Here is a 140570-nt window from a genome sequence, read left to right on the forward strand (position 1 = left end):
CGACCAGGACAGTAAGAATCTAATAAAACTCTTGCACAACAAAGATTGATGTCCTTTAGTTACCCAGACCTTTGTTTTCATGGTATAAAACCAACTGCTGTCAACTTTAGTAATCTGGAAAATTATATAACCATTCTGAAATTTCCTATGACACAGGCCAAGACAAGCATTGTAAGGATCCCAGTTAGAATGATGATTGATCTCCTGTTAGAGCATCTTGGGCTTCACAAGGCCATCTGAGACTCGGGCTCAATGAGAACACAATGAGTGTCATCGTTCTCTCTGACACTGCTGTTCAAGACGAACGGACCTGTCCACCGTGCATGCCCATTACCGGTGTTCAGTCCTCCAACGACCAATATCTACCGTGTATGAACATTGCATCCTTTAATTTACCCTGTATATGAACATTCCATTCTTCAAATGTGTTGTACTATCGTTCTGGTGGCTATGGAGATGTGTTGTACTGTAGTTTTGGTATCCATTGATGTTGTCTTGCTCCGATTACACTTGAATATTTCTTTTTTATTATTTTTTTATCCTGATTGAATACATATGATAAGCCTGGCTTTCTACTAACTTCACCATTACATCGTTGAAACCGGCACCTTGCGCCAAGGCGCGCTGCCGATCTAGTTGTTATACGCCAGGCAAGAACTGCACCGCACCACACACCGCCGACCACAATATGACATCCATGATCAAAATTAAGAAGTGTTATTGGCTTCCAGCCTTGGCCAAAAATTGCGCCAGAAACCCATGTGGTCTCTCAAGAGGCGGGAAGAGCCAGGGAGCACCACGACACGCCATCTACAACTCGGTGGTGGTGGTGGGTGGCGTTGATCTCGTAACCTTGACAATGGCTCCATGGAGGGTTAGGGATTTTTCGGAGCGTGCTTTTCCACTGGATGAGATGTGTGTCTCCCTCCCGTGAGCTGGCGATAATGGGATCGTGGCCATCGTTGTCCATGCCTAATTGGCACATGAAACTAAATGAAGAAACACTCAGCATATTCTTCATGCATTATCAAAATACTATTGCAATTAAAAAATATAATGCAGTAACGAGTGTTTCAATGTTCTTCTGTTTATAGTCAGCGGGCAACAAGGTACAAGTATGTTCTTCTTTCATCAGTTGTTATGTTTGTCTACCTCAGGTTTGTAGAAAATACGGTTTTGTTAGCCTGCACTACTACACTGATCTTTTGAAATGATAAATTTTAGCAACGATGTCAAGAGTACTAAATTGTAGAGAAAAAAAAAAGATGAACACCACCAACTTTAGCTTCACCGGAATTTCCTCACTAAGTAGGAAAAAAACAACGGATCTCAGCTACTTTTCATAAACCATGAAAATATGTAGTAACTTTAATTTTTCAACCAAAATAACACAACGGTGCATTGAAATGGAAAAGGAAGCACATAAAAGACAATTACCTCCCTCGTGTAGTAGTGAAACACCATAAATGAATAGTCTCAATAAGCTTTCTGGATGTTTCAGTCTTCGGACGTAATATTCAGTTCTAACGTAATATTTACTTCAGAGATGAAATCCCCATGCAATAAGGTATGTTGTGTACACTGGCAATGTCACCGGAGAGGCATGCCCCAGGAGTGGCACTGCAGATGCCACGCCTTGCGCCCCCGCAGCTCGCCCGCCACTGGCAGGGAACAACAAGGTGCGGCACCGCAGGCCAATCCTTGTACCCCCATCCCTTGCCGTGCAAGGCAGCCCGTCGTCAGTATCGACACCATCTTTAATGCAATCTTTTCCAATACAAACCGCGTCTTTAAAATACAGCAGCGCAACACATTTATAGACCAAGGTACTCTAAAGTGAATAAGTGATATTTCCAGATTAAAAGTTTGGCGTTGCTAATTTCAGTATCTACATAAAACAAACTTTAATAGAAAAACATCAAGTCTGTTTAGATATCTCTACCTAATATTAAAAGGATGATTGTTTCTAAAAGACATGCATGGCCATTGCTAAATATGGGTTTACTGGGTATTACTACCATTCTAGCATCTATCTAGGATAATTATTACAAAGTCCAAACTACCAAGGACAAGGAGTTATAGCATTGTCTCAAGATTCTAACTTCTGCCCCTGTCGCAAGATTCCACCATAATGTTTTACCTATGTTTATTCAGATTGCATATTCAAAAAATAACTATACCAGTGAGCCTCATAGGTTAAACCGAGCTTGCACACGCACGCAGAAAATCAATCTAACTTCTCCCTTCTAACCCCGAACTGTCAACAAGAAGCACAGCAACAATGGTTAGTTGAATGTTTGTGTGTTGCCAATGGACTAACGGAAAATAGTGATTAAACAATCGTTTAAATTCAGAAATGTATGTCGATCATGTTGACATATGGTTTGCATTCATATAGAGACAAACTAATATTCTCTCCTCTCCTCCTTGACAGCTGTCATGTCGCCTTAACCACCATCTCAAGCAACAAGGCCTAATTGGGGCTTTATATACGGATGAAATAACCACTTTGGGTGCTCCAGTAATGAAATAACCAGCAATTAAAATATAAACCTAACATCCCTAGGACAGTCTTCTGAAATATAAAAATAGAAGACCAAGTAAACTTTGCAGCAGTCACTACTTATTACACGTTTATATAAAAATCGATTGACTATCAATATTCATCAAACAAATAAATCTGATATATCATACGACAAATGACCTACTAAGTACAAGTTTCTAAAAGGGAGATGTATGAAGTGGTTAAACTCTCCAGGAACCTTAGAAACTTGAAGGCACATATTACCATATCCAAATTTCGAGCTAGTTGTCTAAGAAATTAAGTAGACAATGTAAGAAGATAGAGAAAATGTTATATCGCACCAAAAGCTACATGCAGCATAGTGCAACAATGTTTGGAATAATTTGTATTGATGCATACTTGAGAACCATATCTAGCCGGTGTACTCTAATTAGAACAAGCAGAAAAAAGGGATCAGCACAAGGTTTCAGCCATTAACAGAAAACAGTTAGCAGAGAAACAACTCGGCGAATCATTAACTTACAATCTTGCTTTTTGAATGTGCAACCCATAACCAGAGAAGCCTCTCGGCATTTGAGGGCTTGGGTATTCTCACAACATAGAGCAACTATAGCTGCGCCTCACTCCAAAAGGGGCCATCTTCACTACAAATAGAGCAATAAGTATCTCACTCCAGTTGATGAGTTAGTCTCTTTAATTACACCCTTGTATGTGGTAGTGTTGTTACTCTGCAACTAATAAAGTCTCTCTATGTGAACTATTTTTTTGCCTGGTATCCAAACAAAGCATTTTTATTTCGCCACTGTATTGGGCTACTATTCACTCATAGGATTCTGGGATAGGATGCCTTATTCTTCATTTTATTATTGCTCGCTAGATTATTTTTAGTTCAATAGTTTTCATATGACAAACCATTAAATTTGAAGAAACATGGTTAAGTCTAATCGACATCAACTCTATCTTGCTTCTACTAATAAAAAGCACTCTATCTCTATGTACTCCCGAATAGTTGTTTTCTTGTAAACAATTCAACAACACACAAGGATCTTTTCCTAAAACATCACCTAATGACAAAAGGATGCATTCAGAGAACTATAATTTATTCGATCATCATCATGCTTGTGCAAAGAACACTATGCTTGCACATAATAAGCATAAAGAAAATCATAGTCATCCACACTCCCAAGAGTAAGCAGGTAGTACATTAGTGCAAACAATTTACTAATCATAAAATAGCTAGATTGGCCATGAATACCAACATAGGAGCCATGCTTTAGGTAGAGCAAATAATTTCTCCAGAGAGTAGCAAGAGTGCAAAAATGAAGCACATGAACAATTTCAAAATGCATTAGAATCTGCAAAGGGAGAAGGATGCGAACTAAATAGTCCAATCATATTGTAGAAGCAAAAACTTTGGACGAAGAGTGGACATGTAGTTACTCATGATTCAAATATATCTATATTTATGTGAAACATAATGCCTACAATAACTAAGTAGATGGACAACCGCTACACACAATTCAGATTTATTCTAGTGCCTGATAAATGTCAGGGCCACGCCATGTAGAAACCCAAAGGATATTAATCCACACCAGCTCTTTCATGGAATCCCCTACCCATCAAAGCATCCTCAATCAACAGGACCCATGCACTAATCAGTGTATACGATCAGACAAAGCTCCAACACACACGTGAAAATGCCTATATATAAGTAGGGGTTCATGCACCTGTACCCTTGAGCCTGTGTGTTGCAACAAGAGAAAAAATAGTTCCTTCCATGACCTTGGCTCAAGAAATTGATATAAAATAATGCCTTGATATCCAATCTTGAGTATCAAAATATTTTATTTGTGAAAGAGGAAAAAGGTATTGTCTACCTCCCAGCTGACTGCCCAATTGGATGAGCATGTGTGTTGCAAAAAGTGAGTTCGTATTGGCATTCCTTGGAGAACCCAATCTGCTTGATACTCATCAGGCCTGAAACTATTATGCCAAAAAAAAGCAAGTATGAGATCTAGGATTCAGAGTACAGATCTTTAGAAACATAACTTTCTTTCACAAAAAAAGCTACCTGAACCAAGTTTGATGCCTACTAAAAAAAGTAGTATGTTAAATACATGCATCCAGTGAAATCGGAGATGGCACCAATTGATCTGCTGGTTGTCATATGTAGAGTTCGTACGTAAAGAAGCACGAACCATGTGAACTTGAGGTCCTCGGCGGTTTGTACAAATACTCATATCGCCAATCCATGCAGCTGTACCACTCATATAACAACATGTGGAATTTAGATCCCGTCAAAAAAAACATGTGGAATTTAGATGGGCGGAAGAACATCAGTAGATACAAGGTGCTTGCAATAGAGATCCACGGACGGTTGCAGTCGAGGTAGAGGCCTCCTGGTCGATGACGAGCTGCTGGATGAGCTCGAGCACCCACCTTCTGTCGGGCTGCTGCTGCGCCGCCGAGGTGTCGGCTCTATGGCGGCTCCCCCGGCCGGATCTGGCCACAGCGACGATCTGAGTGGCAAGGCTTGTGATGTGCAACAAAATGGAACTGATGGCAACCATCTCCATTACAATTTCCGTTTATATCCTACTGTAAACACAAGAGCTAGGATGAAAATAATAATTTAAACCAATCATGCATAAAGATCACTAATCTGATGGTAAATTTGAGATAGCCTAGATGTTGTCATCAATGTTATAAACCACATATCATTAGGAATCAACACTAACCATGGAAAAATTGGTAGTCGCTGCTTGCTGTAAACCTAAACTCTCTGCTATGGAGCATTAACATCTGCTTCCAGGCTCCAGCTGCTGGCCCATGGGATCTTCCATATGAACCGCCAGCTCAGGCTTGGCAATATTAATCTGATGCTACGCCGTAGAAACCTAAAACACCAACACCATAATGCAATTTTAAGAAGGCTGTCATTTGCCTGAACAAAAAATCCACAGGAACTCTGAATATATAGTAGTACCTGCGGATCCCGACATTGATCTCAACATTACACTCCTCCTGCCAGCCAATAAACTAAGTTAACTGTAAATAAGGAAGTTTTAAAATAATATTGTTTGAATAGTGGATATAAGCACACAACCAATTGCTGTAGGTCAAATATATATGATGTGAAGACTGACTTAAATCAACGTACACATGAGACTTGACTGGAGCGCAGAGGCGCCCATAGGCCAGGTCATAACCAAAAACTCATCTCGAGTTTGAGCTCTTTATTGAGAATCAGACAAAGAAACATAGAAAATTTAAGAGAAGAGCAAAAATTTACTGGGTGGATAGACTGCCGATCCAGCCGGAGAGGAAGCTATCAGGCACCATGGTCCCAGTTGCGGAAGGCCTCGATGGCAAATAAGAACCCCAGCCGGCAGGGCGGTGCTGAGCAATGGCAAGACGGAGACGTCGACGTGCTCCACGCGCAGCCCCGGGACAGACTACTCGAACACCTCCGCCGCTGGTCAACGACAGGTCAGCTGCGTTGGTGCGTGCATGAGCGAAGAGAAGAAGGTTCGGATCAGAGAACGTACTGGCGTAGAGGATGCCATGCAGAGAGAGCCCCTCCTCGAGATGCTCAAGCCATACCATACTGCATCCCGCGCAGCCGTCGTTGACCACCGAACCAAATCGTCCCACTTCGACCCGCTTCAGTAATTATACTCCAGTTCAAAGCAATAGTTGGTTGATTTCCAGTTAAATTATACTCCCTGCTTGGCAAACTGAAACTATGATTATCCTAAATCCTACTTCTAGAGTTGCTGCAGATCAACAGCTACTCTGAGTACAAGAACTCTCCCCCTATCTGCAAGATCAGCAGTACAAACAGTACATTTTTTGAGTATATTTTCAAAGTACTTCAAGCAGGATAATTCAAGTTACTGAAATTTTACTAAAACTGTGCCTACGACTACATCTCCTACTCATAATCTGTACCCATACACATACAAATAAACTGAACCCTACTCCTAATCTGTACCCAAGCAGTACTCCAAATTTAAAGGGAGGAGACAGGGGAAGCTCACCATGCAATGGAGATGCTAGCGGAGACGAGCATCGTCGAGCAAGGTGTCCTCAAGCAGATGTTCGTCGTCGAGCATCACCTGTTCGCCTCCCGGTCCTGGGTGTAGTAGGTTTAGGCGGGGACGCCGGCGTGGGCGTGCGCGAAGGGCTTGGCGCTGGCTGGGTCGCGCACGGCCTTGTGGAGCCGCGGCCACGACAGCACAAGCGTGTACAGCCTCCGGCCACCGTCGGTTGTGTGCTCGGAGAAGACGCTGCGGGAGGCGAGCAGGCGATGGACGGGCCCGGGTGGCCGAGCAGGAGCAGCGCGTTGGCGTCGCCCGCCCACACCGCGGTTGTCGCTCGATCTGCGACGAGGGGAGGGGAAGAGAGGGGGCCACGGCGGGAGGCGAAGTCGCCGGTTCTGGGAGGAGGTGGGGAGGGCTCTGGGGATGCGTCGGTGCGTGGGGAGGAGCCGCCGCCGACGAGATCCAGATCGAGCGGGGTGATCCAGATCGAGCGGGGTGACGAGATTCGTTACTGTTTTTTTAACCGGTTAATTTTCGTAGGTTAACCGTCGTAAATTTTTTTAGGTCGATTTTCTATCGCTGAACCGTAGCGTTTCACAACGGGCCTAGTTGTAGCATGCCTTTTTTTTGTCGGTCTGGAGGGAGGAAGTGGGGGATCCTTGGGTAGCGGAAGGTGGGAGGAGGTACCAAAAAAAACCAAGGGAGGTGGGACGAAAATTGACCGGCGGAGACTACCAACTGCTCCATCAGAAGTAGAGATTGGACGTTTTCTCAAATTCACAATCGTTTAAGAGTAATTTTGAATATGGCAAGATGGATCATGCTGTTTTCCCGTCTGAAAAATAGAGTACTCATACTGATATATGTGTGTGTTTGTACTGAGCTATTTTTTTAGAGTAATTTTGAATTATTCTGGAAAAAAAAAGTACTTGTACTGATGTTTGCATGGGTCTGTACTAAGTATGTTTACACTAACTAGACTTTGCTCTGTTTTTGGGTAATTTTTTTGCTCGTAAATTTTCAACAGTTTACTCTATCGTCGCCCCTGTACTTGCATGGTTTGTATCATCGAACTGAATGGTATTTTATTCAAAAAGAAAATGTTTTGTTTTATTTCTTTTTTTAACTCAACATTTTTTTGATAACGATGTTCTGAACTTCTCTCATTTTACGACTTGTACTAAGGTACTTACTAAGCAGGATTTTCATGGGGTTTCTTTTTTTGCTTGAACTTTTACAATTTGAATTTCTGTCATTTCTTTTATTTCGAACGGACCACCGTTTTTAACTCGTGCTGAGGTACTTACTACGACCGAACTGGGGTGGCTGTCGTGTGTCTCGGCGAGGAAGAAGACGAAGCTCAGGTGTGAGGCTGGATTCGGCCGGCGGCTGGTCCGGTCGGTAGGATGCTGCGCAAGGCGAGGGGTGACAGGCGCAGGGCGGCGGGGCTCGGAGTGGCGGCGCACGGCGGAGGAGCTTGGGGTGGCGGCACAGGGCGGGGATGGCGGTGCGCGGCGGCGGAGGGAGGCTGGGACGGCGCGCGGCAGAAAACAAGTAAAGGATGTTCTAGTAATAGATCATAATGGATAAATAAATTCAGAGAATTATAAACCAACATTAGATATCAAAATGTAAGGTAAAGTCTCTACTTTGAGGCATAACAACAGCTAGTCAACATGATTTTTTCCTTCAAATCAAGACTTCCCAAGAATAAGCTAGCATCTGGAATGAATCCAGTGGATAGATCGATCAACTAGCTTGTACTCATACAAGAACATTTTTGCAACCTGAATACGAATGGAAAAAGCATGGTGATAATGCAAATTCAGAAGCCCTGTTTAGCAACGCATTCATCTGTCCATGTTCACTCCATGTTCGCATGATGTTTTTCTTTGAACTGTTTTCAAATTTCTCTACACATATTGAACCTTTTCCGCGTTTCATTATGCATTGAGAATATAATACATGTTGAACTGCTACACCAGAGCGGAAAAAGTATATCCATGTGCACTACTATTTTACATTGAACTTTCATCAATCAACACGCATGATTTTCCTTTCTGTAGACATTACATACTCATGCACAGCTTCACTATCATACACAATTTTTACAAAAACATAGTTCACTTCTAGAACAAAAAATCTTCTCTCATAGCTTTTCCTTGCTACCTTTAACACAATCAATTGGACAGAAAAGCACACATGATTTTAGATACAAAAATCACCTCCACGTCCACCAGCCGGACTGATGTTTTGCTTTTTTAGATACAAAAATCACCTCCACGTCCACCAGTTGGACTGATGTTATGCTTTCTTCTACTTCATGGTCATGCGCAAGTTCATAAAACTGTTCAGCGAAAGCTCTTGCCAAGAACTTGCTAGTTCTATTTTTTGAACTATCCCAACCAGTGATGCTTCCCTCTGGGACAAAGAAGAGATAAAAAATGAAAACCAAAAAGCAAAAACCAAAAAGAATGTAAAAACCTCTATAAATTTAGGACTCTCTAGAAGCAGCAACATGAACACTTGCATAGTGGGCAAACATAACATGCAAAGTCGCAAAAATAGAACTGAACTAATATACATATTTGTCAACAAACTTATGCTTTCTCGAGATCTGAACTGATTGTGTTACAAGCACATGCACAAATTCAAACGAGCTGATGTAAGTGATGTTAAAAAGATAATCAAGTTCATGTATTTTATTGGGAGAAGTTCAAAAAATAAACTTTTAAAAAGTTTGTACTGCTTTTGCTATAACAACTATAGTCATCTTTTTGCCAACCATGTATATTACAAGGTTAAAATAAGATTTTTTTGAACTAAACTAAAATAATAAATTGTACTGAACACCTAAAGAGCGTGTTCTTTTTCACATCTCCCCAACTACTCAATTAGCAGACGGCATGTACGCATTTTAATAGCAGAACAAAAGTGGGAGAGAGAGAGAGAGATTGTCGTGAGTGTGTCGTTGACACATGCAGAGGACTACCATCAGCTCTCAACTTGGACAGCTGTCAGCAACCATTGTGGACCGGCCGGTGGTGGTGTGGCCCAAGCAGAGGAGGTCGGTGGCTGCCTGATGCGTTGTCGGGACGATGCATACGAATTAAACTGAACAGATTTTAGATATTGAACTGAACCAAAAGAAGAAACTGGACATCACACATACATTAGCTTTTGGTTTGAGCTTTGTTGTTTAGATTTCTGAAATCCTGCAGCAGTTATACCTGAACTTGTGTGGCGCATTTTTTTATTTAGTTGAAAGCACCTAATTTTTTTAGAATATGCTACATGAAGAGGAAGGGTGGAAGCATTGAGATGCATACCTAAAGCACACACGCATCAATCGCACGCATGCGCACATGTGGTCGACGGCGGCGCTGCGACCTGTGGCGTGCTTGCTGCCTTGAATGTGCACCATAGCAGCTGGAGGAGAACGCGACCTGCAGCTGAGGAGGACACTACTTGAAGCTGGAGAGATGCGAGAGCGCGGTCGTGGGTGACGACGGCCAGACCTCATCATTGCGTCGGTGAACGGCCTTGGGTGTCGGCGGTGAACGGACTATGGTGCCGACGGTGAACGGCCTGGGAGCTGTTGTGGCTCGAGTGTTCTGCATAAGTATCCGTTAGGAAAAATATGAGCCGTGTATTATCAGCACAAACAACTTCTATAGCTATTCATCTCATTAGCATTTATATAAACTACTAAGTAGCACACAAAAAAGGCTTGCATTAGTGAGCAGAAAAAATCACCTCTGCTGGACGCACATAGACTGCTGATGTATTCTAAACTTCCATGGATGTTCAGCAAAATAAAAAATCCTCTGTCATACTAATAATTTGTTTAGATAAGAATTTGAAGCACACAAAACTAGCCAACAGTGGCCACCTAGGTATTTATACGAACACCCACCAGGCACAAATGCTACACACAACTCATGAGATAATTTCCTGCACAGAGTGCTTCATAGATAACTTATAGTTTAGTATGAACTATGTGTAAAAGTATCTAGCACCAATACTATGATGAAATGGATCTTATGCTGTTGCAGGGCATTTTTCATCACAAGAACTATGTTTAGGTTGGTACTCACCAGTAAGCCAACAATTGGGTTGCAGATCTACATGAATGAAGGCAGAGCATGTGAAAGTCTAAGAGTCTGCACAAATATGGCAAAGGTGAGATAGTCAGTGTGCAGTAATCTGTAGTAGCATTCTAGTATAAATTCCATGAGTTTCTTGGTAGAAACAACTCCACCAGTAAGTTGTTACTAAATTTAACAACTCTTTTTTGTTATCTAGCAACAACAAATGTTTGATTTGAAGAGTGATGCATGGCACAACCAAAACTTTGATATAGACTAGATGTAAGCACAAGAATATAGACTAAAATAAGAATTTAACTGAACTAAAATTAGAATATTGAACTGAACTAAAATTAGAAATTGAACTAAACTATAATTATAAATTGAAGGAAACTAAAGTTTTTGCCTTGGAAAACCCACAGTATCAGTATCACAAACCAATTTCTTGGACATGGCATTCGCCGGTTGTAACAATGAGCTTGTTTCTCTTTTGAACTCACAGATTCCATGTGGTGAACTCAACCTGTTTGTGGCTATTTTTTCTTAGAGGAAATTTCATGATCTGAGGCCACTTCCTGTCAGCCTTATACCCTTTTGAACTGATGCCTTCAATTTTTTGACACAATCTTTTTTCTACACAAACAAAATTAACTGAAGGGGAGCTCCTTCACCTGGAAGATGTACTAAAAGTGTTGGGGAACGTAGCAGAATTTAAAATTTTCTACGCATCACCAAGATCAATCAATGGAGTTATCTAGCAACGAGGGAAAGGGGAGTGCATCTACATACCCTTGTAGATCGTGAGCGGAAGCATTCAAGAGAACGGGGTTGATGGAGTCGTACTCGTCGTGATCCAAATCACCGATGACCGAGCGCCGAACGGACGGCACATCCGTGTTCAACACACGTACGGTTGGGGAAGACGTCTCCTCCTTCTTGATCCAGCAAGGGGGAAGGAGAGGTTGATGGAGATCCAGCAGCACGACGACGTGGTGGTGGAAGCAGCGGTGATCTCGGCAGGGCTTCGCCAAGCTCAGCGAGAGGGAAAGGTGTTACGGGAGGGAGAGAGAGGTGCCAGGGGCTAGGGTGCGCAGCCCTCCCTCCCCCTCTTTATATAGGGGTTCAGGGGGGCGCCGGTCCCTCTAGATCCCATCTAGATGGGGGGCGGGGGCCAAGGGGGGTGGCTTGCCCCCCAAGCCAAGTGGGGCGCCCCCACCCCTAGGGTTTCCAACCCTAGGCGCAGGGGAAGGCCCAAGGGGGGCGCACCAGCCCATCAGGGGCTGGTTCCCCTCCCACTTCAGCCCATGGGGCCCTCCGGGATAGGTGGCCCCACCCGGTGGACCCCCGGGACCCTTCCGGTGGTCCCGGTACAATACAGGTGACCCCCGAAACTTTCCCGGTGGCCGAAACTGGACTTCCTATATACAATTCTTCACCTCCGGACCATTCCGGAACTCCTCATGACGTCCGGGATCTCATCTGGGACTCCGAACAACTTTCGGGTTACCGCATACTAATATCTCAACAACCCTAGCGTCACCGAACCTTAAGTGTGTAGACCCTATGGGTTCGGGAGACACACAGACATGACCGAGGCGACTCTCCGGTCAATAACCAACAGCGGGATCTGGATACCCATGTTGGATCCCACATGCTCCTCGATGATCTCATCGGATGAACCATGATGTCGAGGATTCAATCAATCCCGTATACAATTCCCTTTGTCAATCGGTACGTTACTCGCCCGAGACTCGATCGTCGGTATCCCAATACCTCGTTCAATCCCGTTACCGGCAAGTCACTTTACTCGCACCGTAATGCATGATCCCGTGATCAACCACTTGGTCACACTGAGCTCATTATGATGATGCATTACCGAGTGGGCCCAGAGATACCTCTCCGTCATACGGAGTGACAAATCCCAGTCTCGATTCGTGCCAACCCAACAGACACTTTCGGAGATACCCGTAGTGCACCTTCATAGTCACCCAGTTACATTGTGACGTTTGGCACACCCAAAGCACTCCTACGGTATCCGGGAGTTGCACAATCTCATGGTCTAAGGAAATGATACTTGACATTCGGAAAAGCTCTAGCAAACGAACTACACGATCTTTGAGCTATGCTTAGGATTGGGTCTTGTCCATCACATCATTCTCCTAATGATGTGGTCCCGTTATCAATGACATCTAATGTCCATAGTCAGGAAACCATGACTATCTTTTGATCAACGAGCTAGTCAACTAGAGGCTCACTAGGGACGTGTTGTGGTCTATGTATTCACACATGTATCACGATTTCTGGATAACACAATTATAGCATGAACAATAGACAATTATCATGAACAAGGAAATATAATAATAACCATTTTATTATTGCCTCTAGGGCATATTTCCAACAGTCTCCCACTTGCACTAGAGTCAATAATCTAGTTACATTGTGATGAATCGAACACCCATAGAGTTCTGGTGTTTATCATGTTTTGCTCTAGGGAGAGGTTTAGTCAACGGATCTGCTACATTCAGGTCCGTATGTACTTTACAAATATCTGTGTCTCCATTTTGAACACTTTCACGAATGGAGTTGAAGCGACGCTTGATATGCCTGGTCTTCCTGTGAAACCTGGGCTCCTTGGCAAGGGCAATAGCTCCAGTGTTGTCACAAAAGAGAGTCATCGGGCCCGACGCATTGGGAATGACTCCTAGGTCGGTAATGAACTCCTTCACCCAGATTGCTTCTTGTGCTGCCTCCGAGACTGCCATGTACTCTGCTTCACATGTAGATCCCGCCACAACGCTTTGCTTGCAACTGCACCAGCTTACTGCCCCACCATTCAAAATATACACGTATCCGGTTTGTGACTTAGAGTCATCCAGATCTGTGTCGAAGCTAGCATCGACGTAACCCTTTATGACGAGCTCTTCGTCACCTTCATAAACGAGAAACATATCCTTAGTCCTCTTCAGGTACTTCAGGATATTCTTGACCGCTGTCCAGTGTTCCATGCCGGGATTACTTTGGTACCTTCCTACCAAACTTACGGCAAGGTTTACATCAGGTCTGGTACACATCATGGCATGCATAATAGACCCTATGGCCGAGGCATAGGGGACGACACTCATCTTTTCTCTATCTTCTGCCGTGGTCGGGCATTGAGCCGTGCTCAATTGCACACCTTGCAATACAGGCAAGAACCCCTTCTTGGACTGATCCATATTGAACTTCTTCAATATCTTGTCAAGGTACGTACTTTGTGAAAGACCAATGAGGCGTCTCGATCTATCTCTATAGATTTTGATGCCTAATATATAAGCAGCTTCTCCAAGGTCCTTCATTGAAAAACACTTGTTCAAGTAGGCCTTTATGCTTTCCAAGAATTCTATATCATTTCCCATCAACAGTATGTCATCCACATATAATATGAGAAATGCTACGGAGCTCCCACTCACTTTCTTGTAAACACAGGCTTCTCCATAAGTCTGTGTAAACCCAAACGCTTTGATCATCTCATCAAATCGAATGTTCCAACTCCGAGATGCTTGCACCAGCCCACAGATTGAGCGTTGGAGCTTGCACACCTTGTTAGCATTCTTAGGATCGACAAAACCTTCCGGCTGCATCATATACAATTCTTCCTTAAGAAAGTTGTTAAGGAATGCCGTTCTGACGTCCATTTGCCATATCTCATAATCATAGAATGCAGCAATTGCTAACATGATTCGGACGGACTTCAGCTTCGCTACGGGTGAGAAAGTCTCATCGTAGTCAACCCCTTGAACTTGTTGATAACCCTTAGCGACGAGTCGAGCCTTGTAGATGGTCACATTACCATCTGCGCCTGCCTTCTTTTTAAAGATCCATTTATTTTCTATGGATCGCCGATCATCGGGCAAGTCAGTCAAAGTCCATACTTCGTTTTCATACATGGATCCTATCTCGGATTTCATGGCTTCTAGCCATTTGTCGGAATCTAGGCCCGCCATCGCTTCCTCATAGTTTGAAGGTTCACCGTTGTCTAACAACATGATTTCCAAGACAGGGTTGCTCTACCACTCTGGCGCGGAACGTGTCCTTGTGGACCTATGAAGTTCAGTAGCAACTTGTTCTGAAGTTTCATGATCATCATCATTAACTTCCTCTCTAGTCGGTGCAGGCACCTCAGGAACATTTTCCTGAGTTGCGCCACTTTCCAGTTCAAGAGGTAATACTTCATCAAGTTCTACTTTCCTCCCACTTACTTCTTTCGAGAGAAACTCTTTCTCTAGAAATGATCCATTCTTAGCAACAAAGATCTTGCCTTCGGATCTGAGGTAGAAGGTATACCCAATAGTTTCTTTAGGGTATCCTATGAAGACGCATTTTTTCGACTTGGGTTCGAGCTTTTCAGGTTGAAGTTTCTTGACATAAGCATCGCATCCCCAAACTTTTAGAAACGACAGCTTAGGTTTCTTCCCAAACCATAATTCATACGGTGTCGTCTCAACGGATTTCGACGGAGCCCTATTTAAAGTGAATGCGGCAGTCTCTAAAGCATAGCCCCAAAATGACAGCGGTAGATCGGTAAGAGACATCATAGATCGCACCATATCCAATAGAGTGCGATTACGACGTTCGGACACACCATTACGCTGAGGTGTTCCAGGCGGCGTGAGTTGTGAAACTATTCCACATTTCCTTAAGTGCGTGCCAAATTCGTGACTCAAGTATTCTCCCCCACGATCTGATCGCAAGAACTTGATTTTCCTGTCACGTTGATTCTCAACCTCACTCTGAAATTCCTTGAACTTTTCAAAGGTCTCAGACTTGTGTTTCATTAAGTAGACATACCCGTATCTACTCAAGTCATCAGTGAGAGTGAGAACATAACGATAGCCACCGCGAGCCTCAACACTCATTGGACCGCACACATCAGTATGTATGATTTCCAATAAGTTGGTTGCTCGCTCCATTGTTCCTGAGAATAGAGTCTTGGTCATTTTACCCATGAGGCATGGTTCGCACGTGTCAAATGATTCATAATCAAGAGACTCCAAAAGTCCATCTGCATGGAGCTTCTTCATGCGTTTGACACCTATGTGACCAAGGCGGCAGTGCCACAAGTATGTGGGACTACCATTATCAACCTTACATCTTTTGGTATTCACTCTATGAATATGTGTAACATTACGCTCGAGATTCATTAAGAATAAACCATTCACCAGTGGGGCATGACCATAAAACATATCTCTCATATAAATAGAACAACAATTATTCTCGGATTTAAATGAGTAGCCATCTCAAATTAAACGAGATCCTGATACAATGTTCATGCCCAAAGCTGACACTAAATAACAATTATTGAGGTTCAAAACTAATCCCGTAGGTAAATGTAGAGGTAGCGTGCCGACAGCGATCACATCGACCTTGGAACCATTCCCGACGCGCATCGTCACCTCGTCCTTCGCCAGTCTCCGCTTGTTCCGCAGCTCCTGCTTTGAGTTACAAATGTGAGCTACCGCACCGGTATCAAATACCCAGGAGCTAATATGAGTACTGGTAAGGTACACATCAATTACATGTATATCACATATACCTTTAGTGTTGCCGGCCTTCTTGTCCCCTAAGTATTTGGGGCAGTTCCGCTTCCAGTGACCACTTCCCTTGCAATAAAAACACTCAGTGTCGGGCTTGGGTCCATTCTTTGGCTTCTTCGCGGCAGCTTGCTTACCGGGCGCGGCAACCCACTTGCCGTCCTTCTTGAAGTTCTTCTTACCCTTGCCTTGTTAGGGAACGTAGTAATTTCAAAATTTTCCTACGCACACGCAAGATCATATTAATGCATAGCAACGAGGGGAGAGTGTGATCTACATACCTTGTAGATCGACAACGGAAGCGTTTGGTTGATGTAGTCGTACGTCTCCACGGCCCGACCGATCAAGCACCGAAACTACGGCACCTCCGAGTTCTAGCACACGTTCAGCTCGATGACGATCCCGGACTCCGATCCAGCAGAGTGTCGGGGAAGAGTTCCGTCATCACGACGGCGTGGTGACGATCTTGATGTACTACTGTCGCAGGGCTTCGCCTAAGCACCGCTACAATATTATCGAGGACTATGGTGGAAGGGGGCGCCACACACGGCTAAGAATAAGATCACGTGGATGAACTTGTGTCTCTCTGGGGTGCCCCTGCCTCAGTATATAAAGGACTAAAGGGGGGTGGCCGGCCTAGGAGAGGCGCGCCAGGAGAGTCCTACTCCCTCTGGGAGTAGGATCCCCCCCAATCCTAGTTGGAATAGGATTCGCGGAGGGGGGAAAAGAGAGAGGGGGCCCGGCCCCCTCTCCTTGTCCTATTCGGACCAAGGGAGGGGAGGGGCGCGCGGCCCATCTTGGGCTGCCCCTTCTCTTTTCCACTAAGGCCCACTATGGCCCATATAGCTCCCGGGGGGGGGGGTCCGGTAACCTCCCGGTACTCCGGTAAAATCCTGATTTCACCTGGAACACTTCCGATATCCAAACATAGGCTTCCAATATATAAATCTTTATGTCTCGACCATTTCGAGACTCCTCGTCATGTCCGTGATCACATCCGGGGCTCCGAACAACCTTCGGTACATCAAAATGCATAAACTCATAATATAACTGTCATCATAACCTTAAGCGTGCGGACCCTACGGGTTCGAGAACAATGTAGACATGACCGAGACATGTCTCCGGTCAATAACCAATAGCGGAACCTGGATGCTCATATTGGCTCCTACATATTCTACGAAGATCTTTATCGGTCAGACCGCATAACAACATACGCTGTTCCCTTTGTCATCGGTATGTTACTTACCCGAGATTCGATCGTCGGTATCTCAATACCTAGTTCAATCTTGTTACCGGCAAGTCTCTTTACTCGTTCTGTAATACATCATCCCGCAACTAACGCATTAGTTGCAATGCTTGCAAGGCTTAAGTGATGTGCATTACCGAGAGGGCCCAGAGATACCTCTCCGACAATCGGAGTGACAAATCCTAATCTCGAAATACGCCAACCCAACATGTACCTTTGGAGACACCTGTAGAGCTCCTTTATAATCACCCAGTTACGTTGTGACGTTTGGTAGCACACAAAGTGTTACTCCGGCAAACGGGAGTTGCATAATCTCATAGTCATAGGAACATGTATAAGTCATGAAGAAAGCAATAGCAACATACTAAACGATCGGGTGCTAAGCTAATGGAATGGGTCATGTCAATCAGATCATTCACTTAATGATGTGATCCCGTTAATCAAATAACAACTCATTGTTCATGGTTAGGAAACATAACCATCTTTGATTAACGAGCTAGTCAAGTAGAGGCATACTAGTGACACTTTGTTTGTCTATGTATTCACACATGTATTATGTTTCTGGCTAATACAATTCTAGCATGAATAATAAACATTTATCATGATATAAGGAAATAAATAATAACTTTATTATTGCCTCTAGGGCATATTTCCTTCAGTCTCCCACTTGCACTAGAGTCAATAATCTAGATTACACAGTAATGATTCTAACACCCATGGAGCCTTGGTGCTGATCATGTTTTGCTCGTGGAAGAGGCTTAGTCAACGGGTCTGCAACATTCAGATCCGTATGTATCTTGCAAATCTCTATGTCTCCCACCTGGACTAGATCCCGGATGGAATTGAAGCGTCTCTTGATGTGCTTGGTTCTCTTGTGAAATCTGGATTCCTTTGCCAAGGCAATTGCACCAGTATTGTCACAAAAGATTTTCATTGGACCCGATGCACTAGGTATGACACCTAGATCGGATATGAACTCCTTCATCCAGACTCCTTCATTTGCTGCTTCCGAAGCAGCTATGTATTCCGCTTCACACGTAGATCCCGCCACGACGCTTTGTTTAGAACTGCACCAACTGACAGCTCCACCGTTTAATGTAAACACGTATCCGGTTTGCGATTTAGAATCGTCCGGATCAGTGTCAAAGCTTGCATCAGCGTAACCATTTACGATGAGCTCTTTGTCACCTTCATATACGAGAAACATATCCTTAGTCCTTTTCAGGTACTTCAGGATGTTCTTGACCGCTGTCCAGTGATCCACTACTGGATTACTTTGGTACCTCCCTTCTAGACTTATAGCAAGGCACACATCAGGTCTGGTACACAGCATTGCATACATGATATAGCCTATGGTTGAAGAACATCTTTCATATTCTCTCTATCTTCTGCAGTGGTCGGGCATTGAGTCTTACTCAACTTCACACCTTCTAACATAGGCAAGAACCCTTTCTTTGCTTGATCCATTTTGAACTTCTTCAAAACTTTGTCAAGGTATGTGCTTTGTGAAACTCCAATTAAGCGTCTTGATCTATCTCTATAGATCTTAATACCTAATATGTAAGCAGCTTCACCGAGGTCTTTCATTAAAAAACTCTTATTCAAGTATCCCTTTATGCTATCCAGAAATTCTATATCATTCCCAATTAGTAATATGTCATCTACATATAATATCAGAAATGTTATAGAGCTCCCACTCACTTTCTTGTAAATACAGGCTTCTCCAAAAGTCTGTATAAAACCAAATGCTTTGATCACACTATCAAAGCGTTTATTCCAACTCCGAGAGGCTTGCACCAGTCCATAAATGGATCGTTGGAGCTTGCACACTTTGTTAGCTCCCTTTGGATCGACAAAACCTTCTGGTTGCATCATATACAACTCTTCTTCCAGAAATCCATTCAGGAAAGCAGTTTTGACATCCATCTGCCAAATTTCATAATCATAAAATGTGGCAATTGCTAACATGATTCGGACAGACTTAAGCATCGCTACGGGTGAGAAGGTCTCATCGTAGTCAATCCCTTGAACTTGCCGAAAACCTTTTGCGACAAGTCGAGCTTTATAGACAGTAATATTACCGTCAGCGTCAGTCTTCTTCTTGAAGATCCATTTATTCTCAATTGCTTGCCGATCATCGGGCAAGTCAACCAAAGTCCATACTTTGTTCTCATACATGGATCCCATCTCAGATTTCATGGCCTCAAGCCATTTTGCGGAATCTGGGCTCACCATCGCTTCTTCATAGTTCGTAGGTTCATCATGATCTAGTAGCATGACTTCCAGAACGGGATTACCGTACCACTCTGGCGTGGATCTTACTCTGGTTGATCTACGAGGTTCAGTAGTATCTTGTTCTGAAGTTTCATGATCATCATCATTAGCTTCCTCACTAACTGGTGTAGGTGTCATAGAAACAGTTTTCTGTGATGTACTACTTTCCAATAAGGGAGCAGGTACAGTTACCTCGTCAAGTTCTACTTTCCTCCCACTCACTTCTTTCGAGATAAACAACTTCTCCAGAAAGTTTCCGAATTTAGCAACAAAAGTCTTGCCTTCGGATCTGTGATAGAAGGTGTATCCAATAGTCTCCTTTGGATATCCTATGAAGACACATTTCTCCGATTTGGGTTCGAGCTTATCAGTTTGAAGCTTTTTCACATAAGCATCGCAGCCCCAAACTTTCAGAAACGACAACTTTGGTTTCTTGCCAAACCACAGTTCATAAGGCGTCGTCTCAACGGATTTTGATGGTGCCCTATTTAACGTGAACGCGGCCGTCTCTAGAGCGTATCCCCAAAATGATAGCGGTAAATCAGTAAGAGACATCATAGATCGCACCATATCTAGTAAAGTACGATTACGACATTCGGACACACCATTACGTTGTGGTGTTCCGGGTGGCGTGAGTTGCGAAACTATTCCACAATTTTTCAAATGTACACCAAACTCGTAACTCAAATATTCTCCTCCACGATCAGATCGTAGAAACTTTATTTTCTTGTTACGATGATTTTCAACTTCACTCTGAAATTCTTTGAACTTTTCAAACATTTCAGACTTATGTTTCATTAAGTAGATATACCCATATCTGCTTAAGTCATCTGTAAAGGTGAGAAAATAATGATATCCGCCACGAGCCTCAATATTCATCGGACCACATACATCTGTATGTATGATTTCCAACAAATCTGTTGCTCTCTCCATAGTACCGGAGAACGGTGTTTTGGTCATCTTGCCCATGAGGCACGGTTCGCAAGTACCAAGTGATTCATAATCAAGTGGTTCCAAAAGTCCATCAGTATGGAGTTTCTTCATGCGCTTTACACCGATATGACCTAAATGGCAGTGCCACAAATATGTTGCATTATCATTATCAACTCTGCATCTTTTGGTTTCAACATTATGAATATGTGTGTTACTACTATCCAGATTCAATAAGAATAGACCACTCTTCAAGGGTGCATGACCATAAAAGATATTACTCATATAAATAGAACAACCATTATTCTCTGATTTAAATGAATAACCGTCTCACATCAAACAAGATCCAGATATAATGTTCATGCTTAACGCTGGCACCAAATAACAATTATTTAGGTCTAATATTAATCCCGAAGGTAGATGTAGAGGTAGCGTGCCGACTGCGATCACATCGACTTTGGAACCGTTTCCCACGCGCATCGTCACCTCGTCCTTAGCCAATCTTCGCTTAATCTGTAGTCCCTGTTTCGAGTTGCAAATATTAGCAACAGAACCAGTATCAAATACCCAGGTGCTACTGCGAGCATTAGTAAGGTACACATCAATAACATGTATATCACATATACCTTTGTTCACCTTGCCATCCTTCTTATCCGCCAAATACTTGGGGCAGTTCCGCTTCCAGTGACCAGTCTGCTTGCAGTAGAAGCACTCAGTTTCAGGCTTAGGTCCAGGTTTGGGTTTCTTCTCTTGAGTAGCAACTTGCTTGCTGTTCTTTTTGAAGTTCCCCTTCTTCTTCCCTTTGCCCTTTTTCTTGAAACTAGTGGTCTTGTTGACCATCAACACTTGATGCTCCTTCTTGATTTCTACCTCCGCAGCCTTCAGCATTGCGAAGAGCTCGGGAATAGTCTTATTCATCCCTTGCATATTATAGTTCATCATGAAGCTCTTGTAGCTTGGTGGCAGTGATTGTAGAATTCTGTCAATGACACAATCATCTGGAAGATTAACTCCCAATTGAATCAAGTGATTATTATACCCAGACATTTTGAGTATATGCTCACTGACAGAACTGTTCTCCTCCATCTTGCAGCTATAGAACTTATTGGAGACTTCATATCTCTCAATCCGGGCATTTGCTTGAAATATTAACTTCAACTCCTGGAACATCTCATATGCTCCATGACGTTCAAAACGTCATTGAAGTCCCGATTCTAAGCCGTAAAGCATGGCACACTGAACTATCGAGTAGTCATCAGCTTTGCTCTGCCAGACGTTCATAACATCTGGTGTTGCTCCAGCAGCAGGCCTGGCACCCAACGGTGCTTCCAGGACGTAATTCTTCTGTGCAGCAATGAGGATAATCCTCAAGTTACGGACCCAGTCCGTGTAATTGCTACCATCATCTTTCAACTTTGCTTTCTCAAGGAACGCATTAAAATTCAACGGAACAACAGCACGGGCCATCTATCTACAATCAAACATAAACAAGAAAGATACTATCAGGTACTAAGTTCATGATAAATTTAGGTTCAATAAATCATATTACTTAAGAACTCCCACTTAGATAGACATCCCTCTAATCCTCTAAGTGATTACGTGATCCAAATCAACTAAACCATGTCTGATCATCACGTGAGATGGAGTAGTTTCATTGGTGAACATCACTATGTTGATCATATCTACTACATGATTCACGCTCGACCTTTCGGTCTCCGTGTTCCGAGGCCATATCTGTATATGCTTGGCTCGTCAAGTATAACCTGAGTATTCCGCGTGTGCAACTGTTTTGCACCCGTTGTATTTGAACGTAGAGCCTATCACACCTGATCATCACGTGGTGTCTCAGCACGAAGAACTTTCGCAACGGTGCATACTCAGGGAGAACACTTCGAAGCACCGTCGTGATCACCATCGTCACCGGTGCGACACCTTGATCACCATCGTCGTGACCATCAACACTTGATGCTCCTTCTTGATTTCTACCTCCACAGCTTTCAGCATTGCGAAGAGCTCGGGAATAGTCTTATTCATCCCTTGCATATTATAGTTCATCATGAAGCTCTTGTAGCTTGGTGGCAGTGATTGGAGAATTCTGTCAATGACGCAATCATCTGGAAGATTAACTCCCAATTGAATCAAGTGATTATTATACCCAGACATTTTGAGTATATGCTCACTAACAGAACTGTTCTCCTCCATCTTACAGCTATAGAACTTATTGGAGACTTCATATCTCTCAATCCGGGCATTTGCTTGAAATATTAACTTCAACTCCTGGAACATCTCATATGCTCCATGACGTTCAAAACGTCGTTGAAGTCCGGATTCTAAGCCGTAAAGCATGGCACACTGAACTATTGAGTAGTCATCAGCTTTGCTCTGCCAGACGTTCATAACATCCGGCGTTGCTCCAGCAGCAGGCCTGGCACCCAGCGGTGCTTCCAGGACGTAATTCTTCTGTGCAGCAATGAGGATAATCCTCAAGTTACGGACCTAGTCCGTGTAATTGCTACCATCATCTTTCAACTTTGCTTTCTCAAGGAACGCATTAAAATTCAACGGAACAACAGCACGAGCCATCTATCTACAATCAAGCATAAACAAGCAAGATACTTATCAGGTACTAAGTTTCATGATAAATTTAAGTTCAGTTAATTTACTTAAAGAACTCCCACTTAGATAGACATCCCTCTAATCCTCTAAGTGATTACGTGATCCAAATCAACTAAACCATGTCCGATCATCACGTGAGATGGAGTAGTTTCATTGGTGAACATCACTATGTTGATCATATCTACTATATGATTCACGCTCGACCTTTCGGTCTCCGTGTTCCGAGGCCATATCTGTATATGCTTGGCTCGTCAAGTATAACCTGAGTATTCCGCGTGTGCAACTGTTTTGCACCCGTTGTATTTGAACGTAGAGCCTATCACACCCGATCATCACGTGGTGTCTCAGCACGAAGAACTTTCGCAATGGTGCATACTCAGGGAGAACACTTCTTGATAATTAGTGAGAGATCATCTTATAATGCTACCGTCAATCAAAGCAAGATAAGATGCATAAAAGATAAACATCACATGCAATCAATATAAGTGATATGATATGGCCATCATCATCTTGTGCTTGTGATCTCCATCTCCGAAGCACCGTCGTGATCACCATCGTCACCGGCGTGACACCTTGATCTCCATCGTAGCATCGTTGTCGTCTCGCCAAGCTTGTGCTTCCACGACTATCGCTACCGCTTAGTGATAAAGTAAAGCATTACATCGCGATTGCATTGCATACAATAAAGCGACAATCATATGGCTCCTGCCAGTTGCCGATAACTCGGTTACAAAACATGATCATCTCATACAATAAAATTCAGCATCATGTCTTGACCATATCACATCACAACATGCCCTGCAAAACAAGTCAGACGTCCTCTACTTTGTTGTTGCAAGTTTTACGTGGCTGCTACGGGCTTAAGCAAGAACTAATCTTACCTACGCATCAAAACCACAATGATAGTTTGTCAAGTTGGTGCTGTTTTAACCTTCGCAAGGACCGGGCGTAGCCACACTTGGTTCAACTAAAATTGGAGAAACTGTCACCCGCAAGCCACCTCTGTGCAAAGCACGTCGGGAGAACCGGTCTCGCGTAAGCGTACGCGTAATGTCGGTCTGGGCCGCTTCGTCCAACAATACCGCCGAACCAAAGTATGACATGCTGGTAAGCAGTATGACTTATATCGCCCACAACTCACTTGTGTTCTACTCGTGCATATAACATCAACATATAAAACCTAGGCTCTGATACCACTGTTGGGGAACGTAGTAATTTCAAAATTTTCCTACGCACATGCAAGATCATATTGATGCATAGCAACGAGGGGAGAGTGTGATCTACATACCTTGTAGATCGACAACGGAAGCGTTTGGTTGATGTAGTCGTACGTCTCCACGGCCCGACCGATCAAGCACCGAAACTACGGCACCTCCGAGTTCTAGCACACGTTCAGCTCGATGACGATCCCCGAACTCCGATCCAGCAGAGTGTCGGGGAAGAGTTCCGTCAGCACGACGGCGTGGTGACGATCTTGATGTACTACTGTCGCAGGGCTTCGCCTAAACACCGCTACAATATTATCGAGGACTATGGTGGAAGGGCGCGCCGCACACGGCTAAGAATAAGATCACGTGGATCAACTTGTGTCTCTCTGGGGTGCCCCTGCCTCCGTATATAAAGGACTAAGGGGGGGGTGCGGCCGGCCTAGGAGAGGAGCGCCAGGAGAGTCCTACTCCCTCTGGGAGTAGGATTCCCCCCCCCCAATCCTAGTTGGAATAGGATTCGCGGAGGGGGGAAAAGAGAGAGGGGGGCCGGCCCCCTCTCCTTGTCCTATTCGGACCAAGGGAGGGGAGGGGCGCGCGGCCCATCTTGGGCTGCCCCTTCTCTTTTCCACTAAGGCCCACTATGGCCCATATAGCTCCCGGGGGGGTTCCGGTAACCTCCCGGTACTCCGGTAAAATCCCGATTTCACCCGGAACACTTCCGATATCCAAACATAGGCTTCCAATATATAAATCTTTATGTCTCGACCATTTCGAGACTCCTCGTCATGTCCGTGATCACATCTGGGACTCCGAACAACCTTCGGTACATCAAAATGCATAAACTCATAATATAACTGTCATCGTAACCTTAAGCGTGCGGACCCTACGGGTTCGAGAACAATGTAGACATGACCGAGACATGTCTTCGGTCAATAACCAATAGCGGAACCTGGATGCTCATATTGGCTCCTACATATTCTACGAAGATCTTTATCGGTCAGACCGCATAACAACATACGTTGTTCCCTTTGTCATCGGTATGTTACTTACCCGAGATTCGATCGTCGGTATCTCAATACCTAGTTCAATCTCGTTACCGGCAAGTCTCTTTACTCGTTCTGTAATACATCATCCCGCAACTAACTCATTAGTTGCAATGCTTGCAAGGCTTAAGTGATGTGCATTACCGAGAGGGCCCAGAGATACCTCTCCGACAATCGGAGTGACAAATCCTAATCTCGAAATACGCCAACCCAACATGTACCTTTGGAGACACCTGTAGAGCTCCTTTATAATCACCCAGTTATGTTGTGACGTTTGGTAGCACACAAAGTGTTCCTCCGGCAAACGGGAGTTGCATAATCTCATAGTCATAGGAACATGTATAAGTCATGAAGAAAGCAATAGCAACATACTAAACGATCGGGTGCTAAACTAATGGAATGGGTCATGTCAATCAGATCATTCACTTAATGATGTGATCCCGTTAATCAAATAACAACTCATTGTTCATGGTTAGGAAACATAACCATCTTTGATTAACGAGCTAGTCAAGTAGAGGCATACTAGTGACACTTTGTTTGTCTATGTATTCACACATGTATTATGTTTCCGATTAATACAATTCTAGCATGAATAATAAACATTTATCATGATATAAGGAAATAAATAATAACTTTATTATTGCCTCTAGGGCATATTTCCTTCATGCCTTTCTTAAACTTAGTGGTTTTATTCACCATCAACACTTGATGTTCCTTTTTGATCTCCACCTCCGCTGATTTCAGCATTGAATATACCTCAAGAATCATCTTTTCCATCCCCTGCATATTGAAGTTCATCACAAAGCTCTTGTAGCTCAGTGGAAGCGACTGAAGGATTCTGTCAATGACCGCGTCATCTGGGAGATTAACTCCCAGCTGAGTCAAGCGGTTGTGCAACCCAGACATTTTGAGTATGTGCTCACTGACAGAACTATTTTCCTCCATCTTATAACTGAAGAACTTGTCGGATACTTCATATCTCTCGACCCGGGCATGAGCTTAGAAAACCATTTTCAGCTCTTTGAACATCTCATATGCTCTGTGTTGCTCAAAACGCTTTTGGAGCCCCGGTTCTAAGCTGTAAAGCATGCCGCACTGAACGAGGGAGTAATCATCAGCACACTGCTGCCAAGCATTCATAACGTCTTGCTTCTCTGGGATGGGTGCGTTACCTAGCGGTGCTTCTAGGACATGATCTTTCTTGGCAGCTATGAGGATGATCCTCAGGTTCCGGACCCAGTCCGTATAGTTGCTGCCATCATCTTTCAGCTTGGTTTTCTCTAGGAACGCGTTGAACTTGAGGGCAACATTAGCGTGGGCCATTTGATCTACAAGACATATTGTAAAGATTTTAGACTAAGTTCATGATAATTAAGTTCATCTAATCAAATTATTCAACGAACTCCCACTCAGATAGACATCCCTCTAGTCATCTAAGTGAAACATGATCCGAGTCAACTAGGCCGTGTCTGATCATCACGTGAGACGGACTAGTCAACATCGGTGAACATCTTCATGTTGATCGTATCTTCTATACGACTCATGCTCGACCTTTCGGTCTTCCATGTTCCGAGGCCATGTCTGTACATGCTAGGCTCGTCAAGTCAACCTAAGTGTATTGCATGTGTAAATCTGGCTTACACCCGTTGTATTCGAATGTTAGAATCTATCACACTCGATCATCACGTGGTGCTTCGAAACAACGAACCTTCGCAACAGTGCATAGTTAGGGGGAACACTTTCTTGAAATTATTACGAGGGATCATTTTATTTAAGCTACTGTCGTTCTAAGCAAATAAGATGTAAAACATGATAGACATCACATGCAATCAAATAGTGACATGATATGGCCAATATCACTTTGCTCCTCATGATCTCCATCTTCGGGGCGCCATGATCATCGTCGTCACCGGCATGACACCATGATCTTCATCATCATGATCTCCATCATCGTGTCTTCATGAAGTTGTCTTGTCATCTATTATTTCTACTACTATGGCTAACGGTTTAGCAATAAAGTAAAGTAATTACATGACGTTATATATTGACACGCATGTCATAAATAAATTAAGATAACTCCTATGGCTCCTGCCGGTTGTCATACTCATCGACATGCAAGTCGTGATTCCTATTACAAGAACATGATCAATCTCATACATCACATATATCATTCATCACATCCTTTTGGCCATATCACATCACACGGCACATGCTGCAAAAACAAGTTAGACGTCCTCTAATTGTTGTTGCAAATTTTTTACGTGGCTGCTATAGGTTTCTTAGCAAGAACGTTTCTTACCTACGCCAAAACCACAACGTGATATGCCAATTTCTATTTACCCTTCATAAGGACCCTTTTCATCGAATCCGATCCGACTAAAGTGGGAGAGACAGACACCCGCTAGCCACCTTATGCAACTAGTGCATGTCAGTCGGTGGAACCAGTCTCACGTAAGCGTACGTGTAAGGTCGGTCCGGGCCGCTTCATCCCACGATGCCGCCGAATCAAGATAAGACTAGTAACGGTAAGTAAATTGACAAAATCAACGCCCACAACAACTTGTGTTCTACTCGTGCATAGAAACTACACATAGACCTGGCTCATGATGCCACTGTTGGGGAACGTAGCAGAATTTAAAATTTTCTATGCATCACCAAGATCAATCTATGGAGTTATCTAGCAACGAGGGAAAGGGGAGTGCATCTACATACCCTTGTAGATCGCGAGCGGAAGCGTTCAAGAGAACGGGGTTGATGGAGTCGTACTCGTTGTGATCCAAATCACCGATGACCGAGCGCCGAACGGACGACACCTCCGCGTTCAACACACGTACGGTTAGGGAAGACGTCTCCTCCTTCTTGATACAGCAAGGGGGAAGGAGAGGTTGATGGAGATCCAGCAGCACGACGGCGTGGTGGTGGAAGCAGTGGTGATCTCGCCAGGGCTTCGCCAAGCTCGGCGAGAGGGAGAGGTGTCACGGGAGGGAGAGGGAGGCGCCAGGGGCTAGGGTGCGCAGCCCTCCCTCCCCTCTTTATATAGGGGTCCAGGGGGGCGCCGGCCCCTCTAGATCCCATCTAGATGGGGGGGGGGCGGCGGCCAAGGGGGGTGGCTTGCCCCCCAAGCCAAGTGGGGCGCCCCCACCCCTAGGGGTTCCAACCCTAGGCGCAGGGGGAGGCCCAAGGTGGGCGTACCTGCCCATCAGGGGCTGGTTCCCCTCCCACTTCAGCTCATGGGGCCCTCCGGAATAGGTGGCCCCACCAGATGGACCCCCGGGACCCTTCCGGTGGTCCCGGTACAATACCGGTGACCCCCGAAACTTTCCCGGTGGCCGAAACTGGACTTCTTATATACAATTCTTCACCTCCGGACCATTCCGGAACTCCTCGTGACGTCCAGGATCTCATCCGGGACTCCGAACAACTTTCGGATTACCGCATACTAATATCTCAACAACCCTAGCGGCACCGAACCTTAAGTGTGTAGACCCTACGGGTTCGGGAGACACGCAGACATGACCGAGACGACTCTCCCGTCAATAACCAACAGCGGGATCTGGATACCCATGTTGGCTCCCACATGCTCCTCGATGATCTCATCGGATGAACCACGATGTCGAGGATTCAATCAATCCCGTATACAATTCCCTTTGTCAATCGGTACGTTACTCGCCCGAGACTCGATCGTCGGTATCCCAATACCTCGTTCAATCTCGTTATCGTAATGCATGATCCCGTGATCAACCACTTGGTCACATTGAGCTCATTATGATGATGCATTACCGAGTGGGCCCAGAGATACCTCTCCGTCATACGGAGTGACAAATCCCAGTCTCGATTCGTGCCAACCCAACAGACACTTTCGGAGATACCCGTAGTGCACCTTTATAGTCACCCAGTTAGGTTGTGATGTTTGGCACACCCAAAGCATTCCTACGGTATCCGGGAGTTGCACAATCTCATGGTCTAAGGAAATGATACTTGACATTCGGAAAAGCTCTAGCAAATGAACTACACGATCTTTGAGCTATGCTTAGGATTGGGTCTTGTCCATCACATCATTCTCCTAATGATGTGATCCCGTTATCAATGACATCTAATGTCCATAGTCAGGAAACCATGACTATCTTTTGATCAACGAGCTAGTCAACTAGAGGCTCACTAGGGACGTGTTGTGGTCTATGTATTCACACACGCATTACGATTTCCGGATAACACAATTATAGCATGAACAATAGACAATTATCATGAACAAGGAAATATAATAATAACCATTTTATTATTGCCTCTAGGGCATATTTCCAACAAAAAGTGCATGATAAAGTGTCCTGAAGAACCACCAATTGTTGAAGTGAAATACACAAGAGAAGGAGCATTTACATCCAGGGTAACTCTATGTTACACAACAATAATTGAGCATATACGTCTATAAGTTGAAGGGTAACAGACCTCAAGATGCCATTTCCTCTCAGCCTTATACATCTTCCTTCCAATATTCATCTATTTTTGAGCTGCTGCCTTTGATTTTGTTTTTTTGACGCATCCTGCCAAAAGAAAATGGACCGAAATTTCAAAGATGAACTGAAAAAGATGAACATAATTGAGTAGAGATGGATGATGGCAAATGATGAGCAGCACATTAGCTTCTCTTCTTGGCCTAAACTATACGGACACAAAGCATCTGCCCTGGCATAGCTAATTAACCCAGCCACAGGCCGCATCCCATCACACGACACTATGCATACACACATTTATATATTCCCAAAAATTCTTTTTGCTGAAGTTGAGAGGAACAAGTTTGAGATTATCAGTAGTACACCCACCATACCAAGTTCTGAACTGAACCTCTTGGCGTTCAGAAGTTCAGAAATTGAACCTCTTTTGTAGTTCTCCACGTGCGCTGGTTTGTCGGGGCGGCGTTGAACCGACACTCGTGGCGGACGTGAACAGCCTGGGGCGGCCGAGGTGAACAGCCTACGCATTGAGGTGGCGGGGCGCGTTGCCGGGAGGAGTGTGCGCGTAGCCAGCAGGAGGCTCGGGCGGCGGCGGGGCGCGGGATGGCCGGGCGACGGCGGGGCGCTGGGTGGCAGGGCGACGGCGGGGCGCCGGATGGCCGAGAGGCGGTGGGGCGCGGGATGGCCGGTGGGGAGTGAGTTTTGCCGATAAGAGGGAGGGGACGAGGTGGTGGGGTGGCCGGGTGGGCTTTTGCATGCGGATTGAAGTTTCTCCGGATAGGGAATTTGCATATCGCTTTTATATAGAGCCCGATGATAACAGAATAATATTTTATTACTAGTAACAGAATAGCCGTCGGGTGTTGCCAGACAAAACCGTAGGGTTGGTGACGGCGGCGGACTGGTAGAAGTTGGGCTAACGCAAGGTTTGGACGGGAAAGGTATCTTAGTTGCGTCCCCTTTTTTGGTTTCCCTTTTTCTCTTTCACATTTTTTCTGCTTTAGTTTTGATCTTTCCTTTTTTCCATTTTCCATTTTTTATTTTTAGTTATTTCCAAGTTGTTTTTTTTGCAGTTTTTATTTTTATTTTTATTTTCCCATTTCTTTTTCTCTATTTATTTTTTATTTAATAAAATACAAATATTTTTGATAAATACACCTTTTTAAAAAATGAATCTTTTTCAAAATACGTGAAAAGTTTTTAAAAATCACACACACATCTTCTTAAAATCGTTCAACATTCTTTTAATACACGAGATTTTTTGAAAGTGCGTCAAATCTTTTGAAAATTGCATACATAGTTTTTTTAAATATGCAAACATCGTTTAAAGCACATGCACACTTTTTAAATTATTTTAATACTTTTTGAAAATACATGAATGTTTTAAAAAAGCATATGAACACTTTTACGAAAAGTATGATTATTTTATTTTATTTACATGCGCATTTATTATAACAATATGAGTTTTTTTTACTTATTTCTTATTAATTTATTTATATTATACTCCTATATTATTAGATTGTACATTTTCAACAATAAATTCTACTGCAACAAAAGACCAATGTGAAATTGACCACACTGTCTTCGGCCCATTAAGCAGGGAATAGCAGCGCCCCAGCGCAGCGTCTGGTCTCTGGGCGCCGCCCTGCCCCCACGACCACCTCCACGGCACCCCTGTTCCCGCGACCGCCGCCACCGCCGCCGCCTGACACCACTCTCCAGTGCCCCGCCTCCACGTCGCCGCTGTTCTCCGACCTCACCCTCAGGCCCGCCGCCTCCCCCCGGTTCCCCGATCCGAGCAGACTGCACGCCTCGTTCCTCACCTCGGCCGTGCTCAGCTGCTGCCTCCGCCACCAATGGCCGCCGCCGCGTCGGCGAGGCAGGTCACCAGGAGGAACTTCCCGGAGGCTCTGCGGGAGCTGGCGGCTCACGTGAAGGAGTGCGACTACGTGGCTATCGCGGCGCTGAAGACGGGCGCCCCCACCGGGTGGCGACGCGCGCTGCCGGTCGACACGGCGGAGACGGCGTACCTCAAGGCCAAATTCGCCTCCGAGTCCTTCCAGCCTCTCCACATAGCCGTCTGCCCGTTCCGCTTGGGCTCCGCCTCCGGCTCCGACGTTGTCGCCTACCCGTAAGCAGCCCTTTCGCTCATATTCCTCCGCAAGAAGCACCACCAACAAGTAGGATTTGCGGCGTGGTGCTCTGTCAAACATCTTGTGCGGACTGAAGTCAGTCGTAAGATAGTGTAGCTAGTATGTTGGAGCGGTGGCCCATCAGGCTATGTCTTGTGTGCTCGTTGAGGCATTTCGTTGAACACCTTGTGTGCATAAACGAAACTTTGCTACTCCTGTTCTGAGGAAATGTCAAGATGGGATCAGGTTGGTATGTAGGTGGACCTTTTTACGCTGATCATGTTTAGCAAATACGCTGGTAAGAAAGGGCGGCACAAGCACCGTGCTGATGGGTTTGAGTTTGTCAGTGGTTCTCTGTCTGCATCAAGCAGGGTGGCATATGCTTCTGTTCACACGGAGGATGCCGGGGCAACGGTCCTGGGAATATGCAAGTCGGGGCATGCCAGTGTGGAGTGGCAGCGGCTAGCTCTGTGCTGCAACATGACTGGCCTCCCGGTGTGACGGTCTAAGGTGGAATTCATCCCACCATTTGGTAGCGCCGCTCAGGACTGCCATGGAGTTCTAACTGGCGTGACTATGGAAAGATCTATCATGAAGATGGTGACTGAAACACCACTTCATGTCTGGGATGAAACCCTTGTTCTGGCCTTTATTTATTGATTGGGCTTAGTAGCAACGAAGTTGTGTCGTTACCTTGTTCAAGGTGTTGTCTCATTGCCGATGCTGGTCTTCAGTGTTTGGTTTCGGCAACCTGGATCAAATACTTTTCCTGACTGTCTCCGGCCGGACGTGCCAACGATGGCGCGTGGGTGTTTATCCATTCTTGATGGCGCTGTTGCGGAAGAAGTGGACTTAATCGTAGGTGTTAAATTCATATCTTGTGATGTTTCTACCGTAGTTGTCTATGTCTTGTACTCCTTTTGTTGATGTCTTTGGCCTCGCTGCCTTGCATCAATTTCAATAAAGATGGTTGTGTGCATAACAATGATGTAGAGGTCGGAGGTTTTAACACCCTGTTCGAAAAAAGGGAGTTACCAAAATCCTCCTGTGAATCAAGGAGCTGGATCGTTGGTAATAAAATGAAGCATACTTTTCCTTGCATAAAAACGAAGAAAATCATACTTTCCAAACTAGCAAGCAACTGACAGGGACATGAAATATCTCACAGAAATGACATATGAAAGAGCAATAAAGCTGCTTGAAAAATCTCAGGATTGCCTGCCAAACCTGCTTTCAGTTTTGTCATACTAAATTCTGTTGCTCGCGCTGCTACCCCAAAGAATATTCTTTGGTCGATGTTCTGTCATGTGTAATGACTATATCTTATGACTGTAGGACTAAAATCTCCATTTATTATGGATCATCTGAGTTATTGCTTGTAAATGTCTGTTTAATTTTACACTTTGGGTTCATTTAATTAATCCAGGTTTCATCCTTTTGAGGATTATGCTTGCTCTGTTTCTGTGCTCCAGTCTATTGATTTCTGTCATCATTACTGATGCTCCTGTCGGTCTTTTGGTTGTACAGGTACAATTTCCACTTGTTTCCCAGAGATGAACTACAGCTTGGAATGCCTTCTTATAGTTTCTCCTGCCAATCATCTTACTTTTCATCGATGGCCCGTGATGGTTTTGATTTTAATATGTGCATTTATGATGGTGAGTCCTACATCATGCACCCAAACAAATGGCAAATTTGGTTATTTGATAGAGGGCTTAATTTTTATATTGGCAGGTATATCTTACCTATCAAGGGTGCAAGAATCCTTGGCTAGGCAAAAGACTTTCAGCCCTCATCTTCAGCAGCCATCTCCATCAGCAAGTGCATCCGTTGCTGATTCAGTTTTTACAACTAGAATTAAGTCAAGAATTCAGCATTGGCGTAAAGGATGTGCAGAACCCAGTAAAACAGCTGATGGTAGGGCACTTTCGATAAATAATACTAAGGCTACTCCGTATTATTTAGATAGTTAGATATCTCCTAACATGAAGTCTTACCGTGCAGGATCTTTAGTTAGTTCTCTCAGAAAACTAATCATGGGCAGTGAATCATATGGTTCAAGGCCCAGTATGACCATCGATGTTTGCAGTGATCGCCAAGTTCAACTTGTTTTGGAGGTGTGGTTTCTCTACTTTACATTTCATGTTTTTTCCCAAATTCTTTTTGTCATTTTCTTAACACTATTAGACTCTTTTTTTTACGAATGTGACACTATTAGACTCCTCCAAGGAAAAACATAATATATTCACTTTCTCATGCTCTTTAGTATTTTTACTGTTGTTTTGGCTACAAGAGCTAGGTGTTGTGATAAAGAACTGACAAATGTGGAATAGATGACATGCTTTTAGCAGGGTCTGATTTGTATGTGCTCACCCGTAGGGCGCAATCTGTATAAAATTTAACTCCAAATCATTGATGATGTTGAGCTATACTGCAGACAGTAAATGGTACCTCTGGTGATCTTGTACCTCTTGTTGTTCCGGATAAAGGTGGGGTGCCTAGGGCTGTGCGTGTGATCTTTACTAGTTCTGCAGAGGATAAAAATCTTCTCCTGGTTTGTATCCCTAAAACTTGGCAACACCATTTAAATGTAACTAAATGGCGTAATCTTAATCTGGTTTCTTTTTTTCTTCTTTGGGAACTCTTTTTTTTCAGATGGACATCCAAAAATTGGAAGATGAGCAGAATTTGAAGTTTCGCGGATTTCGGGAAGTTATTGATCTAGTAGCATCTTCAGAGAAACCAATCATATCATACAATTGCTTGAATGGTATGTTGATGCATCACTAATTTTTTATCGACCTGTCATTTCTAAAATAGTATAACTTATTTTTTTCTTCTCAGACCTAACAATGATGCACACACAATTTATTGCGCCTCTTCCGCCGAACCTGCATGAATTTATGTGTTCTTCGAGGCTGGTTTTCTCTAGTGTTGTTGATATTGGCCACTTGTGGCGAGAAATTAGCCCTTTGAGAAAAGCGAAGAATATACAAGCAGCTCTGAGTTACTTACAGAGACAGTACTTTGTGCCAATGGAAATAGAAATACCACTGCAAGGTACAGTTCCAGCTAACTTAATTAACACACCATGTTGCTAATAAACTATGGAGTTTCTCCTTGCTCATCATATTTTAGAAAATGGAGTATATTATTTGTAACTAGTAGTAGGTGTGAGCCTTAAATTGTTGCATACATCATTTTAATGCTTTCTTAGCGGCATTTTGAATTGAACTCCCGCTCTCTCTTTCTCGGTTTGCACAGATGGTACCAAGGGTGTCACAAAAAGTGGGGAAAATGTTCTGAGAATAACAAAATTATTTGCTAAGCTAAGCAAGTTACTTAAAATCACTCCCAATTGTCAATCTCAGTCTGGTGAGCAGCATTACACAGTTGAAGATCACCGTAACATTCTTTATCCCGGTTGCATGGTGGAAGAATCTGATGGTGTTGACTGCACTAATGAGCCAGATACCACAAGGACAGCGAGCACCCAGAGTGTTGTTTTCTTGTGGGGCTTTAGGGAGACATCTGCAGAAGAGCTGAGATCCCGCCTTGCAAGATTGCATCATGTCTTCTCAAAGGATTTTGATCTAAGATTGTTGGACAAGACATGCTCAGCTTTGATATTTCGTAGTTCTGATACTGCAAGTGAATTACTAAGAGACATAAGCTTGGAGAGTCCCTCACTAAATAATTTCTTCTCAGAAGGTCTGAAAGCTGCAGGTTTTGATGTCTACAGGAAGGCTTGCAGTTTAGGGCTTTGGGATTCAGATTTAGCTGAGGCCCTGGAGGGCGTTTCATTGGAGCCAGCCACTTCAACAATTTCTGAGCGTGGTAGCTCTGAGATATACTGGAATAGTTCATTGAAGCTGGATCTAAAGGAGTATCTGGAATGCTAGAACATCATGTAGCCTTCTGCTCAGGTAATCTTAAATTAGTGAGTGCACACCTCTAGATAGCATTCGTAGCAGGCAAGTAAAATCAAGAAAGGAAGGGGAAGCTTGCTTCTTTGAACTATTTCTCCCTGGACATAAGTTTCACTCTAGGTGAAATGTTATTTTGGTTTGCCTCAGAAATCACCATGTGCATATTTGAGCCGAGCATCTGGACCTGATCTACGAGTCAGCATTTCCTGGGATTTCAGTTAGTTTCCATCTTTCATCTCGCTGTGATGGTAACTTGACAAATCAGTGACACCTGAGGGTGGGTCTATGCAATAGGGTAGAATAACGGCATGGTTTCAGCCCAAATTTTTAGCCGGGCCTTGAAATTGTAGGCACATCCATTTCAAGGAGAATTATGTTCACTATTTTTTCATTACTAGTCTTTCTTAAAAAAAAGATACTGAAAGGGCATCTTATATATTATAATTATCAAGAAAGATAATAGCTAGTACAATGGAAAGACAATGAAAAATAAAGCGACCAGTAAAAAATAAAATTACATCAATGACTCTGTCTATCTCCTGACTTGCTGCTAAATTAGTTATCTTTTACATGTCAATCTGAACCGTTCATTGCTATTATTTGTTGTTGCTTAATCTAAGCCGTTCCCTTTCTTCTGCCTTAATAACAATTCCCTTATTTTAGAAGATATATATATAGATAGATGTTATATTCCAGAGACAATTCATCTCTGTAGTTGTGTGGTATTCAGCTCTCACTTCCTAATCCGCTAAATCCAAGTTCCCTCCTGCCCAGCGATCCTGGCACACCCTACATACCCAAGCCGGAAAATGCTGACTCAACGCACAATGAGTGCCCCCTCCATAGCGATCATCTCAACGCATGGGCCACAAACGGAGTACCCCGACACGGAAACTAGACAGTCTCACTGCAGCCCACACACTCTTTGGGCCATTGTGCTTAGGAGTTTACTCTTCATGGGAGTAGCCATTATCGTCACTCAAGTCCAGTACACTTCTTCATCTAGAGTCAATATCGCCGCTTCCGACCGGAATGTTTTTTTTTTGTTGATAAAGAGAGCCCCCTCTCTGATTTCTATTAACAGAAGCCAGTGTCTTACAAACCACCAGGAACTAAAGCGAAACTGGCACACAGAACAGCAGCAAAAGACATGATGCGCAAACCCACATGGTGCAGAACTGGGCTATCCCCATCTGCCCATCAGGATCGCAGGGAACTGGGACTACGCCACCCTACACGCGGCCGGAATGGATGTGGATTGCTTTCCTCTTAGGCTGAGCAGATCAGCATCTTCTATTGCAGCTGAAGTGCTCACGCAAATCGAATCCGCTCCTCTTGTTGAAGGGGGATTCCCTCATCTTTCGCACCTTCTTCGCAGGAGAAGGTGCACTGCAGTTGCTGCCTCTTTTGCTTGGCTCGTTCCTTCTTTTCTTTCCCCTTTTCTGCTGTCCTTCTGCATTCTCAGTTTCCGTGCCTGCAAAAGTGGTTACGCCATCAGCTTAATCTTCTGTAAGAGATGGATATTTCATGTGCACAAACACACAGCATTGTACATGGGCATTACCACTACGTTCTGGAGAGGGAGCCATCAAGATTATAAGCAAGCAGACGATGTTTTAGTTCGAATGCTTCGTCCTCGTCATCTGTCACCGGTGCACTTGCCTATGAATTTTTTTATTAGTAAAGAGCAACATGTACTGCCTTAGTCCTCTCTAACTTAAGAACTTTATCACTTGTGTTACTCTGTACCTTCTGAGATTTGACAAGAGTGTTCCAACGCTGTTCCTTGAGTAGTGCTGCTTTCTTCCGCACCTGTTCTTCAGCTTCAAATTTGGCATCAATCACCTGTATCAAAATCAGCAAGTGAGAAGCGGTGAAACACATTACATCAGGCAAAACATTTGAGAGAAACACTGCTTAATTACATCCAATTCCTTTTCAAGAGCAGCAAGGTCTCTCAGCCAAAGAGTCTCTGGAGTTGTTTTGCAGAGACTCTCAACTTTGTCCTCTAAATTCTTGTGCAGTGCGATGAGCTCCTGTATCTTCTCCGGAGTCAAGGTACCATCTGTCATTGCGAAAAGATACTCATATTCACTCGCATTAACTCCTGCTGCAGCTTCATCTACTGCTGTAGCTCCTACAGCAACCGGCTCGGCCGTAATTTTTTCCTCTGGGAAAGGCTCATACCCCTTCTGCTTAAGCTCCAGGAATAGCTCTGCCCTCTTCCTGTTATTGACTATGATGTCCCCAGAAATAACAGCAAGAATAAACCTCACTTTGTTCTTAGGCATCAACAACTCTTTTCTGATATTATCTAACATTACTTCCTGCACAACATAAATCAGTTAATGTGGCAGTTTGCATTTCGACAACACCATCGCAAAGGAAAAGGTTAACATGTACTCCCTCCGTCACAAATATAAGATATTTTGAATATTTCAATATGGAATACATCTAAAACGTGTCTATATACATCAGATTCAGAAAAATAGTTAAAACATCTTCTATTTGTGAACAGAGGAGTACCTTTCTTCTGCCATAGAATTTGAGCCTCAGTTTGAAGAAATCTTTAAGTACTGAAAAGGTAACACTATTTCAGATTCAAATCCACAAGAAGAGAAGGGGTTTGTAGTTGTGTCCATATTAGATAGAGATACTCACTGTCCTCTGGGGTGTCATATTTTCGAATCTTCCCATCCGAGTCAAGCAATTGCATGTTTGTTGTTTCTACTCTGCTTGTCAACTTGAATTTCTTCTCGAGGCCTTCTTGCTTAGCTACATTCATGTTTTGCTGACTCAAGATAACATCAAACTCCACATTTGCATCATCATCATCACATTGCGACGATATTCCCTATAAATTGGTTGCGGTCGAATAAAGTCAAATCATCTGAAACCCAGAGAAGGAACTATTTGTATGACTATTACCTACCTCTAGAAATGGTGGTTCCTTGTCCTCATCATGCCACCAAGGGCACATGGATTCAAGGAACTCCTGGTAATCGGCAGTCCAGCAGCGGATGGGAAGCTCCGTAATTTTAAGCATGGTGTCATCAACTTCCTCTATAACACCAGTGATGGTATATGTGACACCAGCTTCCTTTGAACTTGTTTCCTTCAAAGAGCCTTGTCAGGTTATGAGCAGAAAATTTGCATGAAAAATCAATGTTGAATTAAGGAGCCAAATTTGCATTAGAAAAATGTGTCAGGACTAGCTGACCTTGAACCCCCTGTACCAAGGGTCCATTGGTACAACAGTCTCGTCATTAAGCAACCGTTTTAGATTAGCGATAATGTCTCTTGGATTATAGTTTGGGACATAGCTGTTTGACCCATTGTCAATGCCAGTTCCATTGACCAAAACCATGGGAATGATTGGCACATACCTGAAGAAAAGACGGCATGTTTTAGGCATACAAAAATCAATCCATTTTGCAATCATGCAGGATGAGTGCTAATTCGAAGAGAGCATTACCAACTGGGTTCAATCGACTTTCCATCTTCATTCAAATAGTCGAGAAGAACATCATCGTCCTTGGAAAAAATTAAACGGGTGATAGGTGCTAATCTGGTGAAGATATCAGCGGCATCAGCAGCATCTTCGCCCCCTAGGCACCTGGTACCGAACTGGCCGCGGGGCTCCAAAAGACTGACATTGTTGCTGCCAACAAAATCTTGAGCCATTCCTATGATTATGCCTGCCAGACTCTGATCGCCATGGTGGTATGCTGCGTGTTCCGACACATAAGCAGCCAAGTGCGACACCTGTAGCCAACGAAGGCGCAACGAATTCAGGAATATATGCCATGATTGATGACTCCAAATGCGCGAATTCAACAACTCTTTTCTACCACAAAATAAATTCACGAACACTTTGGCACGCACACACCTTAGTTTCTTCAATCAAGTTCCTCTTGAACGAGCAGAATAGAACCTTCCTTTGCCCTGGTTTAAGGCCGTCCACCATTGAAGAAGGTATTGACCGTTCGAGGTCTGCCTCTGCCATCGGGAAAGGGGCCGAGGTATGCCAAGGATCGCGCGAACTCCGGCGAGTGGGAAGAGGCTGTTTCCGGCCGGTCCCGGCTTGGCCGCCTTTAGATGAAGAGCCGGAGGTGGAGTGCTTGACGTCCGTGGCGACGGCTGGCGGTGAGCGCGGTGGTCGTGAGGACTCTATTTTAGAATCCAGAGTCGAGCGCGGTGGCAGTGTTCGTTTCCATTCCAGGACGTCCATTGACTCCATTCCATTCCAGGATACGCGGTTAGGGCGGATGGCAACAAATCTGTCCCCATTTCTAATGAGAAATTTCTTTTATTTGACATTGTCTTAAAATCTGGTTCCTTATTTGACACTGAAAAAGTTTTTCTTTCCTATTTGACACTAGTCCTAAATTTTATTCCCTATACGACACTTTCGTTCATTTTGAACCTAAATGACACCTGAAAAGACAATTTTGCCCCTCATGCGGTATGTGTGTGCGCGTGTGTGCTGTTGCGTGTGTGTGTGCACGCGCACATGTGTGCTGCTGCTGCATGTGTGTGTGCATGTGTGCCGTTGCGTGTGTTTGCTACTGCGTGTGTATATGCGCGCGTGTGTGTGCTGTTGCGTGCCTATGTGCTGCCTGCGTGTGTGCTGCTGCTGCGTGTGTGTATGTGTGTGTGCGTATGCATGTGTGTGCGTGTGTGTGCGCGCGCGCGAGTGCATGTGTGTTGCTGCGTGTGTGTGTGCACGTGCGCATGCGTGTTGTTGCGTGTGTGCGTGCGCGTGTGTGTTGGTGCATGTGTATGTATTGCTGCGTGTGTGCTCCTGCCTTCGCACTGGTGCTGCGTGTGTGCGCTATTGTCTTCCCCACACATACCACATGAGAGGCAAAAGAGTCTTTTTAGGTGTCATTTAGACTCAAAATGAACGAAAATGTCATATAGGGAATAAAACTTAAAACTTGTGTCAAATAGAAAAGATTTTTTTTTTCAATATCAAATAAAGAAGCAGATTTTAAGGTAGTGTCAAATAAGGAATTTTCTCATTTCTAATCTTGCGAGCCCAAATAGTAAGGAACGTGTGAGTGTAAAACATGGTGCTACGATAAGCCTGAAGAACGCTGCGGTTTACATTCAGTTAACGAAGGGCTGAGATCGCTCCAAGTCACCTCATCATAATCCATGGTCGTGATGCGCCATGACAAACCAGTTACTATTTACGGTTAAGTAGTTGTCTTAGACGTTTTACATCAGCCTTTTACTTACCCAAATGATAAGTGCTACTCGTGTGGCATGAAACACTTAGGCCCTAATGTTTTTTTACAACTAAATTGCCATTAAAAAAGGAAAAACAAACCAAAAAAAGTTGAACTTGCCATCTGAAAAGAAAGTTTCCATGGTTGACAACTAAAGTTATCATTCTCACGTCACTAAACTTGTCATAAAAGACGATCGGAGTTGGCATGTGTTTGTGCCACACGTAAATCCAGGCATGGACAGCCCAACCTGAGCCTGGGCTGGGGCTTTGCTTTGTAGTCTGGAAGATAGTTCGGGTCGGGCTCAGGCTTCTATTTTCCTGTATTTTGGACCGGGCTTTCGGGCTTCGGTCCGGGCTTGCACGTGCGCATACTAAAGAACAACATTCGGGCCGGGCTCGGGCTTGAAAACAGGGAGTATTTCGGGCTTTGGGCTGGGCTCAGGCTTAAGAAATGAAGGCCGGGCTTTTATAAACCCGGCCCGGCCCACCATTTTCTCGGGTTCACACGTGTGCTTATCAACATCCCATACTTAAGCTTCTCTCTCTCAAGTTTGATTCTTAGAACTCAAAAGACAGATAAACCCTATGTGCTTGTTTCGTGGCCTCCGTCGTATTTTTGCCATCTGTGGCTCATCTTGGACACGCTGAGCAACTATAGACTGAAAACCATATTGTGCACATGGTTTGGTAGCATGAATTTCATGTCGGCTGTTTGGTAGCTTGCATTATGCTTCAGGGTGAGCAGATGCAAATCACATCTGTTTGGCCATGTAGATTGTGTTGTTCTGCTCACCCCTTTCAAATTTGATGAACTAATGCAACACACTTCACAACAACACCAGACATATCAAGTAGAAACACAATTAACAATACCCCTACACAAGTTGATCTTCGAGCTGGCTCTTGCCTATTGAAAGTATGGATTCTCATAAATGTACCACGCAATTACACAGTGCACACAACCACACAATTAACATTACATTTGTTTTAAGACAACAGGGCATGGGGTGCCCCCGCACAACCCCAGGGTGCTGATCCTAGGCAAAATATACAGATCATAGCAAAAAAGATAGCAATCCAGACAGGAGCAAGTGTACGAGTCAGGTCACCTTGGTAGTAGTGCGATTGGTGCACCTGAGCCGACAAATGATGGAGGTGCCGATGGTGTAGATCTCCACATTGAAGCCGAGACCCGACATCTTGAGGATGAGTAGGTCGCCGGGGATGATCTTGTACTTGTTGTAGGAGTAGTTCCAGCCACTCGCCACCACCATCTCCCCCTGAAAGATCTGCACCTGAACCCATAACTCGCACCACTTGTTTGCACACAGTCTGATGACATGTGGAGGTTTCAGGATGAGCCAGTGCTTCATCACGGTTCAGAAGGCCTTGGGAATTACCAGCATGGCAATGTCCTCGGCGTCCTTGATTTGCATGTAGAACATGAGTGGATCCTTGCTCCCTCCTCATGGCTAAGCCTTGGCATGCGGCCAATCCGCACAGGCTTGCTCATCTCAGCGATCTTGCCCGGCACAACCGCCCTCTTGACACAGCGGTTCGTCGAGATGATGTCCTCGGCATCCTTCGTGCCAACAACGACATGGACCCGTTGACCAGCGGTGTTCCACTCCATCTTCACAGCCTTGTCAGTTTAGTGGACCACAATAAGTAATCAACGCAATGCCATGATGCAATGATCATAGCAATGCCCAACTACAACTTCATGATCAGTGCACCGTCGTGCATCATGGCAGTTGGAGTTGGGCACTGCTGTGATGCACCATTTAGCCTTGCTATTCAGGAAGCTATACCCATGTTACAATTGGAGTATTCACTAGAAGACCAATGGCTCCATGACACCAGTACAACGTGATGCTTTGTTATGGGTATTCACCGGAAGTAAGGATGGCAATTTTACCCGCGGGTACCGTACCCGCATGGGCAGAGTATGGGTACACTTTTATATATACCCATGGGTAGTACCCATACCCTACCTGTTAAGTCATGGGTAGGGTACGAGTATAGCCTTGTACCTGCGGGTATACCCATACCCTACCCGTTTGTGAATTAATGTGAATTTATCGTTAATTAGTCATTAATTTGCCATATGACTCGTCTACTGCTATTGACTTCAGAGTATGTTGTGGTTTCTAAATTTTGATATTGATCATTTACTCATCTACTTGTTATTGACTCATCTACTTGGTCATTTACTCAATGAGCGTAAAATTGTGAACAACTTGTGGACTATTTGTTCTACCCTTGAGTACCCAATGGGTACGGGTACCCGCCGGGTATGGGTATGGGTAAAGTTTCATACTCATGGGTACGGGTATGGGTAGAATTTTGTAACCACTAACTAAACGGGTATGGGTATGGTATTGCTCTACCCTGCCCATACCCTACCCATTGCCATCCTTAACCGGAAGCTATAGCCAAACTGTTGGTGAGATAGAGAAGTTTGCTTCGACCTACCACACAAGGACGATCTTTGATGCAATGAGCGACTTGGTCTTCGGGACAATGTTGATGAGGCATGGGCAGCGCAATGCACATGGCACAATCAAGAATCTATGTACTTTACTTAAAGTAGATCATCAAGTATGCCTAGTTCTCGGAAAAGAAGAGTATGTCTATTTCTGTTATTTCTTTAAATATATCTAGCATCAGTGTGGTGCTTGGGACGTCGGTCGGATAATGATACTGAAGATTCTCTTTTTTCACTTAAAAACTAGTAGAACAAGAGCATTTAGGTGAGAATTTAAATTATAACAATTTAGAGGTTGATGATGCGGATGGCTCGAGGGGGAAACAGGATAGGGTTCAAACACTTGACATTTTCAATTGGTGTCCATGGGTCGGCTTCAGATCCAAGGGTTCTACAAAATGTACTTAACCATGGTTTTGAAGTACCTCCTGGTAAATTTTATCTTGTAGATGTTGGCTATATACAAGCATGCCATAATTTCTTGCTTCACATCGTAGTTACTAGATATCAGTTACAAGAACAAGGACTCGTCAGAAGCCCAAAGATGATCAGGAACTATTCAACCTTTGTAATTCACAACTTTGAAATTATAGTCAGAGGACTATTGGTATGCTGAAAAATATTCCTATACTAAAAGTTGTTTCATTTCACATCACTCGGTTCACAAAAAGATTGCATATCTGTTGCTGCTTGTGTTATTCATAATTTCACACGACTGCGTAATGGAGAGATGTCCTAGCGCAACAATGCTCCTTGGCCATTCATCTACAAAGGATTGTTGCTGTAACAAACAGAGACCACAACTATCATGGAGATATTCATGCATTTAATTACTCCAGAGAAGTCAGAAATCAAAAGGAGATGCTATAGCAGATATGGGTTCTCAGAAAATGTAATATGAGATGCAAGTTCATTACCATTAGTTGAAACATTATTTGTTGATTTAAATTATTTTCTCACGCCTTGACATGATATATGAATCGTACATATGAAGCCACCACAATGAAAGTTCCGCCATCTAGGTACTACCAAAATAGATATTTGTCATCTGGGTCACTACGTCTGATTAAACAGACCAAAGGTATTGCTACCTACTGAATAAAAGCTTCACTAATGCGTGACCGCAATTGGCTGAGCACAATCTCCCTTTTAACCCAAGCCAACCGAAGAACATCTGTAGAGAAGGATAATAAAACTTCCCTATTCTTCTTACTTTCGAAGATATCTGCTGCCACTAAAATATCACCTACTTGCAGACCTTGTAACTTTTCGATTGTTGTGATACACTTGGTAATGCTGCATGGATCCTCCAGCTTCCTCTCCTCAATTGCAGCAAACCGATCAATTTCTTCCCGCTTCAGTTTTAGGTATCTCTCAAGGAACACATCGTCATGGTCACGTTTCTTGGTTTCTCTATGATGTACTCCATGTATCTTTGAAAATATTTGGGTGGGTCTTGGTGGGGCCTGCATATGCTGCATAGGAGTAGATGAATGTGGGAGAGGATCCAGATTGGCTTCCTTGCTTAGTTTGTACTCGGCCAAAGAAAGGAGTTTGCCGACAACACCAACGCTAGCGACTGCAATTGTAAGAAGTGAACATTATCATTAGTGGTGCAGCCTCAATAGACAAATCAAGGATGATACCAAAATTATCTAATCACATACCCCTCCTAAGGAAATATTCGCAGAGCTCACACTTGGACCCAAAGCTTCTCTGAGGAGTGATCAAGGTCTCTTTGGTTGGTGAATCAAAGGCAGGGTCTTCAATGAGAGCATTAACAAATACCCATAGGTAGCCCTTCACAGTATCCAGTTTCATGTTAGCGCACTTGTTTGTCCTGTTCACAATGCCCATCAAATAGTTGGCGATTTGGTCTGCAAGGTAGTCACACACACCTCCCAGTGATCATTTACCTTCAGATAGATTCTAAAAGAAAAACAAATTTGGATGATCAGAAAAAGTACCTGCCATACACTAGCAGAAAATAGGGCTTTGGTTCGAGCCTGCCAAGCCCATTAGTCCCGGTTCACTCAAGAACCGGGACCCATGGGGGGCATACGTCCCGGTTCGTGCGCCCAGGGGCCCGGCCGGGCCTCAGGAGGAATTTGTCCCGGTTTATGTGGACCCATTTATCCTGGTTCTAGGCACGAACCGGGACCAATGGGCCTCGATCCTGGCCCACAACCATTGGTCCCGGTTCGTGCCTAGAACCGGGATAGAAGGGGGGCCTTTAGTCCCGCTTCCAGCCATGAACTGGGACAAATGAGTTGCCTATATATACCCCCTCGCCGGCCAGCAGAGCAGTCCACACTGCTCTGTTGTTTTGGCCGGCGAGGGAAGGGTATTTGGGTGCTCTAGCTCACCTCCTATGCACATGAGGTGTTCGATGAAATGCCCGAGCCACGCTAGTTAAGTTTTCTCCTCTCAAAGCTCGACCTCCGAGCTTCATTTTTCCCGAGATTTGTCTAGGTTTAGCGGTCCGTCATGCCCCGTCCCTGTCTTCACCACCGTCGATCGCCCGCGCCGATCTCGTCGCTGGCACCACCGTGGTGAGCATCTTGTTCTTATCTTCTTTCTGATTTTTTACTTTAGATAGATACTTGTCTGATTTTCTTACCTTTGACACACATAATTATATATAATGCACGCAGATGAACCGACAATGGATTTATGGTAACAGACACACCTCCGAGTACATTAAGGGTGTGCATAATTTTCTCGAAGTGGCTGAGGCAAACAAGCAGAATGGTTTTATGTGTTGTCCATGCCTTATATGTGGGAATACGAAGTCTTACTCTAACCAGAAAATCCTTCACACCCACATGCTTTATAAGGGTTTCATACCACACTATAATGTTTGGACGAAGCACGGAGAAATAGGGGTTATGATGGAAGACAACGAAGAAGAAGAGGACAATGACAACTATGTGCCCCCTGAATACAGTGATGCTGCAACGGGGGGAGCTGCTGAAGATCAAGAGGAACCAGACGATGTGCCTGATGATGCTGCAACGGGGGAAGCTGCTGAAGATCAAGAGGAACCAGACGATGTGCCCGATGATGATGATCTTCACCGGGTCATTGTCGATGCAAGGACGCAATGCGGAAGTCAAAAGGAGAAGCTGAAGTTTGATCGCATGTTAGAGGATCACAAAAAAGGGTTGTACCCCAATTGCGAAGATGGCAACACAAAGCTCGGTACTGTATTGGAATTGCTGCAGTGGAAGGCAGAGAATGTTGTGCCCGACAAAGGATTTGAGAAGCTACTGAAAATATTGAAGAAGAAGCTTCCAAAGGATAACGAATTGCCCGATAGTACGTACGCAACAAAGAAGGTCGTATGCACTCTAGGATTGGAGGTGTAGAAGATACATGCATACCCTAATGAATGCATCCTCTACCGCGGTGCGTACGAGGATTTGAATGCATGCCCGGTATGCGGTGCATTGCGGTATAAGATCAGACGGGATGACCCTGGTGATGTTGTCAGCGAGCCTCGCAGGAAGAGGGTTCCTGCGAAGGTGATGTGGTATGCTCCTATAATACCACGGTTGAAACGGCTGTTCAGAAACGAAGAGCATGCCAAGTTGATGCGATGACACAGTGAGGACCGTAAGAAAGACGGGAAGGTGGGAGCACCCGCTGACGGGTCGCGGTGGAGAAAAATTGAGAGAGAGTACTGGGCTGAGTTTGCACGTGACCCAAGGAACGTATGGTTTGGTTTAAGCACGAATGGCATTAATCCTTTCGGGGAGCAGAGCAGCAATCACAACACCTGGCCCGTGACTCTATGTATGTTTAACCTTCTTCCTTGGATGTGCATGAAGCGGAAGTTCATTATGATGCCAGTTCTCATCCAAGGCCCTAAGCAACCCGGCAATGACATTGATGTGTACCTAAGGCCATTAGTTGAAGAACTTTTACAGCTGTGGAATGGAAACGGTGTACGTGCGTGGGATGAGCACAAACAAGAGGAATTTAACCTCCACGCGTTGCTATTTGTAACCATCAACGATTGGCCCGCTCTCAGTAACCTTTCAGGATAGACAAACAAGGGATACCACGCATGCACGCACTGTTTAGCTGACACCAAAAGTATATACCTGGACAAATGCAGGAAGAATGTGTACCTGGGCCATCGTCGATTTCTTCCGACCAACCATCAATGTCGAAATAAAGGCAAGCATTTCAAAGGCGAGGCAGATCACCGAAAGAAGCCCGCCATGCGTACCGGTGATCACGTACTTGCTATGGTCAATGATTTACACGTAATCTTTGGAAAGGGTCCCGACGGACTAGCTGTTCCGAATGACGATGAGGGACGTGCACCCATGTGGAAGAAGAAATCTATATTTTGGGACCTACCCCACTGGAAAGACCTAGAGGTCCGCTCTTCAATCGATGTGATGCACGTGACGAAGAACCTTTGCATGAACCTGCTAGGCTTCTTGGGCGTGTATGGGAAGACAAAAGATATAGCTAAGGCACGAGAGGACCTGCAACGTTTGCACAAAAAAGAGGAGAAATAAATAAGAAGAAGGAAAAGGAGGAAAAGAAGAAAGGAATAGAGGAGAAGAATTTTCTTCTTTTTTCCGATCTTCTCTATTAATCCTTTCTTCTTCTCCTCTTTTTTTTCTTCTTCCGGACACCGCGGAGGTGGTTAATTAGTAGTTGAACTAGTTAAACTAGTTTATTTATAGTAAATGCTTAATTAGTAGTTGAACTAGTTGATTTAATAAAACTACTTTATTTATAGTAAGTGCTTAATTAGTAGTTGAACTAGTTGATTTAATAAAACTACTTTATTTTACTATATATAGAAGTAGTTTATTTTTAGTAAGTACTACTTTATTTTATTTATAGTAAGTGCTTAGTAGTTGAACTAGCTAGTTGATTTAATAAAACTACTTTATTTTACTATAGAAGTAGTTTATTTTTAGCAAGAAAATTAATAGAAATAGTTTATTTTTTTAGTTCAAGCAATTATTCCCGCATCGGCGTCGATGATGCCTATCCCGCATCCTCGTCGTCGACTCGGCGGAGGTGGACGGCTTGATCAGAGGGGCCATGTCCGGGACTAGGCGTAGGTTGGTGAGGAGCCAGCCCGCCGTTGACCCGATCCTTGTTTGGTGGCGGTCGCGTGGGCCAACGACGGTGCCGAGGCTTCCGGACACCACGGAGGTGGTACGTCACCGTGTCAGCGAGGAGGACGGGCACGTCCGTTGCTACATGGTTGCGTTGAAGGGAAGGTCCGACAATACCTGGTAGGTTCTTCAGGGATCTCACTGGACCTATGATCCTGTGATGGTTCCTTCTCTTTGGGTGTCCACCGCCCGCGCCGATACCCGTTGGGCGCTACGGTTCTAGCTGTATTAGCGATGCTATATGTATGATAGTATTCGAGGAGTATTAGTGATAATATTCGACGATGTACGGACGCAAGAGATGATGTAGTTTTGCTTATAATTGAATGCATGCTAATTTGAATACTACTTTATTTTACGATTTGGTTTTGCTTATTGAATGATCAAATTGGAAAAGTACTCCTAATTTGAATGCTAAAATTGGAGAGCACTATGCAAGGCGTATGCATTTGATTACTTGATAGCTTATAGGGTTTTTGTTTTTACAGAAATCTAGGAGCCCCATCCATCATCCGCGCCGTCGTCCCCATCACCGACCCCCCTCCGACCTTTGTTGGGGAACGTAGTAATTTCAAAAAAAATCTTACGCACACGCAAGATCATGGTGATGCATAGCAACGAGAGGGGAGAGTGTGTCCACGTACCCTCGTAGACCGAAAGCGGAAGCGTTAGCACAACGCGGTTGATGTAGTCGTACGTCTTCACGATCCGACCGATTTAGTACCGAACGCACGGCATCTCCGAGTTCTGCACACGTTCAACTCGATGACGTCCCTCGAACTCCAATCCAGCCGAGCTTTGAGGGGGAGTTCCGTTAGCACGACGGCGTGGTGACGATGTTGATGTTCTACCGTCGCAGGGCTTCGCCTAAGCACCGCTACGATATTATCGAGGTGGACTATGGTGGAGAGGGGCACCACACACGGCTAAGAGATCCAAGGGATCAATTGTTGTCTCTATGGGATGCCCCTGACCACGTATATAAAGGAGTGGAGGAGGGGGAGAGGGCCAGCCCCTATGGCGCGTCCTGGAGGAGTCCTACTCCCACCGGGAGTAGGATTCCTCCCCTTCCAAGTAGTAGGAGTAGGAGACAAGGAAGGAGGGGCGCCGCCCATCCCCCTAGTCCAATTCAGACTAGTGATTGGGGGGGGGGGCTCCTCTCTCTCTCTCCCCTAAAGCCCAATAAGGCCCATATACTTCTTCCCCCGTATTCCCGTAACTCCCCGGTACTCCGAAAAATACCCGAACCACTCAGAACCTTTCCGATGTCTGAATATAGTCGTCCAATATATCGATCTTTATGTCTCGACCATTTCGAGACTCCTTGTCATGTCCCCGATCTCATCCGGGACTCCGAACTACCTTCGGTACATCAAAACACACAAACTCATAATATAACCATCATCGAACTTTAAGCGTGCGGACCCTACGGGTTCGAGAACTATGTAGACATGACCGAGACACGTCTTCGTTCAATAACCAATAGCGGAACCTGGATGCTCATATTGGCTCCTACATATTCTATGAAGATCTTTATCGGTCAAACCGCATAACAACATACGTTGTTCCCTTTGTCATCGGTATGTTACTTGCCCGAGATTCGACCGTCGGTATCTCAATACCTAGTTCAATCTCGTTACCGGCAAGTCTCTTTACTCGTTCCGTAATACATCATCCCGTAACTAACTCATTAGTTGCAATGCTTGCAAGGCTTAAGTGATGTGTATTACCGAGTGGGCCCAGGGATACCTCTCCGACAATCGGAGTGACAAATCCTAATCTCGAAATACGCCAACCCAATAAGTACCTTCGGAGACACCTGTAGAGCACCTTTATAATCACCCAGTTACGTTGTGATGTTTGGTAGCACACAGAGTGTTCTTCCGGTAAACGGGAGTTTCATAATCTCATAGTCATAGGAACATGTATAAGTCATGAAGAAAGCATAGCAACATACTAAACGATCAAGTGCTAAGCTAACAGAACGGGTCAAGTCAATCACATCATTCTCCTAATGATGTGATCCCGTTAATCAAATGAAAACTCATGTCTATGGTTAGGAAACTTAACCATCTTTGATTAATGAGCTAGTCAAGTAGAGGCATACTAGTGACACTATGTTTGTCTATGTATTCACACATGTATTATGTTTCCGGTTAATACAATTCTAGCATGAATAATAAACATTTATCATAAAATAAGGAAATAAATAATAACTTTATTATTGCCTCTAGGGCATATTTCCTTCAGTCTCCCACTTGCACTAGAGTGAATAATCTAGTTCACATCGCCATGTGATTTAACATCAATAGTTCACATCACCATGTGATCAACACCCAAAGGGTTTACTATAGTCAATAATCTAGTTCACATCGCTATGTGATTAACACCCAAAGAATACTAATGTGTGATATGTTTTTCTTGTGAGAGAAGTTTAGTCTACGGGTCTGCCACATTCAGATCCGCATGTATTTTGCAAATTTCTATGTGAACAATGCTCTGCACAGAGCTACTCTAGCTAATTGCTCCCACTTTCAAAATGTATCCAGATTGAGACTTAGAGTCATCTGGATCAGTGTCAAAATTTGCATCGACGTAACCCTTTACGACGATCCTTTAGTCACCTCCATAATCGAGAAACATATCCGTATTCCACTAAGGATAATTCTGACCGTTGTCCAGTGATCTACTCCTAGATCACTATTTGTACTCCCTTGCTAAACTCAGTGTAGGGTTTACAATAGTGTTGGGTAACGTAGTAATTTCAAAATTTTCCTATGCACACACAGGATCATGGTGATGCATAGCAACAAGAGGGGAGAGTGTGTCCACGTACCCTCGTAGACCGAAAGCGGAAGCGTTAGCACAACGCGGTTGATGTAGTCGTACGTCTTCACGATCAGACGGATCCAAGTACCGAACATACGGCACCTCCGAGTTCAGCACACGTTTAGCTCGATGACGTCCCACGAACTCCAATCCAGCAGATCTTCGAGGGAGAGTTCCGTCAGCACGACGGCATGATGACGGTGATGATGATGCTACCGACGCAGGGCTTCGCCTAAGCATCGCTACGATATGATCGAGGTGGATTATGGTGGAGGGGGGCACCGCACACGGCTGGGAGAGATCAACATATCAACTTGTGTGTCTAGAGGTGCCCCTTGCCCTCGTATATAAAGGAGGGAGGGAGAGGCCGGCCCTAGAGGGGGCGCGCCAAGTGTGGGGGGTCCTACTAGGACTCCCAAGTCCTAGTAGGATTCCCCTTTCCTTTCCGGAGTAGGAGAGAAGGAAAGAGGGGGAGAGGGAAAAGGAAAAGGGGGCTGCACCCCTTGTCCAATTCGGACCAGAGGGGGGGGGCTCCTTCCTTTTGGTCTCTCTCCTCTATTCCCGTATGGCCCAATAAGGCCCAATACTTCTCTCGGTGAATTCCTGTAACTCCCCAGTACTCCAAAAATACTCGAATCACTCGGAACCTTTTCGATGTCCGAATATAGTCATCCAATATATCGATCTTTATGTCTCTACCATTTCGAGACTCCTCGTCATGTCCCCGATCTCATCCGGGACTCCGAACTACCTTCGGTACATCAAATCACATAAACTCATAATACAATCGTCATCGAAACTTTAAGCGTGCGGACCCTACGGGTTCGAGAACTATGTAGACATGACCGAGACATGTCTCCGGCCAATAACCAATAGTGGAACCTGGATGCTCATATTGGCTCCCACATATTCTATGAAGATCTTTATCGGTCAAACCGCATAACAACATACGTTGTTCCTTTTGTCATCGGTATGTTACTTGCCCGAGATTCGATCGTCAGTATCTCAATACCTAGTTCAATCTCGTTACCGGCAAGTCTCTGTACTCGTTCCGTAATACATCATCCCGTAACTAACTCATTAGTTATAATGCTTGCAAGGCTTATAGTGATGTGTATTACCGAGTGGGCCCAGAGATACCTCTCTGACAATCGGAGTGACAAATCCTAATCTCGAAATACGCCAACCCAACAAGTACCTTTGGAGACACCTGTAGAGCACCTTTATAATCACCCAGTTACGTTGTGACGTTTGGTAGCACACAAAGTGTTCCTCCGATAAACGGGAGTTGCATAATCTCATAGTCATAGGAACATGTATAAGTCATGAAGAAAGCAATAGCAACATACTAAATGATCAAGTGCTAAGGTAACGGAATGGGTCAAGTCAATCACATCATTCTCCTAATGATGTGATCCCATTAATCAAATGACAACTCATGTCCATGGCTAGGAAACTCAACCATCTTCGATTAACGAGCTAGTCAAGTAGAGGCATATTAGTGACACTCTCTTTGTCTATGTATTCACACATGTATTATGTTTCCGGTTAATACAATTCTAGCATGAATAATAAACATTTATCATGAAATAAGGAAATAAATAATAACTTTGTTATTGCCTCTAGGGCATATTTCCTTCAGTCTCCCACTTGCACTAGAGTCAATAATCTAGTTCACATCGCCATGTGATTTAACACCAATAGTTCACATCACCATGTGATTAACACCCATAGTTCACATCGCCATGTGATTAACACCCATAGTTCACATCGTCATGTGACCAACACCCAGAGGGTTTACTAGAGTCAATAATCTAGTTCACATCGCTATGTGATTAACACCCAAAGAGTACTAAGGTGTGATCATGTTTTGCTTGTGAGAGAAGTTTTGTCTACGGGTCTGCCACATTCAGATCTGTATGTATTTTGGAAATTTCTATGTCAACAATGCTCTGCACGGAGCTACTCTAGATAACTGCTCCCACTTTCAATATGTATCTAGATCGAGACTTAGAGTCATCCAGATCGGTGTCAAAGCTTGAATCGACGTAACTCTTTACGACGGACCTTTTGTCACCTCCATAATCGAGAAACATATCCTTATTCCACTAAGGATAATTTTGATCGCTGTCCAGTGATCTACTCCTAGATCACTATTGTACTCCCTTGCCAAAAACAGTGTAGGGTATACAATAGATCTGATACACAGCATGGCATACTTTATAGAACCTATGGCTGAGGCATAAGGAATGACTTTCATTCTCTTTCTATCTTCTGCCGTGGTCGGGCTTTGAGTCTTACTCAACTTCACACCTTGCAACACAGGCAAGAACCCTTTCTTTGTTTGATCCATTTTGAACTTCTTTAAAACTTTGTCAAGGTATGTGCTTTGTAAAAGTCCAATTAAGCGTCTCGATCTATCTCTATAGATCTTGATGCCCAATATATAAGCAGCTTCACCGAGGTATTTCATTGAAAAACTCTTATTCAAATATCCTTTATGCTATCCAGAAATTCTATATCATTTCCAATCAACAATATGTCATCCACATATGATATCAGAAATGCTACAGAGCTCCCACTCACTTTCTTGTAAATACAGACTTCTCCAAAAGTATGTATAAAACCATATGCTTTGATCACACTATCAAAACGTTTATTCCAACTCCGAGAGGCTTGCACTAGTCCATAAATGGATCGCTGGAGCTTGCACACTTTGTTAGCTCCCTTTGGATCGACAAAACCTTCCGGTTGCATCGTATACAACTCTTCTTCCAGAAATCCATTCATGAATGCAGTTTTGACATCCATTTGCCAAATTTCATAATCATAAAATGCAGCAATTGCTAACATGATTCGGACAGACTTAAGCATCGCTACGAGTGAGAAAATCTCATCATAGTCAACACCTTGAACTTTGTCAAAAACCTTTTTCGACAAGTCTAGCTTTGTAGATAGTAACACTACTATCAGCGTCTGTCTTCTTCTTGAAGATCCATTTATTTTCTATGGCTTGCAGATCATCGGGCAAGTCAACCAAAGTCCATACTTTGTTCTCATACATGGATCCCATCTCAGATTTCATGGCCTCAAGCCATTTCGCGGAATCTGGGCTCATCATCGCTTCCTCATAGTTCGTAGGTTTGTCATGGTCAAGTAACATGAACTCCAGAATAGGATTACCGTACCACTCTGGTGCGGAACATACTCTGGTTAACCTACGAGGTTCGGTAGTAACTTGATCTGAAGCTTTCATGATCATCATCATTAACTTCCTCACTAATTGGTGTAAGCATCACTAGAATTGATTTTAGTGATGAACTACTTTCCAATTCGGGAAAAGGTACAATTACCTTATCAAGTTCTACTTTCCTCCCACTCACTTCTTTCGAGAGAAACTCCTTCTCTAGAAAGGATCCATTCTTAGCAACGAATGTCTTGCCTTCGGATCTGTGATAGAAGGTGTACCCAACTTTCTCCTTTGGGTATTCTATGAAGACACATTTCTCCGATTTGGGTTTGAGCTTATCAGGATGAAAAAAAATTCACATAAGCATCGCAACCCCAAACTTTAAGAAACGACAATTTTGGTTTCTTGCCAAACCACAGTTTATATGGTGTCGTCTCAACGGATTTAGATGGTGCCCTATTTAACGTGAATGCAGCTGTCTCTAATACATAACCCCAAAATGATAGTGGTAAATTGGAAAGAGACATCATAGATTGCACCATATCTAACGGTTACGATGTTCGGACACACCATTACGCTGTGGTGTTCCGGGTGGCGTGAGTTGCGAAACTATTCCGCATTGTTTCAAATGAAGACTAAACTCGCAACTCAAATATTCTCCTCCATGATCAGATCGTAGAAACTTTATTTTCTTGTTACGATGATTTTCCACTTCACTCTGAAATTCTTTGAACTTTTCAAATGTTCCAGACTTATGTTTCTTCAAGTAGATATACCCATATCTGCTCAAATTATCTGTGAAGGTCAGAAAATAACGATACCCGCTGAGGGAGTCCTGGATTAGGGGGTGTTCGGGTAGCCGGACTATACCTTCAGTCGGACTCCTGGACTATGAAGATACAAGATTGAAGACTCCGTCCCGTGTCCGGAAGGGACTTTCCTTGGCGTGGAAGGCAAGCTTGGCGATACGGATGTTCAGATCTCCTACCATTGTAACCGACTCTATGTAACCCTAACCCTCTCCGGTGTCTATATAAACCGGAGGGTTGTAGTCCGTAGGACAACATACACATCAACAATCATACCATAGGCTAGCTTCTAGGGTTTAGCCTCTCTGATCTCGTGGTAGATCAACTCTTGTAATACCCATATCATCAATATTAATCAAGCAGGACGTAGGGTTTTACCTCCATCGAGAGGGCCCGAACCTGGAGAAAACTCCGTGTCCCCTGCCTCCTGTTACCATCCGGCCTAGACGCACAGTTCGGGACCCCCTACCCGAGATCCGCCGGTTTTGACACCGACATTGGTTCTTTCATTGAGAGTTCCTCTGTGCCGTCGCCGTCAGGCCCGATGGCTCCTACGATCATCAATGGTGATGCATCCAGGGTGAGACCTTCCTCCCTGGACAGATCTTCGTCTTTGGCGGCTTCGCACTGCGGGCCGATTCACTTGGCCATCTAGAGCAGATCGAAAGCTACGCCCCTGGCCGTCAGGTCAGATTCGGAAGTTTAAACTACACGGCAGACATCCGCGGGGACTTGATCTTCGACGGATTTGAACCACTGCCGAGCGCGCCGCACTGTCACGACGAGCATGATCTAGCTCTGTCGCTGAACAGTGCCCTGGAGGCCGCACCCGCATCGGCTCCGACCCTTAGTTCGGAGCCGACCGCGCCGATCGAGGATAGGCGGTTGGACGCCACCTCGAGGGCCGTGATCCCAACGGCAGTTGAGCCGAACACCAGCCCCGTACTCTGCAAGACTCATGACTCCATGGAGCCGGATTCTTCTCCGGACTCCGAACTCTCCACGCCCCTGCCGAGCGAATCCGATTGGGCGCCGATCATGGAGTTTACGGCCGCGGACGTCTTTCAGCACTCGCCTTTCGGCGATATCCTGAAGTCACTGAAGTTTCTCTCTTTATCAGGAGAGCCCTAGCCGGACTACGGTCAGCAAGGTTGGGATTCGGACGATGAAGAAATTCAAAGCCCACCCACCACCCACTTGGTAGCCACTGTCGATGATTTAACCGACATGCTCGACTTCAACTCCGACGACATTGACGGTATGGACGCCGATGAAGGAGACGATGAAGAATCAGCGCCTATCGAGCCCTGGAACGCCACCTCGTCATATGACGTATACATGGTGGACGCACCCAAAGATGACGACGAGGAGCGGAAGGACGCACCGAAGGGTTGTTCCCTCGAAAAGCAGTCAAAGCGGCGACGCAAGCGCCGCCCGAAATCCCGCCTCAACAGAAATAGCAATCACACTGATCCAGCGCTGGAGCAGGACGAACCGCTGCCAGACAACGGCAATCCGGATAATCAAACCGAACAAACAAATCCTATCAATGATAATGGTCCGAACGACATAACGCCGGACAGGCACTCAGAGCAGCAGAATGCCCGTAAAAGGCTCGTTGCCACCGCAAGGAGCCTCAAAAAGCAGAAGCGGAGGCTCAAGGCCGCGCAAAACACGCTCCAATTCAAATGGAGCAAAATACTCAACACTGTAGCAAGGTACGGCGACAATCACCCCTCCAAGAGCTACCCAAAGCGGAAGCTGCTACCCGAATTCGATGAGGAGGCCTCAGACCCCCCACAACCAAATATCAAAGCAGCCACCTGGTCGGATAGACGACCCCTCTACCACCACAGAACGGCATTCAACGCTGCTCACAATGCAACACGCGACCCATGCGAGGGCTCGCACCCAAAGGACGGTGCAACAAGATCCATCTATGGACCACGCAAGCGCGCCCCAGCATACAATGCAACACAACAAACATCCGAACAACGCGGCACACCCAGCTACAGGGGTGCCGCACACCCCCTATGTTTCACCGATGAGGTGCTGGACCATGAATTTCCAGAGGGATTCAAGCCTGTAAACATAGAGGCATACGACGGAACAACAGACCCTGGGGTCTGGATTGAGGACTATATCCTTCATATACATATGGCTCGAGGGGATGATCTCCATGCCATCAAGTACTTACCTCTCAAACTCAAAGGGCCAGCTCGTCACTGGCTCAAGGGCCTCCCCGAAAGCTCCATTGGAAGTTGGGAAGAGCTCGAAGACGCCTTTCGGGCAAACTTTCAAGGGACTTATGTCCGACCTCCGGATGCGGACGACCTGAGTCACATAACTCAACAACCCGGAGAGTCAGCCTGAAAGCTTTGGAATAGGTTTCTTACTAAAAAGAACCAGATTGTCGACTGTCCGGACGCCGAAGCCTTAGCGGCTTTCAAGCACAGCGTCCACAACAAATGGCTCGCCAGACACCTCGGCCAAAACAAGCCGAGAACGATGGCCACATTAACAAACCTCATGACCCACTTTTGCGCGGGTGAGGACAGCTAGCTAGCCAGATGCAGCACCAGCGACCCCAGTACATCTGAAGTTAGAGATGGAAACGGGAAATCACGGCGCAACAGCAATAACAAACGCCGGAATAAAGAAGACAGCACGAAGGGCACGACAGTAAATGCCGGATTCAAAGTCCCTCAGCCAAACCAAAAGCCGCCCTCCAAAGGCACCAGGGATGAACTATCCAGCCTCAACAAAATTCTGGACCAAGTATGTCAGATCCTTAGTACCCCTAGCAAACCTGCTAATCATACCCACAGAGAATGTTGGGTCTTCAAGCAGTCCGGCAAGCTTAACGCCATACACAAGGGGGAGGATACACCAAGTGAAGACGAGGACGAACCTCCCAAGCAAGACAAGGGGGAACAAAAGAAATTTCCACCCGAAGTCAAAACAGTAAACGTGTTACACGTGATCAAGAGAAAAAACAATGCGGCACTCCCTGAAAAATATACCCAAGTGCCTGTCACCGCGAAGTCCCACCACTGGTTGTCTCAACCGATCACCTTCGACCATCGTGATTACGCATCAAGTATCCGACACGCAGGATGGGCCACACTGGTATTAGACCCAGTAATTGGCGGATACCACTTCACACGAGTCTTGATGGATGGCGGCAGTAGCCTAAACCTAATATATCAGGATACAATCCACGGGATGGGGTTAGACCCAACACAAATTCGCCATAGCAATACTACCTTTAAAGGAGTAACGCCAGGCCCAGGGGCTCGTTGTACGGGCTCCCTCCTACTACAAGTTATATTCGGCTCCCCCGATAACTTCCGTCGCGAGCATTTAACTTTCCACATCGCTCTGTTTAAAAGTGGCTATCAAGCACTACTCGGACGCGAAGCTTTCGCTCGCTTTAATGCAATACCACACTACGCCTCCCTAACACTCAAGATGCCCAGCCCACGTGGCATCATTTCAGTGCACGGAAGTATCAAGTGATCTCTGCGCGCCGAAGAGAGTGAGGCTGCCTTGGCAACCGCACACTAAAGGCGCTCGGACCAGCAAAAGCATCCAATAGGTCGTCAAGACCTCAGACACAACTAATCAAGTCCGGCGCCGCTACTCATATCAAATAAACGGTCACACCCCTATCTTTCAAAAGCACAAGGGGCTCAACGCACGCAGACGAGTGGCGATTTCTTCTTATCTTGAATTATACATGGTTTCTTTAGAAAACTATCCTTTTGCACGACAACCTTTTTACCTAAATTCCTCTATTTTACAGATGATCATCGTGCTACACCCGTCCAGGATACGGCACAACGGAGACACAGGCGCAGACGTGCAGCAGGGACCCGACCCAAGGATTCTTTTTTAGATTAAGACCCTGTGTAAACCTTTTTTACTGTCTCTTGTTGATACATATCCACCGTTGAGAAGGATGCTGACGTCTTGGCATGTGGTCACGCCAGAACAATGCACGTACCTGGACACAAGGGGCTTCTTACAAAGGCCATTCTTCAGGCCCGGTTTATACCACAAAGACCGAATACCTTAGGGAGTGTTCGGCATCGCGAGTTTGGCCCTATATGCATCAGCTCCGAATCATTGTCTTTGGTCAAATGTTGGGTTTGCCCGGCTCCTGTGTTTTGGTGCCTTACGTTCCGCTTTACCGGCTAAGGTAGCACCAGGAGAACTACTGCGATTGTGCTCTGGTTCATCCGGACGAGCACCTCAGTAGAGAAAGCCGAAAACTGACTGTCATGATCTAGCGTGAGACTGGTCAACCACTCGATGACCCATGGGAATGTTAGAATTCCTCCGCCTTAACGAAGGGCCGCTTTCCGGCCAGGCATATACGCACCCCGGGATCGGGAGAGTGCGGAGCCACCAGGGGCTATCTAGTAGCTCCATTGTCAAACTCCTACGGCTAAGTGAAAGTGTTAAAGCATTATAGTCCGGTTGCCTCGCTCGCTCCGCTATCACCTCCTTAATAGGACCAAGACGTTGGGTTAAGTGTGAACGCGTGTTTCTGCGAACACCTCCGCATTATATGCGTGGGGGTTGAAGCCGACGACTGCAATCTTTCAGGTTATACACATGTATACATAAACGGCCGCCCAGGAGGCATCACATTACTTTCAGGAAAAAGTATAAAAGTAGCCTCATAAAAATTTAAAAAGCATTTCACTTACAATGAGATTACATGTCATTCAAACATAATATTTTTTGAGCACTGGGTCTCTATCAAACGAGCACCCTCAAGAACTTCCTCAAAGTAGTGCTCAGCAGCCCGTCGACCTATGGCCGAATCCTGCGCTGCAACAGTGGTAGCATCCATCTCTGCCCAGTATGCTTTAGCACGGGCAAAGGCCATCCGTGCGCCTTCTATGCACGCCGACCTCTTCATCGCATTTATGTGCGGCGCCACATAGAGGACCTGCTGCACCAAGCTGAAATAGCTGCTCGGTTTTGACCTTCCTGGCCATAGTTGATCCACAACAGACCTCATGGAGAGTCTGGACAACCTATTTAGTTCGGCCCATTCGGCTAATTGGTCCGTCAATGAAAGCGGACGCTCGGGAGAAAGGAATTGCTTCCAAAATAGCTGGTCTACTTCACGGTCCGTCTGACTCTGGAAGTACTTGGCCGCATCGGCAGCGCTCGCCGCCAAATCCATATACGCATCCTCCGAACTCCACAGCCGATCCAAAGGGGCATACCGTGGATCTCCGTACTTCCTCTGCAGCATAAAGGACTTCCCGGCTACAATATCCCCGGCTTCCCGCAGCTCCTCCTTCTTCGCCCTCATAGCAGAGCGGAGGTCTTTTCCCGTTACAGCAGCCTTCTCAAGGTCCGATGCCTTCGCCTGGTTTTCCTTTTCAAGAGCCCGGCAACGGTCTACGGCGGCTTTTAATTCTACGGCCCTATTGTCCATCTTCTTCCGGCTCTCGCCATGTGCGTCCTTCTCAGCTCGCAACTCTTCGGCCACCTTCAAAGTAGCCGCATCACCCAATCTTGCTTGTTCCTTGGCTCGGGCAAGTTCCGCCCGCAAGGCTTCAACAGTGGCAGCTCCATCTGCAGTCATAACATGTTAAAAACACTGGCATCATACTCTTCCTATGTGGCGTTTACCAGACAAGGATACTTACCCTGCGCCTCGTCAAGCCTTCTGTTAACAAGCTCGATGTCGGCATCTGCCGCATCCAACTGCTGTTCTAAACGGTCAAACTGGCTAGTCCGGCTGGCCATCGGAGCTTCCATCTCCTGCACATAAAGGCAGTATGGTTATTACCTAGGAGTATGATCCTCCGTTCGTCATCGTTTCCGACGACAACCGGAGTCTCAGGGGCTACTATCTACACAGGGCACACCTAACATGTGCAGGACTATTACACATTCCTTTTTACATACCTCAAAGCCTGTCAGTAGACTCATAAAAGCTTCATGCAATCCACTTTCGGCGGACGATATCCTCTCCATCACCATATTCATCAGCACACGGTGATCATCTGAGATGGCCGCTCGCCCCACCAACTCCCTCAGAACGTCCGATCGCACACTAGACGGCGCCGGATTCTTTTGTCTACTCTCTTAGGGAGCCGGACACTGGGAGCCTCGGGGATCAATTGGATCACCTTCTGGCTTCTCCGCACTCGGAGAGGCCCTCCGCGACGACACTTCAGGGTCGCCCGCTTCCGGAGCGGAGGAGTCCGGAGGAGGCGTCTCGCTCTCCATCATCTCTGGAAGAAGATCCCCCAAAGACGAGCTCATTTGAGAGGGGCTAAGGCCCGAACTGCACAAATATATGCGGTGGTTATTTTCTCAGAAGAAAAGGATGGCATATCTGTACTATTAAAGTTTTCGGGTCACTTACGACTCCCGGGAGAATTGATCCCCACGCGGACTTTGTGCGGCAGCAGCGCCCCCGGTGGAAGATTTCTTCTCCCGTTTTGAAGCTTCGGCTTCCGAATTCCCGGGCGCAGTCCTTTTCCTCTTCCGGTCGTCTTCCTTCATGGAGACGCTCGCTCCCTCGGTTAGAATAGGCAGCATTGGGGGCCCGTGTCTGCCCGCATTACCCTCCATAGTATCTTCCTTCAAGGGATCCGGGCAAGGTGCGGTCTGGAGCATCTTTTCCAATACCGGATTCTCCAAACCCTCAGGGAGGGGGGCCGAACACCGAATCAAATTCGCCTTTGTTAGCCAGTCCTGGTCGAAAAAGCAAACTCTCAGAAATAACTTCGTAACGAAGGAAAGATAAAATGTTCGGCCGGAAGATTCCTTACCTGTTCGGCGGCGCGGTTACTGCTCAGGCCCACGTCCTCGGTGATTTCCGGACACTCTACTTGAGGTCCGAAGAATAACTTATACATATCCTCGTGCATCAGGCCCAGAAAATTTTGAATGGCACGCGGACCCTCGGGATTGAACTCCCACAAGCGAAGGGGCCGACGTTTGCAAGGATGGACTTGACGAACCAGCATAACTTGTATTACCGCAACCAAACTGAGATCATCATTGAAGAGATCTCGAATGCGGCTCTGCAGTAAAGGCACGTCCTTGGCTGGACCCCAGCTCAGTCCTCTGCTGATCCATGACATCAGTCGTGGTGGAGGGCCCGAGCGAAAAACGGGGGCGGCCGCCCACTTGGCGCTTCTAGGAGTCGTGATGTAGAACCACTCCTGTTGCCAAAATGCAGACACCTCTGGGATGGAACCTTTGGGCCACGGAGCTCCCGTCATCTTGCGTATTGAGGCGCCTCCACACACTGCATGTTGCCCTTCGATCACCGTCGGCTTTACTTCAAAGGTCTTGAGCCATAAGCCAAAGTGGGGGGTAACCCGGAGGAAGGCCTCGCATACGACAACAAAAGTCATGATATGCAGGAAGGAGTCCGGAGCTAGATCATGGAAATCTAGCCCGTAATAAAACATCAAGCCCCCGACGAAAGGATCCAGAGCAAAACCTAGACCTCGGAGGAAGTGGGAGACAAACACGACGCTCTCGTTGGGTTTGGGAGAGGGGACGGCCTGCCCCCGGGGAGGCAGCCGATGCGACATTTCGGCGGTCAGATACCTGGCCTCCCTCAACTTTTTGATGTCTTCTTCCATGATGGAGAGGGCATCCATCGGCCTTGAAGGCTGAATCCGAACATGACTAAAGGTTCGGAGCACCTGACATGAGCTTTAGGCGTTTGAGCTTGAGGCGGGGGAAGGATTCGATTGAGCACGGGAGGGAAAAGTAAAAAGCTTTGTCCCTTTATAAAGAGGGTGGATATCAAGCGTCCTCCCTGTGTCCGTTTGGACTTGCCTATGATCTAGGAGTCCTAGAAGCGGTTGGGTTACCCACGCCCGTATTGATGAGAATCCCGTAATAAGGGGACACGATCTCTGCTTTAACAAGACGTGCCAGGGAAACCACCTCGCATAACACGCTGAGGTGGGTAATTAAACAACCCGGATAAAGGCTTGGCCGTGGTGTGTCGCACCACGGAATACGTCAGCAGATTAGATTTGTGTAAATATTATTCTCTCTATGGCAGTATGTGGAAACTTATTTTGCAGAGCCGGACACTATCTTTGTGTTCAAAATCTTCTATGAAGTACTTGGAGGAGGAACCCGTCTTGCAATGCCGAAGACAATTTGCGCGCCGGACTCGTCATTGAAGCCTGGTTCAGGGGCTACTGAGGGAGTCCTGGATTAGGGGGTGTTCGGATAGCCGGACTATACCTTCAGCCGGACTCCTGGACTATGAAGATACAAGATTGAAGACTCCGTCCCGTGTCCAGAAGGGACTTTCCTTGGCGTGGAAGGCAAGCTTGGCGATACGGATGTTCAGATCTCCTACCATTGTAACCGACTCTATTTAACCCTAACCCTCTCCGGTGTCTATATAAACCGGAGGGTTCTAGTCCGTAGGACAACATACACATCAACAATCATACCATAGGCTAGCTTCTAGGGTTTAGCCTCTCTGATCTCGTGGTAGATCAACTCTTGTAATACCCATATCATCAATATTAATCAAGCAGGACGTAGGGTTTTACCTCCATCGAGAGGGCCCGAACCTGGATAAAACTTCGTGTCCCCTGCCTCCTGTTACCATCCGGCCTAGACGCACAGTTCGGGACCCCCTACCCGAGATCCGCCGGTTTTGACACCGACACCCGCCATGAGCCTCAACACTCATCGGACCTCATACATCAGTATGTATTATATCCAATAAGTCAGTTTCTCGCTCCATTGTTCCGAAGAACGGAGTCTTAGTCATCTTTGCCAATGAGGCACGGTTCGCAAGCATCTACTGATTCATTAATAAAGTGATTCCAAAAGCCCATCAGCATGGATTTTCTTCATGCGCTTTACACCAATATGACCTAAACGGCAGTGCCACAAATAAGTTGCACTATCATTATTAACTTTGCATCTTTTGGCTTTAATATTATGAATATGTGTATCACTATGATCGAGATCCAATAAACCATTTTATTGGGTGTATAACCATAGAAGGTTTTATTCATGTAAACAGAATAACAATTATTCTCTTACTTAAATGAATAACCGTATTGCAATAAACATGATCAAATCATATTCTTGCTCAACGCAAACACCAAATAACATTTATTTAGGTTCAACACTAATCCCGAAAGTATAGGGAGTGTGCGATGATGATCATATAATTCTTGTAACTACTTCCAACACATATCGTCACTTCACCCTTAACTAGTCTCTATTCATTCTGCAACTCCTGTTTCAAGTTACTACTCTTAGCAACTGAACTAGTATCAAATACCGAGGGCTTGCTATAAACACTAGTAAAGTACACATCAATAACATGTATATCCAATATACCTTTTGTTCACCTCGCCATCCTTCTTATCCGCCAAATACTTGGGGCAGTTCCACTTCTAGTGACCAGTCCCTTTGCAGTAGAAGCACTCAGTCTCAGGCTTAGGTCCAGACTTAGGCTTCTTCACTTGAGCAACAACTTGCTTGCCGTTCTTCTTGAAGTTCCCCTTCTTCCCTTTGCCCTTTTTTTGAAACTAGTGGTCTTTGTCAACCATCAACACTTGATGCTTTTCTTGATTTCTACCTTCGTCGATTTCAGCATCACGAAGAGCTTGGGAATTACTTTTGTCATCCCTTGCATATTATAGTTCATCACTAAGTTCTAGTAACTCGGTGATAGTGACTAGAGAACTTTGTCAATTACTCTCTTATCTGGAAGATTAAGTCCCACTTGATTCAAGCAATTGTAGTACTCAGACAATCTGAGCACATCCTCACTGGTTGAGCTATTCTCCTCCATCTTGTAGGCAAAGTACTGTCAGAGGTCTCATACCTCTCGACACGGGCATGAGTATGAAATACCAATTTCAACTCTTGGAACATCTTATATGCTCCATGGCGTTAAAAACGTCTTTGAAGCCCCGATTCTAAGCCATTAAGCATGGTGCACTAAACTATCAAGTAGTCATCATATTGAGCTAGCCAAACGTACATAACGTCTGCATCTGCTCCTGCAATAGGTCTGTCACCTAGCGGTGCATTAAGGACATAATTTTTTTGTGCAGCAATGAGGATAATCCTCAGATCACGGACCCAATCCGCATCATTGCTACTAACATTTTTCAACATAGTTTTTCTCTAGGAACACAATAAATGGGGAGCAACATCGCGACCTATTCATCTACAACATAGATATGCTAATACTACCAGGACTAAGTTCATGATAAATTAAAGTTCAATTAATCATCTTACTTAAGAACTCCCACTTAGATAGACATCCCTCTAATCATCTAAGTGATCACGTGATCCAAATCAACTAAACCATGTCCGATCATCACGTGAGATGGAGTAGTTTTCAATGGTGAACATCACTATGTTGATCATATCTTCTATATGATTCATGCTCGACCTTTCGGTCTTAGTGTTCCGAGGCCATATCTGCATATGCTAGGCTCGTCAAGTTTAACCTGAGTATTCCGCGCGTGCAACTATTTTGCACCCGTTGTATTTGAACGTAGAGCCTATCGCACCCGATCATCATGTGGTGTCTCAGCACGAAGAGCTTTCGCAACGGTGCATACTCAGGGAGAACACTTATACCTTGAAATTTAGTGAGAGATCATCTTATAAAGCTACCGCCGAACTAAGCAAAATAATATGTATAAAAGATAAACATCACATGCAATCATAATATATGACATGATATGGCCATCATCATCTTGTGCCTTTGATCTCCATCTCCAAAGCATCGTCATGATCTCCATCGTCACCGGCATGACACCATGATCTCCATCATCTTGATCTATATCAATGTGTTGTCACATGGTCGTCTCGCCAACTATTGCTCTTGCAACTATTGCTATCGCATAGCGATAAAGTAAAGCAATTATTTGGGCGCTTGCATCTTATGCAATAGAAAGACAACCATAAGGCTTTTGCCAGTTGCCGATAACTTCAACAAAACATGATCATCTCATACAACAACTTATATCTCATCACGTCTTGACCATATCACATCACAACGTGCCCTGCAAAAACAAGTTAGACGCCCTCTACTTTGTTGTTGCAAGTTTTACGTGGCTGCTACAGCCTGAGCAAGAACCGTTCTTACCTACGCATCAAAACCACAACGATAGTTCGTCAAGTTAGTGTTGTTTTAACCTTCTCAAGGACCGGGCGTGGCCACACTCGGTTCAACTAAAGTTGGAGAAACTGACACCCGCCAGCCACCTGTGTGCAAAGCACGTCGGTAGAACCAGTCTCGCGTAAGCGTACGCGTAATGTCGGTCCGGGCCGCTTCATCCGACAATACTGCCGAACCAAAGTATGACATGCTGGTAAGCAGTATGACTAGTATCGCCCACAACTCACTTGTGTTCTACTCGTGCATATAACATCTATGCATAAAACCAGGCTCGGATACCACTGTTGGGTAACGTAGTAATTTCAAAATTTTCCTACGCACACACAGGATCATGGTGATGCATAGCAACGAGAGGGGAGAGTGTGTCCACGTACCCTCGTAGACCGAAAGCGGAAGCGTTAGCACAACGCGATTGATGTAGTCGTACGTCTTCACGATCCGACCGATCCAAGTACTGAATGTACGACACCTCCGAGTTCAGCACACATTCAGCTCAATGACGTCCCACGAACTCCGATCCAGCAGAGCTTCGAGGGAGAGTTCCGTCAGCACGACAGCATGATGACGGTGATGATGATGCTACCGACGCAGGGCTTCACCTAAGCACCGCTACGATATGATCGAGGTGGATTATGATGGAGGGGGGCACCGCACACGGCTGTGAGAGATCAACATATCAACTTGTGTGTCTAGAGGTGCCCCTTGCCCCCGTATATAGAGGAGGGAGGGAGAGGCCGACCCTAGAGGGGGCGCGCCAAGTGTGGGGAGTCCTACTAGGACTCCCAAGTCCTAGTAGGATTCCCCTTTCCTTTCCGGAGTAGGAGAGAAGGAAAGAGGGGGAGAGGGAAAAGGAAAAGGGGGCTGCACCCCTTGTCCAATTCGGACCAGAGGGGGGGCGCGCGCCTCCTTCCTTTTGGCCTCTCTCCTCTATTCCCGTATGGCCCAATACTTCTTCCGGTGAATTCCTGTAACTCCCTAGTACTCCAAAAATACCCGAATCACTCGGAACCTTTCCGATGTCCTAATATAGTCGTCCAATATATCGATCTTTACGTCTCGACCATTTTGAGACTCCTCGTCATGTCCCCGATCTCATCCGGGACTCCGAACTACCTTCGGTACATCAAATCACAAAAACTCGTAATACAATTGTCACCGAAACTTTAAGCATGCGGACCCTACGGGTTCGAGAATTATGTAGACATAACCGAGGCACGTCTCCGGCCAATAACCAATAGCGGAACCTGGATGCTCATATTGGCTCCCACATATTCTACGAAGATCTTTATCGGTCAAACCGCATAACAACATACGTTGCTCCTTTGGTCATCGGTATGTTACTTGCCCGAGATTCGATCGTCGGTATCTCAATACCTAGTTCAATCTCCTTACTGGCAAGTCTCTTTACTCGTTCCGTAATACATCATCCTGTAACTAACTCATTAGTTACAATGCTTGCAAGGCTTATAGTGATGTGCATTACCGAGTGGGCCCAAAGATACCTCTCCGATAATCGGAGTGACAAATCCAAATCTCGAAATACGCCAACCCAACAAGTACCTTTGGAGACACCTGTAGAGCACCTTTATAATCACCCAGTTACGTTGTGATGTTTGGTAGCACACAAAGTGTTCCTCCGGTACACGGGAGTTGCATAATCTCATAGTCATAGGAACATGTATAAGTCATGAAGAAAGCAATAGCAACATACTAAATGATCAAGTGCTAAGTTAACGGAATGGGTCAAGTCAATCACATCATTCTCCTAATGATGTGATCCCGTTAATCAAATGACAACTCATGTCCATGGCTAGGAAACTCAACCATTTTCGATTAACGAGCTAGTCAAGTAGAGGCATACTAGTGACACTTTCTTTGTCTATGTATTCACACATGTATTATGTTTCCGGTTAATAAAATTCTAGCATGAATAATGAACACTTATCATGAAATAAGGAAATAAATAATAACTTTATTATTGCCTCTAGGGCATTATTCCTTCAAATAGATCTGGTACACAACATGGCATACTTTATAGAAACTATGGCTGAGGCATAGGGAATGACTTTCATTCTCTTTCTATCTTCTATCGTGGTCGGGCTTTGAGTCTTACTCAATTTCACACCTTGTAACATAGGTAAGAACTCTTTCTTTAACTGTTCCATTTTGAACTACTTCAAAATCTTGTCAAGGTATGTACTCATTGAAAAAACTTAACAAGCGTCTTGATCTATCTCTATAGATCTTGATGCTCAATATGTAAGTAGCTTCACCGAGGTATTTATTTGAAAAACTCCTTTCAAATACTCCTTTATGCTTTCCAGAAAATTCTATATTATTTCCAATCAACAATATGTCATTCACATATATTTATCAGAAATGATGTAGTGCTCCAACTCGCTTTCTTGTAAATACAGGCTTCACCACAAGTCTGTATAAAATTATATGCTTTGATCAACTCATCAAAGCGTATGTTCCAACTCTGAGATGCTTGCACCAGTCCATAGATGGATCGCTGGAGCTTGCACATTTTGTTAGCACCTTTAGGATCGACAAAATCTTCTGGTTGCATCATATACAACTCCTCTTTAAGAAATCCATTAAGGAATGTAGTTTTGACATCCATTTATCAGATTTCATAAAATGTGGCAATTTGCCAACATGATTCGGACAGACTTAAAGCATCGCTATGAGTGAGAAAATCTCATCGTAGTCAACACCTTGAACTTTTTCAAAATCTTTTTCGACAAGTCTAGCTTGTAGATAGTAACACTACTATCAGCTTCCGTCTTCCTCTTGAAGATCCATTTATTTTCTATGGCTTGCTGATCATCGGGCAAGTCAACCAAAGTCTACACTTTGTTCTCATACATGGATCCCATCTCAGATTTCATGGCCTCAAGCCATTTTGCGGAATCTGGGCTCATCATCGCTTCCTCATAGTTCGTAGGTTCATCATGGTCTAGTAACATGACCTCCAGAATAGGATTACCGTACCACTCTGGTGCGGATCTTACTCTGGTTGACCTACGAGGTTTGGTAGTAACTTGATCTGAAGTTTCATGATCATCATCATTAGCTTCCTCACTAATTGGTGTAGATGTCACAGGAACTAGTTTCTGTGATGAACTACTTTCCAATAAGGGAGCAGGTACAGTTACCTCATCAAGTTCTACTTTCCTCCCACTCACTTCTTTCGAGAGAAACTTCTTCTCTAGAAAGGATCCATTCTTAGCAACGAATGTCTTGCCTTCGGATCTGTGATAGAAGGTGTAGCCAACTTTCTCCTTTGGGTATTCTATGAAGACACATTTCTCCGATTTGGGATTGAGCTTATCAGTATGAAACTTTTTCACATAAGCATCGCAACCCCAAACTTTATGAAACGACAACTTTGGTTTCTTGCCAAAACATAGTTCATACGGTGTCGTCTCAATGGATTTAGATGGTGCCCTATTTAACGTGAATGCAGCTGTCTCTAATAACCCCAAAACGATACTGGTAAATCGGTAAGAGACATCATAGATTGCACCATATCTAATAAAGTACGGTTACGATGTTCGGACACACCATTACGCTGTGGTGTTCCAAGTGGCGTGTGTTGCAAAACTATTCCGCAATGTTTCAAAATGAATACCAAACTCGTAACTCAAATATTCTCCTCTACGATCAGATCGTAGAAAGTTTATTTTCTTGTTACGATGATTTTCCACTTCACTCTGAAATTCTTTGAACTTTTCAAATGTTTCAGACTTATGTATCATCAAGTAGATATACCCATATCTGCTCAAATCATCTATGAAGGTGAGAAAATAACGATACCCGCTGCGAGCCTCAATATTCATCGGACCACATACATCAGTATGTATGATTTTCCAACAAATCTGTTGCTCGCTCCACAGTTTCAGAGAACGGCGGTTAGTCATCTTGCCCATAAGGCACGGTTCGCAAGTACCAAGTGATTCATAATCAAGTGATTCCAAAAGTCTATCATTATGGAGTTTCTTCATGCGCTTTATACCAATATGACCCAAACGGCAGTGCCACAAATAAGTTGCACTATCATTATCAACTCTGCATCTTTTGGCTTAAATATTATGAATATGTGTATCACTACTATCGAGATCCAACAAACCATTTTCATTGTATGTATGACCATATAAGGTTTTATTCATGTAAACAGAATAACAATTATTCTCTAACTTAAATGAATAACCGTATTGCAATAAACATGATCAAATCATATTCATGCTCAACTCAAACACCATATAACACTTATTTAGGTTCAACACTAATCCCAAAAGTATAGGGAGTGTGCGATGATGATCATATCATTCTTGAAACTACTTCCAACACACATCGTTACTTCACCCTTAACTAGTCTCTGTTCATTCTGCAACTCCCGTTTCGAGTTACTACTCTTAGCAACTGAACCAGTATCAAATACCGAGGGGTTGCTATAAACACTAGTAAAGTACACATCAATAACATGTATATCAAATATACCATTGTTCACTTTGCCATCCTTCTTATCCGCCAAATACTTGGGGCAGTTCCGCTTCCAGTGACCAGTCCCTTTGCAGTAGAAGCACTTAGTCTCAGACTTAGGTCCAGACTTGGGCTTCTTCACTTGAGCAGCAACTTGCTTGCCGTTCTTCTTGAAGTTCCCTTTCTTTCCCTTTGCCCTTTTCTTGAAACTAGTGGTATTGTTAATCATCAACACTTGATGCTCTTTCTTGATTTCGACCTTCACCAATTTCATCATCATGAAAAGCTCGGGAATCATTTTCGTCATCCCTTGCATACTATAGTTCCTCATGAAGTTCTACTAACTTGGTGATGGTGACTAGAGAATTCTGTCAATCACTATTTTATCTGGAAGATTAACTCCCACTTGATTCAAGCAATTGTAGTACTCAGACAATCTGAGCACATGCTCACTGCTTGAGCTATTCTCCTCCATCTTTTAGCTATAGAATTTGTTGGAGACTTCATATTTCTCAACTCGGGTATTTGCTTGAAATATTAACTTCAACTCCTGGAACATCTCATATGATCCATGACGTTCAAAACATCTTTGAAGTCCCGATTCTAAGCTGTTAAGCATGGTGCACTAAACTATCAAGTAGTCATCATATTGAGCTAGCCAAACGTTCATAATGTCTGCATCTGCTCCTGCAATAGGTCTGTCACCTAGCGGTGCATTAAGGACATAATTTTTCTGTGCAACAATGAGGATAATCCTTAGATCATGGATCCAATCCGCATCATTGCTACTAACATATTTCAACTTAGTTTTCTCTAGGAACATATCAAAAATAAAACAGAGGAGCTAAACGCGAGCTATTGATCTACAACATAGATATGCTAGTACTACCAGGACTAAGTTCATGATGAATTAAAGTTCAATTAATCACATTACTTAAGAACTCCCACTTAGATAGACATCCCTCTAATCATCTAAGTGATCACGTGATCCAAATCAACTAAACCATGTCTGATCATCACGTGAGATGGAGTAGTTTTCAATGGTGAACATCACTATGTTGATCATATCTACTATATGACTCATGCTCGACCTTTCGGTCTCAGTGTTCCGAGGCCATATCTGCATATGCTAGGCTCGTCAAGTTTTACCTGAGTATTCTGCGTGTGCAAAACTGGCTTGCACCCATTGTAGATGGACGTAGAGCTTATCACACCCGATCATCACGTGGTGTCTGGGCACGACAAACTTTGGCAACGATGCATACTCAGGGAGAACACTTTTATCTTAAAATTTAGTGAGAGATCATCTTATAATGCTACCATCAATCAAAGCAAAATAAGATGCATAAAAGATAAACATCACATGCAATCAATACAAGTGATATGATATGGCCATCATCATCTTGTGCTTGTGATCTCCATCTCCGAATCACTGTCATGATCACCATCGTCACCGGCGCGACACCTTTATCTCCATAGTAGCATCATTGTCGTCTCGCCAACTATTTCTTCTACGACTATCGCTACCGCTTAGTGATAAAGTAAAGCAATTATAGGGCGATTGCATTGCATACAATAAAGCGACAACTATATGGCTCCTGCTAGCTGTCGATAACTCGGTTACAAAACATGATCATCTCATACAATAAAATATAGCATCATGCCTTGACCATATCACATCACAACATGCCCTGCAAAAACAAGTTAGACGTCCTCTACTTTGTTGTTGCAAGTTTTATGTGGCAGCTACGGGCTAAGCAAGAACCGTTCTTACCTACGCATCAAAACCACAACGATAGTTCGTCAAGTTAGTGTTGTTTTAACCTTCTCAAGGACCGGGCATAGCCACACTCGGTTCAACTAAAGTTGGAGAAACTGATACCCGCCAGCCACCTGTGTGCAAAGCACGTCGGTAGAACTAGTCTCGCGTAAGTGATAACCCACAAGTATAGGGGATCGCAACAGTTTTCGATAAGTAAGACTGAGGGAGTCCTGGATTAGGGGGAATCTGAACAGCCGGATTATATCCTTTGGCCGGACTGTTGGACTATGAAGATACAAGATTGAAGACATCGTCCCATGTCCGGATGGGATTCTCCTTGGCGTGGAAGGCAAGCTTGGCAATACGAATATGTATATCTCCTTCCTTATAACCGACTCTGTGTAACCCTAGCCCCCCTCCGTTGTCTATATAAACCAGAGGGTTTTAGTCCGTAGGACAACATACAATCATACCATAGGCTAGCTTCTAGGGTTTAGCCTCTCTAATCTCGTGGTAGATCAACTCTTGTACTACTCATATTATCAAGAATAATCAAGCAGGACGTAGGGTTTTACCTCCATCGAGAGGGCCCGAACCTGGGTAAAACATCGTGTCCCCTGCCTCCTGTTACCATCCGCCTTAGACGCACAGTTCGGGACCCCCTACCTGAGATCCATTGGTTTTGACACCGACAGCATGGGATTGACCGACAAAAATCTTAAGCCGTCAAACACCACTTTTCATGGTGTGGTGTCGGGCAAGTCGGGCAGAGGGGTCGGACAGTTGATCTGCTCCGATGTCTCCACCCAGTCCTGTCAAAGGCATGGGAGCTCAGACCCCGCACATGGTTAAGCTATGGGAAATAAATACCCTACCCAGTGTACAGAGCTTACCGGATTCGCAGGGCGCTTCGCGCTTAACCCACTGTCCTCGGTAAGAGAAGGGGGGACCTCGGCGCCTTTGAACAGCACCTTCCAGATGCCCTTATGCGTCGTGTCGAAGAGCTCGTGCAGAGTCTGGTGCGGGGCCGGGTCAAACTCCCATAAGTTGAAAGCCCGTTGTTGACACGGGAGGATCCGGTGGAAAAGCATGACCTGGACTATGTTGACAAGCTTAAGTTTCTTGCTTGTCATGTTCCGGATACACTTCTGGAGTCCGTCCAGCTCCACCGATGAGCCCCAAGACAGGTCCTTCTCCTTCCAGGAAGTGATCCGCATGGGGATTCCGGATCGAAACTCGGGGGCCGCCACCCAGTTGGTGTCGCGCAACTCGGTGATGTAGAACCACCCCGATTGACACCCCTTTATGGTCTCCACGAAGGAGCCCTCGAGCCATGTAACATTGGGCATTTTGCCCACCATGGCTCTGCCGCATTCCGCTTGTTGGCCGCCTACTACCTTCGGCTTGATATTGAAGGTCTTTAGCCATAGGCCGAAGTGGGGCCGGATGCGGAGGAAAGCCTCGCACACGACGATGAACGTCGAGATGTTGAGGATGAAATTCGGGGCCAGATCATGAAAGTCCAGCCCATAATAGAACATAAGGCCATGGACGAATGGATGGAGGGGAAACCCCAGTCCGCGGACGAAGTGGGGGAAGGAAACCACCATTTCGTGAGGTTCCGGGGTAGGGACGATCTGCCCCGCGGCTGGCAGCCGGTGCGTGATATTCGCGGCTAAGTATCCGGCTCCACGTAGTTTTTTGATGTGTCCCTCCATGACAGAGGAGGCCATCCACTTGCCTCCCGCTCCGGACATGTTTGGAGAGAGTTGAGGAAAAGGATGTGGACTTGGGCGCTGGAGCTCGAGTGCGCGAGAATGGATGGGCAACGAGGAAGAAGGCGTGGGTAGAAAAAGGTGAGACCTTATCCCTTTATAAGGGTGGACAAAACTATGCGCCCCAACCAGCCTGGTAAAACTTGCTTATCCCCCAAGCGCCGTAATTGATGGCGCGGTTGGGTTACCCACGTCTGTATTAATGGGAATCCCGTAATAAGGGGACACGATCTCTGCTTCGACAAGGCGTGCCAAGGAAACCGCCTCGCGAAACACGCTGAGACAGGTCATGAAAAACGATTCGAATAAAGACCTGGCTGTGGTGTGATGTCACACTACGGGGAACGTTAGCAGATTAGACTTGTGTAAATATTATTCCCTCTACGGTGGTATGTGGAACTTATTTTGCAGAGCCGGACACGATCCTCGTGTTCAAGATCTTCTATGAAGTATTCGGAGGAGGAACCCGCCTTGCAATGCCGAAGACAATCTGCGCGCCGGACTCATCGTCATTGAAGCCTGGTTCATGGGCTACTGAGGGAGTCCTGGATTAGGGGGTATCCGGACAACCAGATTATATCCTTTGGCCGGACTGTTGGACTATGAAGATACAAGATTGAAGACTTCGTCCCGTGTCCGGATGGGACTCTCCTTGGCGTGGAAGGCAAGCTTGGCAATACGGATATGTAGATCTCCTTCCTTGTAACCGACTCTGTGTAACCCTAGCCCCCTTTGGTGTCTATATAAACCAGAGGGTTTTAGTCCGTAGGACAACATACAATCATACCATAGGCTAGCTTCTAGGGTTTAGCCTCTCTGATCTCGTGGTAGATCAACTCTCATACTACTCATATTATCAAGAATAATCAAGCATGACGTAGGGTTTTACCTCCAGCAAGAGGGCCCGAACCTGGGTAAAACATCGTGTCCCCTGCCTCCTGTTACCATCCGCCTTAGACGCACAGTTCGGGACCCCCTACCCGAGTTCCGCCGGTTTTGACACTGACAAAGAGTGTCGAACCCAACGAGGAGCTAAAGGCAGAACAAATATTCCCTCAAGTTCTATCGACCACCAATACAACTCTACACACGCTTGACGTTCGCTTTACCTAGAACAAGTATGAAACTAGAAGTATTTTGTAGGTGTTGTTGAATAGGTTTGCAAGGTAATAAAGAGCGTGCAAGTAAAAAATAGGGGTTGTTTAGATAAAGACACAACTAAATTAGTTTTAGTAGAGAGCTTTTTGTTACGAGAAAGTTATTTGCCCCTAAGCAACCGACAACTAGACCGGTAATCATTGTTGCAATTTTATATGAGGGAGAGGCATAAGCTAACATACTTTCTCTACTTGGATCATATGCACTTATGATTGGAATTCTAACAAGCATCCGCAACTACTAAAGATCATTAAGGTAAAACCCAACCATATCATTAAAGTATCAAGTCCTATTTATCCCATACGCAAACAACCTACTTACTCGGGTCTGTGCTTCTGTCACTCACGCCACCCACCATAAGAAAATCATGAACGTATTGCAAACCCTACAGAGGGAATCCCTCACGCTTGCGCGACACGGAGAGCACCATAGGACAGCAGCAATAATAAAACATGCAACTCAAACCAATCACGATCATCAATTAACCATTAGGACAAAACAGATCTACTCAAACATCATAGGATAGCCATACATCATTGGGAAATAATATATAGAGTTGAGCACCATGTTTAAGTAGAGATTACAACAGGTAAGAGAGAGGTTACACCATTGCATAGAGGGGGGAGGAGTTGGTGATGATGGCGGTGAAGTTGTTGGTGAAGATTGCGGTGATGATGATGGCCCCGGCGGTGTTCCGGCACCATCGGAAGAGAGGGGGAGAGGGGCCCCCTCCTTCTTCTTCTTCCTTGACCTTCTCCCTAGATGGGAGAAGGGTTTCCCCTCTGGTCCATGGCCTCCATGGCATGGGAGGGGCGAGAGGCCCTCCGAGATTGGATCTATCTCTCTGTCCCTCTCTGTTTCTGCGTTCCCAGATTCTTCCCTTTCACCGTTTCTTATATTCCCAGAGATCCGTAACTCCGATTGGGCTGAAATTTTAACACGATCTCTATCCGGATATTAGCTTTCTTGCGGCGAAAGAAGGGCACCAACCACCTTACGGGGTGGCCACGAGGGTCAGGGGCGCGCCCAGGGGGGTGGGGCGCGCCCCCCTGCCTCGTGCCTCCCTCGGGCACCGTCTCGCGTGGATTTTTCTTCCTAAAAACATATATATTCCAAAAAAATCTCCGTTAGTTTTTATCCCGTTTGGACTCCGTTTGATATGGATATTCTGCGAAACAAAAAACATGCAACAAACAGGAACTGGCACTGGGCACTGGATCAATATGTTAGTCCCAAAAATAGTATAAAAAGTTGCCAAAAGCATATGAAAGTTGTAGAATATTGGCATGCAACAATAAAAAATTATAGATAAGACGGAGACGCATCAGCATCCCCAAGCTTAATTCCTGCTCGTCCTCGAGTAGGTAAATGATAATAAAGATAATTTTTGATGTGGAATGCTACCTAGCATAATCTTGATCATGTATCTAATCATGGCATGAATATTAAGATACGAGTGATTCAAAGCAATAGTCTATCATTTGACATAAAAACAATAATACTTCAAGCCTACTAATAAAGCAATCATTTCTTTTCAAAATAACAAGGCCAAAGAAAGTTATCCCTACAAAATCATATAGTCTGGCTATGCTCCGTCTTCACCACACAAAATATTCAAATCATGCACAACCCCGATGACAAGCCGAGCAATTGGTTCAGACTTTTTAACGCGCTTCAGCTTTTTCAACCATCACGCAATACATGAGCGTGAGCCATGGACATAGCACTATAGGTGGAATAGAATATGATGGTGGAGGTTGTGTGGAGAAGACAAAAAGGGAGAAAGTCTCACATCGACGCAGCTAATCAACGGGCTATGGAGATGCCCATCAATTGATGTCAATGTGAGGAGTAGGGATTGCCATGCAACTGATGCACTAGAGCTATAAGTATATGAAAGCTCAAACTGAAACTAAGTGGGTGTGCATCCAACTTGCTTGCTCATGAAGACCTAGGGCATTTGAGGAAGCCCATCGTTGGAATATACAAGCCAAGTTCTATAATGAAAATTCCCACTAGTATATGAAAGTGATAACTCAAGAGACTCTCTATATGAAGAACATGGTGCTACTTTGAAGCACAAGTGTGGTAAAGGGATAGTAACATTGCCCCCTTTTCCTTTTTTTATTTTTTTATTTTCTTTTTTTGCAGGCTTCTTTGGCCCCCTTTTTTTCTTCGGGCAATGCTCTAATAATGATGATCATCACACTTTTATTTACTTACAACTCAATATTACAACTCAATACTAGAACAAAGATATGACTCTATATGAATGCCTCCGGTGGTGTACCGGGATGTGCAATGATCTAGCGTAGCAATGACATCAAAAAACGGACAAGCCATGGAAACATCATGCTAGCTATCTTACGATCATGCAAAGCAATATGACAATGAATGATCAAGTCATGTATATGATGATGATGGAAGTTGCATGCAATATATCTCGGAATGGCTATGGAAATGCCATGATAGGTAGGTATGGTGGCTGTTTTTAGGAAGATATAAGGAGGCTTATGTGTGATAGAGCGTATCATATCACGGGGTTTGGAAGCACCGGCGAATTTTGCACCAACTCTCGAGGTGAGATAGGACAATGCACAGTACCGAAGAGGCTAGCAATGATGGAATGGTGAGAGTGCATATAATCCATGGACTCAACATTATTCATAAAGAACTCACATACTTGTTGCAAAAGTTTATTAGCCCTCGAAGCAAAGTACTACTACGCATGCCCCTAGGGGAATAGATTGGTAGGAAAAGACCATCGCTCGTCCCCGCCCGCCACTCATAAGGAAGACAATCAATAAATACCTCATGCTCCGACTTCGTTACATAACGGTTCACCATACGTGCATGCTACGGGAATCACAAACCTCAACACAAGTATTTCTAATAATCCACAACTACCCACTAGCATGACTCTAATATCACCATCTTTATATCGCAAAACTATTGCAAGTAATCAAACATATCATATTCAGTGATCTACAAGTTTTATGTAGGATTTTATGACTAACCATGTGAATGACCAGTTCCTGTCATCTCTCTAAATATATATAAGTGAAGAAAGAGAGTTTAATTATTTCTACAAAAGAGATGCCCACGCTCTAACAAATCTAAGTGAAGCAAAAGAGCATTCTACAAATGGCGGTTTTCTATGTAAAGAGAAACATGCAATCCAAACTTCAAATGATATAAGTGAAGCACATGAAGCATTCCATAAAGCCATACTCAAAAGATATAAGTGAAGTGCATAGAGCATTCTATAAATAAACCAAGGACTATCTCATACCAGCATGGTGCATAAAAGAAAAATGAAAACTAAATGCAAAAGACTCTCCAAGATTGCACATATCACATGAATGAAACGAATCCGAAAACATACCGATACTTGTTGAAGAAAGAGGGGATGCCTTCCGGGGCATCCCCAAGCTTAGATGCTTGAGTCTCCTTGACTATTTACTTGGGTTGCCTAGGGAATCCACAAGCTTGAGCTCTTGCCTCTCTTCCTTCTTATCACATCGAGACCTTCTCGATCATTGAACACTTCATCCACACAAAACTTCAACAGAAAACTCAGTAAGATCTGTTAGTATAATAAAGCAAATCACCACTCTAAGTACTGTTGCAAACCAATTCATATTTTGTTTTTTGCATTATAGCTATTGTAGTATAACTTTTACATGGCTTAATCCACTGATATAAATCGATAGTTTCATCAAAACAAGCAAACTATGCATCAAAAACAGAATCTGTCTAAAACAGAACAGTCTGTAATAATCTGAACATTCACCATACTTATGATACTTGAAAAATTCTTCCAAAATTAGGAAACATAAACAATTTGTATAGAAATACAGTGAAAAAAGAATCAGAACCATTTGACGTTCCAGTAAAAAATGTAAAATTGTGCACTACAGCCAAAGTTTATGTCCTGCACCGTACAAACCAACAAGCAAAGTAAACATCCTAAAGGCAAATCTTGGCACATTATTTTAATAATACAATGGAATTGTATAAGGGGATAATTATTTTTGTTGAAAAGTTTTTGTAATAAAGATTCACAAAGTTTCCGTGAGCATGAACAAAGTTCAAGGCTAGCTCCCACTTCAACAATGCTTGTCTTTCTCACTTTCGCTTTTCTTTTTGAAAAGTTTCGGGTTCCCCTCTTTATTTTTGTTGTTTTTAAACTATATTAAAGAACTCAACAGATATAAATGACTCTCTAAAACTTCTGGGTTGTCTCCCTGGCAGCGCTTTCTTTAAAGCCATTAAGCTAGGCATATAGTGCTCAAGTAGTGAATCCACCCGGATCCCAAGGTATATCAAAGCCAATTTTAATTAGCAATGATTTGTAATTTAGTAGTGAGCACAAAGCAACATATATCATGTAATGATGAAGTCTAACTCTCTTCCTATGCATCGGCATGTCATAAAAGAACAATTCATGCACACATAGTAAAGGCCAATGCATAGTATAAATAGTTTCTTGCAATTTTATCATATTGGAAACATAGAGAGGTGGAGATATAGTTCCTCTCTCATAATAATTGCAAGTAGGAGCAGCAAGCACATGCATATTATATTTATCAAAATCATCATATGTAACGGTATAAGGCAACCCATCAATATAATCCTTAATAAGGGTAAACTTCTCCGATATAGTGTAGTTGGGAGAATTCAAAAAGATAATAGGACTATCATGCATGGGTGAAATAGCAACAATTTCATGTTTAACATAAGGAACTATAGCAAGTTCATCTCCATAAGCATAATTCATATTGGCATCTTGGCCACAAGCATAGCAAGCATCATCAAAAAGGGATATTTCAAAAGAATCAACGGGATCATAGCAATTATCATAGCATTCATCCTTCGGTAAGCATGAAGGGGAATTAAACAATGTATGAGTTCAAGAGTTACTCTCATTAGAAGGTGGGCATGGGTGATCAATCCGCTCTTCCTCCTTTTGTTCTTCGCTCTCCTCCTCATCTTTTTCATCCAATGAGCTCACAGTTTCGTCAATTTCTTCTTCCATAGACTCCTGCAGAATATTAGTCTCTTCTTGGACAGCGGAGACTTTCTCAATAAGTGCATCAATATAGGAATTGTATTCATAATTCTCATAGCAATATTTCAATATAGCAAAATTTACAGGCCTATAAACATCATCATCAAAAGCTTCATACTTTTCAAACAAAGATTTAATTTCATGAGCACCCTTAAAAGCAACAAATTCTTCTATTTGTTCCACATCATAGTAGTTATATATACCTCTAGCATAAGAAGCCAAAGTTTCATTATCATTAAATTCACATGAAAAGGGAAGGTGTGGAGCCTTCATCCTAGAGCAACAAGTATAATCATATCTCAAGCATAGTTGCCTAGCATACCAATACAACATATAAATTTGATCCCATAATAGTTTCCCTTTTTGAGTCAAGCGATAATCCCTAAAGTATTCATGTTGATCCAACGTGTCTCCCATTACCAAATTGAATGGGGTTTTCTCTATATTATCAAAGTAGTACATAATATCTGTCACATAACGACCATCAAGGGTTTTAGGAGGTTCCTCATCTCCATGAGCAGCAAGTACACCTAATTTTTTAGTATTTCGTGTTCCATATCCATAACTAAAGATAAATAACAACTAAGAACAACAAATAAAAATTACTTATTGATAAAACAAACAAGCACACACGAGAATATTCACCCCACGCTATTGCTCCCCGGCAACGGTGCCAGAAAAAGTTCTTGATAACCCACAAGTATAGGGGATCGCAACAGTTTTTGATAAGTAAGAGTGTCGAACCCAACGAGGAGCTAAAGGCAGAACAAATATTCCCTCAAGTTCTATCGACCACCGATACAACTCTACGCACGCTTCACGTTCGCTTTACCTAGAACAAGAAACTAGAAGTATTTTGTAGGTGTTGTTGAATAGGTTTGCAAGGTAATAAAGAGCGTGTAAATAAAAAATAGGGGCTGTTTAGATAAAGACACGACTAAATTAGTTTTAGTAGAGAGCTTTTTGTTATGAGAAAGTTATTTGTCCCTAGGCAACCGACAACTAGACAGGTAATCATTGTTGCAATTTTATATGAGGGTGAGGCATAAGCTAACACACTTTCTCTACCTGGATCATATGCACTTATGATTGAAACTGTAGCAAGCATCCGCAACTACTAAAGATCATTAAGGTAAAACCCAACCATAGCATTAAAGTATCAAGTCCTCTTTATCCCATATGCAAACAACCTACTTACTCGGGTCTGTGCTTCTGTCACTCACGCCACCCACCATAAGAAAGTCATGAACATATTGCAAACCCTACAGCGGGAATCCCTCACGCTTGCGCGACATGGAGAGCACCATAGGACAGCAGCAATAATAAAACATGCAACTCAAACCAATCACGATCATCAATTAACCATTAGGACAAAACGGATCTACTCAAACATCATAGGATAGCCATACATCATTGGGAAATAATATATAGCGTTGAGCACCATGTTTAAGTAGAGATTACAGCGGGTAAGAGAGAGGTTACACCGCTGCATAGAGGGGGGAAGAGTTGGTGATGATGGCGGTGAAGTTATTGGTGAAGATTGCGGTGATGATGATGGCCCCGGCGGTGTTCCAGCGCCACCGGAAGAGAGGGGGAGAGGGGCCCCTCCTTCTTCTTCTTCCTTGACCTTCTCCCTAGATGGGAGAAGGTTTTCCCCTCTGGTCCATGGCCTCCATGGCATGGGAGGGGCGAGAGCCCCTTCAAGATTGGATCTGTCTCTCTGTCCCTCTATGTTTCCGCGTTCCTAGATTCTTCCCTTTCACCGTTTCTTATATTCCCGGAGATCCGTAACTCCGATTGGGCTGAAATTTTAACACGATCTCTATCCGGATATTAGCTTTCTTGCGGCGAAAGAAGGGCACCAACCTCCTTACGGGGTGGCCACGAGGGTCAGGGGCGCGCCCAGGGGGGTGGGGCGCGCCCCCTGCCTCGTGCCTCCCTCGGGCACCATCTCGCGTGGATTTTTCTTCCCAAAAATCATATATATTCCAAAAAAATCTCCATCAGTTTTTATCCCACTTGGACTCCGTTTGATATGGATATTTGATACGTCTCCAACGTATCTATAATTTTTGATTGCTCCATGCTATATTATCTACTGTTTTGGACTATATTGGGCTTTATTTTCCACTTTTATATTATTTTTGGGACTAACCTATTAACCGGAGGCCCGGCCCAGAATTGTTGTTTTTTTGCCTATTTCAGTGTTTCGAAGAAACGGAATATCAAACGGAGTCCAAACGGAATGAAACCTTCAGGAACGTGATTTTCTCACCGAACGTGATCCAGGAGACTTGGACCCTACGCCAAGGCATCAGAGAGGCGATCACGAGGGTGGAGGGCGCCCCCCTAGGACGCGCCCCCTGCCTCGTGGGCCCCTCGGTGCTCCACCGACGTACTCCTTCCTCCTATATATACCTACGTACCCCCAAACAAATAGAACAGGAGCCAAAAACCTAATTCCACTGCCGCTACTTTCTGTATCCACGAGATCCCATCTTGGGGCCTGTTCTGGAGCTCCGCCGGAGAGGGCCGTCATCACGGAGGGCTTCTACATCATCATAGCCTCTCCGATGAAGTGTGAGTAGTTTACCTCAGACCTTCGGGTCCATAGTTAGTAGCTAGATGGCTTCTTCTCTCTTTTTGGATCTCAATACAAAGTTCTCCCCCTCTCTTGTGGAGATCTATTCGATGTAATCTTCTTTTTGCGGTGTGTTTGTTGAGACCGATGAATTGTGGGTTTATGATCAAGTCTATCTATGAATAATATTTGAATCTTCTCTGAATTCTTTTATGTATGATTGGTTATCTTTGCAAGTCTCTTCGAATTATCCGTTTGGTTTGGCCAACTAGATTGGTAGTTCTTGCCATGGGAGAAGTGCTTAGCTTTGGGTTCGATCTTGCGGTGTCCTTTCCCAGTGACAGAAGGGGCAGCAAGGCACGTATTGTATCGTTGCCATCGAGGATAACAAGATGGGGTTTATTTCATATTGCATGAATTTATCTCTCTACATCATGTCATCTTGCTTAAAGCGTTACTCTGTTTTTAACTTAATACTCTAGATGCATGCTGGATAGCGGTCGATGAGTGGAGTAATAGTAGTAGATGCAGAATTGTTTCGGTCTACTTGTCACGGACGGGATGCCTATATACATGATCATGCCTAGATATTCTCATAACTATGCTCAATTCTGTCAATTGCTCAACAATAATTTGTTCACCCACCGTAGAATACTTATGCTCTTGAGAGAAGCCACTAGTGAAACCTATGGCCCCCGGGTCTATTCTCATCATATCAATCTCCGTCACTTTAATCTTGCTTTGCTTTTTACTTTGCCTTTTACTTTTCACTTTGCATCTCTATACCAAAAATACCAAAAATATTATATCTACCAGATCTCACTCTCATAAGTGACCGTGAAGGGATTGATAACCCTTACTCGCATTGGTTGCGAGTAGCTATCGTTTTGTGCAGGTACGAGGGACTTGAGCGTGACCTCCTACTAGATTGATACCTTGGTTCTCTAAAACTGAGGGAAATACTTACGCTACTCTGCTGCATCATCCCTTCCTCTTCGGGGAAATCCAACGCAAGCTCAAGAGGTAGCAATATTCTGCGAAACAAAAAACATGCAACAAACAAAAACTGACACTGGCACTGGATCAATATGTTAGTCCCAAAATAGTATAAAAAGTTGCCAAAAGTATATGAAAGTTGTAGAATATTGGCATGGAACAATCAAAAATTATAGATACGACGGTTGGTCCGGGGCGCTTCATCCAACAATACCGCCGAACCAAAGTATGACATGCTGGTAAGCAATATGACTTGTATCACGCATAACTCACTTGTGGTCTACTCGTGCATATAACATCAATGCATAAAACCTGGCTCGGATGCCACTGTTGGGGAACATAGTAATTTCCAAAAAAATCCTACGCACACGCAAGATCATGGTGATGCATAGCAACGAGAGGGGAGAGTGTGTCCACGTACCCTCGTAGACTGAAAGCGGAAGCATTAGCACAACGCGGTTGATGTAGTCGTACGTCTTCACGATCCGACCGATCAAGTACCGAACGCACGACACCTCCGAGTTCTGCACACATTCAACTCGATGACATCCCCCGAACTCCGATCCACTCAAGCTTTGAGGTAGAGTTCCGTCAGCACGACGGCATGGTGACGATGTTGATGTTCTATCGTCGCAGGGCTTCGCCTAAGCACCGCTACGATATTATCGAGGTGGACTATGGTGGAGAGGGGCACCGCACACGGCTAAGAGATCCAAGGGATCAATTATTGTCTCTATCGGGTGCCCTGGTCACGTATATAAAGGAGTGGAGGGGGAGAGGTCCGGCCCCTATGGCGCGCCCTGGAGGAGTCCTACTCCCATCGGGAGTAGGATTTCTCCCCTTCCAAGTAGTAGGAGTAGGAGACAAGGAAGGGGAAGAGGGAAGAGAAGGAAGGAGGGGCGCCGCCCCTCCCCCTAGTCCAATTCAGACTAGTCATTGGGGGGGGGTGCGGCCTACCTCTCTCTCTCCCCTAAACCCCAATAACGCCCATATACTTCTTCCCCCGTATTCCCGTAACTCCTCGTTCTCCGAAAAATACCCGAACCACTCGGAACCTTTCCGATGTCCGAATATAGTCGTCCAATATATCGATCTTTACGTCTCGGCCATTATGAGACTCCTCGTCATGTCCCCGATCTCATCCGGGACTCTGAACTACCTTCGGTACATCAAAACACACAAACTCATAATATAACCGTCATCCAACTTTAAGCATGCGGACCCTACGGGTTCGAGAACTATGTAGACATGACCGAGACACGTCTCCGGTCAATAACCAATAGCGAAACCTGGATGCTCATATTGTCTCCTACATATTCTACGAAGATCTTTATCGGTCAAACCGCATAACAACATACGTTGTTCCCTTTGTCATCGGTATGTTACTTGCCCGAGATTCGATCGTCGGTATCTCAATACCTAGTTCAATCTCGTTACCGGCAAGTCTCTTTACTAGTTCCGTACTACATCATCGCGCAACTAACTCATTAGTTGCAATGCTTGCAAGGCTTAAGTGATGTGTATTACCGAGTGGGCCCAGAGATACCTCTCCGACAATCAAAGTAACAAATCCTAATCTCGAAATACACCAGCCCAATAAGTACCTTCGGAGACACCTGTAGAGCACCTTTATAATCACCTAGTTACATTGTGACGTTTGGTAGCACACAAAGTGTTCCTCCGATAAACGGGAGTTGCATAATCTCATAGTCATACGAACATGTATAAGTCATAAAGAAAGCAATAGCAACATACTAAACGATCAAGTGCTAAGCTAACGAAACGTGTCAAGTCAATCACATCATTCTCCTAATGATGTGATCCCCTTAATCAAATGACAACACATGTCTATGGTTAGGAAACTTAATCATCTTTGATTAACGAGCTAGTCAAGTAGAGGCATACTAGTGACACTATGTTTGTCTATATATTCACACATGTATTATGTTTCCGGTTAATACAATTCTAGCATGAATAATAAACATTTATCATGAAATAAGGAAATAAATAATAACTTTATTATTGCCTCTAGGGCATATTTCCTTCAACCTCGAGGTGAGACAAGCCAAATCTCCATGTCAATATGAGTCCTATAATGTGAGTGCTCGTGTTGACTTTAAGTTTGTTGAGTCTCCACCATATATGGGGGTAGCTTCTCCTTCATTCCCGTGTTGAGAGTTTTCAAGAAAAGACTAGACAGACCGATAGTCAACCCGTGATGAACAATAATGATCTAACTTAGGTTTTTTAGTACATATATTTGATTGTAGACGTTTAATATTTGAATTATGAACATAGGAAATGTCGTACTCGGACGACGAAAGTCTACCGGGGGAGTGCGGCTGGTGCCACGACGGCCGAGGTCTGTGCGACAGACCTCACCTAGACGAAGATCGGCGATTCAGCATTAAGCTAGAGGAGACCTTCGATGTTGAAACGGTACGCAACGACGACAAGTGTTATTTTTTTCTTAATTAAGCATGACTTCAAATATTTCAACATGTACTTTTCATCTTTTACAATTCGAATAGCTTATCCCATGCCATGCAAGACGCTATGTCTTGGAGAGGATGGGTTTTGAAGACCATGAAAGTTTTGAAACAAAGAAAATTCACCTAAGGACTCATCATGGTGTGGATTTTGAAGTAAAGATGTACAATTCTGAGAGCGTAACCCATTATGGTTGCAAACAATGGGAAGCACTTTGCAAGATGTATGGTTTTGATGACGGTATGCTTGTCACCATGGATCTTGGTGATCCTGAAATCGAGCAAGACAATATGGACATTTGGGTCCTTGTTGATACGCCTTCAATTCTACCGCTATGTGAGTTTCTCAAATATAGTTCTTAGCTAATTTATATTGTTTATTTCAAAATAGTTGACAGCTTATTTCCATTGACATCTTATTTTCATTCTTGAAAGAATGTGCGGAAGATGGTAGACAAAACCATTGTTGTCTCTATGGAAAAAATCATCTGGTCGGATTTTGTACTGATATTGAGAATTACAATATCTACAATCAAACTCCTCAACATTATGGTCAATACGTGCCACTAGTGCACGTGTTGAACTACGGTAACTACCATGGAGATACCCTGGTAAGATTTTTTACTATTACGACATCCGTGCATATTTTGCATACTTCTAAAACTAGTACATCATTGCTAACTATGAAGTTATTAATATGTTTTTCAATAGATAATCCCAGAGAATTGTGTGCCTCATTTGATGTATCAGAAAGGTAGCCTTAATGTTTTGAACATACAACCAGGTCATCCTACAAATCTCAACTGTCCATACCGGATTTCTAAAAGAAATGGAGAGATGCAAATCAAAGGATGGAAAAAATGTATGGACAGTCATAAGGAGGTTCTTGGAAGCAAAAGGAAGTGAAGCGCAAGAACTAGAGACAGGATGATCTCCATTCTCCATAATGGAGAGTCAGAGTCTATATTGTTATATACTATTTTACCTTAAAGAGGGTATTTAGGTTCTACCTAATACTGATGATCATGTGCTAAGAACAATTAAGTAGGGTTGGTTCGATGACTATGAGGATGATGATCGTATGACTTGTTATTAATAACGAGTTGTGACGCCTGGTTAATTAGGCTACAGTGAACCTTTGCTAATGATGCCACATCACCTTGATTACTGTTGCTAATCTCGCGTTAGTTCGAAAACGGTTCGAATTCAAATTCGAAATCAAGCAAACAATAAAAGTTTTCAAATATTAAAACTAAAATGTTCGGAGTGTGCCAAATAATCCATATTAAATATTGGTGAAGAAACCACAATTTTATAAAAGGTTTAAGTTCACTAAAATATTTAAAACAGCAGCAAAACATTTAACTAACTACCCTTTTCAATTTGATAAAATATTAAACTATTTGTTTTATTGCTAAAAACTTATGGGGCAGTGGCATACTTATTAAAACTAAATTAGGAACCAGTGGTGTAGTTTATAAAACCAAATTCAAAAGGAAACTAAAATAAAAACAGTAAAACAGAAATATAAAATAAAACAAAGATAAAATAAAGGAAAACAACCTTACCCCCCCCCTCCGACTGGGCCTTGGCCCAGTTGGCCGTGTGGCCGAGTGGCCTGCCGGCCCACCCCCTGGCCTACTTAGGCCACCCCCAATCCCGAAACCCTAACTCCACCTACCCCCACTCCACTCGATCCCCACCACCGTTCCCCTCGTCCCCTCACCCGCGTCGCCGCATGCACGCACGCTCAATGGAGCGGGCGCCCGACACTCGAGCCGCCGCTCCCCAGACGCCGCCGCCCGCCGGCGCCAAGCACCGCCACCCCCGGCCTCCTCGCGGCTCCCAACCTCCTTCACCGCATCCCCGTCCTCCTTCCCACCCGGACTGCGCCCGCCTCCCCGACGCCGCCCCGTCGTCCTCGTCTCCTCCACGCCGGACCTCCTCGTCCTCCTCCCCGATGGCTCCATCGAGCCTCGCTGCCTGTTCCCCTGCAACGGACGTGAGCAAGCCCCCCCTCTCTCCTCTGTCTCCCGCCGTTAGTCACCGCCGACACTCACCACACCCACCTAGTGGCGTTCGAATGAGCCCTGCGCACACCCACGCCGCGCACCCTTGTCGCCGTCTATTGCAGCCACTACTGCTGCTACACTCGCTCCGCCGCGCCGTCCCCTGCCCGTGCACGCGCCCTGGCCGCACCCTCTCCCCCCCCCCCCCGCGGCTCCCTCATCCCTTGCACGCACACGGCACCCGCGCGACATGCCCCAGCTCCAGGCCGCGCTTACCCGCCCTGCTGCCTCCTCGCACTCCCAGGCTATGGCCACCGGCGCATTCTGCGCGCCCGACGAGGCACCTGGCCTCGCTATCCTACTGCGCTCGCCGCCTCCTTCCGCTATTGCCACGCCGCCCCGCCTCCACCGCTGCTCGCCGTCGCCTCCCTGTCGACGACCCCCCCCGTCTGGCCACGCTCCGCCTCCTGGCCGCGCGCCCGCATCCGGGGCCAGCCTCGCATGACTGGCCGTTCGGGCGATGCCCCACGCCCGCAACGCCCGAAACCCGCGTGCTCAGCGCCCATTAACCGCCCCCTGTGCCTATGACAGATGGGCCCCACGCCCAAAAATAAAACATAAAAAAAGATTAAATAAATAAATATTGTTAAATTAATTAATTAATTAATTAATTAGCTAGTAAGTTAATTAGTTAACTTAATTAGCCTGCTTAATAACCTAATCAACCAGATTAGTTAATCAAGTGATGTTTAGTAAAACATGTATCAATGACACATGGGTCCCATTGACCAGTCGAACCGCTGACTGGGATAACCCAGTCAATGACATGCGGGTCCCATGGGCCCCTTTTGACCAGTCAACGGTCCAGTCAAACGCTGACTGGACATTTGACCAGGGCCCCACCTGTCAGCCCCTTAGACACAATCTGGGTACACTTCCTGTGTACCCATAGCATTTAAATACAAATTTAATTTCGAATTAAATTAAATCCTGAAATTAGAAAATCATTTTAATCTTTAAATTTTAATATAAAATAATCCATAACTCGGATGTAAAAACTTTGTACATGAAAGTTGCTCAGAACGACGAGACAAATCCGGATACGCAGCTCATTCGTCTGCCACCCAGCCCTAGCATAGCAAACACGCGACTTTCCCCCTCCGGCTCCTCTGCCCGAAAACGCGAAACACCGGGGATACTTTCCCGGATGTTTCCCCCCTTCATCGGTATCACCTCATACCGCGTTAGGGCACACCTAGCATCACGCTTTGCTTTGTCATGCATCGTTGCGCATCTGTTTGCATTGTATTCATTGTTTCTTCCCCCTCTTCTCTCGCTAGACACCGAGACCGATGCCGCTGCTACCCAGTATGACTACGGTGTTGACGACCCCTTCTTGCCAGAGCAACCAGGCAAGCCCCCCCCCTTGATCACCAGATATGTCCTACTCTCCTCTATACTGCTTGCATTAGAGTAGTGTAGCATGTTAGTGCTTTCCGTTAATCATATTCTGATGCATAGCCTGTGATTGTTGCTACAACTGTTGATACCTTACCTGCAATCCTAAATGCTTAGTATAGGATGCTAGATTATCATCAGTGGCCCTACACTCTTGTCCGTCTGCCATGTTATACTACTGGGCCATGATCACTTCGGGAGGTGATCACGGGCATATTTTGTATACTTTACACTGTTACATTACCGGTGATACTGTTTGGAGATGGGGGCTGAAGGGGCAGGTGGCTCCATCCAGGTAGTGGTGGGCCTGAGTTCCCGACGGCCCCCGACTGTTACTTTGAGGTGGAGCGACAGGGCAGGTTGAGACCACCTAGGAGAGAGGTGGGCCTGGCCCTGGTCGGCGTTCGCGAATACTTAACACGCTTAACGAGATCTTGGTATTTGATCTGAGTCTGGCTACTGGCCTATACGCACTAACCATCTATGCGGGGACAGTTATGGGCACTCGACGTCGTGGTATCAGCCGAAGCCTTCGTGACATCAGCGACTGAGCGGCGCGCACCGGGTTGGACCGCGTAACGCAACTTCCTTTGTAATGGAGGTTGCTAGGTCTGCTCACCGGCCGCGTACGCAACATGCAGGTGTGCAATGGGTGATGGGCACAGACCCCTGCGCCATAGGATTTAGACCGGTGTGCTGACCTCTCTGTTGTGCCTAGGTAGGGCTGCGACGTGTTGATCTTCCGAGGCCGGGCATGACCCAGGAAAGTGTGTCCGGCCAAATGGGATCGAGCGTGTTGGGTTATGTGGTGCACCCCTGCAGGGAAGTTAATCTATTCGAATAGCCGTGATCTTCGGTAACAGGACGACTTGGAGTTGTACCTTGACCTTATGACAACTAGAACCAGATACTTAATAAAACACACCCTTCCAAGTGCCAGATACAACCGGTGATCGCTCTCTCACAGGGCGACGAAGGGAGGATCATTGGTTAGGATTATGCTACACGATACTACTTGGTGAACTTACCATCTACTCTCTTCTTCTGCTGCAAGATGGAGGTTACCAGAAGCGTAGTCTTCGAAAGGACTAGCTATCCCCCTCTTATTCCGGCATTCTGCAGTTCAGTCCACATATGATACCCTTATTCCATTGGATACTAATGCATACATATGTAGTGTAGCTCCTTGCTTGCGAGTACTTTGAATGAGTACTCACGGTTGCTTTGCTCCCTCTTTCCCCCCTTTCTATACTCGATTGCTGCGACCAGACGTTGGAGTCCAGGAGCCAAACGCCACCGTCGACGATGACTCCTACTACACCGGAGGTGCCTACTACTATGTGCAGGCCGCTGACGACGACCAGGAGTAGATTAGGAGGATCCCAAGTAGGAGGCCTGTGCCTCTTTCGATCTATATCCCAGTTTGTGCTAGCCTTCTTAAGGCAGACTTGTTTAACTTATGTCTGTACTCAGATATTGTTGCCTTCGCTGACTCGTCTATGATCGAGCTCTTGTATTCGAGCCCTCGAGGCCCCTGGCTTGTAATATGATGCTTGTATGACTTATTTTTATTTGTAGAGTTGTGTTGTGATATCTTCCCGTGAGTCCCTGATCTTGATCGTACACGTTTGCGTGTATGATTAGTGTATGATTGAATCGGGGGCGTCACACAAGTACATGCATGATGATGGTTAGTAGACTTGTTATTATATATGATCGCAAGTTGTATGATGATGATTAGTAGACTTGTTATTATATATGATGATGCATGATGTGAGCATGAAGAGTTATTATATATTAGCGGGTGAAATGAACATGGATTGGATTGAAGTGAAGGCAACATGCATGTGGCGTATGTCGAAAGTAGTACAATCCAAACTTGATCAAGTTAGGATTAGTATTATTTTCGACATGCACCACATGTTGCCTTCACTTCAATCTAAGCCATGTTTAGGAATAACAGTAGCGTTGGTAAACCAAGCACAGAGATATAAGAGAGGACACTTTTATATTAGCTAGCTAATAACAACCTAAATTAACCCCCAAAACCCCTAAACCAGCCCCTTTCAAAAAAAACCTCAACTCGCCTTTTGGTCCCGGTTGGTGTCATCAACTGGGACCAAAGTCCCCCCTGCCTGGGCTGGCCGCAGCGGCCATGTGGAGGCCCATCTGTCCTGGTTCGTGTAAGAACCGGGACTAAAGGCCAAAGGCATTAGTAACGACCTTTTAGTCCCGGTTCCAAAACCGGGACAGAATGCCCTTACGAACCGGGAAAAATGGCCCTTTTTCTACTAGTGATAGCTTTTTATGGACACACCCACAAACTCACAAAAACTATGCCAAACCTTGGTAGATCGGGTACTTTGGAAGCAGAGTCAGTATAGAGTTGCACGTACTCAGAGAAGCTTTTTGCTACTACCTTCTGACCATTCAACTCAACCTTCACGGTTTTGCCAAGGGTGCCTGCCATATCGACTACTCTCTTCCTCATGAGTGCCACGACATCATTGTCGAGCTCGGTCATGTTGTACTTGGCAAGAACAGGCTTGAAGGTAACTCTGGTCCAGTTCTCAGACTGCTCGCACTTTTTAATCTTAGGCTCTGACTTCTTCCCCATGTTTTCATAGAAAACCTGCACAAGCATTTAAGGAGGAAAGCCATGCTATATCATGCACTTGGTGAATTGGGTGGCTGGGCCTCAAGAATGTACAAGGGACATTAGTTAACTCTCCTGCTGAGTGTGTACTAAACCCCTATATAGTACTCCCTCCGTAGAGAAATATAAGAGCGTTTAGATCACTACTCTTATATTTATTTACAGAGAAAGTAATATTCAGCTACCATCTATATACAAACCTAATAGACAGTTTAAATTAGATATGTGTCTTCACGGTAAACCTAACTGAAAACTTATGTAGTCAGGTCATACAAGCAATTTTGGAGATGGAGATCACAAGCACAAGATGATGATGGCCATATCATATCACTTATATTGATTGCATGTGATGTTTATCTTTTATGCATCTTATTTTGCTTAGATCGACGGTAGCATTATAAGATGATCTATCACTAAATTTCAAGGTACAAGTGTTCTCCCTAAGTATGCACCACTGTGAAAGTTCGTTGTGCCGAGACACCACGTGATGATCGGGTGTGATAAGCTCTACGTTCACATACAACGGGTGCAAGCGAGTTTTGCACATGCAGAATACTCGGGTTAAACTTGACGAGCCTAGCATACGCAGATATGGCCTCAGAACACTGGAGACCGAAAGGTCGAGCGTGAATCATATAGAAGATATTATCAACATATTGATGTTCACCATTGAAAACTACTCCATCTCACGTGATGATCAGACATGGTTTAGTTGATATGGATCACGTGATCACTTAGATGATTAGAGGGATGCTATCTAAGTGGGAGTTCTTTAATAATTTGATTAACTAAACCTTAATTTATCATGAACTTAGTACCTGATAGTATTTTGCATGTCTATGTTGTTGTAGATAGATGGCCCGTGTTGTTGTTCCGTTGAATTTTAATGCGTTCCTTGATAAAGCAAAGTTGAAAGATGATGGTAGCAATTACAGGGACTGGGTCCGTAACTTGAGGATTATCCTCATTGCTGCACAGAAGAATTACGTTCTGGAAGCACCGCTAAGTGCCAAACCTACTGCAGGAGCAACACCAGATGTTATGAATGTCTGCCGGAGCAAAGCTCATGACTACTCAATAGTTCAGTGTGCCATGCTTTACGGCTTAGAACCGGGACTTCAATGACGTTTTGAACGTCATGGAGCATATGAGATGTTCCAGGAGTTGAAGTTAATATTTCAAGCAAATGCCCGGATTGAGAGATATGAAGTCTCCAATAAGTTCTATAGCTGCAAGATGGAGGAGAATAGTTCTGTCAGTGAACATATACTCAAAATGTCTGGGTATCATAATCACTTGACTCAACTGGGAGTTAATCTTCCTGTTGATAGTGTCATTGACGGAGTTCTTCAATCACTGCCACCAAGCTACAAGAGCTTTGTGATGAAAACTATAATATGCAAGGGATGAATAAGACAATTCCCGAGCTCTTCGCAATGCTAAAGGCAGCGGAGGTAGAAATCAAGAAGGAGCATCAAGTGTTGATGGTCAACAAGACCACCAGTTTCAAGAAAAAGGGTAAAGGGAATGAAAGAACAAGTGCTCCCTGGGTGATTTTGATAATTAATGACAACATATCTCTTGTTGGACTAATACGTTTACCTAGTATGTTTCAGACAAGTTCAACAAATTAAGTGGCATGAACTAAAGGATGTGGAACCCCTTCAAGATGCTAAGGACAAAGGATTAGCTCAAGCTTCAAGTTCAAGACTCTACATTTTCTATTTTAGTGATCCAAGATCACATTGAGTCTATAGGAAAAGCCAATACTATCAAGAGGGGATGAGGTGTTGCGTAATGGCTTGCTTGCTCAAAGTGCTTAGTGATATGCTCCAAAACCCTCAACTACCTTCCCACATCCACATATGACCTAAACCAAAAGTCAAACTCGGCCCCACCGATTCTTTCTATCCGAAGCCACCGAGTTCAGTTGACATAGCCACTGCCAGAAACCCTAATCAGTTCGGTCTCACCGATGGGATCTCGGTCTCACCGAGATGGGCTTGCAAACTCTCTATTACCTATTGCAATATTTTTGGTCCCACCAAGATATGCAATTGGCCCCACCGAGTTTGCTTGGCCAACTCTCTGTTTCACTTATTACCCAAATCGGTCCCACCGAGTTTGAGTAATCGGTCAAACCGAGTTTTGGATTTACCCTAACCCTAGCACATCGGTCCCACCGAGTTGATCCAGTCGATCCCACCGAAAACCCTAACGGTCACTAGATTTGCTGAATCGGTCTGACCGAGTTTATCAATTCGGTCCCACCGAGATTGGCAAGTTGTGTGTAACGGTTAGATTTTGTGTGGAGGCTATATATACCCCTCCACCCACTCTTCATTCATGGAGAGAGCCATCAGAACATACCTACACTTCCAATACACATTTTCTGAGAGAGAACCACCTACTCATGTGTTGATGCCAAGATATTCCATTCCCACCATATGAATCTTGATCTCTAGCCTTCCCCAAGTTGCTTTCCACTCAAATCTTCTTTCCACCAAATCCATATCCTGTGAGAGAGAGTTGAGTGTTGGGGATACTATCATTTGAAGCACAAGAGCAAGGAGTTCATCATCAACACACCATTTGTTACTTCTTGGAGAGTGGTGTCTCCTAGATTGGCTAGGTGTCACTTGGGAGCCTCCGACAAGATTGTGGAGTTGAACCAAGGAGTTTGTAAGGGCAAGGAGATCGCCTACTTCGTGAAGATCTACCACTAGTGAGGCAAGTCCTTCGTGGGCGATGGCCATGATGGGATAGACAAGGTTGCTTCTTCGTGGACCCTTCGTGGGTGGAGCCCTCCATGGACTCGCGCAACCGTTACCCTTCGTGGGTTGAATTCTCCATCAACGTGGATGTACGATAGCACCACCTATCGGAACCACGACAAAAACATCTGTGTCTCCAATTGCGTTTGAATTCTCCAAACCCTTCCCTTTACATTCTTGCAAGTTGCATGCTTTACTTTCTGCTGCTCATATACTCTTTGCATGCTTGCTTGAAATGTATTGTGTTTAAACTTGTGCCAAAACTCCAGTTCAACCTAAAGAAATTAAAAACTGCAACTTTTGGTACTTAGTGTCTAATCACCCCCCATCTAGACACCTCTTCTCGATCCTTTCAATTGGTATCAGAGCATTGGTCTCCATTACCTTGGTTTAAACACCTTTGGTGGAAGATGGATGTGTCTACTTTGGGGAGTCTTAGACATAGAGTGCCTATTCTTGATGGAGAATATTTTCATGAGTGGAAAAATGAAATGCTTGAGATTTTCAATGAATATCATTTGAGCAAGTATATTGCTAGCCCTTGTGCACCTCATGTTGATCCTTTGCATCCTACCCTTGATGAGTCTATTGACATGATTCGCAATCTTAGAACTGTAAATCTTATCACTAGAGGCTTGCCTAGAAACTTGATTGGGTGTTTGCCTACTCTTAAGTGTGCCTACACCATATGGAAATTTCTTGAGGAACTCTTTCCAAATTATTCCTTGAAAGATCTAGATGAAATCCTCCATAAGTCTATTACCTTAATTAAGATGAGTTCCAATGATCCCAAATTTGGTGATTGTCTATTTGAGCTTACTAATCTTACGAGTGCCAAAGGAGATGTTGGAATCATTAGCAATATCATTTCCAGAGTTATTAGAATTCATAAAGATAACTATAGAAATGATCATTTATCTAATGAATTACCCTCTCTAGGAATTGACCAATCACAAGATGATGTTGAACATGGATACTCTGATGAGGATGATGATGATAGTGACTATGATCTCGATGATGCGATGAGACACTTTGGTCTTATGGAAAATCTTCGCGGCTACATGGCTGGAGGAACGGAATGGGTCCTTGATAGTGGATGTACTGATCATATGACCGGAGATAAAGACATGTTCCGTGAGCTTGCTGGAAATGACGGCCCTCGAAAGTATGTCACTTTTGGTGATAATTCAAAGGGTAAGGTGGTTGGCCTTGGTAAGGTGGCCATGTCACATGATAGCTCTATACAAAATGTCATGCTCGTTGAATCTCTTAGCCACAACTTACTTTCAGTATCTAGACTTGCTGATTTCGGTTTCAATGTCCTATTTACTGAAGTAGACTGCCAAGTATTTCGTAGAGATAATCATAAAATGGTCTTTACCGGTATAAGTAGAGGATATCTTTACATTGTTGATTTCACTAAAAAGGCTCAACCTAGAACTTGCTTAATTGCTAAATCTTATAAAGGCTGGTTGTGGCATAGAAGGCTAGGCCATGTGGGCATGCGAAACCTTGACAAACTCATTAAAGGAAATCATATCCTTGGCGTTAACGATGTCATATTTGACAAGGATAGACTTTGTAGTGCTTGTCAAGCAGGGAAACAAGTTGGAGGAAGTCATCGCGCTAAGAATATCATGACCACAAGAATACCACTCGAGATACTTCACATGGATCTTTTTGGTCCAAATGCCTACAAGAGTCTCGGTGGTAACTCATTTGGTCTAGTCATAGTTGATGATTTTTCAAGATTTACGTGGGTGTTCTTTCTTGATGACAAATCGCAGGTCCAAAAGATCTTCAAAAACTTTGCTAGGAAGGCCCAAAATCAATTTGACGTGAAGATCAAGAATGTTCGGAGCGACAACGAGACGGAGTTCAAGAACGCAAATGTGGACACCTTTCTTGACGAAGAAGGGATTGCACATGAGTTCTCAGCTACATACACACCTCAACAAAATGGAGTCGTTGAGAGGAAGAACCGGACTCTTATAGAGATGGCAAGAACGATGCTTGATGAGTACAAGACGCCAAAACACTTTTGGGCGGAAGCGGTTGAGACAGCTTGTCATGCAACAAATCGCTTGTATCTTCACAAGCTACTCGGCAAGACGGCATACGAGCTCCTCACCGATAACAAACCCCAAGTTGGATACTTTCGAGTATTGGCTCAAAGTGCTACATTCTTGATAAGCATCGTCGTTCTAAATTTGCTCCTAAGTCTCATGAAGGTTTCCTACTTGGTTATGGCTCAAACTCTCACACATACCGTGTCTACAACAATTTCACCCGAAAGGTTGAAGAAACAGTAGATGTGAAGTTTGATGAATCTAACGGCTCGCAAGTAGAGCAATTGCCAATTGATGTAGGAGATAAAGATCCCTCGGAAGCAATCCAAGACTTGTCTATTGGCAAGATTCGTCCAACAGAGGTGAAGGAGAGTACCTCGTCCGTCCAAGTGGAAGCTTCTACCTCACGACAAGGTGAAGCAAGAGTTGATACGGAAGCATCCACGAGTGGGACACATCAAGATGAAGAAAACGAGGAAGTGCACCAAGACGAACGTCAACAACCTCCTTCTCCACCACGATAAGAGAACGACAATGCTAACAATGAAGAAGGCCAAGAAGAAGAACAAGATGAAGAAGATGTTCAACCAAGACCCAAGCAAAAGCTTTCACGAGTTCGAGCAAGAATTGCTAAAGATCATCCCGTGGAGCAAATCTACAATGATATCCAAACCGGGAGAATCACTCGCTCTAAAACTCGTTTGGCTAACTTTTGTGAACATTACTCATTCATCTCTAGAATTGAACCTATGAAGGTTGAAGAAGCATTGGAGGATCCGGACTGCATGCAGAGCTACACAACTTTGAGAGAAATCAAGTGTGGACATTGGTCAAGAAGCCCAACAACAACCACAACATCATCGGTACCAAATGGGTGTTTCGCAACAAGCAAGATGAAGATGGACAAGTGGTTCGCAACAAAGCACGTCTCGTCGCCCAAGGCTACACATAAGTCGAAGGTATGGACTATGGTGAGACATATGCTCCCGTTGCTAGACTTGAGTCCATTCGCATCTTACTTGCCTATGCTAATCACCATGATATCACTTTGTACCAAATGGACATTAAAAGTGTTTTTCTTAATGGTGAAATTGAGGAGGAAGTTTATGTTAAGCAACCTCCCGGCTTTGTCAATCCTAAGAAACCTAATCATGTCTACAAACTTCACAAAGCCCTTTATGGTCTTAAACAAGCTCCTAGAGCATGGTATAAATGCCTGACCAAGTTCCTTATTTAAAAAGGGTTTGAAATTGGAAAAATAGATTCTACTCTTTTTACTAAAAGGGTTAATGGAGAACTATTTGTATGCCAAATTTATGTTGATGATATTATATTTGGATCAACTAACCCTCATTTTAGTGAAAAGTTTGGGAAGCTAATGTCGGAGAAGTTTGAGATGTCTATGATGAGTGAACTCAAATTCTTTCTTGGTTTGCAAATCAAGCAAACTAAGGCACCTTTGTGTCTCAAACAAAGTACACTAAGGACTTATTCAAGAAGTTGAATATGCAAGAATGCAAAGGTATGACTACATCCATGCCTACTAGTGGACATCTTGATTTGACCAAAGATGGTGAACCGGTTGATCAAAAAGTTTACCACTGTATGATTGGTTCATTGTTATATCTATGTGCTTCACGTCCCGATATCATGCTAAGTGTGTGCATGTGTGCATGGTATCAAGCTGCTCCTAAGGAATGTCATCTTAAGGCCGTGAAGAGGATAGTGAGATACTTAATACATACACCAAATTTTGGCATTTGGTATCCAAAGGGGGCTTCCTTTGATCTTGTTGGCTACTCCAACTCGGACTATGCCGGTGACAAGGTTGATAGAAAGTCCACTTCGGGTACTTGTCAATTCCTTGGTAGATCTCTTGTGTCTTGGTCTTCCAAGAACCAAAACTCGGTATCCTTATCCACCGCCAAAGCGGAATACATTGCCGCTGGTTCATGTTGTGCTCAATTACTTTAGATGACCCAAACTCTTAAAGATTATGGGATATATGTGAAACATGTTCCATTACTTTGTGACAATGAAAATGCTATCAAGATTGCTCACAATCCCGTGCAACACTCTCGAACTAAGCATATTTAAGTTCATCATCATTTCATTCGAGATCACGTTGCTAAGGGTGACATAAACCTTAAGCATGTTCGCACCGATAAGAAATTAGCGGATATATTCACTAAACCACTTGATGAGAAAGTGTTTTGCAGGTTAAGAGGTGAATTGAACATCATTGATGCTTCAAACTTGGAGTAGGAACTCCATTGGATACATGCAAGACTTGAGCTTATGACTAATCACTTGATATTTCTCCTATGATGATTATCTTATGTCTTGAAAATTTGCATCTTGCATGTTATCTAACCATTGTAGGTAATTGGATGAATCTAATTCTATGAGATTGCAACTCACTCACATCTTGAGCAATCTCTACATCACCAAGTCTCTACACAATGGTGGTTGATGACAAGGAAGCACGAAACCTTTCAAACATATCCTTTGACAAATTCTATGTTGAGCTTCATGTTGGATACACAAGTGCTCTTCCTTGCGAAAACTAACCCATGTAGGTAGATGAACTCAAAATCCAAAGGGTGCTCCCAACTCATGATGGGCTACATCAACCTTGAGCAACCCACACAAGTTCAACTACATGATCAAGATCAACACCGCCACCCAAGGTATGTTATTCCATCTTAGAGTAGCTTTACTCCAAGTCATGAGTCAAAGCAACTCGACAAGATGTGAATACATCAAGATACTTAAACGAAAAATGGTAACTCCATTTTGAGCTTAAACGATGAGTATGACCTATGATCAAGTGATCTCACTTGACTCCTAAGTCAATATACTCTAACATAGGTGACTTTGTCACCGCCCAACTCTAGATGAAGTTCTCTTGTGTTCTTTTCTGTGTTCTTGCATTTGTCTCATGCATATTTGTTTCCCCTTTCAAAAAAAAACTTCATCTAGATCTTTTAGTTTCTTTTCTTTGCTTTTTGTTCTGCATTTTCTGCATCCAATTCATTGCATATCTTTGTGAGATCTTATTTCTCCAGTGAGCTGAGGTGACAAGTGTTTTTCTCTGTGATGAACTAGGTTCCACCGGTTTCATGTCTCCGGTCTAGCCGAAGATTTTCGGAGCAACCGAAGCATACAACTCAGTGACACCGATTTTACTACAGGAAAAACATTTTGCCATTTATTCCTGATTTATTCTTGATCCAGCTCCACTCAATGAATCTTGTCCTCTGCAAGCATCACATTTACCTTAATGCTTTGTACTGTGATTCAAGGACCGAACCCATTCACAACAAATTCCAGAAGACCCTTCTTGGAAATTGATGTCAAAGGGGGAGAGAGAGATCACATCAAAGCTTAATCATATCTCTAGGGGGAGAGATCTCTAGGGGGAGGGAATACTCCAGGAAAGAGTAATCTTCAAGGACCCCAGATGCTTGATGTTCAAGAGGAGAGATGTCACATGTCTTCTTGGGGGAAAGACATGTTCATATGTGCTTATTTGCATTAGCTCTGTTCATTTGTTTCTTTGAGCTCTGTTTTTCTGTTCCCTATCTTCTCCCAGTATCCCATGCAAGATTCAGGGGGAGCAAGACATCCAAGGGAAAGAAATTTATTAAATTCATTGCATATCTTTCTCTTTGGGGACATGTCAATATCTATCGTGGTACTCTGTACTCACTCTACATGTCATCCCAGTCTTGGTACTCTTGTGGTTTCTTTTGTTTGCTCTAGCTAGTGGGTGCATCTGTGTTATCTAACCTTGTTTACACAGGCTCATCCCATCCTAGCCAACTCAAGACCACAAGGTAAGTATATGCATCATAGTCATGTGTATGAAAAATTATTGTTGATGTACATAATGTTTGCAAGAAGGACTCATGGGCATGAAGGTACATTTCTCATATGTTCATCACTTGCTCTGATGCATATAGCCAAGATACATGTAACACATTGCTACTCTGTCATGGTTATGCTCTCACAAGCTTCTATATTCCATATTCACATGATTGCACATGTAGGGGGAGCCTATGCTTGTTACATGTCTTTCCTAAGCTTTACTTGTCATTCTCTATATCTTTATCTAAAGCTTTGATGCATGTTTCCATCAATTACCAAAAAGGGGGAGATTGAAAGCACAAGTGCTCCCTGGGTGATTTTGATAATTAATGACAACATATCTCTTGTTGGACTAATACGTTTACCTAGTATGTTTCAGACAAGTTCAACAAATTAAGTGGCATGAACTAAAGGATGTGGAACCCCTTCAAGATGCTAAGGACAAAGGATTAGCTCAAGCTTCAAGTTCAAGACTCTACATTTTCTATTTTAGTGATCCAAGATCACATTGAGTCTATAGGAAAAGCCAATACTATCAAGAGGGGATGAGGTGTTGCGTAATGGCTTGCTTGCTCAAAGTGCTTAGTGATATGCTCCAAAACCCTCAACTACCTTCCCACATCCACATATGACCTAAACCAAAAGTCAAACTCGGCCCCACCGATTCTTTCTATCCGGAGCCACCGAGTTCAGTTGACATAGCCACTGCCAGAAACCCTAATCAGTTCGGTCTCACCGATGGGATCTCGGTCTCACCGAGATGGGCTTGCAAACTCTCTATTACCTATTGCAATATTTTTGGTCCCACCAAGATATGCAATCGGCCCCACCGAGTTTGCTTGGCCAACTCTCTGTTTCACTTATTACCCAAATCGGTCCCACCGAGTTTGAGTAATCGGTCAAACCGAGTTTTGGATTTACCCTAACCCTAGCACATCGGTCCCACCGAGTTGATCCAGTCGATCCCACCGAAAACCCTAACGGTCACTAGATTTGCTGAATCGGTCTGACCGAGTTTATCAATTCGGTCCCACCGAGATTGGCAAGTTGTGTGTAACGGTTAGATTTTGTGTGGAGGCTATATATACCCCTCCACCCACTCTTCATTCATGGAGAGAGCCATCAGAACATACCTACACTTCCAATACACATTTTCTGAGAGAGAACCACCTACTCATGTGTTGATGCCAAGATATTCCATTCCCACCATATGAATCTTGATCTCTAGCCTTCCCCAAGTTGCTTTCCACTCAAATCTTCTTTCCACCAAATCCATATCCTGTGAGAGAGAGTTGAGTGTTGGGGATACTATCATTTGAAGCACAAGAGCAAGGAGTTCATCATCAACACACCATTTGTTACTTCTTGGAGAGTGGTGTCTCCTAGATTGGCTAGGTGTCACTTGGGAGCCTCCGACAAGATTGTGGAGTTGAACCAAGGAGTTTGTAAGGGCAAGGAGATCGCCTACTTCGTGAAGATCTACCACTAGTGAGGCAAGTCCTTCGTGGGCGATGGCCATGATGGGATAGACAAGGTTGCTTCTTCGTGGACCCTTCGTGGGTGGAGCCCTCCATGGACTCGCGCAACCGTTACCCTTCGTGGGTTGAATTCTCCATCAACGTGGATGTACGATAGCACCACCTATCGGAACCACGACAAAAACATCTGTGTCTCCAATTGCGTTTGAATTCTCCAAACCCTTCCCTTTACATTCTTGCAAGTTGCATGCTTTACTTTCTGCTGCTCATATACTCTTTGCATGCTTGCTTGAAATGTATTGTGTTTAAACTTGTGCCAAAACTCCAGTTCAACCTAAAGAAATTAAAAACTGCAACTTTTGGTACTTAGTGTCTAATCACCCCCCATCTAGACACCTCTTCTCGATCCTTTCAATTGGTATCAGAGCATTGGTCTCCATTACCTTGGTTTAAACACCTTTGGTGGAAGATGGATGTGTCTACTTTGGGGAGTCTTAGACATAGAGTGCCTATTCTTGATGGAGAATATTTTCATGAGTGGAAAAATGAAATGCTTGAGATTTTCAATGAATATCATTTGAGCAAGTATATTGCTAGCCCTTGTGCACCTCATGTTGATCCTTTGCATCCTACCCTTGATGAGTCTATTGACATGATTCGCAATCTTAGAACTGTAAATCTTATCACTAGAGGCTTGCCTAGAAACTTGATTGGGTGTTTGCCTACTCTTAAGTGTGCCTACACCATATGGAAATTTCTTGAGGAACTCTTTCCAAATTATTCCTTGAAAGATCTAGATGAAATCCTCCATAAGTCTATTACCTTAATTAAGATGAGTTCCAATGATCCCAAATTTGGTGATTGTCTATTTGAGCTTACTAATCTTACGAGTGCCAAAGGAGATGTTGGAATCATTAGCAATATCATTTCCAGAGTTATTAGAATTCATAAAGATAACTATAGAAATGATCATTTATCTAATGAATTACCCTCTCTAGGAATTGACCAATCACAAGATGATGTTGAACATGGATACTCTGATGAGGATGATGATGATAGTGACTATGATCTCGATGATGCGATGAGACACTTTGGTCTTATGGAAAATCTTCGCGGCTACATGGCTGGAGGAACGGAATGGGTCCTTGATAGTGGATGTACTGATCATATGACCGGAGATAAAGACATGTTCCGTGAGCTTGCTGGAAATGACGGCCCTCGAAAGTATGTCACTTTTGGTGATAATTCAAAGGGTAAGGTGGTTGGCCTTGGTAAGGTGGCCATGTCACATGATAGCTCTATACAAAATGTCATGCTCGTTGAATCTCTTAGCCACAACTTACTTTCAGTATCTAGACTTGCTGATTTCGGTTTCAATGTCCTATTTACTGAAGTAGACTGCCAAGTATTTCGTAGAGATAATCATAAAATGGTCTTTACCGGTATAAGTAGAGGATATCTTTACATTGTTGATTTCACTAAAAAGGCTCAACCTAGAACTTGCTTAATTGCTAAATCTTATAAAGGCTGGTTGTGGCATAGAAGGCTAGGCCATGTGGGCATGCGAAACCTTGACAAACTCATTAAAGGAAATCATATCCTTGGCGTTAACGATGTCATATTTGACAAGGATAGACTTTGTAGTGCTTGTCAAGCAGGGAAACAAGTTGGAGGAAGTCATCGCGCTAAGAATATCATGACCACAAGAATACCACTCGAGATACTTCACATGGATCTTTTTGGTCCAAATGCCTACAAGAGTCTCGGTGGTAACTCATTTGGTCTAGTCATAGTTGATGATTTTTCAAGATTTACGTGGGTGTTCTTTCTTGATGACAAATCGCAGGTCCAAAAGATCTTCAAAAACTTTGCTAGGAAGGCCCAAAATCAATTTGACGTGAAGATCAAGAATGTTCGGAGCGACAACGAGACGGAGTTCAAGAACGCAAATGTGGACACCTTTCTTGACGAAGAAGGGATTGCACATGAGTTCTCAGCTACATACACACCTCAACAAAATGGAGTCGTTGAGAGGAAGAACCGGACTCTTATAGAGATGGCAAGAACGATGCTTGATGAGTACAAGACGCCAAAACACTTTTGGGCGGAAGCGGTTGAGACAGCTTGTCATGCAACAAATCGCTTGTATCTTCACAAGCTACTCGGCAAGACGGCATACGAGCTCCTCACCGATAACAAACCCCAAGTTGGATACTTTCGAGTATTGGCTCAAAGTGCTACATTCTTGATAAGCATCGTCGTTCTAAATTTGCTCCTAAGTCTCATGAAGGTTTCCTACTTGGTTATGGCTCAAACTCTCACACATACCGTGTCTACAACAATTTCACCCGAAAGGTTGAAGAAACAGTAGATGTGAAGTTTGATGAATCTAACGGCTCGCAAGTAGAGCAATTGCCAATTGATGTAGGAGATAAAGATCCCTCGGAAGCAATCCAAGACTTGTCTATTGGCAAGATTCGTCCAACAGAGGTGAAGGAGAGTACCTCGTCCGTCCAAGTGGAAGCTTCTACCTCACGACAAGGTGAAGCAAGAGTTGATACGGAAGCATCCACGAGTGGGACACATCAAGATGAAGAAAACGAGGAAGTGCACCAAGACGAACGTCAACAACCTCCTTCTCCACCACGATAAGAGAACGACAATGCTAACAATGAAGAAGGCCAAGAAGAAGAACAAGATGAAGAAGATGTTCAACCAAGACCCAAGCAAAAGCTTTCACGAGTTCGAGCAAGAATTGCTAAAGATCATCCCGTGGAGCAAATCTACAATGATATCCAAACCGGGAGAATCACTCGCTCTAAAACTCGTTTGGCTAACTTTTGTGAACATTACTCATTCATCTCTAGAATTGAACCTATGAAGGTTGAAGAAGCATTGGAGGATCCGGACTGGGTAAATGCTATGCATGCAGAGCTACACAACTTTGAGAGAAATCAAGTGTGGACATTGGTCAAGAAGCCCAACAACAACCACAACATCATCGGTACCAAATGGGTGTTTCGCAACAAGCAAGATGAAGATGGACAAGTGGTTCGCAACAAAGCACGTCTCGTCGCCCAAGGCTACACATAAGTCGAAGGTATGGACTATGGTGAGACATATGCTCCCGTTGCTAGACTTGAGTCCATTCGCATCTTACTTGCCTATGCTAATCACCATGATATCACTTTGTACCAAATGGACATTAAAAGTGTTTTTCTTAATGGTGAAATTGAGGAGGAAGTTTATGTTAAGCAACCTCCCGGCTTTGTCAATCCTAAGAAACCTAATCATGTCTACAAACTTCACAAAGCCCTTTATGGTCTTAAACAAGCTCCTAGAGCATGGTATAAATGCCTGACCAAGTTCCTTATTTAAAAAGGGTTTGAAATTGGAAAAATAGATTCTACTCTTTTTACTAAAAGGGTTAATGGAGAACTATTTGTATGCCAAATTTATGTTGATGATATTATATTTGGATCAACTAACCCTCATTTTAGTGAAAAGTTTGGGAAGCTAATGTCGGAGAAGTTTGAGATGTCTATGATGAGTGAACTCAAATTCTTTCTTGGTTTGCAAATCAAGCAAACTAAGGCACCTTTGTGTCTCAAACAAAGTACACTAAGGACTTATTCAAGAAGTTGAATATGCAAGAATGCAAAGGTATGACTACATCCATGCCTACTAGTGGACATCTTGATTTGACCAAAGATGGTGAACCGGTTGATCAAAAAGTTTACCACTGTATGATTGGTTCATTGTTATATCTATGTGCTTCACGTCCCGATATCATGCTAAGTGTGTGCATGTGTGCATGGTATCAAGCTGCTCCTAAGGAATGTCATCTTAAGGCCGTGAAGAGGATAGTGAGATACTTAATACATACACCAAATTTTGGCATTTGGTATCCAAAGGGGGCTTCCTTTGATCTTGTTGGCTACTCCAACTCGGACTATGCCGGTGACAAGGTTGATAGAAAGTCCACTTCGGGTACTTGTCAATTCCTTGGTAGATCTCTTGTGTCTTGGTCTTCCAAGAACCAAAACTCGGTATCCTTATCCACCGCCAAAGCGGAATACATTGCCGCTGGTTCATGTTGTGCTCAATTACTTTAGATGACCCAAACTCTTAAAGATTATGGGATATATGTGAAACATGTTCCATTACTTTGTGACAATGAAAATGCTATCAAGATTGCTCACAATCCCGTGCAACACTCTCGAACTAAGCATATTTAAGTTCATCATCATTTCATTCGAGATCACGTTGCTAAGGGTGACATAAACCTTAAGCATGTTCGCACCGATAAGAAATTAGCGGATATATTCACTAAACCACTTGATGAGAAAGTGTTTTGCAGGTTAAGAGGTGAATTGAACATCATTGATGCTTCAAACTTGGAGTAGGAACTCCATTGGATACATGCAAGACTTGAGCTTATGACTAATCACTTGATATTTCTCCTATGATGATTATCTTATGTCTTGAAAATTTGCATCTTGCATGTTATCTAACCATTGTAGGTAATTGGATGAATCTAATTCTATGAGATTGCAACTCACTCACATCTTGAGCAATCTCTACATCACCAAGTCTCTACACAATGGTGGTTGATGACAAGGAAGCACGAAACCTTTCAAACATATCCTTTGACAAATTCTATGTTGAGCTTCATGTTGGATACACAAGTGCTCTTCCTTGCGAAAACTAACCCATGTAGGTAGATGAACTCAAAATCCAAAGGGTGCTCCCAACTCATGATGGGCTACATCAACCTTGAGCAACCCACACAAGTTCAACTACATGATCAAGATCAACACCGCCACCCAAGGTATGTTATTCCATCTTAGAGTAGCTTTACTCCAAGTCATGAGTCAAAGCAACTCGACAAGATGTGAATACATCAAGATACTTAAACGAAAAATGGTAACTCCATTTTGAGCTTAAACGATGAGTATGACCTATGATCAAGTGATCTCACTTGACTCCTAAGTCAATATACTCTAACATAGGTGACTTTGTCACCGCCCAACTCTAGATGAAGTTCTCTTGTGTTCTTTTCTGTGTTCTTGCATTTGTCTCATGCATATTTGTTTCCCCTTTCAAAAAAAAACTTCATCTAGATCTTTTAGTTTCTTTTCTTTGCTTTTTGTTCTGCATTTTCTGCATCCAATTCATTGCATATCTTTGTGAGATCTTATTTCTCCAGTGAGCTGAGGTGACAAGTGTTTTTCTCTGTGATGAACTAGGTTCCACCGGTTTCATGTCTCCGGTCTAGCCGAAGATTTTCGGAGCAACCGAAGCATACAACTCAGTGACACCGATTTTACTACAGGAAAAACATTTTGCCATTTATTCCTGATTTATTCTTGATCCAGCTCCACTCAATGAATCTTGTCCTCTGCAAGCATCACATTTACCTTAATGCTTTGTACTGTGATTCAAGGACCGAACCCATTCACAACAAATTCCAGAAGACCCTTCTTGGAAATTGATGTCAAAGGGGGAGAGAGAGATCACATCAAAGCTTAATCATATCTCTAGGGGGAGAGATCTCTAGGGGGAGGGAATACTCCAGGAAAGAGTAATCTTCAAGGACCCCAGATGCTTGATGTTCAAGAGGAGAGATGTCACATGTCTTCTTGGGGGAAAGACATGTTCATATGTGCTTATTTGCATTAGCTCTGTTCATTTGTTTCTTTGAGCTCTGTTTTTCTGTTCCCTATCTTCTCCCAGTATCCCATGCAAGATTCAGGGGGAGCAAGACATCCAAGGGAAAGAAATTTATTAAATTCATTGCATATATTTCTCTTTGGGGACATGTCAATATCTATCGTGGTACTCTGTACTCACTCTACATGTCATCCCAGTCTTGGTACTCTTGTGGTTTCTTTTGTTTGCTCTAGCTAGTGGGTGCATCTGTGTTATCTAACCTTGTTTACACAGGCTCATCCCATCCTAGCCAACTCAAGACCACAAGGTAAGTATATGCATCATAGTCATGTGTATGAAAAATTATTGTTGATGTACATAATGTTTGCAAGAAGGACTCATGGGCATGAAGGTACATTTCTCATATGTTCATCACTTGCTCTGATGCATATAGCCAAGATACATGTAACACATTGCTACTCTGTCATGGTTATGCTCTCACAAGCTTCTATATTCCATATTCACATGATTGCACATGTAGGGGGAGCCTATGCTTGTTACATGTCTTTCCTAAGCTTTACTTGTCATTCTCTATATCTTTATCTAAAGCTTTGATGCATGTTTCCATCAATTACCAAAAAGGGGGAGATTGAAAGCACAAGTGCTCCCTGGGTGATTTTGATAATTAATGACAACATATCTCTTGTTGGACTAATACGTTTACCTAGTATGTTTCAGACAAGTTCAACAAATTAAGTGGCATGAACTAAAGGATGTGGAACCCCTTCAAGATGCTAAGGACAAAGGATTAGCTCAAGCTTCAAGTTCAAGACTCTACATTTTCTATTTTAGTGATCCAAGATCACATTGAGTCTATAGGAAAAGCCAATACTATCAAGAGGGGATGAGGTGTTGCGTAATGGCTTGCTTGCTCAAAGTGCTTAGTGATATGCTCCAAAACCCTCAACTACCTTCCCACATCCACATATGACCTAAACCAAAAGTCAAACTCGGCCCCACCAATTCTTTCTATCCGGAGCCATCGAGTTCAGTTGACATAGCCACTGTCAGAAACCCTAATCAGTTCGGTCTCACCGAGATGGGCTTGCAAACTCTCTATTACCTATTGCAATATTTTTGGTCCCACCGAGATAAGCAATCGGCCCCACCGAGTTTTCTTGGCCAACTCTCTGTTTCACTTATTACCCAAATCGGTCCCACCGAGTTTGAGTAATCGGTCAAACCGAGTTTTGGATTTACCCTAACCCTAGCACATCGGTCCCACCGAGTTGATCCAGTCGGTCCCACCGAAAACCCTAACGGTCACTAGATTTGCTGAATCGGTCCGACCGAGTTTATCAATTCGGTCCCACCGAGATTGGCAAGTTGTGTGTAACGGTTAGATTTTGTGTGGAGGCTATATATACCACTCCACCCACTCTTCATTCGTGGAGAGAGCCATGAGAACATACCTACACTTCCAATACACATTTTCTGAGAGAGAACCACCTACTCATGTGTTGAGGCCAAGATATTCCATTCCCACCATATGAATCTTGATCTCTAGCCTTCCCCAAGTTGCTTTCCACTCAAATCTTCTTTCCACCAAATCCATATCCTGTGAGAGAGAGTTGAGTGTTGGGGAGATTATCATTTGAAGCACAAGAGCAAGGAGTTCATCATTAACACACCATTTGTTACTTCTTGGAGAGTGGTGTCTCCTAGATTGGCTAAGTGTCACTTGGGAGCCTCCGACAAGATTGTGGAGTTGAACCAAGGAGTTTGTAAGGGCAAGGAGATCGCCTACTTCATGAAGATCTACCGCTAGTGAGGCAAGTCCTTCGTGGGCGATGGCCATGATGGGATAGACAAGGTTGCTTCTTTGTGGACCCTTCGTGGGTGGAGCCCTCCATGGACTCGCGCAACCGTTACCCTTCGTGGGTTGAAGTTTCCATCAACGTGGATGTACGATAGCACCACCTATCGGAACCACGACAAAAACATATGTGTCTCCAATTGCGTTTGAATTCTCCAAACCCTTCCCATTACATTCTTGCAAGTTGCATGCTTTACTTTCCGCTACTCATATACTCTTTGCATGCTTCCTTGAAATGTATTGTGTTTAAACTTGTGCCAAAACTCCACTTCAACCTAAAGAAATTAAAAACTGCAACTTTTTGTACTTAGTGTCTAATCTGGACCTAAGTCTGGACCTAAGCCTGAGACTGAGTGCTTCTACTGCAAACAGACTGGTCACTAGAAGAAGAAGGGGAACTTCAAGAAGAACAGCAAACAAGTTGTTGCTCGAGAGAAGAAACCCAAGTCTGGACCTAAGCCTGAGACTGAGTGCTTCTACTGCAAACAGACTGGTCACTGGAAGCGGAACTGCCCCGAGTATTTGGCGGATAAGAAGGATGGCAAGGTGAACAAAGGTATATGTGATATACATGTTATTGATGTGTACCTTACTAATTCTCGCAGTAGTGCATGGGTATTTGATACTGGTTCAGTTGCTAATATTTGCAACTCAAAACAGGGACTACAGATTAAGCGAAGATTGGCAAAGGACGAGGTGACGATGCGCGTGGGAAATGGTTCCAAAGACGATGTGATCGCAGTCGGCACGCTACCTCTACATCTACCTTCGGGATTAGTATTAGACCTGAATAATTGTTATTTCGTGCCAGCGTTAAGCATGAACATGTTGGGGATCGTTGCAGAAATTAAAAAATTCTACGCATCACCATGATCAATCTATGGAGTTTACTAGCAACGAGAGGGGAGTGCATCTTCATACATTTGAAGATCGCGATGCAGAAGTGTTGCAAGAACGCGGTCGGTGGAGTCGTACACGAAGTGATTCATATCGCGGCCGATTTTGATCTAAGCACCGAACAACGGTGCCTCCGCTTTCAACACACTAGCAGCCCGGTGACGTCTCCTGCGCCTTGAGCCAGCAAGGAGAGAGGGAGAGATTGGGGAAGACTCCGTCCAGCAGCAGCACGATGGCGTGGTGGTGGTGGAGGAGCGTGGCACTCCAGCAGGGCTTCGCCAAGCACTGCGAGAGACGAGGAGGGAGAGGGGTAGGGCTGCGCCAGGAGAGAGGAAGACTCGTGTCTCTGGCATCCCCAAAACCCCCACTATATATAGGGGAAGGGGAGGGGCACCGGCCCCCTAGATCCATCTAGAGGTGGGCGGCGGCCCCTCGGGGGGCAGCGGCCCCCTTAGGGTTTCCAACTAGGGGGGCGCCCGCCCCCCGGGGGGCAGCGCCCCCTAGGGATTCCAACCCTAGGCGCCTTGGGCCCTTGGGGGCGCACCAGCCCATTAAGGGGCTGGTTCCCACCCAACTACAGCCTATTAGGTCCTTCGGGGCAGGTGGACCCCCGGAACCCCTTCGGTGGTCCCGGTACAATACCGATAAACCCCGAAACCTTTCCGGTGACTGAAACTGGACTTCTCATATATAAATATTTACCTCTGAACCATTCCGGAACTCCTCATGAAGTCTGGGATCTCATCCGGGACTCCGAAAAACATTCGGTAACCACGTACATCTATTCCCTATAACCCTAGTGTCATTGAACCTTAAGTGTGTAGACCCTACGGGTTCGGGAAATATGCAGACATGACCGAGACATCTCTCCGGCCAATAACCAATAGCGGGATCTGGATACCCATGTTGGCTCCCACATGTTCCACGATGATCTCATCGGATGAACCGCGATGTCAAGGATTCAATCAATCCCGTATACGATTCCCTTTGTCTACCGGTATAGCACTTGCCCGAGATTCGATCATCGGTATGTCGATACCTTGTTCAATCTCATTACGACAAGTCTCTTTACTCGTTCCATAACACATCATCCCGTGACCAACCCCTTAGTCACATTGAGCTCATTACAATGATGTCTTACCGAGTGGGCCCAGAGATACCTCTCCGTCATACGGAGTGACAAATCCCAGTCTCGATTCGTGCCAACCCAACAGATACTTTCGGAGATACCCGTAGTGCACCATTATAGCCACCCAGTTACGTTGTGACGTTTGGCACACCCAAAGCATTCCTACGGTATCCGGGAGTTGCACAATCTCATGGTCTAAGGAAAAGATACTTGACATTAGAAAAGCTTTAGCATACGAACTACACGATCTTGTGCTAGGCTTAGGATTGGGTCTTGTCCATCACATCATTCTCCTAATGATGTGATCCCGTTATCAACGACATCCAATGTCCATGGTCAGGAAACCGTAACCATCTATTGATCAACGAGCTAGTCAACTAGAGGCTCACTAGAGACATGTTGTGGTCTATGTATTCACACATGTATTACGATTTCCGGATAACACAATTATAGCATGAACAATAGACAATTATCATGAACAAGGAAATATAATAATAACCATTTTATCATTGCCTCTAGGGCATATTTCCAACAATCTCCCACTTGCACTAGAGTCAATATTCTAGTTACATTGTGATGAATCGAACACCCATAGAGTTCTGGTTTTGATCATGTTTTGCTCGTGGAAGAGGTTTAGTCAACGGATCTGCGACATTCAGGTCCGTATGCACTTTACAAATCTCTATGTCTCCATCTTGAACATTTTCATGAATGGAGTTGAAGCGACGCTTGATATGCCTGGTCTTCTTGTGAAACCTAGGCTCCTTGTCAAGGGCAATAGCTCTAGTGTTGTCACAGAAGAGAGTCATCGGGCCCGACGCATCAAGAATAACTCCTAGGTCGGTAATGAACTCCTTCATCCATATTGCTTCATGTGATGCCTCCGAGGCTGCCATGTACTCCGCTTCACATGTAGATCCCGCCACGACGCTTTGTTTGCAACTGCACCAGCTGACTACCCCACCATTCAAAATATACATGTATCCGGTTTGTGACTTGGAGTCATCCAGATCTGTGTCGAAACTAGCATCGATGTAACCCTTTACGACGAGCTCTTCGTCACCTCAATAAATGAGAAACATATCCTTAGTCCTTTTCAGGTACTTCAGGATATTCTTGACCGATGTCCAGTGTTCCATGCCGGGATTACTTTGGTACCTTCGTACCAAACTTATGGCAAGGTTTACATCAGGTATGGTACACAGCATGTCATACATAATAGACCCTATGGTCGAGGCATAGGGGATGACACTCATCTTTTCTCTATCTTCTGCCGTGGTCGGGCATTGAGCCGTGCTCAATCTCACACCTTGCAATACAGGCAAGAACCCCTTCTTGGACTGATCCATATTGAACTTCTTCAATATCTTGTCAAGGTACGTGCTTTGTGAAAGACCAATGAGGCGTCTCGATCTATCTCTATAGATCTTGATGCCTAATATGTAAGCAGCTTCTCCAAGATCCTTCATTGAAAAACACTTATTCAAGTAGGCCTTTATGCTTTCCAAGAGTTCTATATCATTTCCCATCAATAGTATGTCATCCACATATAATATGAGAAATGCTACAGAGCTCCCACTCACTTTCTTGTAAACACAGGCTTCTCCATAAGCTTGTGTAAACCCAAATGCTTTGATCATCTCATCAAATCGAATGTTCCAACTCCGAGATGCTTGCACCAGCCCATAGATTGAGCGTTGGAGCTTGCACACCCTGTCAGCATTCTTAGGATTGACAAAACCTTCTGGCTGCATCATATACAGTTCTTCCTTAAGGAAACCATTAAGGAATGTCGTTTTGACATCCATTTGCCATATCTCATAATCATAGAATGCGGCAATTGCTAACATGATTCGGATAGACTTCAGCTTCGCTACGGGTGAGAAGGTCTCATCGTAGTCAACCCCTTGAACTTGTCGATAACCCTTAGCGACAAGCCGAGCCTTATAGATGGTTACATTACCATCCATGGTTATCTTCTTCTTAAAGATCCATTTATTTTCTATGGCTCGCCGATCATCGGGCAAGTCAGTCAAAGTCCATTCTTTGTTTTCATACATGGATCCTATCTCGGATTTCATGGCTTCAAGCCATTTGTCGGAATCCGGGCCCGCCATCGCTTCTTCATAGTTCGAAGGTTCACCATTTTCTAACAACATGATTTCTAGGACAGGGTTGTCGTACCACTCTGGTGTGGAATGTGTCCTTGTGGACCTACGAAGTTTAATAGCAACTTGATCTGAAGTATCATGATCATCATCATTAACTTCCTCTCTAGTCGATGTAGGCACCACAGAAACATTTTCTTGAGCTGCGCTACTCTCCGGTTCAAGAGGAAATACTTCATCAAGTTCTACTTTCCTCCCACTTACTTCTTTCGAGAGAAACTCTTTCTCTAGAAAGGATCCATTCTTGGCAACAAAGATCTTGCCTTCGGATCTGAGGTAGAAGGTATACCCAATAGTTTCCTTAGGGTATCCTATGAATACACATTTTTCTGATTTTGGTTCGAGCTTTTCAGGTTGAAGTTTCTTGACATAAGCCTCGCATCCCCAAACTTTCAGAAACGATAGCTTAGGTTTCTTCCCAAACCATAATTCATACAGTCGTCTTAATGGATTTCGACGGAGCCCTATTTAAAGTGAATGCATCAATCTCTAAAGCATAACCCCAAAATGATAGCGGTAGGTCGGTTAGAGACATCATGGATCGCACCATATCCAATAGAGTGCGATTTCGACGTTCGGACACACCATTACGCTGAGGTGTTCCAGGTGGCGTGAGTTGTGAAACAATTCCACATTTCCTTAAGTGCGTGCCAAATTCGTGACTCAAATATTCTCCCCCATGATCTGATCGTAAGAACTTGATTTTCCTGTCATGTTGATTCTCAACCTCACTCTGAAATTCCTTGAACTTTTCAAAGGTCTCAGACTTGTGTTTCATTAAGTAGACATACCCATATCTACTTAAGTCATCAGTGAGAGTGAGAACATAACGATAACCACCGCGAGCCTCAACGCTCATTGGAACGCACACATCAGTATGTATGATTTCCAATAAGTTGGTTTCTCGCTCCATTGTTTCGGAGAACGGAGTCTTGGTCATTTTGCCCATGAGGCATGGTTCGCACGTGTCAAATGATTCATAATCAAGAGACTCCAAAAGTCCATCTGCATGGATTTTCTTCATGCGTTTGACACAAATGTGACCAAGGCGGCAGTGCCACAAGTATGTGGGACTATCATTATCAACCTTACATCTTTTGGCATTCACACTATGAATATGTGTAACATCATGTTCGAGATTCAATAAGAATAAACCATTGGCCAGCGGGGCATGACCATAAAACATATCTCTCATATAAATAGAACAACCATTATTCTCAAATTTAAATGAGTAGCCATCTCGCATTAAACGAGATCCGGATACAATGTTCATGCTTAAAGCTGGTACTAAATAACAATTATTGAGGTTTAAAACTAATCTCGTAGGTAAATGTAGAGGTAGCGTGCCGACGGCGATCACATCGACCTTCAAACCATTCCCGACGCGCATCGTCACCTCGTCCTTTGCCAGTCTCCGCTTATTCCGCAGCTCCTGTTTTGAGTTAAAAATATGAGAAACCGCACCGGTATCAAATACCCAGGAGCTACTACGAGCGCTGGTTAGGTACACATCAATAACATGTATATCACATATACCTTTGGTATTGCCGACCTTCTTGTCCGCTAAGTACTTGGGGTAGTTTCGCTTCCAGTGACTGGTTCCCTTGCAATAAAAGCACTCAGTCTCAAGCTTGGGTCCATGCTTTGGCTTCTTCTTGGCAACTGGCTTACCGGGCGTGGCAACTCCCTTGCCATCCTTCTTGAAGTTCTTCTTACCCTTGCCTTTCTTGAACTTAGTGGTTTTATTCACCATCAACACTTGATGTTCCTTTTTGATCTCCACCTCCGCTGATTTCAGCATTGAATATACCTCAGGAATGGTTTTTTCCATCCCCTGCATATTGAAGTTCATCACAAAGCTCTTGTAGCTAGGTGGGGGCGACTAAAGGATTCTGTCAGTGAACGCATCATCCGGGAGATTAACTCCCAGCTGAGATAAGCGGTTGTGCAACCCAGACATTTTGAGTATGTGCTCGCTGACAGAACTATTCTCCTCCATCTTACAACTGTAGAACTTGTCGGAGACTTCATATCTCTCGACCCAGGCATGAGCTTGGAAAACCATTTTCAGCTCTTGGAAAATCTCATATGCTCTATGCTACTCAAAACGCTTTTGGAGTCCCGGTTCTAAGCTGTAAAGCATGCCGCACTGAACTAGGGAGTAATCATCACTACACGACTGCCAGGCATTCATAACGTCTTGAGTTGCTGGGAAAACAGGTGCATCATCTAGCGGTGCTTCAAGGACATATGCTTTCTTGGCAGCTATGAGGATAATCCTCAGGTTACGGACCCAGTCCGTGTAGTTGCTACCATTGTCTTTCAGCTTGGTTTTCTCTAGGAACGCGTTGAAGTTGAGGGCAACATTAGCGTGGGCCATTTGATCTACAAGACATATTGCAAAGTTTTAGACTATGTTCATGATAATTAAGTTCATCTAATCAAATTATTTAATGAACTCCCACTCAGATAGACATCCCTCTAGTCATCTAAGTGATACATGATCCGAGTCAACTAGGCCGTGTCCGATCATCACGTGAGACGGACTAGTCATCATCGGTGAACATCTTCATGTTGATCGTATTTTCTATACGACTCATGTTCGACCTTTCGGTCTTCCGTGTTCCGAGGCCATGTCTGTACATGCTAGGCTCGTCAAGTCAACCTAAGTGTATTGCGTGTGTAAATCTGGCTTACACCCGTTGTATGCGAACGTTAGAACCTATCACACCCGATCATCACGTGGTGCTTCAAAACAACGGACCTTAGCAATGGTGCACAGTTAGGGGGAACACAATTCTTGATATTTTAATGAGGGATCATCTTATTTATGCGACCGTCGTTCTAAGCAAATAAGATGTAAAAACATGATAAACATCACATGCAATCAAATAGTGACATGATATGGCCAATATCATTTTGCTCCTTTTGATCTCCATCTTCGGGGCTCCATGATCATCATCATCACCGGCATGACACCATGATCTCCATCATCATGATCTCCATCATCGTGTCTTCATGAAGTTGTCTCGCCAACTATTACTTCTACTACTATAGCTAACGGTTAGCAATAAAGTAAAGTAATTACATGGCATTTTCATTGACACGCAGGTCATACAATAAATTAAGACAACTCCTATGGCTCCTGCCGGTTGTCATACTCATCGACATGCAACTCATGATTCCTATTACAAGAACATGATCAATCTCATACATCACATATATCATTCATCACATCCTTTTGGCCATATCACATCACATGACATATGCTGCAAGAACAAGTTAGACGTCCTCTAATTAATGTTGCAAATTTTTACGTGGCTGCTATAGGTTTCTAGCAAGAACATTTCTTACCTACGCCAAAACCACAACGTGATATGATAATTTCTATTTACCCTTCATAAGGACCATTTTCATCGAATCCGATCCGACTAAAGTGGGAGAGACAGACACTCGCTAGCCACCTTATGCAACTAGTGCATGTCAGTCGGTGGAACCTGTCTCACGTAAGCGTACGTGTAAGGTCGGTCTGGGCCACTTCATCCCACGATGCCGCCGAATCAAGATAAGACTAGTAACGTCAAGTAAATTGGCAAAATCGACACCCACAACAATTTGTGTTCTACTCGTGCATAGAAACTACGCATAGACCTAGCTCATGATGCCACTGTTGGGGATCATTGCAGAAATTAAAAAAATTCTACGCATCACCAAGATCAATCTATGGAGTTTACTAGCAATGAGAGGGGAGTGCATCTTCATACCTTTTAAGATCGCGATGCGGAAGCGTTGCAAGAACGCGGTCGGTGGAGTCGTACACGAAGCGATTCAGATCGCGGCCGATTCTGATCTAAGCACCGAACAACGGTGCCTCCGGTTCAACACACGTGCAGCCTGGTGACGTCTCCCGCGCCTTGATCCAGCAAGCAGAGAGGGATAGGTTGGGGAAGACTCCGTCCAGCAGCAGCACGATGGCGTGGTGGTGGTGGAGGAGCGTGGCACTCCAGCAGGGCTTCGCCAAGCACCACGAGAGACGAGGAGGGAGAGGGGTAGGGCTGTGCCAGGAGAGAGGAAGACTCGTGTCTCTGGCAGCCCCAAAACCCCCACTATATATAGGGGAAGGGGAGGGGGCGCCGGCCCCCTAGATCCATCTAGAGGGGGGCGGCAGCTCCTCGGGGGGCAGCGGCCCCCTTAGGGTTTCCAACTAGGGGGGCGCCCGCCCCCGAGGGGCAGCGGCCCCCTAGGGTTTCCAACCCTAGGCGCCTTGGGCCCTTGGGGGCGCACCAACCCACTAAGGGGCTGGTTCCCACCCAACTACAGCCTATTAGGTCCTCCGGGGCAGGTGGACCCCCGGAACCCCTTCGGTGGTCCCGGTACAATACCGATAAACCCCGAAACCTTTCCGATGACTGAAACTGGACTTCCCATATATAAATCTTCACCTCCGGACCATTCCGAAACTCCTCGTGACGTCCGGGATCTCATCCGGGAGTCCGAACCACATTCGGTAACCACATACATCTATTCCCTATAACCCTAGTGTCATCGAACCTTAAGTGTGTAGACCCTACGGGTTCGGGAACTATGCAGACATGACCGAGACATCTCTCCGGCCAATAACCAATAGCGGGATCTGGATACCCATGTTGGCTCCCACATTTTCCATGATGATCTCATCAGGTGAACCACGATGTCAAGGATTCAATCAATCCCGTATACGATTCCCTTTGTCTACCGGTATAGCACTTGTCCGAGATTCGATCGTCGGTATACCGATACCTTATTCAATCTCGTTATGGTAAGTCTCTTTACTCGTTTCGTAACACATCATCCCATGACCAACCCCTTAGTCACATTGAGCTCATTACGATGATGTCTTACCGAGTGGGCCCAGAGATACCTCTCTGTCATACGGAGTGACAAATCCCAGTCTTGATTCGTGCCAACCCAACAGATACTTTCAGAGATACCCGTAGTGCACCTTTATAGCCACCCAGTTACGTTGTGATGTTTGGCACACCCAAAGCATTCCTACAGTATCCGGGAGTTGCACAATTTCATGATCTAAGGAAAAGATATTTGACATTAGAAAAGCTTTAGCATATGAACTACACGATCTTGTGCTAGGCTTAGGATTGGGTCTTGTCCATCACATCATTCTCCTAACGATGTGATCCCGTTATCAATGACATCCAATGTCCATGGTCAGGAAACCGTAACCATCTATTGATCAACGAGCTAGTCAACTAGAGGCTCACTAGAGACATGTTGCGGTCTATGTATTCACACATGTATTACGATTTCCGGATAACACAATTATATCATGAATAATAGACAATTATCATGAACAAGGAAATATAATAATAACCATTTTATTATTTCCTCTAGGGCATATTTCCAACAGAACATTATATTTGGATCTTGTTTGATGCGAGGCGGTTATTCATTTAAATCAGAGAATAATGGTTGTTCTATTTATATGAGTAATATCTTTTATGGTCATGCACCCTTAAAGAGTGGTCTATTCTTTTTGAATCTCGATAGTGGAGATACACATATTCATAGTATTGAAGCTAAAAGATGCAGAGTTGATAATAATAGCACAACTTATTTGTGGGACTGCCGTTTAGGTCATATTGGTATAAAGCGCATGAACAAACTCCATTCTGATGGACTTTTGGAATCACTTGATTATGAATCACTTGGTACTTGCAAACCATGCCTCATGGGCAAGATGAATAAAACGCCGTTCTCTGAAACTATGGAGCGAGCAACATATTTGTTGGAAATCATACATACTGATGTATGTGGCCCGATGAATATTGAGGCTCGCGGCGGGTATTGTTATTTTCTCACCTTCATAGACGATTTGAGAAGATATTGGTATATCTACTTGATGAAACATAAGTCTGAAACATTTGAAAAGTTCAAAGAATTTCAGAGTGAAGTGGAAAATCATCGTAACAAGAAAATAAAATTTCTACGATTTGATCGTGGAGGAGAATATTTGAGTTATGAGTTTGGTCTTCATTTGAAACAATGTGGAATATTTTCGCAACTCATTCCACTCGGAACACCACAGCGTAATGGTGTGTCCGAACGTCGTAATCGTACTTTACTAGATATGGTGAGATCTATGATGTCTCTTACTGATTTACCGCTATCATTTTGGGGTTATGCTTTAGAGACAGCTGCATTCACGTTAAATAGGTCACCATCTAAATCCGTTGAGACGACTCCTTATGAACTATGGTTTGTCAAGAAACCAAAGTTGTCGTTTCGTAAAGTTTGGGGCTGCGATGCTTATGTGAAAAAACTTCAACCTGATAAGCTCGAACCCAAATAGGAGAAATGTGTCTTCATATGATACCCAAAAGAGACAGTTGGGTACACCTTCTATCACAGATCTGAAGGCAAGACTTTTGTTGCTAAGAATGGATCCTTTCTAGAGAAGGAGTTTCTCTTGAAAGAACTGAGTGGGAGGAAAGTAGAACTTGATGAGGTAACTGTACCTACTCCCTTATTGGAAAGTAGTTCATCACAGAAACCGGTTTCTGTGACACCTACGTCAATTAGTGAGGAAACTAATGATGATGATCATGAAACTTCAGATCTAGTTACTACCGAACCTCGTAGGTCAACCAGAGTAAGATCCGCACCAGAGTGGTACGGTAATCCTGTTCTGGAAGTCATGTTACTAGACCATGACGAACCTACGAACTATGAGGAAGCGATGATGAGCCCAGATTTCACAAAATGGCTTGAGGCCATGAAACCTGAGATGGGATCCATGTATGAGAACAAAGTGTGGACTTTGGTTGACTTGCCCGATGATCGGCAAGCCATCGAGAATAAATGGATCTTCAAGAAGAAGACAGACGCTGATGGTAATGTTACTGTCTACAAAGCTCGACTTGTTGCGAAAGGTTTTCGACAAGTTCAAGGAGTTGACTACGATGAGACCTTCTCACCCGTAGCGATGCTTAAGTCCGTCTGAATCATGTTAGCTATTTTCCGCTTTTTATGATTATGAAATTTGGCAAATGGATGTAAAGACTGCATTCCTGAATGGATTTCTGGAAGAAGAGTTGTATATGATGCAACCTGAAGGTTTTATCGATCCAAAGGGTGCTAACAAAGTGTGCAAGCTCCAGCGATCCATTTATGGACTGGTGCAAGCCTCTCGGAGTTGGAATAAACGTTTTGATAGTGTGATCAAAGCATATGGTTTTATACAGACTTTTGGAGAAGCCTATATTTTACAAGAAAGTGAGTGGGAGCTCTGTAGCATTTCTAATATTATATGTGGATGACATATTGTTAATTGGAAATGATATAGAATTTCTGGATAGCATAAAAGGATACTTGAATAAGAGTTTTTCAATGAAAGACCTCGGTGAATCTGCTTACATATTGGGCATCAAGATCTATAGAGATAGATCAAGACGCTTAATTGGACTTTCACAAAGCACATACCTTGACAAAGTTTTGAAGAAGTTCAAAATGGATCAGGAAAATAAAGGATTCTTGCCTGTGTTACAAGGTGTGAAGTTGAGTAAGACTCAATGCCCGACCACTTCAGAAGATAGAGAGAAAATGAAAGATGTTTCCTATGCATTAGCCATAGGCTCTATCATGTATGCAATGTTGTGTATCAAACCTGATGTGTGCCTTGCTATTAGTTTAGCAGGGAGGTACCAAATTAATCAAGGAGTGGATCACTGGACAGCGGTCAAGAACATCCTGAAATACCTGAAAAGGACTAAGGATGTGTTTCTCATTTATGGAGGTGACAAAGAGCTCATCGTAAATGGTTACGTTGATGCAAGCTTTGACACTGATCCGGATGATTCTAAATTGCAAACGGATACGTGTTTATATTGAACGGTGGAGCTGTCAGTTGGAGCAGTTCTAAACAAAGCGTTGTGTCGGGATCTACGTGTGAAGCAGAGTACATTGCTGCTTCGGAAGCAGCAAATGAAGGAGTCTGGATGAAGGAGTTCATATCCGATCTAGGTGTCATACCTAGTGCATCGAGTCCAATGAAAATCTTTTGTGACAATACTGGTACAATTGCCTTGGCAAAGGAATCCATATTTCACAAGAGAACCAAGCACATCAAGAGACGCTTCAATCCCATCCATGATCAAGTCCAGGTGGGAGACATAGAGATTTGCAAGATACATATGGATCTGAATGTTGCAGACCCATTGACTAAGCCTCTCTCACGAGCAAAACATGATCAGCGCCAAGACTCCATGGGTGTTAGAATCATTACTATGTAATCTAGATTATTGACTCTAGTGCAAGTGGGAGACTGAAGGAAATATGCCCTAGAGGCAATAATAAAGTTATTATTTATTTCCTTATATCATGATAAATGTTTATTATTCATGCTAGAATTGTATTAACTAGAAACATAATACATGTGTGAATACATAGACAAACAGATTGTCACTAGTATGCCTCTACTTGACTAACTCGTTGATCAAAGATGGTTATGTTTCCTAACCATAGACATGAGTTGTCATTTGATAAACGGGATCACATCATTATGAGAATGATGTGATTGACTTGACCCATTTCGTCAGCTTTGCACTTGATCATTTTAGTTTACTGCTATTGCTTTCTTCATGACTTATACATGTTCCTATGACTATGAGATTATGTAACTCCCGATTACCGGAGGAACACTTTGTGTGCTACCAAACGTCACAACGTAACTGGGTGATTATAAAGATGCTCTACAGGTGTCTCCAATGGTACTTGTTGAGTTGACATAGATCAAGATTAGGATTTGTCACTCCGATTGTAGGAGAGGTATCTCTAGGCCCACTCGGTAATGCACATCACTATAAGCCTTGCAAGCATTGTAACTAATGAGTTAGTTGCAGGATGATGCATTACAGAATGAGTAAAGAGACTTGTCGTTAATGAGATTGAACTAGGTATTGAGATACCGATGATCGAATCTCGGGAAAGTAACATACCGATGACAAACGAAACAACGTATGCTATTATGCGGTTTGACCGATAAAGATATTCGTAGAATATGTGGGAGCCAATATGAACATCCAAGTTCCGCTATTTGTTATTGACCGGAGATGTGTCTCGGTCATGTCTACATAGTTCTCGAACCCGTAGGGTCCGCACGCTTAAAGTTCGGTGACGATCGGTATTATGAGTTTTTGTGTTTTGATGTACCGAAGGTAGTTCGGAGTCCCGGATATGATCATGGACATGACGAGGAGTCTCGAAATGGTCGAGATGTAAAGATCTATATATTGGACGACTATATTCGGACACCGAAAGTGTTCCGGGCGATTTCTAAGAAAACCGGAGTGCGGAGGGTTACCGGAACCCCCCCCCCCCCCGGAGAAATAATGGGCCTTACGGGCCTTAGTGGAGAGAGAGAGGGCTGGCCTAGGGCAGGTCGCGCGCCCCTCCCCCTCTAGTCCGAATTGGACTAGGAGAGGGGGGGCGGCGCCCCCCTTTCCTTCTCCCTTTCCCCCTCCTAGTAGGAGTAGGAAAGAGGGGAGTCCTACTCCTACTAGGAGGAGGAGGACTCCTCCTGGCGCGCCATAGAGGGCCGGCCGGCCTCCCCCCTTGCTCCTTTATATACAGGGGCAGGGGCACCTCTAGACACACAAGTTGATCATTGATCCCTTAGCCGTGTGCGGTGCCCCCTCCACCATAATCCACCTCAATCATATCGTAGCGGTGCTTAGGCGAAGCCCTGCGTCGGTAGCAACATCATCACCGTCAACACGCCGTCGTGCTGACGGAACTCTCCCGTGAAGCTCTGCTGGATCAGAGTTCGTGGGACGTCACCAAGCTGAACGTGTGCTGAACTCGGAGGTGCCATGTGTTCGGTACTTGGATCGGTCGGATCATGAAGACGTTCGACTACATCAACCGCGTTCTCATAACGCTTCCGCTTACGGTCTACGAGGGTACATGGACGATACTCTTCCCTCTCGTTGCTATGCATCACCATGATCTTGCGTGTGCGTAGGAAATTTTTTGAAATTACTACGTTCCCCAACAGTGTGGACACCGGAAAGGTTTCGAATAGGTTCGGGCATTTTTCGGAGTACCGGGGGGTTACCGGAACCCCCGGGGGCTTAATGGGCCTTCATGGGCTTTAGTGGAAAAGAGGAGGAGGCGGCCAAGAGGAGGGGTGCGCCCCCCAAGCCCAATCCGAATTGGGGAGGGGGCCGGCCCCCCTTTCCTTCTCTCCCTCTTCCCTTTCCTTCCCCCTCCTAGTTGGACTAGGAAAGGGGGGAACCTACTCCTAGTAAGATTAGGATTCCCCCCCCTTGGGGCGCACCCCATGAGGCCGGCCGGCCCCCTCTTCCTCTCCTTTATATACGGGGGAGGGAACACCTCATAGACACACAGGTTGATCTCTTAGCCCTGTGCGGTGCCCCCCTCCACAGTTTTCCACCTCGGTCATATTGTCGTAGTGCTTAGGTGAGGCCCTGCGTTGGTCGACGTCGTGCTGACGAAACTCTCCCTCGGCCTTAGATGATCTAGAGTTCGAGGGACGTCACCGAGCTGAACGTGTGCGGATCGCGGAGGTGTCGTGCGTTCGGTACTTGATCGGTTCGATCGCGAAGACGTTCGACTACATCAACCGCATTACTAAACGCTTCTGCTTTCGGTCTACAAGGGTATGTGGACACACTCTCCCCGCTCGTTGCTATGCTTATCCTTGATAGATCTTGCGTAATCGTAGAATTTTTTTTTGAAATACTACGTTCCCCAACACAAAAACATACTATCTAGCTAAGGGGGTGTTTGATTGGGTCGTGGCTTTCAGAAAAGCAAACATAGGTTGTCACCCGTGCGAAGCGGTTATGCTATCGCAAAGTTGTTGTGAACTGTGTTACCGTTTGGTAAACGTGATGCTTGGTGTGTGTCTTTTGAGTAAAATGTCTAAAATACCCCTAAGATGTTCAAAGTTGTTTCTTTAGGTTATTTATGCAACATACTTGAATGATTGTTCATGAGTGGCACAAGTGAAACTGCTATGTAACAAACTTGGATGATTGTTCATAAGTAGTACTCCCTTCGTCCTGAATTAGTTGACTCGAATTTGTCTAAATATGGATGTATCTAGACATGTTTTAGTGTTAGATACATCTATGTCTAGACAAATCTAATTCAACTAATTTGAAACGGTGGTTGTACTTATTACTTTTTGAAGTATGTACTACAAACTTCCGATGTTAAGTGCTTGAAAACTTATGTGTTATATGATATTGCTCCGTCCGGAAATACTTGTCATCAAAATGGATAAAAATGAATCTCTACTATTAAAGGAGAATCGAACGTCGTGATGGTTCGACCTCCCCTCCCATCCCTATCGATACATCCTCCCACCCTCTCGCATCCCGCCGATTTTTTATCATAGTAGAAGTTCCACTCCCACGTCCGGTTTAAAGTGATTTAAACCAAAGAAAAAAAGAAACAACTTACCGACGCACGCACTCTCCCCTAAGCGTTTACAACCGCCGAACCCAGCCCCCAAAATAGGCACGCACGTCTCCCCTCGTGCGATCTCCACCTCCACTTCATCGGGAGGCAAGACGGCGAGGCACCGATTTGCTAGCCCGAAGGCGAAGATGCCACCGGCAGGGCTCCGAGCCGATCCCATAGCCTCTTCCCCGTTGTCGTCGTCGGCAAGCAGTTCGTCTCCCCTCCTGCGATCTCCACCTCCACTTCATCGGGAGGCGAGACGGGGAGGCACCGATTTGCTAGCTCGAAGGCGAAGTTGCCACCAGTAGGGCTCTGAGCCGATCCCATAGCCTCTTCCCCGTTGTCGTCATCGGCGAGCAGTTCGTTCACCAGTTCTAGAATAGGTTTGGCCCACCACGATCTGGGTTGAGCTCCAATGATTCGGCGCAGCGATGGATCCTACCCCTAAACCTAGGTTGCCGCTTCCGCAGGTACGCCTCGTTGGGACTGAGGGAGTCCTGGATTAGGGGGTGTTCGGATAGCTGGACTATACCTTCAGCCGGACTCCAGGACTATGAAGATACAAGATTGAAGACTTCGTCCCGTGTCCGGATGGGACTTTCCTTGGCGTGGAAGGCAAGCTTGGCGATGCGGATATTCAAGATCTCCTACCATTGTAACCGACTTTGTGTAACCCTAACCCTCTCCAGTGTCTATATAAACCGGAGGGTTTTAGTCCGTAGGACAACTTCATCATACAACAATCATACCATAGGCTAGCTTCTAGGGATTAGCCTCCTTGATCTCGTGGTAGATCTACTCTTGTAGTACCCATATCATCAATATTAATCAAGCAGGACGTAGGATTTTACCTCCATCAAGAGGGCCCGAACCTGGGTAAAACATCGTGTTCCTTGCCTCCTGTTACCATCCGGCCTAGACGCATAGTTCGGGACCCCCTACCCGAGATCCATCGGTTTTGACACCGACATTGGTGCTTTCATTGAGAGTTCCTCTGTGTCGCCGCTTTTAGGCCCGATGGCTCCTTCGATCATCAACAACGATGCAGTCCAGGGTGAGACTTTTCTCCCCGGACAGATCTTCATCTTCGGCGGCTTCGCACTACGGGCCAATTCGCTTGGCCACCTTGAGAAGATCGAAAGCTACGCCCTTGGCCATCAGGTCAGGTTTGGAAGCCTAAACTACACGGCTGACATCCGCGGGGACTTGATCTTTGACGGATTCGAGCCACAGCCAAGCGCGCCGCACTGTCTCGATGGGCATGATATAGCTCTGCCACCGAACAGCGCCTTGGAGGCCGCACACGCATCGGTTCCGACCATTGATTTGGAGCCTACTACGCCGATCGAGGATCAGCGATTGGACGCTGCCTCAGGGGCTACGATTTCAGAGGCGATCGAGCCGAACTCCAGCCCCGTACTCCGCATGGCCCGTGACTCCGAGGAGCCGGATTCCTCTCCGAACTCCGAGCCCCCCGCGCCCCTGCCGATCGAATCCGATTGGGCGCCGATAATGGAGTTCACCGCCGCGGACATCTTTCAGCACTCACCCTTCGGCGACATCCTGAATTCTCTAAAGTCTCTCTCTTTATCAGGAGAGCCCTGGCCGGACTACGGTCAGCAAGGTTGGGATATGGACGATGAAGAAATTCAAAACCCACCCACCACCCACTTCGTAGCCACTGTCGACGACTTAACCGACATGCTTGACTTCGACTCCGAAGACATCGACGGCATGGACGACGATGCAGGAAACGAACAAGAACCAACACTTGTAGGGCGCTGGAAGGCCACCTCGTCATATGACATATATATGGTGGACACTCCAAAGGATGGAGATGGCGATGGAACAGCGGAGGACGATACCTCTAAGAAACAGCCCAAGCGCCGGCGTCAGCGGCGCCGCTCTAAATCCCGCCAAAGCAAAAACGGTGATTCCGGCACGGGAGGTAATACTACTCCGGATAGCGCCGAAGAACACCCCCTCCAGCAAGATTCAGCACAGGAGGACAGAGAAGCCAGCCCTCACGAGAGGGCGGCGGACCAAGAGGTTGAGGACGATAATTATATGCCTCCCTCCGAAGAGGAGGCAAGCCTCGATGACGATGAGTTCGTCGTGCCAGAGGATCTCGCCGAACAAGAGCGTTTTAAACGCAGGCTTATGGCCACGGCAAGCAGCCTCAAGAAAAAGCAGCAACAGCTTAGAGCTGATCAGGATTTGCTAGCTGACAGATGGACTGAAGTCCTTGCAGCCGAAGAGTATGAACTCGAACGCCCCTCCAAGAGTTACCCAAAGCGCAGGCTGCTACCCCGACTAGAGGAGGAAGCACCTACATCACCAATGCATGACATGGCCGACCGGCCACCTCGTGGCCGCGACAGAGAGACCTCTCGGCCCTCCACTCAAGCCATGCCCCGGCGCCGCGTCAAGCATACTAAGGCATGGGAAAATGCGCCTGACCTGCGCGACATACTGGAGGACAAGGCAAGGCAAACAAGATCGATCTACGGATCGCGCAGGCACCCCACGGCACGTGACGGTGATCATCACTCCGGACGCAATGAATCCGGCCGGGCCGAACTCAACCGACAAAGCTCCTTCGAGTTGCGTCGTGATATAGCCCAATACAGAGGCGCCGCACACCCGCTATGCTTCACAGATGAAGTAATGGATCATAAAATCCCTGAGGGCTTCAAACCCGTAAACATCGAATCATACGATGGCACAACAGATCCTGCGGTATGGATCGAGAATTATCTCCTTCATATCCACATGGCCCGCGGTGATGATCTACACGCCATCAAATACCTCCCACTCAAACTTAAGGGACCGGCCCGGCATTGGCTTAACAGCTGGCCAGCAGACTCAATTGGTTCTTGGGAGGACCTAGAAGCCGCATTCCTTGACAACTTCCAGGGCACTTATGTGCGACCACCGGACGCCGATGACCTAAGCCACATAATTCAGCAGCCAGAGGAATCGGCCAGGAAATTCTGGACACGGTTCCTAACAAAGAAAAACCAGATAGTCGACTGTCCGGACGCAGAGGCCTTAGCGGCCTTCAAGCATAATATCCGTGACGAGTGGCTTGCCCGGCACCTGGGACAGGAAAAGCCGGAATCTATGGCAGCCCTCACGACACTCATGACCCGCTTTTGTGCGGGAGAAGACAGCTGGCTAGCTCGCAGCAACAATTTAACCAAGAACCCTGGTAATTCGAATACCAAGGACAAAAGCGACAGGTCGCGTCGGAACAAACAAAAGCGTCGCGTTAACAGCGACAGCAACGAGGATACGGCAGTTAATGCCGGATTCCGAGGCTACAAATCCGGTCAACGGAAAAAGCCATTCAAAAGAAATACTCAGGGCCCGTCCAGTTTGGACCGAATACTCAACCGCTTGTGCCAGATACATGGCGCCCCCGAAAAGCCAGCCAATCACACCAACAGGGACTGTTGGGTGTTCAAGCAGGCAGGCAAGTTAAGAGCCGAAAACAAAGACAAGGGGCTACATAGCGACGACGAGGAGGAGCCCAGGCCGCCAAACAACAGTGGACAGAAGGGATTTCCCCCGCAAGTGCGGACGGTGAACATGATATACGCAACCCACATCCCCAAGAGGGAGCGGAAGCGTGCGTTACGGGACGTATATGCGATAGAGCCAGTCGCCCCAAAGTTCAACCCATGGTCCTCATGCCCGATCACCTTTGATCGAAGGGACCACCCCACTAGCATCCGCCACGGCGGCTTCGCCGCATTGGTTCTAGACCCAATCATTGACGGATTTCATCTCACAAGAGTCCTCATGGACGGCGGCAGCAGCCTGAACCTGCTTTACCAGGATACAGTGCGAAAAATGGGCATAGATCCCTCGAGGATCAAGCCCACCAAAACGACCTTTAAAGGCGTCATACCAGGTGTAGAAGCCAACTGTACAGGCTCAGTCACACTGGAAGTGGTCTTCGGATCTCCGGATAACTTCTGAAGCGAGGAGTTAATCTTCGACATAGTCCCGTTCCGTAGTGGCTATCACGCACTGCTCGGGCGAACCGCATTCGCAAAATTCAACACAGTACCACACTATGCATACCTCAAGCTCAAGATGCCGGGCCCTAGAGGAGTAATCACGGTCAATGGGAACACCGAACGCTCCCTCCGAACGGAGGAGCACACGGCAACGCTCACAGCAGAAGTACAAAGCAGACTCTCTAGGCAGTTCTCCAGTTCGGCCTTCAAAAAGCCGGACACTGCCAAGCGCGCCCGGAGTACCCTACAACAAGACCGCCTGGCACGTTCTGAGCTAGCGTAGCAATGCGGCCCCAACCCTAGCCCTCGCGATATAGCGAAACCAGTGCTTCGCGTACATAACTACGCTCTTGAAATACCATGGGCACAGGGGAAGGGGCACTATCACAGCACGCCCGAAATACGGCTTAAACCGAACCAGGGGCTGCCGGATTCTCTTTTTTTCTTTTTTTTCTCTTACTCTCAGGACTCCATACTTCGGATGACCCGTTCGGCAATTCAACTGCCGCACAAACGATGCAAGATCCAGGAAAGCAGACAAGCCACGCCGCATTATGGAACTCCTAGGTGGTCTCTATTGCGAGCAGTATACCTGTTTTTTAATACAATTCCACGGCCTGCCCCTGGCCAGGACATGTTAAATAGTCCAATTTCTTTTGCTTATCACACTATTTGTATCGTTCCGCTTTCATAGCAGCCTTTCTATAAACAATTCATAGCTTTTTGTCTATTTTTTGCATTATCCCCTTTTTATATATATGTTTATTAATAACATGCTGCATCCGTACACTTTGGTACGGCAAAATACGCCAGGGGCTTCAGTACCCATCAATATGGCGTGAGAAGTCCGTACACTTTCACAAGTGCGGCACCCCGAACTTATAGCACTATATGCATCGGCTCCGAATCATGATTTGGGTCAATAGTTGGGTTTGCCCGGCTCCTATGTTTTGGTGCCTTACGTTCCGCTATATCAGCTAAGGTAGCACTAGGAGAACTACTGCGATTGTGCCCCAGTTGAGCTGGGCTGAGCACCTCAGTAGAGAAAGTTAAAACTGACTGTCATGATGAGGCGAGAGACCGGTCGCTGTTCGAGAGGTTTTTCGAGTCCTTAAAGACTTATGCCGCTTCGAGCGAGGAACCGGCTTTGTCCGGCCAAGGCGTGGATAGCGCCCCGAACTCGGTCTTCTGAATACTAGGGGCTTTGCCGAAATTTAAAATTATAGAGTTCTATGGCTAAGTGAGAGTATTCAAGCATTATAGTCCGATTGCCTTGTTCGTTGTGCTGAGCGCCTCCCTCGACGGACCCAATCATGGGAAAAAGAGCGCTCAGGTTTATCCCGAACACCCCAGCACTAGTGGCATGGGGGCAGAAGCCGACGACTGGCCATCTCTCAATTTTTTGATAAACGGCTGCACAGAAAGTAATATTTTAAATTCAAGAATTGCTTAGCGCATATGAACAAGTTTTCAGCGCACAGGATAACACGAGCGAGTTCATTCAAAAATTACATCCATGGTACATTCATCCGCCATAAGGCGGGCAGCAGCCGCAACATCCTTGTAATAGTTCTCGGGCTTGCGATGCTCCTTCCCCGGCGGCGGCCCGTCCCTCACAAGCTTCTCGCCGTCCAGCTTACCCCAGTGCACCTTTGCACGGGCAAGGGCCCTACGTGCACCTTCGATGCAGACGGAGAGCTTGATGACTTCAAGCCTTGGACAAGCCTCCACCAGCCGCCGCACCAGTCCGAAGTAGCTCCCAGGCAGGGCCTCTCCAGGCCACAGCCGAACTATGAAGCCCTTCAGGGCCTGTTTGGCCGCCTTGTGGAGCTCGACCAGCTGCTTTAGCTGGTCGCTCAAGGGCACAGGGTGTCCGGCCTCAGCGTACTGAGACCAGAACACCTTCTCCGTCGAGCTGCCTTCCTCGGCTCGATAGAATGCGGCGGCATCGGATACGCTGCAGGGAAGATCTGCGAATGCCCCTGGAGAGCTCCGGATTCGGGTAAGTAACAAGTAGTTTACTTTTATATGTCTGCTTTGCATAGAGAATGCCTTACCCGCCGCTATCTTCTTCACCGCATCCAATTCCTGGAGGGCCTTCTGGGTTTCGGCCTTGGCAGATTTGGCAGTTTTAAGGGCCGTAGCAAGCTCGGACGCTCGCGTCTTCGAGTCGAGCTCCAAACTCTCATGCTTTTTCATGAGAGCCTGAAGCTCTTGCTGCACCTCACCGACCTGCACCTCAAATTTCTCCCGCTCGGTGCGCTCCGTGGCCGCTCTCTTCTTGGCCTCGGACAGCGCCTGCTTAAGGGTCGCCACCTCAGTTGTGGCCCCTACAATAAGCAGTATACTCCTGTCATTTTTTGCAATTGCGTATTCTTATAGGCATTTTTTCTATAAGGTATCTCTTACCTTCTTTCTCCTCGAGCTGCCGTTTGGCAAGGCCGAGCTCTTGCTCGGTCCGCTCGAGGCCCTGCTTCAGGGCACCCACCTCCGCAGTCAGTGCGACGGTGGCCAGCAGCGAAGCCTGCATACGTATATTGACTCTTTCTAGTTAGACTCCTGCGATATTTAATAGATCCTCTATTCGGCTTTTCTTTCCGAACGCCAAATAGAGCATCAGGGGCTACTATCTATGCGGTAATATTTTTACATATTTTTACTTACCTCGAAGCCTGTTAGAAGGCTAGCACAAGCTTCAGTAAGTCCGCTTTGGGCGGACCGAACCTTCTGGATCACCGTACTCATGATGGTACGGTGCTCCTCGTCGATGGAGGCGCCCTTAAGCACCTCCAGCAGATTGTCCGGCGCCTCCGGTTGGACGGAGGACGCCGGCTCAATAGGCTTGCTCCTCTTGGCAGGAGTTCGCCTGCCGCGGTCCGGAACCGTTGATGATTCCGGCGCGGTGTCCGGCTTAAAGCCGGACTTGGAGCCCTGGGGGGTCCCGTCCCCTTTACTCCTGGAGTCCGGGAGGTCGCCTCGCGGCTCCTCCTGAACCACCTCTTCTTGCCCCGGAGCTTGTCGCGATGCCACTTCGGCGTCATCCGCAGCACAGGGGGAGGCAGCAGGCGGAACTGAATTCACGTCCGATGAATCCAGGGAGCCGCTCGATGACTCCGAGCCCGTCCTTGGGCGGGCTGCATGATTATATTCGACATTAGGGAAAGCTGTGCAACAAAAGGAATATCATGAGTTACTCTGGTATCCGAACACTTACGATTTCGCCGGACGCTTGGCCCTGTCCGGCCACTCCTCTTCGTCCTCGTCGGCGTCGGGGGCGTAGTCCGGTGGAGGGGTTTTCCTCTTCTTGGACCCCTCGGCCTCCCCTACTGGGGTGGCCTTCCTCTTTTTTCCTCCCCCCGCTGGAGGGGGAGAGGTTTCTTCTTCCTCCTCCTCGTCTTCGCGGGAGGAGTGCGTCTCGGACTCATCGGACGACGAGTCCGACACCACCATATGCCGGGAACTCTTTCGAGTCCCCGTGGCCTTCTTCTTCTTGGCCTTCTTCTCCGACACCACATAAGGTGCCGGAACCAGCAGCTTCACTAGGAGAGCAGGGGCTGGGTCTTCGGGCAAGGGAGCTGGACAGTTAATCATCCCGGACTTCGCCTGCCAATCCTGTCAAAGGTGAGGGAGTTTAGATCCCGCATAGAGTCAAACTATGAAGAAAACTTAACATCCTGTAAAAGATGAAAATATTTTACCTCGCTGGCAAGACGCTGCGAGCTGAATCCGCGGTCTTCGGAGGCGGATGTGGGAGCCTCGGCGCCTTTGGTTAGCCCCTTCCAGACATCTTCGTACGTCGTGTCGAAGAGCATGCTCAGAGTTCGGTGCTGCGCCGGGTTGAACTCCCACAAATTGAAGTCCCGTTCTTGACACGGAAGGATCCGGCGGACGAGCATGACCTGGACTACGTTGACAAGCTTGAGCTGCTTGTTCACCAGGGACTGGATGCATTTTTGTAGTCCGGTCACCTCTTCTTCGTCGCCCCACGACAAGCCCGTCTCCTTCCAGGACGTGAGCCGCGTAGGGGGTCCGGATCGGAATTCAGGGGCTGCGATCCACTTCGGATCGCGTGGCTCGGTGATGTAAAACCACCCTGACTGCCACCCTTTCAAGGTCTCCACAAAGGAGCCCTCGAGCCATAGGACGTTGGCTATTTTGCCCGCCATGGCACCTCCGCACTCCGCCTGGTTGCCGCGCACCACCTTTGGCTTGACGTTGAAGGTCTTGAGCCAGAGGCCGAAATGGGAGCGGATGCAGAGGAAAGTCTTGCACATGACGATAAACGCCGAGATATTGAGGATGAAGTTCGGGGCCAGATCATGGAAATCTAGGCCGTAGTAGAACATGAGCCCACGGACAAATGAGTGGAGAGGAAAACCCAGTCCGCGGAGGAAGTGGGGAAGAAATACTACCCTCTCATGGGGCCTTGGGGTGGGGAGAAGCTGCCCCTCCTCAGGAAGTCGGTGCGCGATGTCTTTGGACAGGTATCCGGCCTTCCTTAGCCTTTTGACATGGCCCTCCATGACGGAGGAGACCATCCACTTGCCTCCCGCTCCGGACATTGTTGGGGAAGGTTGAGGTAGGAAGTGCGGGCTTGGGCGCTGGAGCTCGGGTGCGCAGAAGATGGACAGGCAAAGGAGGAAGAAGGCATAGGTAAAAAGGTGGATCCTTATCCCCTTATATGAGCGGATGCGACTATGTGTCCCCACCAGCCTAGTAAAACTCGCTTGCCTCCCAAGCGCCATGATAGATGGCGCGGTTGGGTTACCCACGTCTGTATTGATGAGAATCTCGTAAATGAGGGACACGATCTCTGCTTTGACAAGACGTGCCAAGAAAACCGCCTCGCAAAACACGCTGAGGTGGAAAAGTAAAAACGATTCGAATAAAGGCTTGGCCGTAGTGTGATGTCACGCTGCGGAATACGTCAGCAGATTAGATTTGTGTTAATATTATTCTCTCTGTGGCAATACGTGGAAACTTATTTTGCAGAGCCGGACACTACTCTTGGTGTTTACAAACTTTTATGAAGAATTTGGAGGAGGAACCCGCCTTGCAATGCCGAAGACAATCTACGCGCCGGACTCGTCGTCATTGAAGCCTAGTTCAGGGGCTACTGAGGGAGTCCTGGATTAGGGGGTGTTCGGATAGCCGGACTATACCTTCAGCCGGACTCCAGGACTATGAAGATACAAGATTGAAGACTTCGTCCTGTGTCCGGATGGGACTTTCCTTGGCGTGGAAGGCAAGCTTGGCGATGCGGATATTCAAGATCTCCTACCATTGTAACCGACTTTGTGTAACCCTAACCCTCTCTGGTGTCTATATAAACCGGAGGGTTTTAGTCTGTAGGACAACTTCATCATACAACAATCATACCATAGGCTAGCTTCTAGGGCTTAGCCTCCTTGATCTCGTGGTAGATCTACTCTTGTACTACCCATATCATCAATATTAATCAAGCAGGACGTAGGGTTTTACCTCCATCAAGAGGGCTCGAACCTGGGTAAAACATCGTGTTCCTTGCCTCCTGTTACCATCTGGCCTAGACGCACAGTTCGGGACCCCCTACCCGAGATCCGCCGGTTTTGACACCGTCAGGGGCCTTTTCTTAGTGGAAAGGCCCGTGCATGCGGTTGCAGCAAGATAGGAGGCGATGGGACCCTTCTCATCTTTTCTTAATGAAGCGCTTCCATCTTTAATTTCTGCCCAACACCGTTGCCCTTGTAATCCTCTTTTGCCAGGTCATCTAGGTTCAACAATTTCAGGCTTGTCCATGGTCGATTTGGACTGGTCAAATTGGTTGCCTTATTTTCTGCTATGTTATTTATGGCAAGATTTCACATTCAATTTCTATGCTCAAGTGCTCATTGATGTTATCTGTTAAAGGGTTCGGTTCATTGCAACATCAGCGTGCCTTCATGCTCTCTTCTTCCTTCCACCAATGATATTTATGACTCAACAAAAATTCCATACCTTCATGGTCAACGGCTGCATCTGGAATACGTATGTGAAGCATATCTTAATATTGTACTTTAACTCCTCACCTGAAGCTATTCTCCTTATTTCTGCATTTGTCTTGAGCTAATATGGATATGATACATTGTTTTCTTGCTATCTGAACTTCATGACAGAACATTAATTATCACACTGTTGTGATGGATGTTTTTATTTAGGCTAATCTGTGAAATGTTCAGGATGTGTCTGCATAAGCTGTGTTGAATTGACACATGTTTCGAAAGAAATTACATAAATTCATACCTATGGTATATATCCCTTCAGTCCTAGAAGCATGAACGTTCTTGTATGCCAGGTTTTGTTTTATTCAGCAAATGCTAGGAGTTTTTTCCACTTGAAAGTTCTGAATATTATGAACATAAGGGTATATTTTAATATTTTATAGCAGACCAGATTCAGGAAGGACCTCACGAAGGTTGGTCAGCAAGGTGATTATCCTAATAGCTATGGTTGTACTAGCAGGATTATCCTAGCAACAAAGCAATGTTTTTATTTAGGTGATTACACAGTTAAGGAAGCAGATTTTTTTATAGATTTTTAGAGTGCCTAGATTGATCAATAGACATCATGATGTTGTAATTCTTGATTTTTTAGGCTTATACAATTTCTATGCCAAGTTGCAAATTGGAGATAAAAACTAAGGTGTGTCTCAGGTGTCAGTACTAAAAGAAAGAGCCTTCAGCAATATACAGAAACTAAAGGATGTCGATTCCCTGGAGGAGAAACGGAGTTAGAAACAAAGTCGACCAGCATTGCATTGCATGTCAGGTGTTCATATTTGTTAAATGTTGTCAGGGTTATTAGTGATGATCTAGGCTAAGTAACCAAGACCTTTTCTTTCCTGCTAATAGAATGGGCAGGGCTCCTGCCTTACTTTACAAAAAATCATTGAGGTTTCTATTTAGCTTTTCTGGTCGATTAAAGGGACCATTGCTTCTGCTGTTCTATTTCTTAATCGCTTCAATAAAACCTTGTTCACTCACACCCTTATTTGTTGCCAGGTATGTAACCACAATATCGTGGCAGGTGATGCAATCTGACGGTCATGCAAAAACTTGTCCTGTTAGGGCCTCATTATCCCAGGAACATCGGGACTAAGAGTGTGCGAGGACGGCGTCTGACACATTTTCGCATGCACACCTTACCAGTGGACAGGTAGTGTCGACCGCATGGACTGCAAGTGGACACAGGTAGTGTCCACTGTAGTGCATTTTTAAAAATATGATCCGACACACTAATCCAATATCTTGCCCCAAGTGGATAAGGACTGCAAGTGGTCAGGGCTGTGATTTTCTTGAGTGTCAGAAGATTATGAATTGCAATCTTCTGGTGGCTACATTTAGCCATAATGGAGAGAAGCTTATGACTGAAGTTTGATTGGAAAATTCAAAACACATTGGGAAACTCGGTTCTTTATTTATGCCTTACAATGTGCACTGTTTGGTTGAAGGTTGTTCTGACACTGATATAAAGAAACACAGTGCATTCAAGACGATACCCTGATAAGTGACGAAACCTGGATTTTCATATTTATGAAGAATTTTTCTTGTATGCAACTTGATATGATATTGGTGCACGACACATTTACTAATTCTTATTTACGACCTAGAATTAGTTCTGGTATATTTCATTCCATTTTTATTCATATTATGATTTGGATATAATGTTTGGGTTCAAGAACCATTGCATCGTTAGACGAGCAGTGCAAATATGAGAACAAAACAATGTATACGTGCAACAGGTTGAGTAATTATTTGTATTTTGCTTATATGTTTCAGTCGTTTAGTGTAAGAAATGAAAGGAGGTATCAACAAAAGTCTTGGATTAGTGTGTCGGATGATATTTAAAAGAACACACTACGATTGCACTAAATAATTTCAGCTTTTCAAAATATATGGTTTTGCTGATCGGCTCAGGGATATAATGCTTGATGCATAGATCTAGGTTGGTATGCATTGCTGATACTTTCTATAATGTCTGGATCTGATTGTTATGTAGTAATCACCAAAGTTAACATTGACCAGGATGCTGCGTACAGGATCCATGCAGTGTGCAGAGAAACCAGGTCCACGTCACAGCCACTTTGCATCTTGCAAATTTAGAAAGTGGGTAGAGGATATAACAAACCAGCCCATGATCTTTTGGTCATCGCCCAGGCTGATAGGATTAGTAAAGTTTGGATGGGGCGTGTAATATTGTACTGTTTGAGGGCACTGTAATATTGTACTGTTGTACAACCAAAAACAAGTAAGAATACATTGTACATTTCGTTGGAACAGTTGAAAATACTAGGGAAGCATGGATAATCAAGAGCATGCTGTTTCTAAATTACTAGAGGCTTTTCTTATTTATCTGTTAAAAATAGAGGGGCAAGATATGGTCAAACCGCAATTTCTGTAAGTTTCAAAAGATGTGAACTGGTCCTTCATTTGGATTTGAGACATTAATCGTACAAATGTTGCATTTAGATCAAAATTTTATTTTGCCTAGGGATAGTAATCTGAAACGTTTAGTTGTGTAGTGATATTTATAAAGTAATAGGGGAATAAATATTGGTATTCGTTCCAATGTCTAAAGAGTTCATTGGAGTTAGGGGTCTACAACAACAAACGGTGGGGAAGCAGGTGGAGAGGAAAAATTCCTGGCCAGTAGGAAGGACGATGGGAAAACAAGTATTAGCTTGTCATCTCCGTTTTGATGTTGTCGGCGGGCCCAACTTACGAGGGGTGCCGGAGGAGGATGAGAAAGGGATCGGCGATGGAGGATTGTCTAGCTTTTCCCTTGATCTTCTTAGATATGGCAGACCTCACCGATAGAGCTGCTTGAGGGGGCTTGCTTCCATGTGTTTTTTCAATGGTCGTGGGGAGTAGTGAGTGAGACGTCCAGCGAAGAGACTTCGTTTAAGTGTTCTCACTAACTATCTATTATAGTTAAATTTGTACACCGCAAGTCACCATGCGACACAATAAATAGGAGAATTTTAAGGAAAGGGACAGTTTAGTTAATCATGCTGTTGTTTTAGTTTGATTTTCTCAGAACCGTATTTCTGTTTATGTTTCTCACGAGTACAAAAGTGTTTCTTTGTTGTCATTGAAGAATAAGGGGACATTGTCATTGTCACTGGACTATCATTATCTCCCACGACAGATGATAAGTGTTCTGATTTTAAATCAGAGGTACAACATGATGGTATCTCTCCATAGATGGTAGCCCTTTTAAGAAATGCCAATGCTAGATCAAGGGGTTTAAAGAGAATGGAAGTCGGTGGGTGTGAGGGATCGGGCTAAAGTTGTTGCTAAGGAGACATTGTCATTGTCATTGACTTACCATTATTTCAGGTGATAGACGAGAAGTGTTTGCATTGTGAATTAGAGATAGACCATGATGTTATGTCTCGCTAGATGATATCCCTTTTAAGCAATAGCAATGCTAGAGACGGGAGTTTAAGAAAATGGAAGTTGATGGGTACGAGGGGACATGCTAAGATGTTGCTAAGGAGACATCACAATTGTTAATGATGTAAGAAGTGACTGAGAATTGCATCTTATCGATGTATAAATGGAAACCACATGCCATCAAGAACGACATACATTTTGGTGTAAACTTTTTTTATTCCGTGGCAACGCATGGGCATTCAGCTAGTGTATGTAAACGTATTTTAGTTCTAGATACATCTCTTTTTATCCATTTTGATAATAAGTATTTTCGAACGGAGGGAGTACATAATGCTACTTTCAATGTTAAGTGCTTTTAAATTTAAGTGG

General features: G+C 44.8%; 2 protein-coding genes, 1 long non-coding RNA gene and 2 pseudogenes across 4 annotated transcripts in view; 2 read left to right on the forward strand and 3 right to left on the reverse strand.

Annotated features, from left to right (window-relative positions):
* Positions 1-557, forward strand: part of LOC147968026 (uncharacterized) — an 18037-nt gene extending 17480 nt beyond the window's left edge. The window contains exon 4 of the mRNA XM_087523358.1: positions 157-557. Coding sequence (XP_087379484.1) covers positions 157-240 — 84 coding nt within the window. The 3' untranslated portion in view covers positions 241-557. The remainder of the gene's footprint in view (positions 1-156) is intronic.
* Positions 558-8501: 7944 nt separating this feature from the next.
* Positions 8502-10923, reverse strand: LOC147968027 (uncharacterized). Its single transcript, XR_015603219.1, has 3 exons — positions 10665-10923; positions 8846-8988; positions 8502-8736 (listed from the first exon to the last, which is right to left on the reverse strand). It is a non-coding gene; the product is annotated as an uncharacterized LOC147968027 (long non-coding RNA).
* A 20663-nt stretch (positions 10924-31586) lies between these two features.
* On the forward strand, positions 31587-36204 carry LOC125507884 (Polynucleotidyl transferase, ribonuclease H-like superfamily protein). Its single transcript, XM_048672410.2, has 8 exons — positions 31587-32124; positions 33653-33783; positions 33860-34042; positions 34130-34242; positions 34563-34679; positions 34781-34895; positions 34970-35185; positions 35390-36204. Exons 1-8 carry the CDS (start codon positions 31850-31852, stop codon positions 36025-36027), a joined length of 1788 nt encoding a protein of 595 aa, XP_048528367.1. The 5' UTR covers positions 31587-31849; the 3' UTR covers positions 36028-36204.
* A 370-nt stretch (positions 36205-36574) lies between these two features.
* LOC125507885 (DNA topoisomerase 2-like) lies at positions 36575-40638 on the reverse strand (annotated as a pseudogene). Its single transcript, XR_015603979.1, has 10 exons — positions 39944-40638; positions 39530-39819; positions 39275-39440; positions 38987-39169; positions 38716-38908; positions 38581-38630; positions 37980-38381; positions 37804-37899; positions 37598-37716; positions 36575-37528 (listed from the first exon to the last, which is right to left on the reverse strand). The product of XR_015603979.1 is annotated as a DNA topoisomerase 2-like (transcript).
* Positions 40639-42266: 1628 nt separating this feature from the next.
* Positions 42267-93357, reverse strand: LOC147968028 (uncharacterized; annotated as a pseudogene).
* Between the last annotated feature and the right edge of the window lie 47213 nt (positions 93358-140570).

Source organism: Triticum urartu, chromosome 5A, assembly GCF_056163025.1.
Source record: "Triticum urartu cultivar PI428250 chromosome 5A, HENAU_Tu73, whole genome shotgun sequence".
Taxonomy (NCBI): Eukaryota; Viridiplantae; Streptophyta; class Magnoliopsida; order Poales; family Poaceae; genus Triticum; species Triticum urartu.

Bases quoted from the DNA above. Each gene is read 5' to 3' on its own strand.
- LOC125507884 (XM_048672410.2), top strand. From the start codon at position 31,850: ATGGCCGCCGCCGCGTCGGCGAGGCAGGTCACCAGGAGGAACTTCCCG. The intron at 34,043-34,129 runs GTAGGGCACTTT...CTTACCGTGCAG, and splicing joins ACCCAGTAAAACAGCTGATG to GATCTTTAGTTAGTTCTCTC. The intron at 34,243-34,562 runs GTGTGGTTTCTC...GCTATACTGCAG, and splicing joins AAGTTCAACTTGTTTTGGAG to ACAGTAAATGGTACCTCTGG.